A 144,179-nucleotide genomic window follows, 5' to 3' on the forward strand; every position below is an offset into this window, starting at 1 on the left:
CTCTCTGCACAACCCTCGTTCATGCCATGAGTTCCTACACTGTCAATAGACGTTTTTGGATGTGACTCTGGTTAGTACCTGAAGTGTGTTTTTGTTACGTCTGTGAACTTTGAATAAAGCTGAAGATCTATTCACCATGCTGCTGCCAAGCTCTTGTCTGCGCTTCGGTCCACCCCAAAACCACAACGTGACAAAAGCCTTGGTAAACTACTGATACCTGCTGTTGCTGCACTATCTGCGGCTTAATGTGAGACATAATTAGTGCGACCAATTAAAATTAATGTCCTTATTTCATGTTCATGGCTTGTGAATCTGTATTATAGACAGAGCTTCTTATTATTGCTGATCTGGGTTTTCCCACATAATTGGGTGTTTACCCATTACATGATGAACATGGTAAAAAATAGACTGTAATGGCTGCTGCATCTCTCAGTCTGTCATGTGACCTGCTTTGCACTGCACCAAGGTGGCTGTCTTGGTTGTAGGAGAGCCAGTAGTGAGAAGCTTAAACATAAGTATTTACATTGTATCACTTTAAAAGTTAAGCACTATGTTAATGAATCAACACCATCGTCCCAGCTCTGCTCCAGGAGAAGCTCTCCCAGCTGAGTGTGCCCGACTCCACCTGCAGGTGGATCACTGACTTCCTGTCTGACAGGAAGCAGCGCGTGAGGCTGGGGACGCACGTCTCTGACTCCCTGACCATCAGCACCGGTTCCCCCCAAGGCTGTGTTCTCTCTCCTCTGCTCTTCTCTGTGTACACCAACAGCTGCACCTCCAGTCACCAGTCTGTCAAGCTTCTGAAGTTTGCGGATGACACCACCCTGATCGGACTCATCTCTGATGGTGACGAGTCCGCGTACAGATGGGAGGTGGACCATTTGTTGGACTGGTGCAGCCAGAACAACCTTGAGCTCAACGCTCTAAAGACAGTGGAGATGGTTGTGGACTTCAGGCAGAACCCACCCCACCTGCCCCCATCACTCTCTGTGACTCCACAATTGACACTGTGGAATCTTTCCGCTTCCTGGGAACCATCATCTCCCAGGATCTCAAGTGGGAGCCAAACATCAGCTCCCTCATCAAGAAAGCCCAGCAAAGGATGTTCTTCCTGCGGCAGCTGAAGAAATTCAACCTACCAAAGACTATGATGGTACACTTCTACACAGCCATCATTGAGTCCATCCTCACCTCCTCCATCACCATCTGGTACGCCGCTGCTACAGCCAAGGATAAGGGCAGGCTGCAGCGTGTCATTCGGTCTGCTGAGAAGGTGATTGGCTGCAGTCTACTGTCGCTCCAGGAACTTTACACCTCCAGGACCCTGAAGCGGGCAGGGAAGATTCTGGCTGATCCCTCCCACCCCGGTCACAGACTCTTTGAGACTCTCCCCTCTGGCAGGAGGCTGCGGTCCATCTGGACCAAAACCTCACGCCACAGGAACAGTTTTTTCCCATCTGCCACCAGCCTGGTTAACAAAGCCCGGAAACCACCCTGACACTCTCCCTTTCCCCCACACCCCCCCCTTTTTTGCTGACAGGACACTTTTAACCTGCAACTCTATGCGTTACATTAACGCTCAGCTTGGACTCCTGCTTTACTTGCACTGCCATACTTGCACAATGATCACCTGCACTGTTGTACTGCTCTTGCATCTTATACTGCTCTACTTTTACTCTCACTCACCTAAAACTGTGCACATATATTTATATTATATTGTAGATATGTTTATACTGTTTAATTTGTACTGTATTGCACCGACTACGCCAAAACAAATTCCTTGTATGTCCAAAAACGTACTTGGCAATAAAGCTTTTCTGATTCTGATTCTGATACAAAATTTAAAAAAGAGAATATATGTACATGGGATGTGGTATGCAGTATTTAGTATTTACATAACGTGCAACTTGTGCCGAAACAGTCTTTGGGTCATTGTCATGCTAGAAGATCCAGCCACGATCCATCTTCAATGCCCTTACTGAGGGAAGGAGGTTGTTGGCTAAGATCGTCCAATACATGGCCCCATCCATCCTCCCCTCAATACGGTGCAGTGGTCCTGTCCCCTTTGCAGAAAAGCATCCCCAAATAATGATGTTTCCACCTCCATGCTTCATGGTAGGGATGGTGTTCTTGGGGTTGTACTCATCCTTTCTCTTCCTCCAAACACAGCGAGTGGAGTTTAGACCAATGTGGTCCCAGCTCTCTTCAGGTCATTGGCTGGGTCCTGCTGTGTAGTTCTGGGCTGATCCCTTACCGTCCTCATGATCATTGATGCCTCATGAAGTGAGATCTTGCATGGAGACCCGAACTGAGGGAGATTGAACGACATCTTGAACTTCTTCCATATTCTTCTAATTGTGCCAACAGTTGTTTCCTTCTCACCAAGCTGCTTAGCTATTTTCCTCTTGCCCTTCCCTGCCTTGTGCAGGTCTACTATTTTATCACTGATGTCCTTACACAATTCTCTGGCCTTGGCTATTGTGGAGAGGTTGGAGTTTGTTTGATTGAGTGTGTGGACAGGTGTCTTTTATACAGATAACGAGTTCAAACAGGTGCAGTTAATACAGATAATGAGTGGAGAACAGGATGGCTTCTTAAAGAAGTACTAACAGTTGTTAGTGATCAAATACTTATGCAATAAAATGCAAATTTATTACCTAAAGATCACATGTGAATTTCTGGATTTTTGTTTTGGAATCCGTCACTCTGTTGACGAGTATCTATGATAAACATTAAAGACTTCTACAAGCTATGCAAGTGGGAAAACCTGCCAAATCGGCAGCATTTCAAATACTGGTTCTCCCCCCTGTGTACCTTGAGGCATACACACGTGGACAAAATAGTTGGTACCCCTCGGTTAATGAAAGAAAAACCCACAATGGTCACAGAGATAACTTGAATCTGACAAAGGTAATTATGAAAACTTTATGAAAATGAACAAATGAAAGTCAGACATTGCTTATCAAACATGCTTCAACAGAATTATTTTTAAAAATAAACTCATGAAACAGGCCTGGACAAAAATGATGGTACCCCTGAAAATAATGTGACCAAAGGGACATATTAAATCAAGGTGTGTCCATTAATTAGCATCACTGGTATCTACTTTCTTGTAATCACTCAACATGGACCAGAAGAAGCGAAGGAAAGAGTTGTCTTAGGAGATTGGAAAGAAATTATAGACAAGCATGTTAAAGGTAAAGGTTATAAGGCCATCTCCAAGCAGCTTAATGTTCCTGTGACTACAGTTGCAGATATTATTCAGAAATGTGAGATCCATGGGACTGTAGCCAACCTCCCTGGATGTGGACGCAGGAGGAAAATTGATGACAAAAAAAGAGACGGATAATACAAACGGTAACAAAAAAGCCCAGAAAAACTTCTAAAGAGACTAAAGGTGAACTTCAAGCTCAAGGAACATCAGTGTCAGATCGCACCATCCGACGTTGTTTGAGGCAAACTGGACTTAATGGGAGATGACCAAGGAGAACACCATAAATACATCATAAAAAGCCTAACTGGAATTTGCCAAACTACATGTTGACACGCCACAAAGCTTCTGGGAGAATGTCCTATGGACAGATGAGACAAAAACTGAACTTTTTGGCAAGGCACATCAGCTCTATGTTCACAGACGGAAAAATTAAGCATATGAAGAAAAGAACACTGTCCCTATTGTGAAACATGGAATAGGCTCTGTTATGTTCTGGGGCTGCTTTGCTGCATCTGGCACAGGGTGTCTTGAATCTGTGCAGGTATTATACCTGCATACAAATCTCAAGACTATCAAGGGATTCTAGAGAGAAATGTGCTGCCCAGTGTCAGAAAGCCTGGTCTCAGTCGCAGGTCATGGGTCTTGCAACAGGATAATGACCCAAAACACACAGCTACAAACACCCAAGACTGACTAAAAGGAAAATATTGGACTATTCTGAAGTTGCCTTCTATGAGCCCTGACCTAAATCCTATTGAGCATCTTTGGAAGGAGCTGAAACATGCCGTCTGGAAAAGGCACCCTTCAAACCGAGACAACTTGAGCAGTTTGCTCATGAAGAGTGGGCCAAAATACCTGCTGAGAGGTGCAGAAGTCTCATAGACAGTTATAGGAATCGTTTGATTGCAGTGATTGCCTCAAAAGGTTGTGCAACAAAATATTAAGTGAAGGGTAACATCATTTCTGTCCAGGCTTGTTTCATGAGTTAATTAGCCTTCCTCCTTCAGTTCCCTTGCATTACGTCTCTCTCACCAGCTGCTCTGGATTTCTACTTATTAGCTCTCTTGTTCATTAGTCCATTCTCCTTCCTACCTCAGTATTTATTATCTTTGGTTTTCATTTCTCACCACCAGATCGTCCTGTTTACCCTTAGTTTTCCTGCTCTGTGTCACTGTTTGCTACCTGGTTCCATGTCAGATGTCCTGCCTGTAACTTTTCAGTTTATCTTATTAAAGAACTCTTCTGCTCACCATGCGGCTCCCACCATCCTGCTTGCACTTTGGTCCTGCACCACCTGAGCAAAATATAACACGTGTGTGTGTGTGTATATGAAAGTCTGAATATATGGAATGAAACCTGAATATATGGAATGAATCTTGAATATATGGAATAAAAGTCTGAATATATTGAATGAAAGTCTGAACATATGGAATGAAAGTCGGACTGGCCTCGAGGACTTATGGGTAATGTGGTTCAAAGCATGCATAGTTGTCTGTAGGTGTGTTTTTGCGTGCTTTTGAAACTTCATTGGCAGTGGCTCAAGCACTGTTCCAACCCTAAGTACGTATCAAACAAAGTACTCTAAAAGAACCCATATATGTTATTATTACATCCATTTTATTGAGGATCCATCCTTCTGCGGACTTGGGCCAGCATCATATCCCACAATGCATTGCACCACCAACAGTCATAAACAGAGAAGGCGAGCGTGGGCATTATGTTTTATGTGACCAGTCAGTTCATCAACAATGGGCAACCTTTGAAATATGTTCTGGGGTTTTGGGAGCAGCACAGCTTAGTTCACAAGCCGGTCAGCCTGCGAAGTTAAGCTAAGCTAAACTAAACTAAGTGGAGTTGGAATGGGATCTCACCTCTCATCCCTGCCTCATCTTGGATAGGCACGCTGTCATTTTTTGCTACCTGTTTTCTGTTTGTGGCCGCTGAATGTGAGATTGTACGCATTTTTAGGTATAAGGTGAATAACTGCAAGTACCAAATTATAAAATGTGTGATTTTCTTCCTAATTTCTTTTATATTTTTACTCAGTTTACATATTTCATGTGTCACATTATCCTCCCAACATTTTTGGCATGTTCAACCTCATGTCTTCCCTGTACTTGCTGACTGTATCTGTAATTCCAATAAAGTTTTTACTGAAAATTTTTTTTCTACATTTGTGCTTTATATGTGAAATGAGCTTACCAGATGGTAATAACAGAAAAATGAGTGTGTTCATAAGTGTTTAGTAGTGCGAAGTGCAGTGTGCGGGATTTGGTTGGCATTACATTTTTGCTCTGTATTATGTTAGGCCTTGCAGCAAGAAGGTCCTGGGTTCGATTTCAGCCTGGGGTCTTTCTGCATGGAGTTTTTATGTTCTCCCCGTGCATGCGTGGGTTCTTTCCGGGTACTCCAGCTTCCTCTCACAGGCCAAAAACATGACTGTTAGGTTAATTGGTTAATTTATTTTTTTTTCTGTTATGTTCAAGGAACGGTTAAAGTGTTTGATCACCACGGTATACACCATAACATTGTTTATATGAATTTGACCCAAAATTATTTTGAGGAGATACAAAAAATGAATTACAAAATGTGAAAATTAATTGAAAATATCAAAAAATTAAGGAGAAAAATAATATTCTATATTCTGGTAGTTGCTGTTATTCACCACAAAACTGAAATTTAACCGCCACTAACGAGTAATGGGTAGCGGGAAATGACAGCGTGGCTATCCGGCATACGACAGGAGTGAGAGGGGAAACCACTCCAACTGCTCGGTTAGTTCAGCAGCCAAGGCGATCTATGAACCGAGCTCTGCTGTTTCAAAAACCCCAGACTAAATTTCAAATTATGCTCAATGTTGATAAACTGACTGGTCAGATAATATATTAAGGTCTATTTCTTGCTTAACACATCTGGAAAATATTTAATTTAGTTAAGTTAATTAAGTTTCTGCCCTTCCCTTCTCTGTTTAGGACCACGGACCAGATTACCCATAATTCCTTGATGACTTTCATTCCATATATTCAGACTGTCATTTCATATATTCAGAAATACATTCAGGTCCATATATTCAGATTTTTGAATATATATATATATATATATATATATAAATAATTTTATCTTTTTTCCTTTCTCTTGTGCCGCACTATCTAAATGTATGCATCCTCTGCGACTACATGGATGTGATGTATTTTATTCTCAAGAAGGCACTGATTAAGTGTATTGCACCGACTACGCCAAAACAAATTCCTTGTATGTCCAAAAACGTACTTGGCAATAAAGCTTTTCTGATTCTGATTCTGATTCTAAAAACCACAAGGATCGGGATACCTCTCTCTGTCAGACTGATTATAACCATTGGAAAAGAGAAGTGGTCATACAGGTAGCAGAAATTGAGGGTGTGTTTGCACCTCAACCATAACTGAGCCGGTTTAGGCTAAATCTGACTGCCCCTTACTCTATCCAACAGGGAGGGAGGAAGGCGGAGGTAAAAAAATAAGGAAGATAGCTCAGGATAACCTAAGCCACTCTAACTATAAGCTTTATCAAAAAGGAAAGTTTTAAGCCTAGCCTTAAAAGTAGACAGGGTGTCTGCCTTCCACAGGAGAGGAGCCTGATAACTAAAGGATCTGCCTCCTTTTCTACTTCTAGAGACTCTAGGAACCACCAGTAAACCTGCAGTCTGAGAACGAAGTACTCTGTTAGGAACATATGGGACAATCAGATCTCTGATGTATGATGGAGCTAGATCATTAAGGACTTTATATGTGAGAAGGAGAATTTTAAATTATATTCTGGATTTAACAGGGAGCCAATGAAGGGAAGCTAAAATAGGAGAAATATGATCTCTCTTTTTAATTTTCATCAGAAGTCTTGCTGCAGCATTTTGAATCAGCTGAAGGCTTTTAACTGCATTTTGTGGACATCCTGATAGTAAAGAATTACAATAGTCCAGCCTTGAAGTAACAAATGTGGACTAGTTTTTCATTGTCACTCCTGGATAGGATATTTCTAATTTTGGTAATGTTCCGGAGATGAAAGAAGGAAATCCTAGAAACCTGTTTAATATAGGATTTAAATGACATGTCCTGGTCAAAAGTAACAGCAAGGTTTTTACTTTATCACCGGAGGTCAGTTTAATGCCATCCAGGTTAAGTGCTTGACTAAGCAGTTTCTTTTTTTAAAGACTCCGGTCCAAAGACGACAACTTCTGTCTTGTCTGAATTTAGAAGCAAAGAATGTAAAGTCATCCAAGTTTTTATATCTTCAAGACATACTTGTAGTCTAACTGGTTGGGTTCATCAGGATTTATGGATAAGTAAAGCTGAGTATCATCAGCGTAACAATGAAGATTTATCCCATGCTGCCTGATAATTTCACCTATTGGAAGCATATATATAGTAAAGAGAACTGGTCCAAGTACTGAACCCTGTGGTACTCCACAATTAACCCTGGAGTTTAAAGATGATTTATCATTTACATGAACAAACTGGAATTTGTCAGACAGATAAGATTTAAACCAGCCTAGCGCTGTTCCCCTGATCCCTACAGCATATTCCAGCCTTTTTAAGAGAATATGATGGTCGACTGTATCAAATGCAGCACTGAGATCTAACAGAACCAGTACAGACACAAGTCCATTATCTGAGGCCATAAGAATATCATTAGTGACTTTCAGCAGAGCTGTTTCAGTGCTATGATGAGCTCTGAAGCCTGACTGAAACTCTTCAAACAGGTCATTGCTGTGTAAATGCTCACACATTTGATTAGCAACTATTTTCTCAAGAATTTTAGATAAGAATGGAAGATTGGATATAGGTCTGTAATTTTTCAAGTCATCTCGATCAAACGAAGGTTTCTTAAGTAAAGCTTTAATTACAGCTAACTTAAAAGCCTGTGGTACATATTCATTTACTAAAGATAGATTAATCATATCTAAAATGGGGCTGGTAATCAGAGGGAACACTTCCTTAAATAATTTGGTCAGGATTGGGTCTAACATACAAGTTGAAGGTTTAGATGAAGCTAATATTTCTGATAACTCAGGAAGCTCCACAGGATCAAAACAGTCCAAACACAAATCAGGTTCTGCAGTTATTTCCAATGTTGTCTCTCTTGCTGAGGAAGAAGTAAGCATGTTCGGGAGTATGTCAAAGATTTTATTTTTAATAGAATCAATTTTATTTAAGAAGAGTCCCATAAAGTCATGACTGCTGAGAGCTAAGGGAATGGATGGCTCAACAAAGCTATGACTGTGTAAGTTTAGCAACTGTTCTAAGGTGAAACCAAGGATTATTCTTGTTCTCTTCTATTAATGATGAGAAATAAGCTGTTCTGGCTTGGCGAAGTGTCTTTTTATACAAAAGTAGGCCATTTTTCCAGATTAAGTAGGAATCCTCTAGGTGTGTAGAGTGCCATTTTCTCTCCAATTTTCTAACATTGTGCTTTAAAGTATACATTAAAGCACGTACCTAGACATGTAGGTTTTTATTGCTAATAGTGATGAACACATCAACAATTGGCATATTTCACTGGTTTTCCAACTTGCTGCTAGAACTTGCTCAACGTGGAATGTAGTATAATTATTGGCAGTAAACTAAAGAACAATTTCACATTTTGTAAGATATCTGGATGAAATTTGACCACTTCCATTTCAAAATCTAAAGCAAAACTGGAATTGGACAATTCTAAACTGAACAAAAATTCAGGAAATTTATATTAACACAAACTAAACTTAAATACTTGTCTGCTCACAATGAAGCCAATGTCACATTGATTTATCCTATGACCTGAATGTGCCATTATACCCCCTACTAACTGCTAAATTGAATTGTGTAACTTGTGAGTTGTAATTGGAGCTGTACAAGTATTTTGTTTAAAACAACTGTATTAAATAATATATAGATATAGATATATATATATAGAGATATATATTTCTCTCTCTCTCTCTCTATATATATATATATATATATATATATCCATTGTGCTTTCTCAGTCATAAACCTTACTTGCCATTGGTTATATGTGTGTGTGTGTGTGTGTGTGTGTGTGTGTGTGTGTGTTCGTGTGTGTGTGTATCAGGTGGGAATAAAAGTTTAAAGCCAGGGTTAATTGAGCTGTAATGTATTGATGAGACCTCAACTCTAATGAGCTTTAGCCAATTAATCCATTGATTTACATGTAAATGGCTTCTGAAAGGTTGCTGGTTGTGATTTGAATCTGCATGTACTTACTATACTAATGCTGTTCTGAGTGACACATCAACACACATAATTTTAAGGGGAAGTGTGATGGATTGTGTTGCAAAGACAGCTCCAGACTGCTTGATTGTTGGTTCATAGATTGCACTGCATTGCATTATCAGGTAAACAGGGTGTTAATTACAATGTCACGACTCAACCACGGGTTTTGCATAATAACTATAATCCAAATATCTTTCTTCAGCATTTATTTCTTCATCTTTCTACTTAAATGCCTTGTTTTTCTTTTTTTCAGTGCTGCATTTTTTCATCCACTTTTATTTTATAAACATTAAATAAATTTGTATAGATTTGTAGGGGAAATAGGTTTGATTTAAAGAACATCCCACACTAGAGATGTGCTGCAGGATTAAATTGTATATTTTCTCATAAGGAGACGCCATACATACCTTGGAGTTCATTTGCTATTCTTAGTATATCTGATCCTTTCTACACTCATGTTTTTCTGCCTGTGCTAGTTTTTAAAAATGAATTAGTAAATAAACTACTTGTAGGGAGCACAGCAATGTTGGTGGTAAAATTCAACTTTTTACAAATTTAAGTATCTTTCTGTGTTTGCTAAAGGGACAGACACTTAGAAACCGGAGGGGAACAGAGCTGAGCTAATCAGAGTTTTGTAGCCAATCTCCAATCTTTGGTTTCTATATAGCTTTGAGCTGCCCATACTGACTTTAGCTCATTCTGATTTCTATTTAATAACTATAATACAGTGATATTCAATATATATATATATATATATATATATATATATATATATATTGGAAAGGTCCATTCATTTCAGTAAGTTAAATTATTAAGTGAAACACATTATGTAGAATAATTACATACAGATTGATGTTTTCAAGCCTTTATGTCTGTTAATTATGTTATATTTTCTGCTTACAGCTAATGGAAACATGACATTTAAGATTAGAATATTACATTACAGCAATGAGAAAAAACATTTTTGCAAATATGTGTGCTTACTGAAAAGTATGTAATACCTGTTTAAAGTTTTTATATTTTCTAAAGTTATTGTTTACCTGCAAAAAGGAGCCTCATCATGATGCATATTCTGATTTATTGAATATGTCTATACAGGAAATAAATAATTGGGTAAATATCAATACAATACAAATTAATAACAAATGAATGGGCTTCCTTCTTCACCAGTGGCGGATGCTCGTCTTTCAAGGAGGGAAGCTCAATTTCAAGATCGCTTACTCGCTCATTTCGCTGTCAATCAAAATGGGATTCAGCTTCAGACAGATCATCCAATCATCATGCAGAGGCTGAGCGTCCGGGCCAGCCGAGGCCAGCCCACTGCCCCATAGACCCCCAGAGACGCTGAGCGTCCGATGGGCGGGACAAAGCCCAGCATTTTTGTTCCGTTATTGAACTCACTGTTTAAAGCACTGTGAAGCTGTGCGGGAATGAGTGAGAGGAAAGCTGCGTCGTTACCAGTAATAAGAAGCTGATTCTGAACAAAAGTTGAGCGCGTTGTAGCGCATATTTAGTCAATGACATGTAACCACAACATTATATATTGGATCACTTATTTTGGGACATTTTAGGGGAAGCTGAGCTTCCCTTGCAGTTTTACAGCAATCGCCACTGTTCTTCATCATTATTAGTTATCTACAATTATATTTATATATATACACCGTTCCCACCATTCTACCAGCTGATCGCTGAAAATCGAGACATCAGGACACCAGGATGGCTTCTCTTTCCAAGTTAACCCAAATTGCACATTTTGTCCATAAAACTGCTGGTTTGATCTTCATAGACATGCAATGCACATATATGCATATAATATATTTTATTATTATTGTTAGGTAGTCATTTTTATCCCCTTTGTGTAGAATAGTGCTTGTTAATTAGGTGAAGGACCAGGATAGTAATTATGTCAGGGCTATATGGTCAATAAATGTTCACATATATAAAGAGAAGCATTTGTGTTTATTTTGTGCAAGAGTGATTTATCTGTCAAAATAAGGTCAAACTTCCCCCACCGATTGGTGAAGCGGCTGATTAAACAATGATATTTGGAGTGGTTTTGGTTATTATCAATTATTAATGTTAATTAACTAATTGTAATTATTAAGTGCTTTGAACCCATAATCACAACGCCAGAGGACATCTCTGACTTCTATTCGTAAGCAATGATTTTTGGTTGAGAAAATAATTTTTCTGAATTATGATTTTTTATTCTAATGTTGATAAATATGAATTAATCAATAATCATAATCCTTACACAGGTATTACATTTTATATTAATTAGCATTTCATTCCACATTAATTTCGTTTTTTCCACTGAGCTTGAGCATAATCTTGTAAAGAATAACTTATTGTGGTATTCTCAAAAGGGCTGTGGGGTCTTTTATGCTAAACAATGTGGTGTGGCAGCAATCTGCTGTCAGCCAACTAAATGGGGTTTAGTGTTAATTACGAGTGCTCTTAGTCTAACAGAGATACTCAATAAATTGTCCCCAGGCAGAGAAAAAAATGGACTCTATCTTTATTTCTCATAACTGCAGTTCAGCTAATTATGATGGTGCATGTGAACCTAAGCAGGGCTAGGGAGGTATGTTTTCTTCCACTTCAGATTTGGCTTTTTTGTTTGTGTCCTTATGCATGTATACGTTACACCAATGGGATTAGATGCTACAAAAACATTTTCGTTTTTTTGTGTAGAAGTGTGTGTATTTTTGTACATGTATGCATTGTGAGATTGAAATTGGCACGAGCTGAAACATGCAACTTCCAAGCTCAAAGTTACCGTTAAGTAAAATATGCTGTGTTATAATGATACCATCTATCATTTCTTTCATGTCTTCATTCCTTTATTCCCTCACTCCTCCATCATTGTCTCTGTGGCCTCATTAATTTAGCCTGGACTCTTTATGGCCCCATAAAAACAATAGGGAAAAAAGAACGGTTTTACTGGCACAACAGATACTTCCAATGCATGGGAGACTTAAGGATTTGTTGAATTAGAGGGAGTGAACCACATCACTTTCAGTTAATTGCACTCAACCCTGGACATCTGTTTATCATTGGTGAACAGTTTCATATAACAGTTTCATGAAAAGATCAAGCAGGCCCTCCCTCCACTCTTACATTTTGTGAATCAGGCCATTGCAAAAAAAAATAGTTTTTTCATCTCCAAGTTCTAAAATCAGGTACATTTAACCTCATATGTACAGAAACACATAATACACAAACTAATTTTAATTTAGTCCAAACCAAGCCAACACATAGAAGCTGTATGTGTAAAACAAATCTCTTCAGTGTCAATGAGTGAAACAAATGTACTCTATAACAGCCTTATGGATCTCTGTGAAATATTTATCTGTATATGGATGTTTGCTGGCTGTTGTTTATTTAAAGCTCTCTTAAGGTCCCACAACATCTCAGCTAGTCTAATTTGTTATGTTTTACTGGACCGGTGAAATTAATTGATTTTTCTTTATTTATTTTTTTAAATGCTTGCCTACATGAAGACTTATTTTCAAGTTGAGAAGAATTTAGAAGTTTATAGGTGACTCAGTGACTGCCAGCTTTCGGAGTCCTATGTTTGGAGATCATCGAATCATCATCCATGAACAGCCATGGTTAAGAATCAGCATAGTTCAGGGACAGTTAGAGCTGGTGTGGTTTCTATTTTTATTTATTCCTTATTTATTAGGTGTGATTTTATAAACTAAAGCTATGGTGTATTTTTTATTTTCTTTATTCTTTGTGCATGGTTTAGCTAAAAGTTTTCTTTTTTTCTTTTCTTATTGGTTTTGTTTTTTCACATTTATCTGAGTATAACAGTTTGATCTCAAAATTCATTGGGATACCCACTAGGGAAACTAACAGATTAAATTTTGAATGTTTTCCACTTGCAATTAGTCTTTCTTCACTATACGATGATGAATTCTAAATTGGTTCTCTGAGCTCATTGCATATCTCCTTCATTCTCACCATTAATTATCTATACACTGAAATAACCCATGAAAGCTGATCACCCACATTTCTGCTTTCATACAGTTGCATATTCTGATGATAAGTAGATTAGGGCAACACTTTGCTGCAATTTAACTTCCTGATTTCCATGAAAGCATGAAGGGTGCCCTTAGTTTATGTTAGATTTATGATTATTGATCATTATTAATTAATCTTTATCAATAATTATAATTAAAAATCATAATTTGACAAAATTAATTTCTTAACCAAAATCCTCATTTATGAATCGAGACCAGAGATGTCTTCTGGTGTTGTAATTGTGGTTCAACACCTTTGATAATTATAACCATTAAATACTCAGTAATAATTAATAACTATTACCAGAGATGTCACTGTTTAATTGACCGTTTCTGCCGAAACGTGTGGAACTTCAACCTTATCTTGACTGACGAATCACTCTTGCACAAAATAAACACAAAAACTCCTTCTGTTTATCTATGTGAACATTTATTAAATCACAGCCCTGATACAATCCGTTCTTCTGATTTAATAATCTTCACCTTCTCAAACATGCAAAGTTCTACACAAAAGGGGTAAAATATCTAACTAAACAAAATAAAGCAAAACAGCACTGGTGCGTATGGGATCAAACCAGCAGTTATGGCAAAAATGATAATATCACAAAGGGGTGTGGTGGTGAGTGGAGGTTGGAGCGCAGCTCAAACTGTAACTCAGTTATACTCAGTCATAAAACCTCCCCCAACGCTGGGCGAGGTGATCAGACAAAGGGTTATAAAACTTTTGGCGGCAAGCTAGTAAGCAGTAAGGTTGAAGACAAAGAAAATGGGGAATTTCACCATGAGGTTATTATAACAGTCCAGTCTCACAGCGCACCTGCGCTTGCTCTCAGGTGTTCAACACTGTGGTCCAACATTTATTACACATTACCTCTTACGTGTCTTCTGTCATTGGTATAGATTGTAGAATTATTCATTTTAATGGTATTCCAACAAATTTATTTAGGGTTTTTTTCTGTGTGGTAAATCAACAAACCTTCTAATTTTTCATTTTTTTAAGTGCATGGATAATTTTGATGTTTGATGTAATGTGCTTCTGCTTCTATTTCATTAGGCTGTGTAAATGTGTCTTTTTTTCTACCTACAGCATATTTTGCTCTTTGTTCCCAACTAGGCATGGCCTGGTATGACATTATCAAGGTATGATAATCTTGAGCAAAAGTACCACATTTGTATTTTCTATAAAAACAAATAAAAAAATCTTATTATCAAAATCTATAAAAGCCATAACAGCAGCAAAAGCTAATTTTGCTCCAACAAGTCAACATATTGATATATTCATTTATGATAATGCAATACATTTCTTGATATTATTATCTTGATATATAAACTAGAGAAAAAATAAAAATAAAAATACAAATCATAATTAAAATAAACAATACATAAAAAATCAAAATGTAATTAAAGCGAACAAAAAAATGTATAATATCAACAAGATACATACTAAATTTAATTTTAGTTTTTAAGTGAAGCCCCCCTTTTTTCTTTCTGCATGCAACTTTTTTGCCAACTGTAGTCTTAAAACAGCGTTGCTCCTTGGATGGTATCCTGGCTTTTTTCTGTTACAATGCACCAGGTATAATAAAATAAATAAATGTTTCTTAAGTAGTTTAACTTATTGTTGAATTTTAAAGGCAGTGCAGCGTATCAGGTACAGTAAGAACAGTAAAACAGTAAATTAATGAACCAGTGGTTATTTATTGGTTATAGTTCTCAGTTTCTCTTTGTCATTTTGTTTGTTGCTGATATGACCCACATGCAGAAAACACTCAAAAAAATTATAAAGTTTAAAGCGTTTATTTTATCACAGGATTGTGGAAGGCGTGGTCCAGGACAGGAACTCCTTGGCTGCATGGAGAGGTAACAGGTAAGTGGAGGATTGTAACAGTTAGGAATTGCTGTGTAATGTATCTCACAGTTGTAGGTGTGGATGGCTCACTGGAGGAGAGAAGGTTCCGGGTCTGGTAAGTTTGGTAAACCTGGTTACGTAGGTTTGACTGATCCTTCCCAAGGATCAGAACTTAGGTTCGGTGCGTTCTTTCAGATGGAGTCCAGAGGTGCTGCTCATTGAGGGTGGACAGGGTTCGCTCGGAGGAAGCTGAGGTTATGGAGTCTGGTTGCTGCCAGCGGAGCTTGACGGAATATCCAAGCTCGAATTCTTGGCATGAAAAGGCGAAGGCAGGTAGGTTCTTCAAAGGAACTTGAGCTGTGTCCAAAACTGAACCTGGAAACAAGTAAGGACAAGATTAATAAGTCTAAGCTTAGCAAAAACATGGAGTTTGTTTACTTGTTTACTTGGCCAGTTGAATGTACCCTAGAGGCAAAACACTCAGGCGTCAAAATGCTGGCAGCATGCTCCTTTTAAACTTTCCAGCTGATCATGGAGATGGAAAAACACCTGCCCTTAACCCAACAGAGCACAAGCGGCACCTAGGGGTGAAGCACAGTTAATAGCAGGCACAAAATAAAGTCAGCAACTCCCAGAACCCGACATCATCCCCCCCTCAACGGCCGCCGCCTGGCGGCCCAGAAGAACCAAGAGAACCACGATAGTCACTAATTAAAGAAGGGTCGCAGATAAATGACCAAGGCACCCAAGAATGGTCCTCAGGACCATAACCCTCCCAATCCATGAGGTATTGCCAGCCCCTACCCTGCTGACGGGAGTCCAATATGCGGCGAACCGAATAAACAGGATGCCCCTGAAAGTCCCGGGCGGGCGGAAGGGGTTCGGCCGGAGGGGAAAACCTGCTGGTGGACACTGGTTTGAGCTGGGACACATGAAAAGTGGGATGAATCCGGAAACTGGGCGGGAGACGGAGGCGAACAGTGGTGGGACTAATAAGAGACAATATCTCATAAGGACCAATGAACACAAAATTATCTCCACACTTGGGAGGTGAATTGGGGACCACAATCAGAGAGGATTTCTTGTGGTATCCCATGAAGCCTAAATACATGTTTAAATAGTAGGTTTTCAGTTTGGAATGCAGAGGGTAATTTCTTTAAAGGAATGAGGTGACAGGCCTTGGAGAAGCGGTCTATGATAGTGAGGATTGTGGTCATTCCATGAGAGTTAGGCAGTCCAGTAATGAAATCTAGGGCAATGTGAGACCAAGGGCGTGCAGGGATACTGAGGGGCTGGAGCAAACCTGCTGGGGGCTGGTTAGTTGGCTTATTTCGAGTGCATGTGGCGCACGCTTTGACGTATTCAGTCACGTCCTTGTGTAGCGATGGCCACCAGAATCTCCTGGAGATCAAAGCCACTGTCCGACTGGTTCCGGGGTGAGCTGAAATCTTGGTTGAATGGAACCAGTGGATAAGTTGCGCTTGAACAGAGGTGGAAACAAAAGTACGGTTAGGTGGTCCGGTCTAAGGGTCAGGTTCATGTTGTTGAGGTTGTTGGACTATACTCTCAATCTCCCAAGTGAGTGAACCTACTATGCAGCTGGGAGGTAAGATAGGTGCAGGTTGTTTTTCGGACTCATCAGAGGAAAACTGACGGGAAAGGGCATCAGGCTTCTGATTCTTAGAGCCAGGTCTGTAAGAAATGCAAAGGTTAAATCGGGGAAAAAAAGAGACCAATGGGACTGATGTGAATTAAGCCACTCTGTTTAAGGACTTACCTTACTCTTCTTACTTACTGGCAATTCTCATCTCTTTCTTTATGTGATAAGGCAGTGTCAGTATAAATAACGTGTTTTGTGTTGCCATTGGCTTCAGCAGCAGCAGAAACTCAACTGCGAATAGGCAGTGTCAATAACATGGCACACAGGTGTCAATGTCTACATATGGTCTAAGTTTATTTTACAAAGTGCTACAAACCAACCATAAAGCCTTCTTTGGGGTGGCTGCACTCATGTTCAAAAAACAGGACATAAATCTTTTTCTTCAATAAATCCACTTATGAGAGTTTTCACAACATTTGGGTGAAAAGGCACCATTGATATTGGTCAATTGTTAATTCAGTTCTAGTAGATGCTATAGGACCTTATACTTTCTAAAGTACACGCAACTTGTTTTTTTCACAAATTGCTGCTGTGGCAGCCTAGTTGTGAACAGGTTTTAATGATGTTGTTTTTATTTTAGCCCTACCGTTACCTGTGGGTAGCAATAATAATATTTAACTCACTAATGTTGATATTCTAAGAAAGATGCCACTTAACATTAACAATGGTCTTAACAAACAATGGTCTGGGTATGCTTTCCTCGTATAGGAGGCCACTCACAAATGTTATGGTGCTGGCAGAAGATGCTGCTGCAGCATGACTAAGAATGCAGATACGTGTCCATCTAAAAGTTTGATGAGCACAGAGATCGTGAACTCACTGACACTTTTGCGTGTTTGTTTATATGTAACCATGACATGTCCTACATCTGCCTGCACTGACACCTCTTCACCAGGTTTCTTTTTGATGATGGACTACCCTTTGTCGGGAGAGTGAGGGTTATCACCCTGCTACAGAGTAAAATACCATGTGTTTGCTCAGCAGGGGAACATTCCTGCTGGCCCCATGATTTCCTCAGGTCATTCATGCAGCTCTCTTCCCACTGTAATGGCATTGTGCTAGGGCTTAGCTGCCCCACCAGGCCCCCCACGCTTCAGCCTTTGGCCTCCCTGACAGTTCTGCCCTTCAACTGCCTGTCAACCACACCAACGCGGCAGTGGGTGACTGGAAAATGGGAGGAATTGGTAAAATGGGGCCAAGAAGGAAACAAACACTGTTAAGTGGTCACTTAGAAGTGCTGTTTACATTTTACTGTGAGGTTTTCTGATCAAATATTGATTTCTACTGTAATGTTTTTTGTAAATTTTGAAATGTGTCTAGGTTATTAGTTACACTAGAACGTGATTAAAGAGGAAATATTTACCATCCTTATGCTATGAAATAGTTGACATCTTCAGCAATAACTTGCTTGTCAACTAGCTTGTATTTAATATTGAAAGTTTTACCATTAATACCCATGTTGCACTGTTACATGTCTGCCCTGCATTTCAGTGTCATAAGAACATACAAAGCTTCAATTAAATTTGACACTGTAGCAGAGACAATTTAATTTCAAGCCAAGATGTGACAGATAAACTAGAACATATACAAAAATTCTGCAACATCATCATTATCACTCCTCTGAGACACCATAAATACTGCACATATGCTCCATTGATATGCATTTTATGTAAGTGTAATGCATATGTCACAATAGTAATGACATTAATTAATCTCATGCTAAACTATGCAGAAGCTTTCTATCCACTAATGAAGATCCACTCACCATATGTTGAACTCACTTAATTAATTTGGCTAATCAATTTTTGACAATTGTGGGAACCTATAGAACATAAGTATTTTGGTCCAGGAGGTCAATTGAATTATAAATATTGAAAAAACCATAATAACAAAACGAGACTGAAAAGTAACATATCCTGTCCTGGTCAAGCAAAATTTTCTGAATTTTACACTATCATCCGAATACATGTTATTCAAACGTGCATGGCAAAATAGGATACTGTATAACAGCAACTTAAGCATTAACATTCCCATTAAAGTTGCTGTTATGATTATAATATTAATAACAATGGTACATTTATTTCTAAAAGCCTTTCAATGGAAGTGGTTTTTTCCTCAATTTTTCTTTTTCTTTCTGATTATATTAAAATCTATTAGAACTTACACAACTAAAACAAGATTTGATGAGGGCCAGATTGGGGTTCCAATAATGCATTTTTAAAAGATTGGTATAAGACTAAGGTCAACTCCTGATACCTGTTGTTGAGTGCTAACTGAGATTTAATGTCTCCCACACCCTCAGCTAACCTTGTGACCACTGTTTGCTCTGGCATTTTTTAAAATTACTGGCTAGTTTTGTGAGCCAAGCTTGCAAAACTATATTACAGGCAGTGTACATTATTTTGTTGATGTAACAAATGAGAATTTTCCCTAAAAATTAAAGTCCATTTTGCACAAGTTATTAACTGGAAGAGCACTGAAATAAGCTCTTGAGTTTAATTTACAATGATGATTATCAAAAGCAACACTAAAAATTATAATTTTAGTTTAGAACTACAGGAAACTGTAGTTTTAATTGTCAACTAAGACAGTGCTTCAGAAATATTAGGATTAGGCTGTCTTACAGAAACTCCTGGGGCAAAATATATGTCTGTCAAGAAAAGTAGAGGCTTCAGCATCCTCAACATTATTAGTCTATCTATTAGGTTGTCTTGCCACAATTTAAAGCTACTGAGCTTTGAATGGGACTCTGTAAATGTGTTTTTTGTGGGAAAAAAGTTCTGGCCGAGACATCCCTTGTAAATATGTTATGTGACACACATATTTGTGAGGCTGCAAAGGAGCAGAACGTGTTAACCACAAAGCAGAGGAGGAGAACTGCATCTGCCACTGCTCGTGAACCCAAAAAAAAATACACAATACACATCTCTTCTCAGAGCTTTTCTTTCTCTCTTCATTATGCGTGTATAAAAAGGGCTGTTCATCATTATTCAGGGATAGAGCTGATTAAAGGTGATTAAGCCCTGCCCATCCATCACTCTCGCCTTTCAGGCTGACACTGGCCCCAGTGTTGGGGACAACTTCAACATATCTATAAGTGAGTGTTTCTGTGAGTGTGAGACAAAGAAAAGGCGACTGTCCATGGAACTATGTGATTTTCCAAATGTCACCATTACATTAATTGCAAATAATTTTCCAAGTAGGAAAAACTGATACACTTGGGTCTTAATAATTGATATCTAATACTAAAACAATACACAAAGGATTTCAATTTGTGGTTTTAACTTAAATGGGCCATGGCAGCTCATTCTTTACAAGATGCATTGGCAGCCCTAATGATGAATGTCTGCTTTCTCCCGTGATGAATGACGACAGTGAGAGCCTTTCTCGTTCATGCCGTGCCTTGTAACAACCTAAATTAATGCTAGCCACTGTTTTCAAAGAGAACAGAGTTTCCTTGAGTGAGACAATTGATTGGATGCTTGGGAGTCTGGTTCCTATGGGCAGGTTGACAGTTAATAACAGTGACAATGTCAACAAACTGTGTGAACTGTGGAATAAAAAGGAGCTTATCTAATTGTTCTGTTTTTTTAAATTCCAACTTGGGGCGGCCTGGGCATACTCAATCTCTACCAGCCTATAACATTTCTGACAATTTAATAAAGTTGTTTTATACACCTGTAAAGAAAAACTCTATTCAACCTAGGGCAGACAATGGTTGTAAAAGTGTTTTTGGACCATTGTGGAACAATAACGCTTTTTTATAATGGATTGGCAGAGGTTTCATTGCGGATTTTACAGAGTATCAAGTTAGGTTTCACTAGCTGTGGTTGAGAAAGGAGCAAGACCAGATCAAGACCAGATTTTGTATTAAGAAGTGGTTTGACTTTGAAACACTGTATGCAAAATTACAGTGTGCACAGGGTTTAGTGATCATAAAAACAAAAATACAACAAAGAAAAACAAAGGTTCACCGTGAGAAAATTCTACATTTTTAAAAGAAAAAAATCCATTCTTCAATTTATTTACATTAATTAATTGGGAACAAATCTGACTATAAAATAGTTTTGTGACTAAAGCATGTGTGCCAGAATTTTTTGCACCCCTAACAAGTTGAAAAATAAATGTTACTAAAATATGTATTTTTTTATTGTATACTTTATTATATTGATGAGAGAGCTTAGGAACTATGACTAATAGAATAATCAACTACTTCCTGTTCTCCCGAGGTACAACTATGACATGACACAAAAGGCAATTTCTTCTAGCAACTCTTTAAAATGGGACAGACAAAAGAACATGCTACTTAAACAATGCAGAAGTAAGGAAATGGTGGCAAAAAAGGTCAGTCAGTCATTTTCTACCGCTTCTTCTATAGTGGGTCGCGGACGTCAGTTCATCGCACGGCAACACAGCTCAAACAACCACACACACACTCATTCGTTCCTTAGGGCAATTTAGAGAAACCGGCAACCTAACAGTCATGTTTTTGGACTGGAAGGAAGCTGAAGTACCCAGAGAGAACATGCAGAAAGACCCCTGGTCGGGAGTCCAACCAAGATCCTTCTTGGTCCTTCTTGGTTCGACTCCCGACATGTGTTGTGAATTGGCGCTATATAAATAAACTGAATTGAATTGAAACTGAATTGCGGCAAGGCAGCAGTGCTACCAACTGTGCAGCACGGCACAAAAGGTCGTTCAGCTTTAGGATGAGTGTATGCTGCTGCTACAAACAATTAATTTGTTTTAATGTTTTTTACACATTTTTAGGAGCAGTGACAGTACATACAGGTGTTGCTGTAGATGTGCTGTTTGTTAGGTAAAGCAAGGTAAGGCAAGTTTATTTATATAGTAGCCCATTTCAGTAGCAAGACAATTCAAAGTGCTGTACATGAAAAAAAAGGAAAAGAAACATAACGGGTAAAGTACATTAGAGCGGCATAAAGATAATTAAATAATTAATGAACACAAATATTTAAAGAGAATAAAAATGAATAATTAAAATGATAATAAAAACATAAAAAATGAACAATTAATGATAAAAGGATTGATAAGAAAAGGGTGGGAAGTGCTGTCTTTTTTCCAAAAGAAGTATGCCATTGTCCACAGAGAGTAAGGGGATCATTGAATGGTCTGATAGGCATTTGATTATTTGAACTACACACTACAGCATTTTATGATCAAGTGAATTTGATTGCAATATATGTAATTTGACCCTAACATGGATACATGACTGGATTGCATTGAATTGAATTGGTTTGATTTTAATGGAATTTGGAACAAATAAAATTATTTATGACTGGATATGAATTGGAGCAGTTTGTAAACTGACTTGAGATGAAATTTATTGTAAATCTGTCTTTTATAAAAATGTATTTAAAATATATAACTCACCCTACTAAATGTGTGTTAGGAGAATCAGTTTGTCCATCTTTGTATGTGGGTCTTTTGCAAGCAGAACAGTGTTTGAAACAAGTTTAAGTGAAATCTGTGAATGCTGCTGCATGAGGACAAGTAGACAACCTATAATTTAACTTTTGTGTTCCACTACAATGAGCTGGGACTTTTTGGAAGTACACTAGCATTAGCTCTGTGGGGTGCAACTCTGGAAATAAACTTCTGCTGAATGTGTTCTTCTCTAGGTGACCTAAACACTTCATCATTGAACATCTTTACGTGCAAGGTCATGGACAATAAAAGGTCTTGACTAAGGTATTGCTGATAAATTGTGGTGCATCATGGTTAGTTTTTATTTGGTAAAAATAAGCTTCAATTTAAGACTGTGGATAAAATATCGGGTGTTTTTTTGCACTGCTCTGTTTCACCTCATACATTTTTACATTTCATTATTTCTTCTTTTCTCCATCTCAAAATTTAGGTAGAAAGCTAATATTTAATAAAAAGATTGAATGTAGCAACACCTCAACTATCAGTGACACCACACTGCATCACTGACACCCTTCCCTGTGGTGGTTTAAACCTGCCAGTTGTAGCAGCAATATTTCACCTTTGACAGTATAACTTTCACATATCTATGCTTTCAATCTTGAATCTTTTCTCTATATTTGTTTTAGTCAACTGGTTTTATCTTGCTTTGCTTCTTTCTTGTTTCACAAAGCGCTAAAGGATCTCTGGTGATTTGTGCATGAGCGTTTTCTAAGCTTTTAGTTCAGGGAGTTTATGTTGAATGGACCCATGTGAATAGTGTCTATGGTTCTGTCATCAGTGATGACTAAATCCACAACAGACCAGGCCAGACAGACTACATATTGTAAACACATCCAAGAGGGATTCTCTGTTTTTATCTGCAATATTAATTTGTTATTTTTCTTTTTTCCAGTTCCTTGTGAGCTTTCTTTGTGCAGTGAAATGGATTGCTAATCAGCACATGTTCAACTGCAATCATTAATGATACATTACACATACAAAAAAACATTTAATTCCTTTTAAGCAGTGACATAATTGCCAGAGCACCTTTGTGTGCGCTGCTGCTGCTGAAGGGCGATCCCTGTCCAGGAAGACGAGCGAGCAGGAAGGTAGGGAGCAGGGGGTAAGGCAAGAGTCTTGATGTGTATTTGGATCGTGCCAGGATGTCTGGCCCTGTCTGGGGTTCACCTGCGCTAGTCTGTCATTCATATTCACTCACATGCACACATACGTTTACATATAGAATGAGAGAAATGTGCGTTCACATGCATTCAGCAAGGGTAAAGGTAACATATATTCATTCATAGTCTATCTGTACATGTCACCAGAATCACAAAACGCAGATTTATAGCGAGGTTTATATCTCTGAGTCGCTGCGTGAAACAGTAACTCTCTGGGTTTTGTCTCAGCAGCAACACATGGTGGACACCCATGGTGAGGTGTGTCATTTGAGAAGTGATTTAGTGCTGTTTTGCCCTAACCACTGCTGAGACACCTGCCCCGGGAATCCTGCAGCTTACATACACACACACACAAACACACTCACACACATTGGTCATCAGGGATGCATGCACATGATGGACACATTTTCACAAAGTAGTTTAGCACTACTATAACCACCTCATGCATCACTCAACTGCAGATTAAATTTATCTGTCTCCACAAAGAATTGCAACTTGGGGTTTAAAGTATTTAGATATGGATTCCAGACGTTTCATGTCCCACTTGATCCTTTTTAGAGCAAAGACAAGCCACCATTTACTTGTTTGAAGACTGATATTTTCCCAAGTTTGTTCTTTTTAGGTAAAATGGTTCCTGTTACTGTATCAGCCCGGTTTCAAGATAATTTCTAAAATACTACAATAACCACATTTATTTTAATCTAGTAAATGTAAATGTATGCATTTTTCTATAATAATCCATGGACTCTTAATTTTATATATTTGAGCAAGAAGTTTGCTTTATGTAATCATTTGTGAAAGGCAAGCTTTCTTTCATTTTTGAATAAAGAAATCTTATAAAATTCAGATCAACATATTAAAGTAACAGATTAGCAGCAATTAAAAGTAAATTTAATATCTACAATTAAACCTAGTTATATATATATATATATATATATATATATATATATATATATCCCTGCTGTTTATATATATATATATATATAAACAGCAGGGATTGTAAATATGGATCAAGTGCTTGGAACCAGCAGCCAAGACCATCATTCACTCAGGTGAGCAGAACAAATGAGATGTACAAGTAGGTACACAGTCTTTTTGTGTGACTTGGTCTTGGACTTGGAAACTTGGTTGAAGGAATAAACAATATATGGAACACTACTTTGTATAGAATGCATCGTATTAATGTTATTATTTATTCTACCTAGCATTTGTTAGCTTACATCTTATTACTTCCCTTTCATTCTTTTATTTTAATTATAAAATATTTCTGTCAGAAAGCAATGTCAACCTGAAATGTAGATTGAAAAGGGGCATAATGGCTTTAATTTTCTCTGTGATTGTCAGGAAAAGGTTCGAATGGACATGCATTATGTGAATGCAATATGCTCCTGCACGGAAACAACAAAGCTGGAGTGAAAAAAATGCATAATTGTATTTAAGAGGAAAACATTACAGTTAGATAAATGTGAGGGGAGAGGCATTTTATTTTTTGTGGTTCCCCTGTTTTTAGGTCCAATGGAAAATAAAACAGTCTCAAGCACTTTGAATTGCTAGATAAAGTTTTGAGAGGATTCCCTGAATAAAACCCTGAGCTGTAAACAGAAAGCTACAGTTTGCTTAAGATCTCATCTTAGAGCAATAAAATCAATAAACCTTCCTATAATTTATTTTCACACATACATTTTTTGTTCTTATGAGGCTATGTCAACCACAAAAATCCACTTCTGTCACTTTCTAAAAGGTTCTTGTTTTTTGTTTTATTTTCTTTCCTGAACATAATGGGGAAATTGAACAAGGCACTAGATCTCACTGAGCTAAACAAGGAGCTACAAAACTGACATGAAGCTGTGAACGTTAATGTTATTTAGTTACATGGGACTGTGATGGAAGTGCCTCTTATTGTATTCCCTGCACCATTGTGTGCCACTGTAAACGATTCTGACTTTCATACCCCTGTCAGACCCATTTGTTGTAATCTAAGATCAGAACAGATAAGATTAATCAACCCAAATATTTTCTTTGTTATGATTAAGAACGCTGTAATAGTTTGCATTATTTTGTACGACTTTATTTTTCTTGACATTTAAGAATATTTCAGGACAATATATCATTTACATGACTAGAAAATCTGCCTTTGACCAATTTGCTTTCAACCCCAAAATACATCATTTAGTTGTTTTTCTCCTAATATTCATATTTCTCTGCATCAAAGAAAACCTTTTTTTTTTATGGAAAACAGTTAAGAATTATACTACTATTGATATTAAACATGCTTTTTATAGTCCTCTTCAAGTATTCATTCCCATTCTGTAGCCCCCCTTCTAACGTTTTTACTCTTCGTCAAGTTACAATACAGGCTTCAGAGTATTTTATTATGTTTTCAAGGGACAAATTGACAAAATTTAGTCCATAACCGAGAAGTTGGAAGAAGATGACAGATAGTTAAAATTTCTTTTGACAAAAATAAATCTGAAGGTGTGTTATGCATTTGTTTTCAGCCACACTGAGTTTAAACTTTGTAGAACCATTTTTTGCTGCTTTGTCCCTACCAGAGCTTTGCACACATGCAGTCTAAGCTTTTTGACCATTCTTTGTAAAATAACCCAAGCACTGTCTGGATGGGAAGCTTCAATGAATATCAATTTTCAAAACTTGTTATACATTCCTATTTGGCTTTAAGTCTGGACTTTGACTGGGCCATTCTAACATATTCATGCTTTAATCCAAACAATTCCATTATAGCTCATTATGCTGCGGTCAACATGTTTCTTTTAAAAATGGTGTGTTCAGAATAATGTGCAGTATTAGTTTGATCACACATATGACTTTGCATGTAGGCCAAAAAGTTCTGGTGTCATTACAAACTGTTTCCATTTTCAGATGGTGGACCGAACAGTGCCCAGTGGTATGGTTATAGCTTTGGAAAATGTTATAGGCCATTCTGCTTTTAACCTTGCCACAACTTTTTCCCTGACATATCGGATGTGTTCCATGGTGTTCATGATGTTGTTCATTTACTAATCTTTTCCAACACATTTCTGCAGCATTAACAGAAATATATTTATAGTGGGATTAAAATTACATACAACAGCACTCTAATTAGGGGACCTCTTAAAGTGATATTTAGTTGTACAGTTGGCTACACTGACTTTTGTTTTAGGGCATCAATGTAAAATGGGATGAACACATCTATATTTCAGACTTTTCTGATTTTTATTTGTAAAAACAAAATGTGAAAACCATGGATGATTTTCTTTCCACTTTCTTATTATTTTTTTTATTGTGAAACAAACAACAAATACGACAAAATAACATAAAACATTAGCCTTTTACAACCACCTGAGTGTCGCTTTAACAGTAAGGTTCGGGTCATTGTCCTGCTGGAAGGTGAAGCTTAATTGAAGTCTCAAATCACAACCAGACTGACACGGGTATTGCTCAAAAATATCCCTGTATTTAGCCACATCCATTTTCCCTTGACTTGGACCACTTTCTGTCCCTGCACTGTCCCTGCTGCTGAAAAACATCTGCATGAAGCAGCTTGATGCTGTCAATGTCACATGTTTCACTGTGAGGATGGTGTTCTTGAGGTAATGGGATGTGTTGAGTTTGTTTAGAGACATACCATTTTCCTTGGTGGTGAAAAAGTTCAATTTTAGTCTCGTCTGACCAGCGCACCTTGCTCCTGTTGGGCCATCGTTCATTTGACAGGAAACGAACTGCTACTATGCCTCCCAGAATGCATTGCAGCACTAATGTTACCGCCAGAAATTATAAATAGCAGCAGAAGCCAACGCTTGGTGCTATTCCAGTGTGAACCATCATCGGTCATGCAAAAGAAGCAATATGTGGAGAAACAGGACCTTGCGGGCGAGTTTACTTTTTCCTCCACACTGGCCAATCATGGAAGAGCTTGACAAAGCTGTAAATCTTTCTGATAAAAAAAAATCTGAAGATTCATATCCCGATTGAAGTCGCTTTCCAGGCGAAGGTGAAAACCCACAGAGGTTTCCCTGGAGACAAATTTCCACCTTGTTTTTTCAGTCAACTGCAACATTTCATCCTATTTTTCCTTATTCAGTGAATAACTATATTAAGTATTAAGCAAAGTATGTAAATCTAACTGGGTTCCTCATCAGTTTTCTCATGTTAGTATGGAAATTCTGACATGGTTGCCTTTGGCTACTTTTGTCACCCATGGGATCATGGGAAAATGATCTGGCCAGTTAAATCACCAAGATGATGGCAGTAACTGTCCTTGTGTGAAAAGGTATCTGGTGTACATCATTGGTTATCTTTCGTGTAAAGAGAGACATAAAGGTTGTGTGAAGGATAATCAGAGGCAAAGGGGCTTAAAGTCAGACTGGGTTGTTTGCTGTTTCCTTGACATTCAAATGGAGGAATGTGCTGGTTTTGTAAATGTTGGGGTCCATCAATAGGTCAATGTCTTCTTCACAATAGCTGAACAGACAAATATATTCACCACACAGTAGAGGTGGGCAATATGGAATCAAAAATGTAAAATGATATTTTGTGGTACTATTGTGATAACAATAAAAGTGAAAATAAAAAAATATATATTTGTAACTTCTTTTAGTCTTTTTCAGGTAACTATGTGGCTGTGACTGGTGTCCTGAAATACAGAGTCCCCTCTTGATTACTATAAAGAATCTGTGGAGGGAGCAAAAGATTGTAGTGACAGGAAGGCCTTTCAACCTCAAAGGCTTGACATTATTGCAAATGACAAGTCACATAAAATACAAAAGAAACTTGTAAAAAACTTGTCAGTTATATTAAGAAATGCAGGAAATTACTATAAGTTCTAGTTAGTATAAGATTACTGTAATACCAATAAAGGCCTTTGCATTGATTATTAAGAAGAGTATCAATAATTTTCAATGTTCCATTTTTGGTGAAAATTTAAATAAAAGCAAAACGTATTTTTTCATAAATGATACACTATTGTCTTATCCCTTCAGGGATGTCTTTGTCATATCTCATTAGAAACTAATGAATCTACATTTTGTTCTAGAAAAAATAAATAAATAAATAAAAAAAGAAAAAATACATCTAGCAATTATTTTACCTTCTATGCCATGGTTTCACAAATGAACAACAGTTTCTTTGTAGGAATATCAATGAGGAAATAACTTTTATTACTCTATTTTTGCATCTTCATGGTTAAACTGCTAAATTACACAAAATCAAGCAGTGTGAAACACCTATCATAAAATAATTTAACTTCTCAAAGAACAAAAAGGTTTAAAACTGTGATATACTGTATATTTGCTCAGACTCCATCAAGTTATTGGTTTTTCCGACTTCATCCTGTTAGGTTTTTGGCAGGGCAGGAGGCTTTTCCAGTTGTCTATTGGCAACGATAGGGGTTAGGGTTAGGGTTAGGGTTATTTATCAGAGACTGACACAAATAACCATGTATTTAATCAAATAGTACGTTTCCAATTAACCTAACGTGTTTCCGGAATCCGGGACAAAGCTGTACTACCCAGAGAAATCCCAGGCATGCATGGAGAGGACATGAAAACACATAAAGGCCCCCAGGAGAGATTAAAACCATTGCTGTCTGGCAATAGTGCTAATCAGCAGATCCACTGTGCAGCCCATTGTTTTAGTCTTTTTTTTATGGACTCTTAAGAAGGTGATCATGTGTTCTTCGATATCCTACATATAAAATTAAATGCATGCCAACATGTGTATATGTGTGTGTTGAGAGTGTATTCCAACTGGCGTGCTGGATGCCCTGGATATTCTTACTGACCTGGCTAATCTCTGGAGTGTGGAGTGTTTAAAAAACAGTAATTGTATACTTGATGGATACAGCCAGGAGTTAATACTTTATTCTCTGTGCGTGGTGTTTGCACAGGGGTTGCCCTGTTTCGTCCCAATTTATTGTCCTTTATGGCCGCTTTGCACATGCTGCTTTGCAAATGTCGCTTTGTACTTGCATACATGCATCCACATGCTGTTTTACTGTAATTACCTTTTCATCGTTTGTTAATTTGGTGCTGAGGACAGGACCCACAACTGTGATTTTTCTATAAAGGCCTTCATTTGAGAAAGACGTAGCATTTAAGTTGATTTATTATTTTGTAAAAACAAAAACATAGTCGAGACCAGCTAGGTATAAATTAAAGATCCCTGAGGTTTGGACAATAGTTAACAAACAGCATTATGAAGACCACTGGAGCCACAATACAGCTCAGGAATAAAATGTTTCACATTTTATCCATTTTAATTCATCACTCAAAAATGGAACTACAAATTTTACTTAATGCATTTAGCAGACACTATTAATCAAAGTTATTTATAAATAAGGGTATAACAATGCAAATTATATAAGAAGCTAACATTAAGCTATTTAAAAAGAAGTCCAATTGTCAAGCTCTGCCAGAGGTAACAGAGGTGTAGAAATAGAGTGCAGACATAGAGGGAAGTGCATTAGAGGGGGTAGGGAGATGCAGGGTAGGTGCTATGGTAGTATATGCTGTCTGAAGAGCTGACTCATGAAAGGGTTACTTGAAAATAGACCTGATAGACTGTCCTGGTAGCAATAGGTAGATCATTGCACCATCACGGAGTGACACATGAAAAAAATCTGGATTGTCTTACGTGTGCTGTAAGTACTGCTAGTCGACAATCTTTGATGACCAGAGTGACCGAGTCATGACATAAGCCTTTGCAAGAGCATTCACGTAAATGGGAGTCATTCCATTAAAGACTTTGTACACTAATTTTAGTTAATTTGATATGGGTGGTTAAAGGTAGCGAGTTGAGCTCAACAAACAGAGGAGTGATGTATGTTCTTTTAGGCTGAATGACTCAAATGGTTGGCGCATATTTGTTCCACAAAGGTTTTAGTGGGCAATATGCAAGGTGGAGCTGGGATTTCGGCACAATTTAGCCAAATGTCCCAAAACTGTGCCAAATGTGTTTTTTATCTCACAAAAGGGAATCTGATCAAATAACAGTGCTGATTTTTATTGTAGGATTCCTTCTACATATGAAATAGCCTTTGATCATGGCATTAACCCTGTATATTATCAAAATGTACAGTTGTGGACGTCATAAAATAAATATAATGGAAAGCAGTCAAACTAAATTCTATCCTTTTAACTGGGGGAATTGTATTGGAAAAAAAAATTTGTAGTGAAAAACAATTATCAATAAAAACTATATAAACATGTATGCAAAAAACAACCATCAATAAAAACAAAGTAAACAAATGTGCAAACAAATTAGCATCAAAAACTATGAAAACAAACTTGGTGACCATAATTTTTTGTTATCAAGTATAGGTCCTGGAAGATGCCGTGGGCTAAATGTACGAGACTATGCCTCAATGTCAGGCTCACCTGGAGAGTGCCACTTGTCCTCGTTGTCATCACCAGGTGTAGAGGTAGCCTGACTCACACACCTTGAGAGTTGTTTACCTCTCTTTGTTGGCTTGGATGAGTTGCTCCTTTTTCTTGGGACAGGAGCTGTTACTGTAGGAGTTATGGATTGAGTAGATTAGTAGGAAGCTCTCCACCTCAACTGATGTATTGGGACAGGAGATACTTAATCAGAGAAACTGCCAAGGGGCCCACAGTAACTCATTAGGAGTTAAAAAGATCCACTGCTCAGTTGGAGGAATCAGTTGACTGGGAAACTATTAGTTGTGCACTCCACAAATCTGGCTGTTATGGAAGAGTGGCAAGAACAAAGGCATTATGAAAAAACCCTCAAAATGTCCTGTTTGCAGTCTGTCATATGCCTTGCAGGAGACACGGCAAACATGTGGAAGTAAGTTCTCTATTTTTTAGCCTACATACAATATATTGCATGTGGTGAAAAACACAACCTTGAATACACTATTCACATGCTGAAACATGGTGTTGGAAACTTCATCCATTTCTTTACAGACAGGGAAGCTGTCAGCATTAATGAGAAGATGGAGCTAAAAATTGGAAGATAACTTGTTAGAGTCTGCAAACATATTAAGAATGAGAAGTAGATTTACCTTCGAGGAAGAAAGAGACTGGAAAAATTAAGCCACAGCCACAATGGAATAGTTTAGATTGCAGCATATTCATGGTTTAGAGTGACCCTCAGATCTAAATATTTTAGGAATTTGTTGCAAAACCTGAACACTGATGTTCATAAATGATCTCCAACCGATCTGACTGAGCTTGATCTATTTTACAAAGAAGAATGAGCAAGAGGAAGTTTCTAGATGTGCAAACTTTTCAGAGACATGACCCTCAAATGATTCACATCTATAATTGCTGGGAAAGTTGGCTCTACAAAGCATTGACTCAGTGAAGCAGTATAAATGTGCACGATGCTTTTCATATTTTTAGATTTAATATATTTTTAAAACAATGTGTTATTTTCATTACGGTCCACAACTATGCTCCGCTTTGTGGTGGTACCTCACATAAAATCCATATAAAATTCACTGGTGTGTTTTTTTAAACATGGAAAAACTCAGATTGGTTGACTCGTACTCTTACTCGTCGTCATCCGCTTTATCTGGGACCGGGTCACGGGGACAGCAGAGACGCCCAAACATCCCTCTCCCCAGACACCTCCCCCAGCTCCTCTGGGGGGAGCCCAAGGCATTCCCAGGCCAGCCGAGAGACATAGTCCCTCCAGCGTGTCCTGGGCCGTCCCCTGCCGGAGTCCAACATGCACTGGGAACAGGTCAGACATAGTGCCGGCAATGCAGACCAAACTCCTGCTCCACTTGTTCCTGAGACCGGATGGCCCCTAATAAAGGGCTCCCGATTCCATACTCCTGGAGCACCCCCACAGGGCACCACGATGGACACAGTCAAATGCCTTCTCCAGGTCCACAAAACACATGTGGACCGGTTGGGCAAACTCCCATGAACCCTCGAGTACCCTGTAGAGGGTATAGAGCTGGTCCAGTGTTCCACGGCCGGGACGAAAACCACACTGCTCCTCCTGAAGCCGAGGTTCGACTATCGGCCGGACTCTCCTCTCCAGTACCCTGGTGTAGGCCTTATCAGGGATACTGAGGAGTGTGATCCCCCTGTAGTTGGAACACACTGTGTGGTCACCCTTCTTATGAAGGGGGGACCACCACCCCAGTCTGCCGGTCTAGAGGCACTGTCCCCGACTGCCACGCAATGTTGAAGAGGCGTGTCAACCATGACAGCCCAACAACATCCAGAGATTTGAGGTACTCAGGGCGGATCTCATCCACCCCCGAAGCCTTGCCACCGTGGAGCTTTTTAACCACCTCGGTGACTTCAGCCTGGGTGATGAAAGAATCCAACCCTGAGTCCCCAGCTTCTGTTTCCACCAGGGAATGTGTGGCAGGATTGAGGAGATACCTGATAATGTCCCCCGATAATGTCCCCAGTCAAGGTCAGCAGCCTCCCACCTCCACTGTAAACAGTGTTGGCAAAGCACTGCTTCCCCCTCCTGAGCCGCCGTACGGTTTGCCAGAATTGCTTCGAGGCCAACCGGTAGTCCTTCTCCATGGCCTCACCGAACTCCTCCCAGGCCAGGGCTTTTGCCTGTGCCAAAGCCCTGTCCGCGGCACGCTTGGCCTCATGGTACCCATTAGCCGCCTCAGGAGTCCCACAAGCCAATCACAGCCAATAGGACTCCTTCTTCAGCTTGACAGTGTCCCTTACTGCCGGTGTCCACCACCGGGTTCGGGGATTGCAGCCTCGACAGGCACCCACGGGCAGCAGCATCGACAATAGATGCGGAGAATATGGTGCACTCGGACTCTATGTCTCCAACATCCCACAGAATCTGGTCAAAGCTCTCCCGGAGGTGGGAGTTGAATACGTCCCTGGCCGAGGACTCTGCCAGACGTTCCCAGCAGAACCTCACTATGCGCTTGGGCCTGCCAAGTTTGTCCGGCTTTCTCCTCTTCCAGCGGATCCAACTCACCACTAGGTGGTGATCAGTGGACTGCTCAGCCCCTCTCTTCACCCACCCGAGTGTCCAAAACATGCGACCGAAGGTCTGACGATACGATAACAAAGTCGATCATCGACCTCCAGCCTAGGGTGTTCTGGTGCCAAGTGCACTGATGGACACCCTTATGCTTGAACATTGTGTTCATTATGGACAATCCGTGACTAGCACAGAAGTCCAATAATGAAACACCACACGGATTCAGATCGGGGAGGCCATTCCTCCCAATCACGCTTCTCTGGGTGTCACTGTCATTTCCCACGTGGGTGTTGAAGTCCCCCAGCAGAATAATGGAGTCCACAGGAAGGGCACTATCCAGCACCCCTGACAGGGACGTCAAGAAGGCCAGGAACTCCACACTACTGCCCGGCCTGTAGGCCGAAACGACAGTCAGAGACCTGTCCCCGACCCGAAGACGCAGGGATGCGACCCTCTCATCCACTGGGGAAAACCCCAACACGAGATGGCTGAGATGGGGGGCAACAAACTAATCCACCCGAGCCCGCCACCTCTCCCCGTGGGACTCTCCAGAGTAGAAGAGAGTCCAGCCCCTCTCAAGGAGATGGGTTCCAGAGCCCATACTGTGCGTGGAGGTGAGCCGACTTTTTCTGGTCAATGTTTCTCGACCTCCCACATAAGCTCAGGCTCCTTCCCCACCAGTGAGGTGACATTCCACGTCCCTCGAGCCAGCCTAAGCATCTGGGGATCGGGCCTCACGGTTTCCCCTGCAGGTGGTGGGCCCACTGGGGGATGGCCTCGCATCTCTCCTTTGGGCCCAGCCGGGTCCCGCGAGGAGCAACCCAGCCACCAGGCACTCTCTGACAGGTCCCGACCCCAGGCCTGACTCCAGGGTGGGACCCCGGCTCTGCCATACCGGCCGAAGTCACGTGCCTCGATCATATAGTCCTAATGAGGGTGTCTTGGGGGTTGTAGACCAAATCTGGTCATAACCAAAGTATTCAAACACCTGTTTCTCGTTTTGTTTTACATTGTGATACTGTATCTTTTCATCGTTGTATACTATTGCTATTGGACTCAAAAGGACAGTAATAAACGGAAGACATGAGATGCCTCTGCTATGCAGAGATCCAAGGAGGAAGCAAGCTAACAAAGTAAGTAAAGAAAGTTTGATGCATTCAGAAGCACAATTTGCAATGTTTAGATAAAAAGAGACATATTTGGGTTTAAAATACCCAATGTATGTCCAATTTCAAGTACGTTTAGTCCTCGCCATGTTTGAAGAGAGATCTAGTACTGCAGCACAGCTTTTTAGTTACTATTTATTTTAATGAAGATCAGCTGTGTTGATTCTGCTAATTTCCTCTTGAAGAGACCTTAAGAAAACAGTAAAGTATAAATAAAAGAGCTCACCCCCTTTATCCAACATTACTCCACATGTACTTTAGATGTTTATTACAAAGTCAATATTTGCCCCTATTGAAATTTATTTAGCTTTTGTCGCCACACTGTATTATGATGACATTACATTATTTTGTAGCATGATGCTCATTTGCTGAAAATACCGCCTGTATCAACGTTTTGATTGGACTTAAAAGTCTGGTCACATCCATTTAAACAATGCCTGTATTCTTGACAAAACATGCAGTATTACACATTATTAGGTATGTTGCCATTCCATATTAACTGTCATAACACTCATGCCACTTGCTTTTATGTCTCAGTGTCAGTAATAATAACCCTACCTCCTTCTTTCTCCTTCCCTACCTCTCTTTCAACATACCCACTTCTCGTTTCCCAGGTCTTTTCATCTCCCTCTCCTTCCTTTTATGCTCCTCTTACTTCAGCTTGCTCCCCATCAGTCAGCTTTATTATGCAAATTAGGGCTGGATCTGACCACTTAATTAAGCCTCACTGCACCAGTTTATTCATACGATCACCCACAGATTCACAGAAAACCCAAACTACTCACATAATCATCGGAAGTTTGTTTTCACCTACGCAAAAAGAAACTGTTGATGGTGGTGTGGTGACAATTAGCAAATGTGGGTCTGCAGTGTGTGCACACACTAAAACAAACAGGACATTTAGGCAACAGAAGCATCTCTTTAAACCAGTTAAGATATACAGACTCAATTAGACAAATAGCTTGCAGGCAGTTACCAATGTCCTTCAATGCATACTCAATGAAGCTAACTCTGTAATTGATCTTTCTGTTTGGAATAAGAACTACACAGTCATGTTGCTGATAAATGTATCAATTAGACATTGATGTAAATTTTAGGTACTTTGTGGAACCTATGGATGTTACTTTTTTGTGACACAACTTGTTGTCCCTCTTTAGAAAAGTCTTCCAACAGCATGACGCTACCACCTCCATGTTTCATTACACTGGCTTGAAGGCCACAAAATGCTTTCATCTTGCCACTCAGATTTGTGGAGTGCATGACTAATTGTTCTCCTTTTTAAAATATTCTCCTACCAGAGCTGTGGGTCTCTGCTGCTCTTCCAGGGTTCAAGTAGGCCTCATGGCTTCTTCTTTGATTAACAATCACTTTCATGTCTTGCTATGGTGGCCAGTTGTGCCATACTCCACAGTTTTATCCCTGATCTGTCTGGTGTTTCCTGGTTTACAGGATGCTGGGTGTTTATTAATTAGTTGCACTTGATTTCATTTAGTACTATCAAATAAAAGGGGCACTGAATACAAATACAGTACAAATACACTTTCCAGATTTTTATAAATAAAAATAAAAAACAAACTTCACTTCACAGTGATGCATTACTTTGTGTTGGTCTATCATATAAAAACTCAATAAAATATGCTGACGTTTGTGGTTCTAATACATCAAAATATTTAAAGGTGAAGGAATATGCATTTTTTTGCAAAGTGCTGAACATCAGTATGGATCAAACTTGGTGTTATAATCATAAGTGTATTATAATTTTTACCTCCATAAATACAACCTTAAGCACAGCTTGAAATATTACCAAAAAACATATGGCTCTTTGGAAGCAGTGTGTATCGGAAGGATGATAACAAATTTTTGAACAATTCTCTATAGCCCATGGCCCTTACACGATTCTGAAAAGTGTTGTTTTTTTTGTTGTTTATTTTTTTACCTTACAAGCATCAGGAATTGTTTTCTTAAATGCCAAGGCAATAGTTTGAGTCACTATATTATACATTTGCTTTAGTGGCTCTCAGAACGTTCACTAAAAGAAACTTGAGATTTTAGTTTAGATGTTTTAATGTTTTCTCTAGTAAATGGATTTAAGGCTTGGAGGTTACTTGCGATTAACATTTCTTCTCTGAGTGACAGGCATGAACCCACTGGTCTGCTTTAGGTAATACTGGGACATGGGTTTACTGTGTTTACAGCATGATTGTAATGGAAAATTACATAATAATCGAACATAATAGAGATGGAAGCGTGCGTATTTGCCCCAAGACACAATCCAGCAACCTCGATTATTAGTTTCATTTATACTTCTGACAAAAATAAAATTATTTTATTGGGTTGCCAACATATTAGCTTCACCAAATTGATTGTAATTCAGCATAATGGATGTCGATGTCACTCTGTGTGTAGAGTAGTGTCATCATGCATTAGTCTTCAGTATCTCAGTGTGACATAGTGTGAGGATATAAGTGCTTGTTATTGTGGGTATAGATGTCGTAATTTTCAAAAAAAAATGTATAAAATATAAATATATAATAGCTAGTGTACAAATACATCTAGTACTTTTTTATGATAAGACAATTATTAAAGATAAAATGTCATGCCGTCATAAGACTTTTATCAGTTTTCTGTAACTTGTTACCAGTTGGCCCCAACAAAGATTTCCAGGCAGGGGGTAGGATGTTTACTCTTGCCATGTTTCCAGCACCATTACAAGTGGCTCCGGATAAGACTGCAAGCCAAAAGCCTGAGCTGTCAAAGCACATAAGTTTTCCATTTCAAAGAGAGTGATTCCAATTAGGAAAAGATGGACAGAGCAACATAAAGAGAAGGGGGAGAAAAACACAGAAAATAACTGGAAGTGGGATGGCAGTATAAGGAAGAGGTGGAGACAGAGTGAAATGGAAGGGGCGGAAAGAGAAAGTGAAAAAGTCATCACAGTCTTGTCAGAGGGAAAGAGAAAACAGGCAGGGAAAGGTATGGAAGCAGGATGTCAGTCTTACTCTCCAACAATTATTTTAGCAAGACTAAACCTCCCTACATTTAAAGAATATCAGGACCAAACCTGACTGTAACTCAAGTAGATTTGAACAGGGTCAAGACCAGAGGAGCCTTCTCTCAGTAATATCAGTCAGTTAACAAGTAATGAGGTCACATGGACAGGAGTCGGGAGACAGGAGACAACGGACTGATATATGTATATATATATATATATATATATATACAGGGGTTGGACAATGAAACTGAAACACCTGTCATTTTAGTGTGGGAGGTTTCATGGCTAAATTTGACCAGCCTGGTAGCCAGTCTTCATTGATTGCACATTGCACCAGTAAGAGCAAAGTGTGAAGGTTCAATTAGCAGGGTAAGAGCACAGTTTTGCTCAAAATATTGAAATGCACACAACATTATGGGTGACATACCAGAGTTCAAAAGAGGACAAATTGTTGGTTGCACGTCTTGCTGGCGCATCTGTGACCAAGACTGCAAGTCTTTGTAATGTATTAAGAGCCACGGTATCCAGGGTAATGTCAGCATACCACCAAGAAGGACGAACCACATCCAAGAGGATTAACTGTGGACGCAAGAGGAAGCTGTCTGAAAGGGATGTTCGGGTGCTAACCCGGATTGTATTCAAAAAACAAAACCACGGCTGCCCAAATCACGGCAGAATTAAATCTGCACCTCAACTCTCCTGTTTCCACCAGAACTGTCCGTCGGGACCTCCACAGGGTCAATATACACGGCCGGGCTGCTATAGCCAAACCTTTGGTCACTCATGCCAATGCCAAACATCGGATTCAATGGTGCAAGGAGTGCAAATCTTGGGCTGTGGACAATGTGAAACATGTATTGTTCTCTGATGAGTCCACCTTTACTGTTTTCCCCACACCCGGGAGAGTTACGGTGTGGAGAAGCCCCAAAGAAGCGTACCACCCAGACTGTTGCATGCCCAGAGTGAAGCATGGGGGTGGATCAGTGATGGTTTGGGCTGCCATATCATGGCATTCCCTTGGCCCAATACTTGTGCTAGATGGGTGCGTCACTGCCAAGGACTACCGAACCATTCTTGAGGACCATGTGCATCCAATGGTTCAAACATTGTATCCTGAAGGCGGTGCCGTGTATCAGGATGGCAATGCACCAATACACACAGCAAGACTGGTGAAAGATTGGTTTGATGAACATGAAAGTGAAGTTGAACATCTCCCATGGCCTGCACAGTCACCAGATCTAAATATTATTGAGCCACTTTGGGGTGTCTTGGAGGAACGAGTCAGGAAACGTTTTCCTCCACCAGTATCACGTAGTGACCTGGCCACTATCCTGCAAGAAGAATGGCTTAAAATCCCTCTGACCACTGTGTTTCAGTTTCATTGTCCAACCCCTGTATATATATATATATATACATATATATATATTATATTTGAATGCACAGACTGCATTCAAATATAAAACTGCTTTGAATGCACAAACTGGACTGTTTTTGAAACCTGATGTAGTGACATCATACATCAGTTTCTGTGAGGACGTGTGTGCAGACTAAGACCTTCTGCACCTTTGGGAACAACAAGCCATGGTTTACTACACATCTCAGGAATCTGCACAGGGAAAAGGAAGAAGCTCATAGCAGTGGAGATTGGGCACGGTACAGGCAGGCTAAGAACAGACTAACAAAGGAGATCAAAGCAGCCAAGAGAAGCTACAGTGAGAAGCTGAAGAACAGGTGACGCTTCGGCTGTATGGACTGGTCTGAGAAACCTGACTGCCTACAGGAGCCCCTCCACCTTCCTGAACAGAATCCTCGCCTGGCCAACCGTCTGAATGGCTTCTACTGCAGACATGACAAGAAGCCATTCACACCTCAAACCATCTCTTCCATATCCCATTCAGGAACGAATTCCTCCCATAAAGTAACCAACCCCCTACCTTCAGATCCTCTGCCTGCACGAAAGATCTCCGAGGAAGATGTAAATAGGCTCTTTCAGCGCATGAAAACAAAGAAAGCTGGAGGACCCGATAATGTCTCCCCATCATGCCTGAAAGCCTGTGCAAATCAACTTGCTCCAATCTTCACACAGATCTTCAACAAATCACTGGAGAAGTGTGAGGTCCCCTCCTGCCTCAAACGATCCGTCATCATCCCAGTGCCCAAGAAACCCACCATCCTAGAATTAAATGGCCTGTAGACCTGATGTCTGTGGTCATGAAATCCTTCGAGCGACCAGTGATGAAGCACCTGAAAGACATCACAGACCCCCTGCTGGACCCCCTGCAGTTTGCTTACCGAGCAAACTGGTCAGCAGATGATGCTTTTAACTTAGGCCTACACTTCTTCCTGCAACACCTCGACCGTCAAGGGACGTACGCCAGGATCCTGTTTGTATACTTCAGCTCGGCCTTCAACACCATCATACCAGACATCCTCCACCAGAAGCTCACCCAGCTCAACGTCCCAGCCTCCATCTGTCAGTGGATCAACAGCTTCCTGACGGACCAACAGCAGCAGGTGAGACTCAGGAGCATCTTCTCCCGAACCAGATCAATAAGTACTGGTGCCCCCCAGGGATGTGTTCTATCCCCACTCCTCTTCTCCCTGTACACAAATGACTGCACCTCAGCAGACTCATCCGTGAAACTCCTTAAGTTTGCAGATGACACCACTGTTATTGGACTGATCCAGCATGGTGATGAGTCTGCATACAGACAGCAGGTGGATCAGCTGGTCCACTGGTGCGGTCAGAACTACTTGAACTCAACCCACTCAAGACTGTGGAAATGGTGGTGGACCTTCGGAGAACACCACCCCCATACACCCCCTCACCATCCTCAACAACACTGTGTCAGCTGTGGACCACTTCAGGTTCTTAGGAACCACCATCTCTGAGGACCTGAGATGGTATTCACACATAGACACTGTTCGAAAGAAGGCCCAGCAGAGACTGTACTTCCTGAGGCAACTGAAGAAGTTCAACCTTCCACAGGAGCTGCTGGTCATCTTCTACACTGCCATCATTCAGTCTGTCCTGTCTTCATCCATCTCGGTGTGGTTTGGCTCATCCACAAAACAGGACAGGTCCAGACTGCAACGAATAATCAGGGCTGCAGAGAGAATAATCAGGGGTGACCTTTCCTCCATCCAGGACTTATACAGTTCTAGGGTCAGGAAAAGAGCTGCTAAAATCTCTGCAGACCCCACACACCCTGCACATAAACTGTTTAGAGTTTTACCTTCAGGCCGCCGCTACAGAGCACTGTTTACTAAAACCAGCCACCACAGAGACAGTTTCTTCCCCCAGGCTGTTTCTCTGATGAACATCCAATAGAGTACAAAACAACAGCATACAGATGTTGCAAATCCACCTTTTTATTTATATATGTGTATATTTGTATATTGTATATATGTATATTATATAATGCAAAAACAAAACCAAAGAGCAAAGTGTACCGGAGTCAAATTCCTTGTTTGTAAGTTTGTATGTACAAACTTGGCAATAAAGCTGATTCTGATTCTATAGTTTTCTAATTAGATTATAATCCAGTGACTGTCAATTGGTGGCCGCTGGGCCATATCAAGCCTGCAAGATTACTCCATCTGGCCTGTAGACTCTAAAATTTGTATTAACATGCATGCTTGCATGCAATCAGATGCAGAATTCAGTTTTAACCCAGCTATGAAAGTGTCATAGACAATGTCTGAGACAATAAAAGCGCCTGCACACAGTATGTTATTTGAGACTACTCACATGCTGAAAACACATCCACAACAGGAGTTGCATCTGAGTGACTTAGCCCAAAGTCCTGCATGTTTTAGATGTTGCTTTGTTACCACACCCCTGATTTAAATGTATGGGTTATGAACATACGTCAGCAGAATATGATGGTATACTGAGGAAGGAATGCAGTCATTTGAATCAGTTGTCCTGCAGCTGGGACACATCTAAAAATGCATGACAGTTGACCCTCAGGACCAGTGTTTGGGATCACTCAACTAATGTACAGAGAATGGTGCTAGTTTTTATTGCTAATGTAATTGTCTAATTGCCAAAGAAGCAGATGGGTTAAATGACTAAATAACTGATGCTGTGTTTGCAAGAAGGTAAAACAAACCAATATGCAAACAAATAAAAGGATTTCAGTATTTAATTGGCATTATTTTCCTCCAGAACAATATGGTGCAGCATTTATAATGATGCCTTTTAACAAATGCTGACCTACAACTTAAGTTGTAAAAATCTGTTGCACAAGTTTCAATTTATATTTCATTTTCTCTAATCAACACTGGATTAAATAATGCCCGGAGGTTCAAATGAATTCATAACCATTCCACAAATTAAGTAAATATTATTGAAAACTGCACTCATTTCATTAACTCAATTCACTACATGAAACAGATATAGATTAATTACACACAGATTGATGTTCAAGTTTTTATTTCTGTTAATTAAGAAGATTCTTTGCTTACAGGTACTGAAAAACACAACAGTTAAGATTATGATATTGAATCAGAACAGTAGAAAAACATTTTTAAAACAGAAATTTGGGCTTAATGAAAAGTATTTTCAATATCTGCTCAAAGGTCGCTATTTTCAAACAATTTTATTCTGACAGATAGCCTCAATGGAACGTATATTGAAATTTATTGAATATGACTCTACATACATCTTCACCAGTATTTATTCAAACATCCCTTAGCTAGTTGCAAAAAAGGCAGCTTTGGCTGGATATTTAAAAGGTATAGACTGAGTCCATGTAAATTGGTTGCTTTGCATTAGTTCACAAGGTTTCAGTAGGGTTTTTTGGAGGCTATTCATGAAGCTTAAGGTAAGCCTACCAAAACCGAGTTTGATGTGTGTTTGAGATAATTGTCCTGTTGAAACACCCAGCTGTCCATGTTTCAACTTAACCCAAAATGTCACCTTCAGAAGGAAGGACATTGGTTAGTATTAGGGTTAGGAAGCCTTTACTCCAAAATAATCACCTTTGATCTTAACAGAAACACTTTAAATAAATGTTTTAAGGTAAGAAGAAATACTGAAAATGCTTTTTGTCCACAATGGCGAGAAAAACTGTTACAGGAGTCAAGATGAGCTTTCAAACCAAAGAAAACTTAACTATTTGAGAAGCTTGGTAGCAGGATCATGATGGTGGTCTTTTTTGCAGCCAGTGGTACTGATGCATCATATAAAATGGGTAAAATAATTAAAAAGAAGGACTACCTCCAAATTCATCAGTTTCTTCTCAAATCAACAGATAGATGGTTGAAACGTGGGCGCAATTCAGTTTTTAATTAGAATAATGATCCCAAACACAATAATGAACTAATAAAGCAAGCTTCCTTCTGGAAAGGCCCTTTCCTGAACCCTATTAAAAATTTGAGGATTATGCTGAAGGCCAGGTCCATGTCACAAAAATAACCAATTCACATAGGCTTTACTATTTCTTATTAGACAAATGATCAAATATTGAGTCAGAATTATTTCAGAAGCCTGTTGATGGCTACAAAAAGTATGTGTTTAAATTAAACAAAGTCCACGTTAAATTCAAACCTTTGGACCCAGTTGTTGCTTTTAAAATGTAGTGAAGTTATATGTCAGTCAGTCTGAAAATGTTTCAACTTCGATAAAAGTTTTTAATTAATATTAAATTCATGTGTATGATGAATGTACAGTATGTAAACTACTGATCATTACTGCAAAATAGCATCTTAGGTCCACAGCACTCTGTGTATTATGGGGGATCATTGCTTTGGATTAGGTCATTACTCATTTGTCTTGAAAGGAGAGACCTCATGTTACCATTAAGGCACCCAGCAGTAATGTCAATTATTGATAAGGGTGTTGTATGACCTAGGCCATTGATTGAGCAAATTGCAACCCTTTTATATTACAACAACCACATCATATGCTCAGATATGTGTTTGTACATCACACATTTAAGTGAAGTGATCATGTTACATGTTATATTATATAGTTGGTAACAGAAATCTGTTATAGGGTGTCTGCATGTGGTGTAAAATTCTTACATTTGCAGAAGCAGTGGCGCAGTCCATGTGTTTTATTCTATTTCCTTTTATTTTTATTTTTGTTGTGAATATTTAGACTAGTTTGGCAAAAATAAGAAGAACCATTTCCCATACTATGATTGTTTATACCCAATAGTTTGACATAAAGAAAGAAAAAAAAAAACAACTTTTTAAGTAATCATGCACAACTTAACAAAAAAAACTTATGCAAATGATATCATATACTCAGGTCAGGTTCCTCCACACTGATGTTACTGCAACCCATCTTGATTTTTCACAAGATGAAGAGTGTACCTTTTGCAAGCAAAATCTGATTTTAACTTCAGCATATGTCTCAGTGGCTCTTTACTCTGACAGACACAACTGGTGGAAGCAGGACCATATTATCCATTAACAGTTGTAAAAAGGGTTTTATGCCTCTGGTAAAGAAAATACAACATATCACAGTACGGCCACATAAAACCCTCTAGTTTTGGTTATCAGCATTAAAAGTAAACTGAACGCTTAATCAATATCTGTTTCTCATATGCTTGATGCATATTCAAAAGCATATTTAATTTGAAAAGCAAATTAATTCAAAAGCAAATTAGACCATTATAATATTAAAGTTTTCAGTGGAAGTAAGTGTTCTCAGTGCTGCAAGATAGGAAGTTACTTCTATATCTTTAGAAGGACAATGGTCATGAAACAATAAATCTAGCAAGCTAATAAAAAGTTTTCTGATTATCTAAAGTCATATTGTTCTTTTCTACCTCATGAAATGAGCAATATGGGCCTTTTAGTATTTTTGTCCTTATAAAAAAAATAATGAAACAATTATTCATTTATATTTTACATTAAAGTCTAGTCAATTAGGACACACTATACGAGACATCTTATAAGTAAAAAACAAACAAAATAAAAAAAAAAACATCTCAGCTTCACAACAGTGCTATCCATTGTACTGTATTAATTTCCATGGAAGGTTTTCTAATTTTGTCACAAAATAATCACAAACTTCAGTGCATTTTATCATTTTCTTGACTGACAGTCTGAAACATAGTACATTCTTATAAAGTGGAAGAAAAAGCATGTCGAATAGCTTAAGCTCTTTTAGATTGGATATAAGGGATGAATGAATAAATAGTGATGTTCAGGTCTTTCCACAGATATTAATTAAATTTACAGTAGGTCTGGACTTTTATAGGGAATTTTGATAACAGACCAACAGAAACTACAGCACAGTAGTGCAGTGGAAGAATATGACATATGGTTTCTAATGTTATGTTTTTACAAATGAAAACCTTAAATGTGTGCTGTTCATTTTTATTTAGTTCCCCTGAGTCAATACTTTGTACAACAACCTTGCATACCAGCTTCACACATCTAGCACGACCTGTCAAGTTTTTCTCAGTTTCTGTAAACATCAGTTTTGCTACAGATTCTTAATTGGATATAGGGGTGGAAAGGAAGTGAGCCATTCTAGCATATTAATATGCATTGGTCTAAACCATTCCAATGAAGCTTTGACTTTATGTTTAGGGTTGTTGTCCTGCTGGACGTTAAACCTCTGCCGAAGTATTGAGTCTTCTGCAACCTCAAACATGTTTTCTTTCAGGATTACCCTGTATGTGGAGTCATCTATTGATGCAGTACTTCTGACCAGCTTCCCTGTCTCTGCTGAAGAATAGCCTCCTCACACAATGATGCCATCACTGTTATGTTTCTGTAACTGGCATTGCTGAGGCCATGTCACACCATTCAAATCATCGATAAGACGCTGCGTTGTGTAATGACGATGGCTCAGGAGTTCTGGGTCAGCCTAACTGATGGCGTGTTTATTCTGCACAGAATGGAATCAAACAGTTCAGTAGCACGAAAGAAACACCCAGCCGACATCAGTTGGACATCAGTTCACCTTCCTCCATAACGGCCATGAACAGATTGGAGTTTTATCATAATATTCTAGATCGGGACAAAACAATTAAAGTTAAAAGAAACACCCAGCCGACATTACTTCACCTTCCTCCGTTCTTTGCTGAACTACATATTCAAAATGAAATAAACATCTTATGAACATTTTAGCTAAAAGATTGTAGAACATGTTATCTTCTACAGCAACTTTTAGACCACAAATCAACAAAGGCTCTGTGAAAAACTAACCTTCCTCCATATCAGCCACGAACGGACGGGATAAGGAGGAAATGACCTTACAAGTCACGAATGCGGAAAAAAACTAAACTTCCCCAAAATTAATACATAGATTTTATTTAAGTAATAATCTCAAGATAAAAATGAAAGACAATAAAATTAATAAAATAAAAATATATATAAATAAAATAATTAAGCGAGGGATGTTTGGTGGAATGAATTGTGTTCTCTTTCATCAATGCTACATTTGACCGTAAGGATGGTGGGTTCGGTGTGATGAGCAGTGTTAGGTTTCTGTCATCAACAGCATTTTGCATAAGCACCAAAATGTTCTATTTTGATCTAATTTATTTAATAAATTCAAACGACAATCAATTGCCTTTGAATTGTTTTACAGGTGTTATAGTAAAGTATGTTTAAATACAATTGCATGCTAGACTTTTATTTTTTTTGGAAATAACATTTTAAAGCCATATATTACTTTCCTCCCACTTTCACAAGTGTGATTCTTGGAGGGGGCACAAGTGCAGACAGGCAGGCAAAAACATTGTGAGTAGAAAAAAAAAGTTTCAGTAAAAAAGTAAAAACTCACAACAGGGCATGTGGTAGCAGATGCAGGTATAAACATAGGCAGGTTTGGCATGGTAACAGTCAAGGACATGGACAGGCTTGGCTTGACATGAGCAAACAGTCATAGGCGTGGCAAGCCAAACAGTATTCTCCAGCAAGGACTAGATGGGATAGAAGAGTACATATGGATCATGACATAGGTAAAATCAGTGAGACTGGTAGGCATGAAGCAGGTGGACCGAAGCTGATTAAGGTAACAGTGACTGAGAATGAAGACAAAACATTATAAGAACTAAACAGAGATACAACAACACAATAAAACCAAAGGGAAATTCTTACATAAGTAACAGAACTAAAATGCCCAATAAACAGAATGAATAAGAAACACCACCAAAAAGAAATTAACTAAAGCACCACTTGGACAACATAAACAAGCATGAGCAAGATCCAAAGCAAAACTCAAATAATACAAATCATGACACCCACTTCCCAATTATGCTCTCTTATGTGTTGGTCTATCACATAAAATCCTAATAAGCAAAAGTGACAAAAGTTCTAGTGGTGTGAATACTTTTACTAGTCACTGTCCACTAAGAAAAAAAGGAAACACTGGTTGTCATTTAATTTTAATATATTTGGAAAACAAAAACAGAAGTACTAAAATAACAGCTGCAGAAGTGCATAGTAGGTGTGAGTTTGATATGTTTGAGGTGTTAGGAGGGGAGGTGTTCTTGGAATAGATCAGCCTTCAAGAGATGACTGATGACACCATTGTTTAGAAATAAAAAAACAACAATCTGGCGCAAAGACATGGCAGTTACAATTTAATTATTTTTAGCCAAATAAATTTGGATCCACCAAAAGTGTAATCATTTAGAGACAATAGCATTGCCTTCCTATCCGCAATGTTTCCCATTGAGTAAAACATGCTAAAATATGTCTTTAGCCACATTTCCATTTAGATTGGAGCCAGTAGGTTTAGCTTCAGAGTTAAAACCAGACTGTGTGAGTTCAGACATTTGAAAGGGAAAGATACGCATTTTTGTTTATCGGAACGATACAAAGTACCATAGATGAAAACTAAAACACAAATTTGAATTACATTTTCATATAAAACTCAACATTTATTTCTTAGCATTTGAGTAGTTTACAACGTTTTGCAAGAATTTGAAAATAGTAAGTTAAGTTAAAATTTAACCCAATGGTTTAACTGTCCAATAACAGTCCTTTAACAGTTTTTGTTGGTCATATCCAGCATTGAAATGCTTGGATATGTTGGACATGTTATGTCAGATGTTGCTGATGGATGTTAGTTACAACATCAAGTTTATTCCTTTAATCTTCTTTTTTTGATTTCATTTTCATATTACTTCTACAATCCAGCATCCCTTTATGACCCTGCACATAGTGAAGCATGAAGCATGCCTGCAGCCACGCAGTCGTGCACATGTATGCAATGTTGAGTATTTAGTACAGCAGAGGGACCTTGGCGTGGCAGTGTCAGTGATAGATATGGCAGTAATTTCAGCAGTGTTGGCTATTGCAGAACAGTGCTGTCTACCACTGGGATCTGTCAGGCCTGTTCTGCTGAGCCCACACATTCTGCTGGCTTGCTGCTTTTGCTGTTAGCCATTTGTTTAGTGTGTGTGTGTGAGAGAGAGAGAGAGAGAGTGTGTGAGGAAGATGGAAAGAAAGCACACTTGTTTGTCAATGTACAACATTGTCAAACACTTGACTAAGTTAAGCTGCCCTTTTATTAAGTTAGTCATTTAACATGTGATTTAATTATAAAGGTTTATAAAGGTTCTCTGCTTTTAGTCTTTAGAGATGTAATGCTGCTGAGATTAACCTATAGAGGGGCTTACCTACTTCAAAAAGAAGAATTTTGTAGGCTTAAATGCACTTCACCTCAGCAGTGGGACTACATAAAATCATAGGGATTTCAGCCTTTTGAGAAGCAGAAAGAAGCAAAGAACAAGGCTAAGTGAAACCAAACTGGTGAAGAATTTGCAGGGAAAAAAAAACATTTGAGTTCTTTTTTTTCACTGCCAATTTCCACTGCCTTGATTTCTCCCTCCTACTGTTACATATACTGTATAATTTCAAATGCAATATAGGGTGGTGAAGTGTCACCCCAGTTCGGTGAATTGCAACATATGTTTGTTGAGTAGGAGTTAAAAGAGCTGCTGAGTGCAGATTTATTGCCACAGATATTTAAAGAGAACATTCCTTTCATCTAAGGAGACAATTTGCATTATTCATGTTGTGCGTTCTGAGAGCTACATTTGAAACGAAATAGAGACAAAGATGTTTCAGAGAAATATTGTTTTACAAGGTTTCAGCAGGTTCCTAGTACAACACCTTCAGATTTAGAGTAGATTCAGTATTTTTCTCACACTTTGTTGATGTGTTTGTGTATTCGAGACAGACAAACTGCATTAAACACTGTCCATCTTTCATTTTGCACTTGCTATTGTTGTAGTTGCCCCAAAGAAGACTAAGGCTATTATATAGCTGTCGATGTGCTGGTTCAGCATGATGTTCACGTATATGTCTGTGTTCTTTTGTTTCCAGTGTGCAGGGCAGGCTTCTACAAATCCACTCACGGCAACATGGAGTGTTCAAAGTGTCCACCTCACAGCTTCTCCAACCATGAGGGGTCATTGCACTGTGGCTGTGAGGAAAACTACTTTCGCACTGAAGGAGACCCTGCCTCCATGGCATGTACTCGTAAGTGTGTGTTCAAACTCTTATTAGTACAAACATTTTTGGCTAATAAAATGCATTTATACATTTGGAGTTTCCAAAACAAGCCCCTTGTTACTATGAAAATATATATATATATATATATGGAATTCATAATTATCTTAGAGATAAATGACAACATTTGAGTTAATTGGAGACCAATTTGTGGATGTATTGTAAGGCAATACCAGAATTGTAGACCTCCACAAGGTTCACCCTTGGTTTCAATTTTCAGATGCCTCAAGGTTGCCACATTCATCGGTTCAAAACATTATGAACATGTATGAACATAATATGAATGTCCAGCCTATAGTTCAGGGAGCATATGGAGCTGCACCAAGCTTTCTGTGTGTCATCACAGACCAGCACTCAACATAATTCACCTGCTCAATTGTTGACATCACTTTAGCTCCACCCACTTATTACAAGAAGTAACTAGTTTTGCTGGTGGATGTCTTCCTTTTACACTCTGATTCAAGTTTCAAGCAGTGTGACCATGTGAGCGTGGCAGAGTGGCGAACTTCAATATATCATCGTTGCATATGGTTGGCTCTAAATCACACGTGTGATTCGATTTGCTACAAACTGGATATGAATGGTTTTTGTCAACCTACAAAAAGTCAACATTATTACATTTGAATTTGAATCAACTGCTACCCTTAGGATATTTAAAATGGTTATATATCTCCCTGATACATTATCAGATCCTCACCAGATTTTGTGTGCTTCATCATGGAGCACCGTTTATTACATTGGATATGGTAAATTGTTAAGGGATGCTGAAGTGGTGCTGAGGTGCCAAGGCTGCTCAATGCTGCTGGCATCTTTAATCAAACGTAATATTTTAAGCAAACTGGCTTTCCAGTTGTCATAATGCGTTTCATTACAGTTTATTGTGAATAAAATAAAATGAAAAAAAAAACAACTACTAAACTAAAAGACTAGTTTAATATAAAACCCATGTTTTAATAACATAAACTATTTAACATTCACATTTGTAGAATAATCAAAAACTCACTTTTTAACTTATTAATAGCTCATCCACTCCCGATGTAACTCTCTCTTGCCAGTATCAAAAGCAAATGGCTTGAAGTTGCAGGTGCCTCCTGCAAGCATTCCAAAATGCTTTCACTTCAAAACTATAAATCACCCCATTCCCTGATGATAGATTATGTATGCATCCGTTACAAAATGGGCTGTGCGGAGAACAGTAGAAAGTATAAATCAGAGCCTACAGCCAGAGACAGAATCTTAATTAGAAAGACAGTCACGCGAGGTCCCTGTTGTGATTATCTCGACATCATCTTGTCAACTACGCAAATTTCACCTCGCTGGGACAGTTGGAGCAACGCAAGAGATGAAAATGAATTGATGAGTTGTTAGGAGATAATGATCATGATTATCTCAGGAGAGGAAATTTACTGTTCGCAGCCTTCTAGAGGTTGTTTCAAGTTGACTCAGGAAATTTAATTTACATCGTTGAAAAAAAAATTGAAAGGGCAGAGGGAAAATTAGACTAACATGGGCTGTTAAGGAGAAATACTCAAGTGTATCATACTTCTTTATTTGATATCAGATGTATTAGCAATATCCATTTTAACAGCTTTTTTAAGAATTTAAGAATTATTTTGCGTATGTATGTTATTTTTACATATGTTGTGTCAAAGTAAACTAAACGTTTGTTGCCTTGGTTTATTTTGCCTGTTTTCAGTATTAAGAGACTTTTTGGTTGGTTGGTTGTTTCTAAATTTGGAATCTGCTTTCATATTTTTCCTTTTTGTCAGACTTCTTACACCACAGATTCTGGCTCATTAGACCTGCAAATACTGAAAAGATTACATTATATTTTTAGAAAATATTTTTGTTTTAGAAGTTTTCTTTTCACAAGCAGAAAAATTCAGAGACAGAAGTTAGTCACATAATTGAGTTAAACCATTTAAATGGGACTGTATCTCAAGTTACAATCTAGAGACTTCATTTCCTTCTCTTTTCTTCCTCTGCCTGGTCACTGTTTAGCTGAGTTATCTGCCAGTTTTGTTTTGTCTTCTGTGCATTGGTCACAGCTTTGTTCTTAGGATCTGGAAATCTGTTTGTAATAGTTACTATTACAAACAGATAGGTAATATTGTACTTTTAACTGCCAATCAAAGTTTGATTCAAGTAAGATTTATTCATTTTCCCGACAAATGCTTTGACATACTGTTCTTTTCTTGTAGTTTCAGAAAAGGAAACCGGCAAACACTGAATGATACATTCACTGACCTGTATTAACTCAAATGACAAAATGTGAAACACTTTTACTTGCTTATGAAACGCTTCTATAGTACATAAAACAGGGCTTCTGCATTCCATGAATCCTTTAAACATGTCAGCTTATTTAAATCATGGCTTAAAGTGTACATTTACAGCCTAAAGTTTACAGTAGCTTTTCACTACACTGGATATTGTTTTGTAAGCTGAATGGTAATGGGGTTCACATAATTAATGGGCAACAGTCATTTTTTTAATGTGCTTGAGGATACCAGTAGATATATTTAAATGTTTTCAGTAGGATTTGTTTTGACTGCCTAACTATTCATGTGATTATTTATTCCAAACCTACTTATGTAAATCGACGCCTCCACCTTTTCTCAACCTCATTTTTTATCCGTCCACCAGGACCCCCCTCAGCTCCCCGGAATGTGATCTCCTCCATCAACGAGACCTCAGTTATCCTGGACTGGAGCTGGCCAGAGGACACAGGAGGACGCAGGGATATCACTTTTAATGTCCTTTGCAAACGCTGCCGGGGCATTGCTGCCAACGGGAGCACCAGTGGGACCCTGCATTGTGAGCCTTGTCGAAGCAACGTCCGCTTTCTGCCAAGAGCAATGGGGCTTCACAACACCACAGTGACAGTGGGTGACCTTTTGGCTCACACTAATTACACCTTCGAGATTGAAGCACAGAATGGCGTATCATCGCTGGCACCCAAAATGAGACAGTATGCTGCTGTCACCATTACCACCAATCAAGCAGGTAGGAATGGTTCCAGAAAGTCAGTTAAACACAAAGTGGTTAAATAACTTTTTCAAACTACTCTTTTGCACTCACCGGCCACTTTATTAGGTAAACTTTGATACTACCTAGTGGACTCCCTTTTGCCTTCAGAACATCCCTAATTCTTTGTGGCATAGAATCAACAATGTGTTATTTCTTAAAGATTTGGGTCCATATTGACATGACAACATCAAGCAGTTGCTACAGATTTGTTAGTTGCACATCCATGATTACATTTTCTGTATCCCCACATTGCAAAAGTGCTCTGTTGGATTGAGATTTAATCACCGTGGAGGTCACTGAAATACATTGAACTTATTGTCATGTTCAAGAAACCAAATTAAGATTATATGAGCTTTGTGATATAGTCCATTATCCTGCTGGAAGTAGTCATCAGAAGATGGCTATGCTGTTGTCATAAAGGGATGGATACGGTCGGCAACAAGGCTGTAGATCACAGCTGAAATCAAGACTCTTTGGAAAAGGCAAAGTTTTTCCAGTATGTTGCCTGTTCTTTATTAACAGCAGTTGCCTGGTGTGGTCTTCTACTGTTATAGCCCTTCTGCTCAAAGGTGCCTTCGAAGATGGTATAGTGCATTGGTAGTAACCAACCATAACAAAAGACAAGTGGAAGCTTGCAAAAATCTGGTCAGCAATTGTATAAGGTACAAGATAGGTGTAATTAAACAGGTTTGATCTATGTAACAGCTGCAGAACACATCACACATCACACATGAACATAAGAACATTTTCACTGTATTTCTCCATGATTCTTATCATGTAATAACAACCTATAGTTTATATGCTCCAAACATATGTACTCAAGCCATCAGCCCTGGACATTTACAAGCCGATCCCAGACTGCAATTCTCCTGTTTAACGACCAGGATCAAATAACCTCCTTCCTTACAAAAGAACTCTCATAACATAAGGATGACCTTCTAAATCCTCCATCAATCTTTTTACACAAATATATTTCCCTATGCACTTTTTTTAAGATTAGAGAAGCAAAGGGATATATTGTTGTGAAATTCCATGGAGAAAATAAATCTAGCTGGAAGATAAAGTGCCAAACCTCAGAAAACCTTGACTTGGGCAAAGAAAGTATATAGATCTAGGTCTAGGTTATTAATTTAAATTTCATTTTTGCTTCCTGTTCACTCTTTTCCCACACAAATGGTCTTTAAACTTGGTGTCAGGAGCTTAATAGTTTTATCCCCAAAAGATGGTTCTTTTTGTTGAAGTTATTCCCTGTGCTGTGGTCCTAAGTCATCTTTATTGTCCCTTTGCATAGCCAAACCACATCTAGCCTTTTTTGTATTATTCATGTGTTTATTCATTTTTAAGACATGTTTGAGATTTCTCTTCAAAGTACTCAGTGGTAATATCAAAAGATGGGGAGGTTATCTGACTGGGTGTACAGAAACATCAAATGGCAAGACCTTTGCTTCAAAACTGTATTTACAAAGTAAGACAACATTGAAGCTTAATGTTAGTGCTTCTCTTATTTAATCTTTTTTGCCTAAAAACATCTTAAAACAATTTTTTGTGACAAATTAATGATATACAAACAATAAATTTGTATACTTACAGCTGCCATGGCGGAATGCAACTGCTGCACACAACACCGGCCTTTTAACAATCTCAGGAAAATCTGCAAAGTATTTTCTCAGACCAAGACCTTTTACCCGGTAAAGTAAGGCCTCGTGAAAGTGAAGTTACCAGGGTAAATTTATTGAAACATGCCCAGGCCTTTAAAAAGCCCTGGGTTTTGGAAAAGCCAGGGGCTTTCCACGAGCAATGGAAAAGGGGCTATAATTTATTTTTTTTTTTTATTGACTTATGGCTGGATACTTTGGAGGCTCTGATAGCTACTCAATTAAATTTAGGTCATTAATGCAGTTCTCAAATCAAGCTAGACCTATTTGATTGGTCAGTTGTCTTTTTTAAATAACTTGTGAACCATAGTTAAAAGGCAGAGGCTAAATGAAGAATATTTGCACAAGCAGAGGTCTGTTGCCTGGACATTTTCATCATCATGAGATACACTATGAAAAGGTATTTTAATGCTTTATACAGGTAGTGGCCTGCAGTATGTCTTTCATTAACCACACTTTGTTGTCACAGAAAAAATGGACTTACATACACATACACACATGTTATGTGAGTATGTGTGCAAGTTCAGTTGAGTTCAAATAATTGACAAAGGATTTATTGTTGAGGATAAAGGTCAGTTGAGATTAAAAATCAAGCATCAAAATGACAATCCAAATGAGAACGATAAGGTCATTCAGTAAAGCTTTAAAACCTTCTTTGGCAAGCTTTATAATCCGTGTTGTTAGTCAGGGTATTCTCCCCAATGTGAATGTATTAGATTTGAAGAAGGCTTATCAACACTAAGAGGCCTCCATGTGCAATGAATTTTAAACAGCATCCTAATGTTTGAGTGATCAGAGTAGATCTTTTATCGTTTATCAACACACAGAGAATTACACGGCACCACACACAAAAAGACACAAACCTTAACATTGTGCCCATGGTTAAAAACAAGACAAATATCTCAGACTTCAGCTGCACATCATCCTTCAACTCTCAGGGTTTGCAAGGATTAGGTATGTCAGCTCACCTGCCCCACCCGTCTTTAAGTTTTTTCTGAAATATACACACATACATACACACATCTATAGATTGGATTAAGGGTTTCCCTGGGAAGGAGCCGTGTGTCCTGGCTGAGCTGTCAAGGTGCTGTCAGATAGGTATTCTCTCTCCTCCTTTGCCCTCATCTTGCAGTCATAAGTATGCTAACACGGTGACTGCGATCCACATGTGTATAGAGTTGGTGAGATGTATCTACAGTTGAACTTTGCCAAGCAGTGTTGTTATAAAGAAGCATGGCAGCACTATGAATGGAGTGATAACTGTGTAAAAACAAATTTAACTAGTTTATTGGTGTCATAATATGGTTATTTGTGTCACAGTTTTTCGTATTGATTAATTAGAGCTTTTACAGTGCCTTGCAATTCATATCCCTTAAACATCTTCACATTTACAACCCATTTAAAATTTCTACACTCTACAACCACAATCTTAAAGGTATTGTGTTGAGATTTTATGTGAAAGACCAACACAAAGTAGTACATAATTGCGGGGTTAAAAGAAAATGATATATGGCTTTCATAATTGTCTTACAAATAAAAATCAGAAATGTTTATGCATTCAAAAAGACTCTGTACTGTTTAGAACCACCTATATTGAAGGATGTCTCTATGATCTTTGCACATTTGGAGACTGAACCTTTTGACCATTGTATTTAATGTAAAATTACTCAAACATAGCCAAATTGAACTTATAGCATTTTAAACTGAATTTAGGTCTGGACTTTTATTGCTGGAAGGTCAACCTTCACCCTAGTCTCATATCTTTTGCAGTATATAACAGACATTGTTTCTAACAGGTATTCCAGTATTGCCCTGCGTTTGTCTCAGTCCATTTTCCCACAAAATAAGACGAGCTCATGTTCATGTTGCTAAAGAATAGCATTCCAACAGCATGATCCAGCCACTAACATGTTTCACTGTAGCGTGGGGGTGGTCAGGGTGATGTGTAGTGTAAGCCTTTCTCCACACATAGCTTTTTGCATCAGGGCCAAAAAGTTAAAATTCTATCTCATTTGGCCAGAACACCTTTAATCTCAGGTTTGCTGTGTCCCTTACATGGTTTGTGGCTAACTGCTAACAGCAATTCTTAAGGCTTTTTACCACATTTCAAGAATGACATTCCTCTTACCACAAATCGTTTAAGACCAGATTGGGGAAGTGCAGATTCTTAGACAGATTCTCCCACCTGAGCTGTTCTTTTCAGAAGCTCCTCCAGTGTTACCATGGGTGTTTTAACTGCTTTTCTGATTTTATGCTCTATTCACCCACCAAGTCAGATTAGAAAGGTTTGCAATAAGGCCATACACTTTACATTCTCAGATGATAGATTAAACAGTTGAAAGCTTGGAATATCATTGTATAACCGAACACTGTTGGGTGTGGTCCTTGGTCTTCATGATGCAGTTTGTTTCCTTATTTTCTGTAACAAACCTATGTGACTTTATAAAAACAGCTGTTTTTTTTCTGCAATTAGACCACATATATGTGAACTTCATTGCATACTGAGGGAGCAATGTACTCATCTGATTCAGGTGTGCTAGACACATGCAAAGGTTTCAGGACACTTGCCCAAAAGTTAGACAACCCTGATCTAATGCTTGGTTTACATAGCAAGATTTTTAAATTGTCGGTTGATTTTCAAAACCTGAGACCCAACACATGGCAATAAAAAATGCGTGTGGTGTTCAGCCACACATGCGGGCCAGTGCGAGCAGGGACTCTACTTACTACACCATGATATGGAGGTGAGTTTTTTCTTAGGAATCATTATTACACACTGCATTTTGATTGTTCTCTGTTCTGATATTCCCTTGAGCTTTCCTGGTTAATTACAGTTAAAATAAATGTTCATAGATTTCTGGTGTGCCATGGCAGTTGTTTTGTCTTATGTATTTTGGATTCCCATCCGTGTTTCCATCACCTCGCTTTCTGATTGGCTACACTTCAACAGGCTGTCTGTCTGTCCTCGGGGAACACCCCACACACCAGAATATTGGGCCAAGACAATCCAACTTATTGAATATCCCCGGATTTGAAGTCCTAACATCCTTCCGAGCAGATTAGATCCCTATTAACACACCACACACAACAATAATATCTCATAAGATTAACTTTAGAGCGATCTCCATAATCAAGGTGTCCTTAAGATTGTCGAAAGGTGAAGATCTGGTTAAAAATGTGAACCATAAGGATATCAGAGTAAACAGTGGCTGAACAGGAATGAGCACCCCACTTTTCAGATGATTAGTTTGCAAAAAACCCAAAAAAAAAATATCATTTCACAGTTATATGCCACATATTATTGTGGTATTAATGTGACAAACGTCCAAATAGTAAGAATGCTTTTACAAATTACGATAAACTATCAATTTTTACTGCCTGCCATTGTTGTATGTATGCTTCCCATTTTCTTCATATTCTTCACATGTGAATGACACCAATTGTCAGTCTTGAAGGACATTATAGGCATGCTATGCTGTGTCACTTTTACAGTTTTGTGTCAGACAGAAACAGAGTGACAGCAATTTAAGTGCTTGGCAATAGACATTAAGAGAGAGATAGGAGAGGGGTGTGGAGAAGAAAACAGGGAGGAGAGGAACTTGAAGCTGCCTCCAAGCGACCCAGACTCAGTAAATCATTACCACCATAAACCTCAGAGCCAATAAAAAGCACAGCCTCACCCTGTTGTCGGAGCCAAAGGGAGAGGAGAAGGAACGGAGGAGCATTGGGGTATAGAAACAGATTCTCCCCATCTGGATTCATTACAGTAAAAAAAAATTACTTCCCGCCAAAATACACCCAAGCACACATATGCACATTCAGACACATTCTGTTGCCATATAATCATAATCAAGAGAGGCTTGAACATTTCAAAGACAAACATGTTTTTCCTGTGGTCTAATAAAATTAAAAGTCGATGCCTCAGATGCTGAGCTGGGCCCGGAGCTGCCTGGCAATTAGAGAGCAGTAAAAAAGGGAAATAAGAAAGGAGTGAGAAGACAGAGACAGAAAGATGGAAATAGAGTAGCAGAATGAGGGAGGAAAGTGATGCTTGATAAAGGGAGAGATGTGTTGAATCAGTAGATTGGGACCATGTGAACTCCTTGAGGCAAGGCAATGCATGGGTGAGGGATTGGCAAGGAAAATTGGCAAAGGAAAGAAAGCAACAAACCAAAACAGATGAGGACAGTGGAGGGAGACAAGGAAATCAAAGGTTCACAATGTCTCCACAGAAAAATATTATAGGCCTTCCAAAAAATTAGTTGGAAAAATAGAAACTGTGGTAAATCCTGAAAGACAAAGTGTTAGAATTTTTAAATGTGAGCTTTATTTGGCAGTGTAACCTATTTAGAATACAATGAGCCATTGATTTAGTTAGCCAGTTGAATGATTTTTTGCATAATTTTGTATAATTGTTTTCATTTGATTTCCATTGTTTTCAGTTTTTTACTAAAATATATGGAAATAGATTTGCATCTTGACAGCCTTGTTTGTTTATTACTCAAGGAAAACTCCCTCAGTTGAAAAGAAAAATGATACTGGGGTACTGGAGTAAATGCTAAACAACAAATCATGGCACTTTAGGCAGATTTAGGTTTAGGTCTGTCTGTATGTCTGTCTGTGTGTCTGTCTGTGTGTCTGTCTGTCTGTGTGTCTGTCTGTCTGTCTGTCTCTCTGTCTATCTATCTATCTATCTATCTATCTATCTATCTATCTATCTATCTATCTATCTATCTATCTATCTATCTATCTATCTATCTATCTATCTATCTATCTATCTATCTATCTATCTATCTATCTATCTATCTATCTATCTATCTATCTATCTATCTATCTATCTATCTATCTATCTATCTATCTATCTATCTATCTATCTATCTATCTATCTATCTATCTATCTATCTATCTATCTATCTATCTATCTATCTATCTATCTATCTATCTATCTATCTATCTATCTATCTATCTATCTATTCTTTGTTGAAAAGGAAAAGCCTGAGCCAAGAAAGTTTTTAGTCGACAAGTGTGTTTCCAGAAGTTAGTTATTCTGTCGTGTAACTGTTTCAGCCCATGGGCTATAATGCTTCCCCACAAGGCAGCAAACCGAATTAGGCTACCAGGAACTATAGACAATTTCCAGGATTCAGCACTGGGGACTGAACTTCCACTGAACCGTACTTTAACAGAACCTTCTGTCTCCCTCCTACACCCTTTGTCTGTCTATGTCTTTGGCCCAGCTCCTTCTCCAGTAACGGTGATCCGAAAGGAGAAGACATCTCGAAACAGTGTCTCACTATCCTGGCAGGAACCAGACAGACCCAACGGCATCATCCTGGACTATGAGATTAAATACTATGAAAAGGTTGGTGGAGAAAATATCCTAAAGGAACCTTTTTCCTCTATTATCTTCTTATAACCAAGGGTGATGCACAGACCATCCTAAAGAAGCAGTTCAGCATTTTTGGAAAGATATTTATCAGATTTAATTCACTAAGATTGTATTATCTATTATTTATGTTTTTACTCGGTACTACAGGCAGCATTTAATTGTATGGCATAGTATTTAGTGGTCTTTAAAGATTCTATTTAGTAGGTTTCACTATTTTGCTATTCTAAAATTGCAAGGTTTTCAGGTAGGTAGGTAAAAAAGAGGAAGCATTATGGTTTCCATAGATAAACTGACATAAGAAAATATATTTTTCTTGGGGATCCATGCTAAACCTTCCTCTGCATAAGCTTACTCATATGTCCATTAGTTCTTCTCTTCTTATATAATTCAAATATATTATTACTACATAATTTTGTGTTGTAGACATAGTTCTGCTGTTTTAGTATAAATATATAGTATATATTAAGTATACTGTATATTTAAACATTTTAGCATATGCCAGTTCTGTTCTATACAATGTTCTGTTTTACTCTTAATTATTCTGTTAAGCTAAAACACAGTTTGCATCATTTATACCAGCTGTTGTGTTAGAATATTACTTTTGGTTTGCAGTTGTGTAACAATAGTGGCAATACAGTAGAATTGTGCTTTCCTACAGTTGGTTACTAAAGCTAAAGGTTGTACTTTAAGGAAAATCATGATATGTAATTTCTAAAATGACCTAAAGCAGAAAATATTTGATTTCTCTTTTTTTGTCCTCCAAATACCCGTCCAACTTAGGGATGAGTGGTGGAGGAATTAAATATAGAACTAGGTTGTCTTTTATATGGCGTTTCTCAGGAAAATTATGCAGATATCTTTGCTGCAAGAGGAAAGTGTGTGTGACCAGTCAAGAGTCAGTAGGTCTTTTGTGTGCATTGTAATAGAAATCATGGTTTTGAGAGTTGCTATTAACTATCTCGATGCTGTTGTGAGAATCTCCTGATCCACCACATCCCAAAGTTGCTATATAGGATTGAGATCTGGTGACTGTGGAGTCCAAATGAGCAAAGTAAACTCATTGTCATTTTTACAAAAGGGATGGACATGATCAGCAACAATACTTATGGCTGGGATGGATGTTTAAATAATGCTCAGCTGATACTAATGGCCCCAAAGTGCCAAGGAAATATCCTTCACTCCATTACACCACTGCCATCAGCCTAAAGGATAGATTTGTGCACGCTGGAGCCATACTTTCATGTTCTTTTTGCTCAATTCTGGTCTTCTATTGTACATTTGCTTCAAGGTTTGATGTGTTGTGGGTTCAGAGATGATATTCCATGTTCATTGATTGTAATGGGTTATTTGAGCATCTGTTTCCTGTCTACTATATTGAACCATTCTTCTCTTATTTCTGACATCAACAAGATTTTTTATCCACAACTTCTGTCAGTAAACATTTATTTTCTTTTACTTTCTCTTTTTTCATTCTTTCTCTGTAAACCTGAGTGCCTGAAAATTGAAGTTGATAAGACTGCAGTGTGCATTGACTTTGACTTTGTTTCACATTGACTAGACATACACACAAGCCACAGATAATTAGTTTGAGGCACAAATGACAAGAACATGTTTTTTGAGTGTTTATGCGATGGAAAGGTGTCCTAAGTGTCATATCAACCACATCAAAAACCGCTACTTGATTCCAGCTTGCACAGATGAGACTCTTTGATCAAGAAATAACTATCTCTTGGTGTATCCATTGGCACACAACAGACTTTAACAGGATGCAATGACATAATGTAATTAAGCAGGCAGAGAGCTGCTTGAATGCAATCTTTGTGACAAGAGGAGTGACTCACTGAGTAAGTGGATGAAAGTGAAGCAGACACTGCACACGCAGCACAATTAGAGCAGGAAGTTATTCCCAAACAGTGGTAGCCTTGAAATACTTTACATTTTCTCCTATAGGAATTTGTTGTGTCAGGTTTTTTGTTTTGTTTTAGCATAATGATTTTTATTTTTTAATGTCAGAAAAAAGTGTTGACACTCAACAGTTTTCCATGGTTGAATGTCAGCCCTCAAAGGGTAACTTCATCCATAAAATATAAGTCAAGGAATATGCTTTTTCGTTTTTAATTAAAACACAAAGTTGAACCTGTACTCATATTTTAGGTCTTGTACAACACTTGAGTTATGCCAACACACGTCAAATATATTTGGCATGCGTATATTTGGCGTCCACATCTCAGCCAACTGAGGCTTTGTGCTCATAGGTACCAGAGATCCAGCATTTTAGTTATAACTTCTAAATAAACAACTTCTTACCATATGTGGTATTGTTTATTCCATCCTTTGTGTGTTTTAATCCTCATTCCTTCCCATTTTACACGTTTTTATCTTTCATTCTTCATTCTCATCTTTTCCTTCATCTCTCATGCTGTTCTCCCATGCAGTTAGCTCCTTAATGGAGACAGGTTTTATGGCAGACAGTAAATGCATCTGTGGGGCTCCTCATTTCTCTGTGAGGAAAATTAGTGGAGAACGAATTACACTGGCTTTCAGCACCGAAGCTGTGTTAGGTTGACATTTGATGGTGTAATTAGCCATGGATGCAACTTTAATCAGTCTGGCCTATTCTCTCTGTATTAATATGTGTGAATGTGTGAATGAGAGTGTACCTCAGATCATACTGCTTGAATGCCAATGGTGGCCCCTCATGTCTTTATTAGTAAGCTGACAGAAGCCCTTTGCTTCCTGAACTTTGCTCTCTGTTTTAATATCTTTTTCTCAGATGTTAAAACAAGGTTGGGAAAACGTCAATGTGTGCTACAGGGTCATACATGGATACATGGACAGAATGCAGAATCTTGGCACATTTGCGCTGATGTCCAATATTTTAAACAAACCCACATTTTCCACCAAAGGATTGGATTTTCAAAACATTTTCTAGTTTATAAATGACAGAATAACAAGAAAGATAACTTTATCTACAGATTCAGAAGTTTACATACATTTTCTTAGTATTTCTGGCTTGAATTTTTGCCATTCCTCCTGACAGAATTGGTTTAACTGAGTCAGGTCTGTAGGCCATCATTCTTGCTCACACCCTTTGAGTTCTTTCCAAAACATTTCTATGGGACCGAGTTTATGGCTTTTAGACTGCCACTTCAAATGTTGACTTTGTTGTCCTTGAAACTACTTTTTTAGTGTGATTAGTATCATTGTTCATTTAGAAGACCTTTTTTGTGAACACACTTTAACCTTTCTGGGTGGTGTCTTGATATGTTGCTTTAAAATTTCCACATAATGTTCTTTCCCGTTGACGACATGTAGTTTATGAAGTCCTACAGTCCCTCCTGCAGCAAAACATCCACACATCATGATGTTGCTACCACCATACTTTACAATTGGGATGGTGTTCTCAAACCACAGGACATGTGTCCAAGAATTAGGATCTTTGTCTCCGAGTGCATTTGCAAATTGTGAGCTAATTTTTATGTTGCTCTTGGAGTCATGGCCTCTTCCACTCTGAGTGGTCTGTCATCCAATGCCAATGCAGGACTAGTTTTACTGTAAATAATCCTTCACCAGCTACAGTCAACATCTCCACAAGGTCTTTTGCTGTTTTTCAGAACCCATCTCCTTCCTGAGCAGAATAATCAATGTTTTGACTTGCATAGAATTGTTTAACATGTGGATCTGGTAACTTCAGGCAGCTGGACATTGTACCCAAGGATGAACTATATGTTATCTTGTCTGATTTCTTTCAATATTTCCACTCCAGGAAGCAGTGTGTTTGAGGGTTTACTTTAAAATGCATCCACAGGTGTGCCTCCACATGTTTTTGAATTATCGGAAGATTGCAAAGTCAGGACATCATCATCCAGGCCTTTCACATTATGAAAAAGCAATTCCCTATAAACCATCTTTCCTTATCATTATTCTGGCATTTAGCAATAATTTTGGAAATCATAACTGGTAATATAACAATAAGGTTTTTTCTGATTTCATGTAATATATAGAGAAAATGAAGGTTATGAGTCTATTTATACAATATACATACAAATATGTGGTTTTACCTGTATGTACATATTATTTAGAAAAAAATATTTTAAAACGTGTTTAGATAAAATGTATGTACAGTCAGTAATGTAATGCTTTATAATGAAAAACATCTTAACATTATCGCCACAATCTTCAATGTATCTTAAAGGAGCTTTGTTTTATGGACCAACACAAAGAAGTGTTCCATTGTTAACTTCAGTTGGTTTTTATTTTATTTTATTTTTCAGAAATAAATGTCTGAAAGTAAGGCAGCTTTTAAAAGTCACCATTTAGTAGATATAGCCCATCTGTGTGCAATTTAATTTGATGTAAAACAACTGGTCTATGATTTCCTCTGTGATAAGGGAACATTAGTGAACAAACTGACTGACACAATTTACCATGGGATTGTCACCTAAACTAACTAAGCATTGCAAAACTCCAGATCTTTATTTTAATAAAAAAATTAAAAATATGTATCCTTCTCTTTCCATTTCACAATTGAGCCCTACTCTGTGTTAGTCTATCACATAAAATCCAAATGAATTACATTGCAGAGTAAACACAAATCTTAGGAAACTAATGGATTGTTCATGGAACACTACGCACAGCAACATTATGAAAGGGGGAAACATTTTACAGGGATATTTTCCAAAGATTTAACCTATTCATGGTCCACGGAGACTTGATCAGGAGCTCCTGACATAACATTTTAGAGCAGTATCCTATCTGGTCTTTGACCAACTATCACTCTGTGACATGTTTTAATTTCTAAAATTACTCCCATCATTACAGACTCTACATCCATGTCACACAGTCAAGAAACAACCAGCTGGAATGTCCTAAGTGTTAGGGGCCCAGTGTTGTTCATTTCCTATCCCATATATTGCAAGAGCTACAAAACTTTGGTGATATTCTTGGGAATTCCCAACCAGAAAGCTTCCCAGAAGACGAGGTGTTTCATCTTCTGGAAAGCAGTATGATCTATATGATCTGTCTGTCGCTTTCACTGGCAAAATATGGCGCACTGCAGCCAGTAACACATTTACAAGTGCACTTTGTGAAAATAGAATTTGTGGGAGTACACTTCGCTGACTCCCTCTGCACTTTTTATCATCCTAATCTAGAAAGCTGAGAGAGAGCTTCAAAACCAATCCAGTTGAAGCTGTTTATTTAGTCTTAAGATTCCTTAAACAAAAGGAATGCCTGCTAAAACATTGTATTTACAAGACTTCTGTTGTGCATCCACGACTCCATGTGCACACAAGATCTTTAATTTGCTGCAGCTTTGTGTGGATTATCAAGACAAAGCTGAGCACAGGGGCCTTGTTAAAACCTAACCTAAGGATTTTAGTAAGACAGGTATAGTGTGTGATGTGAATGCTCTCCCTCTCTTTCTCTTGTTGTTCCGTCACACCTGTGTTTTATTTTCAGTGGATCACATGTTGTCTCAATCACTGACCTGTGACAGGCTGCATAAGATTTATGGTTGTGATGAAAAGTTGTTCCAGCGCAGGTCTGGTGTATCAGTTTCCAGCTCATGTTTGAAAAGCTTTGCGTACCATTAAAGCTCTTCTCCATGAAGAGGCGTGAAGTTACCTCTGGACACTGACTGCACAGGCTGGTGTGTTTGTGTCTCTGCGTCTCCTAGACCTTATGATGTCTGCCTGTTCAAATGAGCATCTGGCATTAAATTGGGTCTATAAAGCATTTGACAAAGCCTGTACATGTTCTGGTCTGAATTTTATGAGTTTGTGAACATTTCCAAACATAACTCAGTTTTAGGATTGATGAGTCATCTGAGATAGATTTTTATTAGGGTTTAAAATCAGCCCAGTCCTGCTTTGTAAAACCATGTTTCATTGCTTAGAACTAGGTCAACAACAGTGTGTTTACAATCATGCATTGGCCAAAGACTGACAGCGTAATTTTATATAGCCATAAAAAAGTTAAAAAATTTTAATCTTTGTTGCATTGAGAACTTTTTTGTAAATAGTTTCAGTCTAAAGCAATTTTATTTTTTCTAACAACTACAGTGAGCCTCATCTTATCTACAAGAAAACTCTCTGTCTCAACCAGCCTTTGCTTACTCCTCTTTTTTCTGCTGTCCGTTCCTTCTTTCACATCTGGAAACAATCAATTGAATTCAGACGTGGTGTGTAAATCTACCTGTTGTCCTATCACTAGAGATCAGTAGGAAAGAAGTCGTAAAATATAAAACGGATAATTCATCAGCCTAAGAAGGAAACTGTCAAATCCTCCTCCCTTTTCCTGTACACATGTGCATGAACTCGAAAATGCACATGTATATGGTCTGTACAATGCTGAACATTGTTTATCATGTATACTGTATTCCCTCATGGTACCGACAAACCGAACAAAAATATATAGCATGATGATAAATATTGAATTCCCAACTGTTTTCTGTTGTCTTCCAGGAAGAGCAGGAGACCAGCTACACCATCCTCCGAGCTCGGGGTTGTAATGTGACCCTGAATGGTCTGAAGCCCAATACGGCTTACCTGCTGCAGATCAGAGCTCGCACTGCTGCTGGATACGGAGCCAGCAGCCCCATTTTCCAGTTGGAAACTAGCCCTGACTGTAAGCTTATCATGGAAAGGATGATTCCTAAACAAGTATCTACAGTATTAATACATCTTCTTCACTTTTTGTTGCATCACAACCACAACTATGAAAGAATGTTATATTACAGACCAAATCACAGTAGTGCACAATTGTGAGATGTAAGCAAATTAACAAAGTAATATTTTTTTAACAAATAAAAGTTTGAAAAGTTTGACATTAACATTTACTTTGGCTCCATTACTCTGATACCCCTAAATAAAATCCATTGTAACTATCTGAATACAGAAGTCCATTAAATAATAAATAGAAACAATATGTGTGTAATTTAATCTCAGTGTAAATTCAGCTGTTCTGCGAAGGCCTGGGATAATTTTCTGTGAACATTAGTAAACAAATAGCATCATGAAGACCAAGAAAAATAGCAGACAGGTCAGGTACCATGTTGCAGAAAAGTTTGAAACATCTAGGTTAAAAAAATAATACCTCAATCTTTGAATATTTCACAGAGCCTTCCTCAATCCCCCAAATAAAGGTTATAGCACATCTGCAAACCTACCAAGAAATGGCAAGGTGAGCAACCTTAAACTTAATGAAATAGCCAAAAGCCAATAGTTACTCTGGAGGAACTAAAGAAATCCATAGCTCGGGTGGGAGAATCTGGTGAAAAGAAAAGTATTAGTTGTGGGCTCTACGATTCTGCCTTTTATGGAAGAGTGATAAGAGGGATACCATTGTTACAGGAGAGCCAAAAGAAGCCCTGCATGGCCTGTCATTTAACACAGGCCATGCAGGGGATAGAGCAAACATGTGGAAGAAGGAGCTCTGGATAGGTTGTACATTTTGGCCAACACACAAAATGGTACATGTGTTGAAAAATTAAAACTGCAGATCACATTGAACACACCATCCCAACAGTCAGCCATGGTGTTGCAGTGTTATGCTGTAGGTATCTGTACTCAGATAATATAGAAAGAGCGAAATGCAGGACAGTTTAGGACAAAAGGAAACTGTTAGAGCCTTCAAAAGACTTTGGCAGATGTTCACCTTCCAGCAGAAAAACAATACTAAACATTTGTCTAGAGCTAGAATAGAATGGTTTAGATCGATGAATAAACATGTATTCTCAGTTCATGTCCATTCCAAATTCCAACTGAGAATCTGTGGTAAGGCTTGTACTCTGATTTTTCAAGAAACAGACAAAAACATGACAGCTCAAGCTGTTTTGCAAGAATGGGTGAAAAGTTTCCATCTCTATACATTGCAAATTTGTATATTAGTTTGCGTTGATCTCTCACCACAATTCCCAATAAAATACGTAAGTGTTTATTGTTGTGTTGCAACAAAATATGAAAAGCACTTGATGGATAACCTCTTCTTTGTCTTTGATTAGAATACTGGGGATATATGTTTTTTGATGTCCCTAAAACAGCTTGGTTTTCTTTCAGCAGCCTTCTCAATATCCAGTGAGAACAGCCAGGTTGTTTTAATTGCCATTTCCTGTGCAGTGGCGATCATACTGCTCACCGTGCTGCTCTATGTCCTGATTGGCAGGTCTGTCCCAAATCAGTCATATAAGTCTGAGTGTTTTCTCCTTCAATCTCATCTTTCTGTTTACTCTCTGCCTTCAGCTGAAACTGATTGCTGATTGAATAAGTGTTTTTAAAATTACTTATTTACCTTTTACATCACACACTACAAATTTTTATTCAAAAACATATGTTTTCTTGTATTTCTGAGAAAGCATATTCAAGCTGTGTGTGTGTGTATTTGTGTGTGTGGTGTTTGGAAGCAGATGCGTCCCTTAAGTTGGCCGACAGAAGACTTCAGACAGGCCATGCTGTAAATTCATGGCACATTACAAGACTTACATATCCTCACTAGGCTTATAAGAGCTGATTTCACACACACACACACACACACACACACACACACACACACACACACACACACACACACACACAAAGGCCTCCCCAGCCTCTAGGCTGTGCCACTGGCTGAAGTCATACTGAAAACTGTGGTGCTAGTTTGAATTTTTTATGTCTGAATTGGCAGGTTTTGTTGCCGCAGCAAATCCAAACATCCTGATGAGAAAAGACTTCACTTTGGCAATGGCCACTGTAAGTATACTCTACTCTGTCTTTTTCAATCCTGCATGCTTTACTGTCATTTCTTGAACTTGAAAAGCTAGCTGCAGTGTAACACTTTATTCAATGCTTGCTTAAGGGCTGATGAGGTCAACTTGATTTCATGTCAATTTTTAATTTCAATAAACACTGGACAATGTTAAAAAAGGATGTGTCTTAATTAATGTGAATTTATTGAAAGGAAAACTTTAGTCAGTGTCCAAACACAATACAAAGAAGTCTAAAGAACCATTCAAATTTTTTTTTTTTTCCCCAGAACGAAAAACGTATGTATTTGGGAAAAATAAATTGATAAAAACAGAATTTATTTACATTTTCGTTATTTTAAACTTTGACATTTTGCCCATTGTTCTTCTCCAAACATCTCAAATAAACCATATTTACTTGACATCATTGTACCTTTAACCCTTGCCGCAGCATTAGCCCCAAACTTCCCAGGCACTAAACAGATGCTGCTCACTGCCTTGTGAATAATTGGTGTGGGTCAGTTACAGAACATAAATTTCATCATGACAGGGCTACTAAAACACAACATCAACACTCTTAATCTGCCATATAAAAACAGACAGGACCACTGATTCTTAAAGACTATGTAAATAAAAACATTCGTCCTACTGGACTGGAAAACGCCAGGAAATTCCACAGCGATAAAACGGATTATTAATCTGTAAAAATATATACACATTACAATTGCACATTTTAGTGCATTCAAAGGGGAAGCATACATATAAAGAAATAACTGTATTTTATCAAATCACTTGTGCCACGGTTGCTGCTATTACTTTGTACAAACCCCCTTTGCCAGTAGGTCAGTACTGAGACTTTTTATTAGAATATTTCACAAGGCATGGAAATGACGGTTCCTCTTTGCACAACATCATCGTATTCCTGAGTCATCTTAAATTTAATCCTCTGATTAACTCTGCTCATCCCACACATTTTCTATTGAATTTAGATCTTGGGATGGAGATAGTCGTGGAAGAAGGTTCATTTTATGACTGGTGAACAATGTCTGTGTTTATTTGGCTTTATGTTGGTATGATTACCTTACAGAAAGAACGGATGGCCAGTTTTTCTAGCAAAGCCCACCAGATATCTCCTTAAAATGTCATGGTAGTCCTATATTCTCTAAAAGGTTCCCATCACTTTTGGAAAAAGGAAGAGAAACAGATGCTCTTTCACATATTCATCTTTTGATTCATGCTTAACCTACTCGAAGGGTTTGTTGCTAAATATTCCAATTACAGTTGTGTCTTCTCTTTTTTTATCTTAAAGGAAGTATTAATCCAAGCAGAGTTTAGTTAACTCCAAAAAATTATGTTTGGGATGATATGGCAAAAAATAAAATCTGTAGGATCTAAAGGTCGTTGTTGGAGACGTATTGACCCCAAGGATCTTTGGCAATTATTTTACCTACTTACCATCCCACTGATTGTGTGGTGTCAGATAAACGTGGGCAGTTGTCCATTCTTGTGTTTAAAAGTTCTGTTGTTTTAAATTATTTAGTCATTGTTCTGACTGTAGATGTGGGCAAGCTTTTGTAATACAAACACTCAATAATTAATATAAATTACTTCTAAAAATATTTTATGTTGAAGTAAAGCATTGATTATTGCAACTTATTATAATTTTACTAATTTTAGATACGTATTATTCTTTAAGCACAGCCAAAAAAATTTTTTTGATTTTATTTTTGAATACCACCAATTTTGAATACATGGTGTAACCAACCGTGTGTTAGAATACTTCACATTGATCTTTTTAAGAGAACTGTTTTGGGACTAATTTGAACTATTGGAATAAATGTGTTATGCAGCTAGCACGGGTATGGTGATTTATTCTGAAGACAACAAAGTTACCTTTTTGTAACTGATCTCTCCCTCTTATGTTTTCTGCAGTGCGTCTGCCAGGTATCAGAACTTACGTGGACCCCCACACATATGAGGACCCGAGCCAGGCTGTTCATGAGTTTGCCAAAGAGCTTGACGCCTCCTGCATTGCTATTGATAAAGTCGTGGGAGCAGGTAAGACTGAAGGAACACATTGTTGGATCTCTCACACATACACCATGTGAGTTGTATTGAGCAAGTTTTTAGTATTGCCAGAATATGTTGAAGGATGGATATAATCAGCTCCTAGGTTCTAATTAGACTTGTAAAAATAGAGCCTCCCCAATTTTTAATTGTAACAATATGTCTTTTAGAAATTTTCTCCTGACCCTGATTTCAAAATGACCTATTGAAACAATCAAAGGAAGAATAATAATGCTGCAAAAAGTATTCATTATTGCACCACTAGTTATGGAGTTTTTCATGATGCATCTACGCAGCAAAAGCAATCATGTGAGGAATAAATGTTGTGGACATAGTGATTCAACATCTATCAACATTTTCAAAGCAGTGGGTGGGTTATCACTGTGTTAAAAACTGTGCAACAACAATATAAACATGTATATGATATTGTTTAACATCCATACATCTTTCTACTTGGTAACAATAGTAGAGGAAAACAGAATGTAAAATGAGAAAACCTTCAACTGCTTTGCTCTATACCTCATCCCCTTTTACTGTAAGCAAATGCTATGAACTTTATTCTGGAAATAAAACAAATTCCTTTCTTCTTATTTTTTTCTTTACCTTCCCATCCTGTAATCCTGAAAAGTTGAGCAGCAGTGAAGACTGGAGGGTAATGCATTATGATTCATGTCGAGTTCAGTCAAAATTGATAGATTCAGTCCCCGGCACATAAGAGGAGACTGCTCTCCAGAGTCCCATCAGCCCTTCACACTGTAAAGCTGATAGGATGACGTGAGAGAATAGAACCTGACAAGACGCTGGACTATATTCAAGAGAGCTGCTTTTATTTTAGAAGGGTGATACAAAGTTTAATACTTTAGTACAATTAAAATAAATGTTGATAATTATCGCGTTTGTATACGAGGCACTTTTGCTAAATCTATAAGCAAGTCTGCCCGTCACTTTACAGGAAGAAAGCATAAAAAATAACTAGTGAAAAGATATTCAAAAGCAATGCTGTAGGAAAAACAGCAAAATAACACAAAAAGACAAACAAATACAATTATATTATAACTATTTATGGTTTCACATACAGGTGCTTTGCAATAAATTAGGTTATCGTTGAAATTTTGTTTATTTCACTAATTCAATTCAAAAAGTCATATTTATCTATTATACAGATTCATCATACACATAGTGATATATTTCAAACATTGGTTTCTGTTTATTTTGATGATTATAGCTTCCAGTTTATGAAAAAACAACGTTCAGTTCCTCAGAAAATGTGGGGATTATATAAGACCAAGAAGTAATGTTACATTATAGCCAATATATTACCTACTCAATTAATGAAGACTGATAACTTCCAGTGTCATTTACACCTTCCACCTGGAGGGTAAGGCAGACAAAGCCATTAAAGACAGTGGCTGTCTTTCTGAAACCTATGCTATCTCCAAGCATATTAATATCAAATTACATATACATATTTATCACGTAATACCAAAAACGTTTCACGTTCTTACAATGTAAATATTATATTGTACTAATGGGATAATATATTGTACAAACATGAAAATCATATTGTTTGAACAACAAAGTTTGCACAATAAAAAGATGATACCTTACATTGTTAAAACATATGTTTACCTTATACCAGTATGAAGTTGATGACAGTGCAGATAAGTGGTTAAGAAAATGTTTAGTCTACTGGAACATATTAAGTTCTGTTCCATGTTCTGTTCCATGCTTGGATTGAGCCATGGAGAGATTTTGCTGGTAATAAGCAGCTTAGACAGTATTCAGATAAGCATGCGTACACTGAGAAGAAACAAAACACAACATTCCTTCTCTTTCCTTAACTCTACATCAACCCCATCTGTGATCAAAAGCTAGACTTTGATCTTGTTGCCAACTTGTGACCCAGTGTTAAAAACCAAGAAAAACACAGACTCCTCCTCCTCTTAGATGGGTCAGACTTGAGCATGAAATCTGGATACCCTGGCTCTCCTGAAAAGAGAAGGAAAGGAGTGAGTTTCCCTAATTAAGCCTTATTAGAGCAGGATCCTCTTTCACAGAGTGACCGCATGAAGAAAGTGCCTCTCCCTGTTTTTCCCGTGCATATCTGACGGCCGGGGGAATGAAGCAAAGCAGGGAAGAACAGGAATACTTTTTGGTATTTAGACAGGTTGTAATTATTTTGGTTTAAGTCATTCCAGACTACTGCTTTATGTCCACTGTTTGACCCATGCTTTATGATCCAGATCTGCTTTTGGGTATAATTGTACTGGAATGACAAAAAGATTTGCATGTCCCAGTTCTAACATCACTTCACATATACATATTCAGGGTGTGCATGCTTTTGGGTGCGACACACATTCAAACACGACACAAGTAGTATGCACAGTCAACTGTTGATGTATAGTCTAGCCAAACGTCTATCAGATGGGCTTTAGAAGTGGCTAGACTACCTAAAATGCTTACAGTCCCTTTCAAAGACATGCACATCCACAGACTCACTTGGTTTAGTTTAGGATAAACTAAACACAGTCATCTTGTCACGATCATAGAAAGCTCAGTATTCTCTCTAAATATTGAAAAAAAAAAAATATTTTCAGATCAACATAAAGTTGAGAAATCTTATTATTGTCTGTTGAGTCATAATTTGGAATGTAAATTTTAACAGTTCAACGATTCTGCAAAATCAAAAAAAAGTAAAAACAATAAGGATTAAATCGAGCATGTGCAGTTACAGGGTACAAAAATAAATCCAAACAGGGTAAACTGGAATCAAACTGACCTGCATGAATCAGTGACTTATATCTATTAATTTACTGTACATAACATTCATTTATTTAGCAATGTGTATCCAAAGAAATTTTGAAGTGGAAAATAAAATAAAAATTACATTTGATTTTCTATCTTAGAGAAAAAATGTTCTTCTTTAAAGTTCCAATACTCTGATACGTTGTAAGTAAATGTATATAATTATATGATTTCTGGAATTCCCAAATGCCAGTTATTGTTTGATTTTGACAAATCAGAAATGGACTTTTAACGAAAATTCAACATGGAAGACTAACCTTCACCGCCTCCGCTCCTCCTGGTTATTCCTCCATAACGCTCCAATCAGAGACGGGTCTGCTCTTCTCCTCGTCCAATCATCTCCCAAGACATTATATTTAAAGACCTTCATCATGGAAGACACTGCTCGTTGCTGAGCTTCGACCCTCCTCCTCCCCTTTCTCCACCATCTGGCTCCCATATTCCTTACGAACTTCTTCAGGCCACTCCACCATCAGGATTGGATTCCCAGGGGGGAAGACGTACCTAATCCTAATCCTAAAATGGCCTTTCTAGTTCACGTCATCCTCAGACTACACGTCTTCCTCCAGGGTCTGAGCTCCAAATAGATAATGTGCATTAATAAACCTGCTAATCATTATCTCATTGTTTCTCCCTTTTTTGAGTTTTTCCAGGTTGAAATAACATGCAGTCAAACAAGTGATTTGTATTGTGTCTATATTATTTTGTCTTTAGGCGAGTTTGGGGAGGTGTGCAGTGGTCGCCTTAAGCTGCCCAGCAAGAAGGAGATCTGTGTGGCCATCAAGACTCTTAAAGGAGGTTACACAGACAAGCAAAGGCGGGACTTCCTTGCAGAAGCATCAATCATGGGACAGTTTGATCACCCCAATATCATCAGACTGGAGGGTGTAGTGACACGCAGTAAGTGTGTTCATAATTCATTTAAATATTTAAAGACACACAAAAAGATAACTATTCCCTCAACTTCCCATTTGTCAGTCACTGCAGCTTCATTTTGTTTGATGAATATCTGAGACGCTAGTATATGACTACGATACCTTGCAAAGTATGTATAATCCCAAAACATTTTCCTATTTAACACATATAACTCAGACTGCATTTTAACATTTTATATGATAAACCAAGAAGAAGCACATAACTCTCAAGTAGAAGGAAAATAATAAATATCCTAAATAGAAATATGTTGCTTATTGTGTAAGTGTAAGTACTCTTAACTCAAAAAGTTGTGCTTAGAAGTTTGCAAATTAACTAATTGAAATTAATTGAATTAATAAAAAAATTAAAAAATTGAAAACAGAGTCAACAGCTATAAGTTACAGCTATTAGATAACTATTACAATTTAGTTTTATATAGAGGTACAATTCCACAATTCATACCTGTTGAGTTATGAATTTCATAATTTTTAAAAAATATTTTAGCACATTGCAACCACAAAGTACAATGTATTATTTGGGAATTTTATGTGATGGACCAAGACAGAGTAGTTCCATAGGCCATTTAGGGGACACAGCAAAACATGTGGAAGAAGATGCACTGGCCCAATGACATCGAAACTTCTGGCCTTGTGCAAAATGCTGTTTGGAAGAAAGCTTACACTGCATATTACCTTGAATATATCATCACCACCAAGAATCATGGTGGTGCTAGCATCATAATATGGGGGTGTTTTTCATCTGCAGCGACCAAGAAGCTGGTCAGAGGACGATGAATGAAGCAATATAGGGTCAATTCAGGAAGAAAGCATGTTAAAGGCTGCAAAAGACTTGAGGCTGGGCAGGACATTTACCTTGCATGCACATCACATTTTTGGGTTTTTTATTTGTAAAACATTTTGGAAACCATGTTCACCACTTCACAATTTATACTTTCTAATATTTTCAAATCCCAATATAACGCACTCAAGGTTTGTAGTTGCAATGTAACACAATTTGCAAAAGTTCAAACTTATGAATACTGAATGTATTTTTGATTAGCTATTATAAAGGTAAATGTTTTTTTTTTTTTTTTCATTTTACAAAAGAAAAAGATGAAATTGTGAAGCAGAAAACACAGAAAAGAACGTGGTTTTAAGAGATTCTCTGTGAGAATAGTGTTTTTGTTGCTAATTTTAAACTTGGATATGCAACTGTCCTTGACAAATGGTTCCACAAATGCCCCACACTGCTGTGTAAAAGCGACAACTTTATTTAGCTGCTGTGGTATAAATCTCTGCAGATCAATGTGCTCTGATCAAAGTGTGTGTCAAGCACAAGCATTAAATCCATAAATCCATATCTCTGGCTTGCACCCCTCTGGGCCTCTTTTTAAGACCATCATTAGCACACACAAGGCCTCTTTAAAAGGGAACGACTGAAGAAAGAGGGAAATAATGAGTCTGAACTTTGCCGCTCAGAAATAGGTCTGGCCCCTTACTATCCCTGCGGCATTTGCCTAGTTAAGTTGTTCAGTTGCTTGTTCTAAAGAGCTGAATAAAATACCTGAAGAAATTCCCCTGACTTTTCTAGATTTTTAGCCCTGCATTTCTGTCTTATTTTTACTTGCCTCATTTTCCACTATCTAACAAAAACTTAGTGCTGATTGATTAACTGATTCTTAAAATTGTTTTCACCTTCTTGACTTTTATCAATCTTATCTCCATCTGCAGTTAGGTTTTTTAAAGGGTACACCCTGGACAGGTCGCCAGTTCAACATAGGGCAACACAGGACAAACAATTCAGAGGGACTAATTAACCTAACGGTCATGCTTTTGGATTGTGGGATGAAGGCAAAATACCCGGAGAGACCCCATGAATGGGAAGAGAATGCAAACTCCCTGTAGAAAACCCAGGCTGGGATTTGAACCCAGGACCTTCTTGCTGCAAGGCAACAGTGCTACCAACTGTTGCCTTTTGCATCCTCAATGCAAACACAGCAACTATATTGGAGTTTAGAGTGTTATTAATCTTCCCCATTATGCTATGCCAGTAAGAGGTGAGGCTTGGGGAGATGAGAAACACATGAAGCATATCTCTGGGACTTTGAATGCAAACATTTTAAACAATTTAATAACACACACAGTGATATATTTCAACAGTTTATTTCCATAAATTTTGATAAAAGCTTTCAAAAAAATGTTTCAGAAAAAACTGGAAAATAACTGAATTACTGAAGTACAATAATTTAAAATTATATTATATTCTAAATGCACCTGTGTGCTTATGGATCCTTTTACATGCAGTCTCAGATATCTGAAAGCAAATGTATGATGATAATGATGCCACTCTCTCTGGTATTAATGAGCCAGTAAAGAATCCTGCCAGGACTAGTTGATGTCTTGCTCTAAGTCTGATACAGAAGACACACTGGGTACATGTGTGTATGTGACATTTGTTGGGATGTCCTGAACACATGTGTATAAGTCAGAGCAGCACAAGTGGCTTTTAGAGGGTCCATTTGATATGCTTCCCCACACAGACACACACCTACACCCCCAAACACACACAGCTGAAGGGTGATTTATTAAGCTGCTCCTGTTAATTCTTAATAATCCTGAGACTTTCACACCCCATTTACCTTGCTGCTGCTTTTGGCTGATTCACGGGTTACATGTTTGCAGGATCAGAAAGACACACACACACACACACGTATATGCTTTCTTCTCTTTTGAACCCCTACACACACATCTGCATTTGCACAGATCCCTCGCACTTTAGCTGACAGAACAAAGGGGTCTGGGGGCCTTTATCTTTACTGCCAAAGTTGAGAATAGAGAGAAAGAGGGAAGGGAAGAGGGCGGAGGACAGGAAAGAGGATAGTGTGTGGGTGTGTGAGTGTGTTCCTGTTGGCCACTATAAGAAGTATTTGTTGGTAAAGTGAGCAATCCATCACAGCCTTTTAGGAAGTGGGTGTGGGTGGAGGTTGTTTAACACCAGCTTTATTTGAATAATGATATGTTTTTTGTCATGTTTTGTGGGTGTTTTTGGTTTATTATTATTATTATTATTATTATTGATAGATTGTGAATCATGCTTCTGGTAATGCTTTAGTTTTTGTCTTCTTGTTCATGTTTTGTCAAGTTAGGTTTTTTGGATCTGGTCATGCTTTAGTTTCATGTTTTTCTAGTTGTATTTCTGTTAGTTTGTATCCTTGGATTTCCGTTCTGCTCTAGCCACGTTTTGTTTTCTCCTGTCGGAAACATTTCAGATCATGTCACCTCGTTTTTCGGATCATGCTTTGCCTGTCTTCCCTGCCCATTTATTGTGTTGTTCCTGCCTCCTCTTTTGAGTGAGTTTTGGTTTTTTCTACAGATTATATCTTTTCACCTACTGTCATGCTGCCTGCTTGTCTGCATTCCGGGGTCCTCTGTTGCATTAATCCTGACAGAATGTTTCCGCCAAACATGGACCTCGTGGACAGTAGGCAGGAGAGCGCCAGGGATCGCTGGGTCAGCAGCAGATGGCGAAGGCGATGAAACATCCGCTGGCCGATCTGGAGGTTCTGCCTTCTCCACTGCTGCTGGAGCAGATGGAGCATGAGGTGGTTCAGCTCTGTTCTCCGCCTGCTCCCCTGGTTGCGTGCCCTGATCCGGCAGCAAAGCCGGCATGTTTCTCCCGCCGCCGGAAACGTCGGCGCGCACCTTCCTGCTTTTTAGCTGGCAAGGAGGAGTCTCCCATGGCCGCTGCTGTGGCATCTGGAGTTTTACTGCCATCCACCTTCACCCATACCGAGCCACCAGAGCGCTGCAGCTGAGCAGTCTAAGCCAGGTCTCCAGAATGGTGCTGCAGTCCAGCCCACGCCAGGTCTTCAGAGAGCTGCTGCAGAGCAGTCCACACCAAGGCTCCAGAGCGCCGCTGCAGCTCAGCCATCGCCAAGGCTCCAGAAAGCAGCTGCAGCTCAGCCCGTGTCATGTCTCCAGAGCACCGCCATTGTGTCGCCCAAGTATGCCTCAACCTCCTCCAAACGCCTCAGAGGACGTCGGAAGAGGAACGCCTCGGCTCAAGTCATCGGGGGTCCCGGGAATGCCTTGGCTCAAGTCATTGGGGGTCCCGGCGACGCCTCGGCTCAAGTCATCGGGGGTCCCAGCGATGCCTCGGCTCAAGTCATTAGGGATCCCGGCAATGCCTCAGCTCCTGCCCACGCCACTGAGGGTCTCGGTGATGCCTCAGCTCCTGCCCAAGCCACTGAGGGTCTCGCCGACGCCTCAGCTCCTGCCCACGTCACTGAGGGATGAAGCGACGCCTCAGCTCCTGCTCACACCACTGAGGGTGGACGCGACACCTCAGCTCCTGCTCCTAGTCTGCAGGCCTTCCAGGGGTTCAGTGAGGAACTGGTCCTCGTCCGGGTTCCTGAACCCTGTGATGAAGGGTTTGAGGACAAACCGTCCCCAGACTCTGTCTCTGAGGGGTTCTGGCCTCCGAGGGTCCCCCAGACGCTGCATCGGTTTCTGAGGGTCCTGCAAGCTCTGCTTCAGCCTCTGAGGGTTCGCCAGGCTCTGCTTCAGCCTCTGATGGTTTGCCAGGTCATGTTCTGGAGGAGCCCCTGGGCGGGCCGCCTCCACATCCTGGTTCTGAGCACCTCCTAGGTTTCCTCTGGTGGGTGCTCGTGGAATTGAAGCCTGACTCCAAGCCTGACTCCAAGCCTGACTCCAAGTCTCCGGAGTTCCACCGAGTTTCTGGGGGGCCCTCTACACTCCATGGTCAGCCTCCAGATCTGTCACACCGAGGGTCCTCTACTCTGATCTGCCGGTCTCCTGATCGCCTGCTCTTTCGGTGCCGACCTCCATACCGGGAGTCCTCTTCTCTGATCGGCCGGCCTCCAGACCGTTGGTCCTCTACTCTGCTCGGCCGGTCTCCAGACCGGGAGTCCTCTACTCTGCTCGGCCGGCCTCCTGACCAACCTGCAGGTTCCCACTGTCGTCGCCGGCCGCCACGGTCTCCACGTCTCTGTTGGCCTCCAAGTCTCCGTCTTCACCGCCATCGCCGGCCGTCGCCGGCCATTGCCGGCCATTGCCGGCCGCCATGGTCTCTACGCCTCTGCTGGCCTCCTTGTCTTCACCTTCGTCACCAGCCTCACGGTCTCTACGCCTCTTTCGGCCTCCACGTCTTTGCTGCCAGCCTCGACGCCTTCGCAGGCGACCGCCCAGGACTCTGTGTTGCAGGTCCTCGTGCCCGTCTGAACTATGTGCCTGCGCGGGACAACCTCCAAAACTTTGTGCCTGCACGGGCGACGTCCTGGTTGGCCGCCTGACCTTTGTGCCTGCGCAGTACGGTCTCCTGGTCGCCCGCCTGAACTTTGTGCCTGCTCGGGAAGGCGTCCTGGTCACCCGCCTGAACTTTGTGCCTGCTCGGGACGGCCTCCTGGTCACCCGCCTAAACTTTGTGTTTTTGTTTCTAGGTCAGAAATAAAAAGGGGCAGGGGGAAGGAGGGCACAGTATCAAATTGTAGAAGAAACACAAGCTACTGTTAAGTCAAAAGTGACATACAGAAAATGCATCTGGGACTTTAACAAGTCCTTAACCTGACTCTCTTCAATCAACATCAGGATGATTTGAAGATTTTTATTTTTTACTTTCTTTGGAATAACCCTGGTGTTGCACTTTGACTGATCAAGTACAGATGGCAAAAGGAAGCGTGGATCTACAGATGATCGAAAGACATAACGATGTCTCACTTTGACACCTGACCTATAGGAATCCTGTGACAAGACTTAACTGACGCTTGTGTAAGAGAAAGAAAAAGGCTGAGTTCAACTTGGTTGCCATTATGGGGCTCATATTTTTGCTTTAACTCAATTCACCAAACTCTCTATTGAATAGATTTCACTTTTCCCATTTCTGATAATACATCTTTCCTGAGAGTCTGTCTTTGTAAGAAATATCACCATTGACAGAAGTTTCCTCTTTGCAGGTAAGCCTGTCATGATTGTCACTGAATACATGGAGAACGGATCCCTCGATAGCTTCTTAAGAGTAAGTAATTACTTATACACATGCACCACTGGAGGCGTTGATGACTTATTATGCACAGTAGAAGTACAAATCATACAACTACTGACAATTAAGAAACACAACATTTTTGTTCAGGGGGAATGGGTGTGAAAAACAAAACTTGGTATCTTATTTCTAAAATAGTGACTGGAAATGAAAGAAAAGTTCAATCTGTGTGAGATTAGCAAAAGTATATTTAAGCATCTTTCAGCATACATATTTTATATTAGTTTTTTGTTCAGCATGCCTTGATAAAAAAATTTTGAATATAGAAACTTAACTATTTAATCTCTCTCCTGGGCAAAGCAATATAAGCAGCGATTGTGGGCACTAAGTACTTGTATTCTGTTGACTTTTTTTTAACATAGAAGGTACTTCTGGACCTGTGAATTTGCATGTTTTGTATGTCTACTCTGTCTTCTCAAAATCCCAGTCCAGTGTGGCAGATGGCCATTCATACTGAGCCAGGTTCTGCTAGAGGTATTTTCCTGTTGAAAGGAAGTTCTGCTGGCAACTGGAGGAGGGATTGCTGTAAAGTCCATTTTAATACAATCAGCTGGGCTTAGATAAAGAACTTTCTAAACTGAATTTGATTGCATTGTATCGTAACCAGGATCAAATTGCAATCTGTGTACGTTTGAATCTGTCTGTATGAGTGTATTAATCTAATTCTAAATTTAGGTTTAGAAGTTTGATATTTCTGTCTTGTAAAGCACCTTCTTATGATATTTGTTATGAATTCGCACAACAGAAAAAAAACAAATTCAATTAATGATGCAACAGTTACCATCACAATGTCTGTAATTTACCTAGATTAAAGGACAGTGGTATAAAGATAATCTAAAATGCCATTCTCAAATATTTTTTTTGATTTATGAGACAATTGTTTAAATTATAGTTTGGATTTCTGACAACATTCTAAATAATTTGGTTCTATTCCAAAAAAGAAACCATCACTCTTTGAAAGAAGGCAACACAGCAGCTGTAATGGAAGTTGATGGGATGAACGGTTGTTGAGAAAGAACAGGCAGGCAGGCCAATTCTTTCATCTTTTTCCCTTTGTTGTGGAAAGAAAATATCTGTGTTTTCAATGTGTTTAATTGCAACTTATTTTGTGTAAAAGCAGTTTTATCTAGTTTTTCTTCTATTGCACTTGATGATGTGCTAATTTATTATAAAAGAAGAAAAAAAAAAAAACAATTCACATCAACGTTTTTTTAACAATGAAAGAAAAAAAAAACTATGAAAAACTAATAATTTAATATTTAAAATAAGCGTCAACCTATTTATGAACTCTAAATCTAAATTGTGGCATCCCAACTCTGATCACTTCAGTTTAATTCCTCTGTCTTATAATTTATTTATTTATTTATTTTTTTTGTAGTGGTTTTGTAGTGGAAACTACATTAGGAATAATTCTGCTGCAGGCATCAACAAAGTTTACATTATGTTACTAATAGCTATTTTGTAATTTTCCTAGGTTCACATCCATGTTTGACATGTACATGTATTTTAAATTGCCATTACAGGTTATTCAGCTTAATTTTTAAAAAAGTGCATGTGTTGTTATATCTACCTAAAAAAGTTATTTTTTTTATCAGGCTCAGAAAATCTCAGCGTTTCTTCGATTGTATTCTTACTGCTCTTCCTGCTCAGAGTAAATTTGAATGTTGCCAAACCTCAATTGCTTACTGAATAATTGATCCACTCACTGAAATTAGTTGAAGTACGTCAGCCAAGTTAGATTACTGGCTTGAAAGCATGAGTGCCAATGGCTGTTTTAGACATTTTTTCCACATCTCTGTACTGCATCCAGACATACCCATGGCAGCTATAACTGTTATTTCCTCATGTTTTCCCAGAGGCCTGTTCTTCATCACCAAAAAGGGGGCGCACATTCAAATACACGCACATTCATGTTCTCTGCACTATGCATCGCAGCTTATGTCAGCATACTGAATCCACTGAAGCTTTGAAGTGACTAAACCAGGTGGTCTGGCCAATAAAGGGTCCGGATGAAATAAGAGGAGAAGTGGGTCTGATTGGTTTTCAAAGAAAAACACACTCATCATACAAACTCATCTTACTCTTGGTTCTCCACATGGTGTTTGAAAAGCAGAGGGTTAGTCAGAGCAACTGGAAACCATCTGATGACCATTGATACAAAACAGAGACATAAAAGAAAAAAATGTTTGATACTTATTTTCTTCACATAAGTTCTTTGGTAAATTTGTTTCTAACATTATTTGGAAGTAGGCCTAAAACTTCTCAAGTGCATAAACTGAAAACTCATGCAAACAGATTATAAATGTGTTGAATGGGTTTGGAGTAGAATGGGTTTGGAATTGAATGGGTTTGGAGTCATTCTGTCAGATAAATGATATGGGACATCAGACTATTTGTAATTAGAAAATAAAAATTGACATATAAACTTACAGTTAAGTTCACTTGTTCTCTTTTCAATTGCAAGCGCCATAAAATGTATCATAAGCATATTCCCACTGCAGTCCATAAGATAGATAAAATAGTTCTAGATAAAAATACACATCAAGTTACCTTTTTAATTTTACAACAGCAGACTAAAATTTATTTTGTTGTAATTTTAAGTGAAATGTCAATACAAAGTAATAATTGTAAAGAGAATAGTTGTCAATTTTACTTCATGCCTTTAAGCCTTTATGGGCGCATCATAAATGTGGAAGAATGTGTTCAGAACACAATCAGACCCAAGGCAAACCTGTTTGTTTTTGTATGATTGCTCTTTCCCCTGTTTTATGTTTCTAAGTTAAGTAATTTTGCTGTATTTTTAATGATGCATGGCACTGTGGTCCTCTATGGTGTTTTAAAATACTTTAAAGTTGGATTGGGTTGGACTAGATCTTCATATTGACACATGGTGGTGGAAGCGAAATGCTGTGGGGATGTTTTTCTTCATCAGGGCCAGGGAATCTTGAGGGCCAGGAATTATTTTTGTTTGCCCCTAACTTCCATCCAGCCCTGGGATTTCACAGTTAAGCTTAAGATAGAATAGGGGAATGTCAAAAGTGTTTTTTAAAGGTTAATGAAAATTCTACAGATGGTAATGAGGAAAGCTTGTATTTTATGCAAATATTAAAAAAGATCAGACTCCATCTCTCTTATTTAAATGTAAAAAGTACTGTTCACCATTTGCATAGTATCCCTTTGTTTCCTTTAATTTGTTCTCCCTTGCTTGTTTTACTTTTAGAAACACGATGCCCAGTTTACGGGAATCCAGCTGGTCGGCATGCTGCGTGGCATTGCCTCGGGCATGAAGTATTTGTCAGACATGGGCTACGTTCACCGAGACCTGGCAGCACGAAACATTCTGGTCAACAGCAATCTGGTGTGCAAAGTGTCAGACTTTGGCTTGTCCAGAGTGCTGGAGGATGACCCAGAGGCTGCTTACACCACCAGGGTAAGCAAGAGCAGAAAGACAAATCAAGAACACAATGAGATAGAAGAAATCTTGTGCTGAAAGGGTCCTGTGGTTAATTTTTTTTCCTTAGGTGCATATTAAAAGTAAATGAAAACTATACAAAGATCATCACACACCAAAATACACAGTTTAAATATTTATTTTTTCAAACAGCACATTAAGTCTTGACAATCCCTTTTTTCTACCTACTAAAGCAGCATTATTTTGCTGTTTTAAAATGTGAAACATTCTGTGAAAGACATTATTTTTGTCAGTTTGTTATGTGTTTTTACTTACTATAGAAACTTGGAGATATAATTCTATATTTAGACCATTTATAGACAACACATGGAATTTAAAACATAAAATATTAAGAGAAAAAATAATGTTTTTTAGAAAAAGTCTAAACTTTAGAGGTTAATCTAGAAAAGCAGCAGAAACGAGGGTCTGTGATGAAAATAATGACTTAACCTCATTAGCATTTTTCTGTTTTTTGTTCTTGATTTACTTCTGCAGTAGATGCTCATGTCAAAAACTGAAACATAGCAGGACCCGTGTCATGTTCCAGACGTTCATCTGTCTTTTTTTCCTCTGTGTATATGTGTGTGGGCATGAGTGGTCAGCATAAGGTCTTGTGTTCTAAACTGTGCATGCAATCCTTTAAAACAAAGTTTAATTTGCTGGCTGAGAATTGCTTTTCAAATAAACAGCCTGTGTGGCATTTGCCTTTCTCCCAGAAAATGCATAAAATGAAATAAAAACACGGAATAATGAACTCTGCCAGTTCCCACTAATTCACAACTCTGTCATCTAGGAGATTCAAGGTTCCTTTAGGACATTTTTATTGTCTCTTATCTCTACTTGAATGAGCTTATAATTTGTTTTCCTGCATCCATGCATACCTTGCTCATCAGCTTGTTTGAGAATTTTTTTCTTCTGCTTAAGAACTTGATACCTGTTGGAGGGTGTCAACCTCCTGTTTCTCAGTTTATTTGTGCAGTCGTTTGTGTTTTTACTGTCTCATGCTTTCCTCAGTGTTCGCATCGGCACTAGGCAGTATAATTATTGCCTTTTTCGACAGCAGTCTATATCACTACATAATCCAAAGCAAAAGTTAAGTGACCCGGTTTTCTCTCTGTTACCTTTGGCCACTGTCAGCACGCTTTCATTAGCACTATTTTCTTCATTTGTCTTGCTTTTCAGTGAGTAAAACAAATGTTGTTGCACACAGGAAACAGTGCATTAGGATGTGGTCTATATGTTTTCCTTCCTTTCTTTAATGTTGATGTGAATTTATCTTAATTAAGGCTGAATCTGCTCAAATATATTTTTGTTATAACTTTTTGTTATCACTAAAGTATCATTATTCATAAGTTTTGCTTTGAGTTTTTATAAACTGGAGGTACTATTTTGATTTAGGTTCTCTTGTATGCATCATAAATCTAGATCCAGACTTCTTATATAGTTAGCTTCCTTGAGGACACTCATAGTTATGAAAAGTGTTTCTAGAGATCTCTAAAGTTTTCTATTTTTCCAAGTATGATTACATACTAGAAATAATGTGTCACACAAGTCTATACTTGAGGAAATGAGGAATATTGTTTGGAACATCAAGTTCTATCATGTCTTTAGGGTATGGGTATTACTTTTCATGTGCTTCAGGGTTAAATAGTGTGTGGGTTTTGGTATTAAGGTTGGGGAATCCTCAGTATTCAACTGCATCGGGATCTGACATATTAACACATAAATGTTATACATATAATACTTGAGATTAAACTTCAATGCTCTTTGAATGGCCCCTAGCATTTAGATAATTATTAGCTGAATTAATCAGAGAAGGTCATGCTGTCAGTTTCACTTTTACTTTCAAGAATCTCACATTCTGAGGCAACTGAATTTTCATAATTTGCAGACCATTTGCATACAGTTGCATGAGATGAAGTAATGTTATGATTGGATCATTACTGCCATGTTTGAGTTGCAGTTAAAGTCTGTAGCAGGGGTTTACATGTGCTGTATATATGTGCTGTATATATGGTGTGTGAGAACTCGAGTTGTCTAAAGTTACGTCCAAAAAAGGGGAGGAACCTCAAGCTTTTTGATCTAACTCAGTATATCGTCCTACACCATTGAAACACAAGGCAGATACACAGTAGTGTTAGGGGGATATTAGAGCTGCCAAGGTGAGGCATAATAAACATAGTAAGCATAGTAAACAATCACAAGGAAAATTTACTCTTGCACTTGACACCTTGCAATCGCATAATATGCATGAAGGTCACAAATGACAGGAAAACACATTTAACCCATACTTTTTTATAGTGCCAGCTGTGACTCCATGCCTCCCCCAAGAACCACCAATGTCTGCAACACACAATGAATTGAGTTATGTTTTCAGTATTATAGGACTCATCCACAAAAGATACTTTAGTTAGGCTAATTTAAAATCATTTTTATAATTGTTTCTTTTACTTGTCGCAGGGAGGAAAAATCCCTATCCGGTGGACAGCCCCTGAGGCAATTGCCTACAGGAAGTTTACATCAGCCAGCGATGCTTGGAGTTATGGCATCGTCCTCTGGGAGGTGATGTCATATGGAGAACGGCCATACTGGGAGATGTCCAATCAGGATGTAAGTGTTGCCAATTTGCCATTCTTTTTGAGAAGCGGAGACAACTAAACCTCCTATTAGTGTTGTGTGGGGCACCCACAACACCCAAAGGGTTGGCAAGCTTGCACAAGCTTCATCCAGATTCTCTTACATCCTTTTTGGAAAGCTTGTGCAAAACTAAATGAATCATCACCAACTCTCCCTAATGAAACATTAAGATTAGTTTTGTGAAATAAACTGCATAAACTATATTCCCATAGTTTGAGAGTTTCACATTTAAGAAAATAACACAGCCCAAGTGCTAAAAAAACCTTTCTATTAAAACATTAAGCAAACCCAGTTATTGCCTACAATTGGTATTTGTTTCTGGATTCAGTGATTTTATTTACAATAAATTATTCAGTAATTCTCCCTTATTTTTATTATATTTTATTTATATAACTATAAGCAGTTTTGTCTTTGTTTTTCTACTGAATTTAAAATTTTATTCTAAAGTTCTTATGGATTTTTATTTTTATCTAGTTTTTACCTCTGCTTGAGAATATCTCATACATTGAATATAATTTGTGTTTTTATGCATTTGTTTCATGATTAAAGAAAATTTTTTAGTGCTTCAGAATTTAATTGTCTGAATATTGTTTGTATGTCTCCTAATAACAAATGCCATTTATAACCTTACGTAGCTCTACATTTATTACGGTTGTTCTATAATCATATTTTATTTTAATTAGTTTTGCACTTTTTGACTTTTAGGTTTATGAAAATTGCTCTATGTGTAAGAATTTGATTAAAGGTTCTGATAAAGCACAACATTACGACAATGAACAGCATATACTTGAAATGGAATGTAGTAAGATATTTAGGCACTATTTTAAGCAAGTAAATTATGTGAAATTAAGTGTCACTATGTGCATGAATTGGTATTGAATGAGTAGGTGTCCTCACGTATGAAAACATGTTTTGTATTATTTTAAACAAAAATATTTAATAGAAAAATATAATAAAAAATGTGTAAGATGATTTGACTGCTTTTACTAAAAATAGAAAAGCAACAGTTTTATTAATGTTGCTAAACAATATGACATATTGATTTATACAGTTTTATCTATATATAACTTATTCTGTATTTTGATTTGAATATAGCAAAAATATAAAGACCTATTCAATTTAGTAGTTATTTTCTGGGCGGTGCTCTTCTTCACACCGTAACTATTTGTACAGTATCTATATATAATATTTCCAAAACACACACATTTGTGTTTGTTTTAAGTGAGGGAAAAGTGTAGAAGCCTTCTTTAGCTAACTGACTGACAAATATTGTATGCTAGGAACAGAGTTGCACTACTCTATGCTATACAGCGGCAGAACTCTGGTAACTCATACACTTTCTCTAACATCTCATTAAAATGACCAAACTGTAGGATGATGGAGATTTTTCTGTGGTTTAATACATTTTCATAAATTTTTAAATATCATATATTCAGAAATTTCAGAAATCTTCATAAATCTTCTGTTGTATTTTATTTAAAATATTTATAATTTTTTTAGTTTTTTATTTGGTCAACCTTTGTTGTTTTTAATTGTGTTACACAAATATATTTGACATTGATCCTAATAACCGGTCCATGTCTAGTCCAGAACAATTAAGAAATCTGATTTGTATGCAACGTTTTTTATACAAAACTCATTCTAATCATGTTTATTCTTGCTTTAAGGTAATAAAAGCTGTAGATGAGGGTTACCGCCTGCCACCACCCATGGATTGCCCTGCCACACTCTACCAGTTGATGTTGGACTGCTGGCAGAAGGAGCGGAATAACCGTCCCAAGTTTGAACAAATTGTCAGCATCCTTGACAAACTAATCCGCAACCCATGCAGCCTCAAAATCACTGCCAACACTACATCCAGGTATCAGAAACATACTAAATATCTTATTTTGCTTTCATTTGGGATTGTTGTACACACTGAAAGAAGCACAGAAAAACAAACACAAAATGCCATCAACTGCTGAGCTACAGCTTGCAAAACACACAATCTTTTTAGATTCTAAAGGAGTAAACTCTGGGAATTGTGAAAGTCACACTTTGAACGAAATGCTTTCTCTGCTGCTTTTTTCTTCAGCTTTGGTTTGCCATCAAACTTGTTAACAAGCACTGGTGTTGTTATTTCCTGCTACAGAGACAAAACTAATGGGTTTTGTCTTGTCATACTGTACACCATGTGATCAGACTTGCAATGATTAAAAGCCCATATAAAAAAGACTCAATGCCATTGAAATAACTACAATGAAGACTGTTTATTTTGTGTGAATGAATGTTTATTTAACATACAGTACATGATATAAACATACTCAAGAAAGTATAACTATTGCTGAAAGTTGAAGCATTTACAGGCTTTATTTAGGTCCGACAGTACATAATGCAAAACTTCAACTGAAGAACTTCCATCCTGCAACAACAACTAGCAATATTTCAAAAAATATGTACATCAACCCCTTTTTTACATTTTTTGTTTCTTGGCATACTTTAATCCCACTTTATTTCTTTAATTTCTTCCCCTTTATTGTTCATTTAGGTTTTTCTTTTTATTATTTTCCTCTTCCACTAGGGTTGCCTCTATTGTTGGGGCAACAATTCTCCCAGGGGACCATGGGGAAGCAGGTCAGCACATGTAGTTGTCAGTTCTGAGGAGGGAGGGAGACGGGCTTTGGGTCTGCTGCAGACGGCAATGGCATTATGGAGATGTCAGAGCTCATAACATTGACTAATGATTTCTTAAGAAAGTGAAAATAGGTCCCTTGGAGTTTGCATGTAATTTTCTTGATTGGCTTTTAACACTGGGTGAGCGCGGCCTGGCCAACTGAGTCCTGTCTGGTGATTTATTAGAACTGCTAGTGCGGATGTGTTTGTGTGTGTGGAAGAGAGGGAGAGAGTGTGTGGTGGCAGCGGCAGTTGCACAGCAGGAGCAGCTGCTCTCAGCTCAACACACCTCGTTTGTCTCAGGGCTGTCCTGGCAGGCTAATGTACTGCCCCCTCCCTCTAAAGCTGAGACTGAAGCTCGCAGCCATAGCCGAGCATGTGGAGACTTTGGAGGTGGAAGTTGGTCAGAGTTTACTGTCTTTGCATGTGGATGGAAAAAGAGTGGGGGTCATTGGGCCAAGGTTGGCTGTCAGAGATGAATTATAGGCCAACAGGAGTCCAATCAAGGTTGGAGGTCATTGTCAAAATTGCTTTTCAAGGTGTTTAAAACGTGAAACTGTAGGTTTTTTGTTCTCCGAAGAAAGACATTGTCCATTTTAAGAAAAGTATGGCAAAAAGCCTAACCTAGTGATACATTGGGTTGAATAGTGGTACCTCAGTTAGCATTGTGGCCTCACAGGAAATTAATAAGTTCAAATTTCGTTTTAGGCAGAGTCTGGCATGTTGTCCTCATGCATGCTTGTTTTCTCAAAGTGCTTTTTCACTGTACTCAAATAATGTATTTTAGCTTTATTTTTTATTTTAAATTACATTTATATATAAGTAGCTCCCTATCTCTGTCTTAACCCTAAGAGGGACTGGCAACCTATCTATGGTATACAGGTCCTTCTCAAAATATTAGCATATTGTGATAAAGTTCATTATTTTCCATAATGTCATGATGAAAATTGAACATTCATATATTTTAGATTCATTGCACACTAACTGAAATATTTCAGGTCTTTTATTGTCTTAATACGGATGATTTTGGCATACAGCTCATGAAAACCCAAAATTCCTATCTCACAAAATTAGCATATTTCATCCGACCAATAAAAGAAAAGTGTTTTTAAATACAAAAAACGTCAACCTTCAAATAATCATGTACAGTTATGCACTCAATACTTGGTCAGGAATCCTTTTGCAGAAATGACTGCTTCAATGCGGCGTGGCATGGAGGCAATCAGCCTGTGGCACTGCTGAGGTCTTATGGAGGCCCAGGATGCTTCGATAGCAGCCTTTAGCTCATCCAGAGTGTTGGGTCTTGAGTCTCTCAACGTTCTCTTCACAATATCCCACAGATTCTCTATGGGGTTCAGGTCAGGAGAGTTGGCAGGCCAATTGAGCACAGTGATACCATGGTCAGTAAACCATTTACCAGTGGTTTTGGCACTGTGAGCAGGTGCCAGGTCGTGCTGAAAAATGAAATCTTCATCTCCATAAAGCTTTTCAGCAGATGGAAGCATGAAGTGCTCCAAAATCTCCTGATAGCTAGCTGCATTGACCCTGCCCTTGATAAAACACAGTGGACCAACACCAGCAGCTGACACGGCACCCCAGACCATCACTGACTGTGGGTACTTGACACTGGACTTCTGGCATTTTGGCATTTCCTTCTCCCCAGTCTTCCTCCAAACTCTGGCACCTTGATTTCCGAATGACATGCAGAATTTGCTTTCATCTGAAAAAAGTACTTTGGACCACTGAGCAACAGTCCAGTGCTGCTTCTCTGTAGCCCAGGTCAGGCGCTTCTGCCGCTGTTTCTGGTTCAAAAGTGGCTTGACCTGGGGAATGCGGCACCTGTAGCCCATTTCTTGCACACGCCTGTGCACGGTGGCTCTGGATGTTTCTACTCCAGACTCAGTCCACTGCTTCCGCAGGTCCCCCAAGGTCTGGAATCGGCCCTTCTCCACAATCTTCCTCAGGGTCCGGTCACCTCTTCTCGTTGTGCAGCGTTTTCTGCCACACTTTTTCCTTCCCACAGACTTCCCACTGAGGTGCCTTGATACAGCACTCTGGGAACAGCCTATTCATTCAGAAATTTCTTTCTGTGTCTTACCCTCTTGCTTGAGGGTGTCAATAGTGGCCTTCTGGACAGCAGTCAGGTCGGCAGTCTTACCCATGATTGGGGTTTTGAGTGATGAACCAGGCTGGGAGTTTTAAAGGCCTCAGGAATCTTTTGCAGGTGTTTAGAGTTAACTCGTTGATTCAGATGATTAGGTTCATAGCTCGTTTAGAGACCCTTTTAATGATATGCTAATTTTGTGAGATAGGAATTTTGGGTTTTCATGAGCTGTATGCTAAAATCATCCGTATTAAGACAATAAAAGACCTGAAATATTTCAGTTAGTGTGCAATGAATCTAAAATATATGAATGTTAAATTTTCATCATGACATTATGGAAAATAATGAACTTTATCACAATATGCTAATATTTTGAGAAGGACCTGTACCTTACCAAGCTGCTAGAATAAATTCCAACCTCTCACTTCTATGAACAGGACTAAGCTGGTGCAGAGTAATGATCTTAAAAGTCAAGAAATGCTAATTGAAATAAATCAAGTAGTGTTTATTTGTAGAGTGCTTGGGAAAGGAACCATTAACGGGTGCTGTAGGGAAAGCTTTAATAGATAAAATGCTGCTGAGAACATAAAATCTGTGAATTGTGGATGTGATGGGTGGATCGATAAATACATATAGACAAAAATGTAATAGTTGAACTATAGTCTCAAAAATCCACAGTTTCTTTTAGTCAACCACCCGATGCGCAATTTGGAGGTGTGGATGCTTCCCCATAGCTGGGAGCCCTTTTTATAATTTACCCCCGAGCATATCGATCGTTTTTGCAAGGGCCAAGGCATAATCATGGCTGTGTATATAAATAGTGGAGATTGTGGATTGTCTGTTGCATGGATATCTTTTCAGATGTTGGAGCAGACTGAATTGTGGCTTCACCAATCTATGTATTACAAAAAATACTTGATTGCTGCCAGGCTGTTGTGGTTGTGATAAGATTGTAGGCTGTGTGGTAATTTCAGATTCTATCTAAAATAATTTATGTTGGTGTGTATCGGTGTTCTGCTGCTACCAGACTCCATTCAAGAAACAGTCTGGGAACTGTCACAGCCCTTCATGCATAAAGTGCAGCAGTGCACTTTATGCCCTCTTTGACGCGTTGCATGTCAAAGAGGGCTAAAGAGGAGTCTTTGCACATCTCTGACATATATATATATATATATATATATATATATATATATACATTTTTGTTTTCATTTTTTATTTCACAGTTATTTACAGACAGATAAACGGACAGATTTAAAATGTCAGTTAAGCTGAATTTCCAATATCCACCAAAGAGAAAGGTTCAGATTTCCCTTTGCTGCAACCCACTGAGAGGTAATTTCTCCCTTACTGTTCTTCTGCAGGTACTTTTTCTGTTAAAGTTTCACTCATCCTCCTATTTCCTTTCTTCTGTGAGCTCAATAAAAACTACATAACTGTTATTTGAAAGTCTGAAAAATTGAAAGATAGACTACAAAACACAAGAACTGACAACAATAAAGGGGCTAGACTAATTCTCTCTGCAGTGTTTTTATGCTTCCTTCTGCTCAAACAGAGGGTTTTTCTGCATTTCTGTGTGCTCTTAAATCCACAAGAGGCTTTAAAAAACATCCTCCGGCATCAAACAGATGCTCTCTTTTCCTTTTTCTTTGTGTTTCCCCTTTCATCACATCATTCACTTTCCTCACCAATAATCTTGTCTCTTGAGTTGCCGCGAGAAATGTAACAACATAGAAAACAACGAAATTGATAAGAGGAAGGAAAAAGGTCATTTGCAGTTTACCTCCCAGTGGAGACGGCAAAGGGGGAAATGTAAGCAGAGTATAAGAAGAGAAGAACAGAGCATGAAGAAGATTGGTTCAGTTGGAAGGTAAAGTAAAAGATCGACATCTTACAAAAAAATGATGCTACATACTCTATATTTTGGAATAAGTTGAGTTAAACTGAGTTGATTTTTACAAAGATATGTTTGATTTTGTTTTAAGATATTTAAATAAAAATAAACGGGATATGTCAAAAACAATAACCAAGGTAAGCTTTTTAAATCAAATATTCAAATTCTCCCCTCTCCAGCAAGCCGCCCCCTCCATCCTACTACAAATTCCCTCACTCTCAGACAAACCAGTGTTTCCAGAGAGTCCTGGGGGGCCCTTGGCACTTTGACAGGCCTCTGATCTAGCAGGAAAAGACTCAATCACTCTCTTCTCTCCTACTGCCTCTGTTGGGGATCCCATGTCTCTTCTTTTTTTAGCTTACTGCCTTGCCTCAGTATGATGCTTTTGATGGTGTTTTCTAATGGCAGACTGGTAAATTTCTCTTGACTGTATTTTGCCTCTCTTATACCAATCCTTACTGCAGCATCATGCATATTGCAGAGAATATTTCTAGTATATGAAACAGCTAACAGTTCTTGTCTTTGAAAGTGAAAAAGACAAAACACTTTGTGTAAAGCCTTTGCGTTTAAAATATGTAAAATTCCTTCTTGACTTTTTAAACTTCTCTATAATCTTTTTCCTTGAATTCATCATCTCTGAGTGGCATTTTCCCAAAACACACAAACTACCATTCATAGTGCCTCATACCCTCTCAGTAGTATTAGGTCTGCCAGAAAGAGGTGAACTTCCAGGTATTCCAAATAGTTTGCTTACATTGCTATGAATAGCATCCCCAAGGGAACTCTACATTTTCTTCTGGTGCTGTACCTTTCTACTTTCCGATCTTTTGCGATCCAGTTTCCCCAACAGCTAATGAAACCATGCTCCTTCAGCATCAGGGGTGACATTGCAAATGTGATGGCCTGTCAATTTATGTTCCTTTTTCATCTTCAGCTTCCTCTCCACTTTTCACATCTCTGTTGTTCTACTGAGCAGCAGCTAACATTTGATCTAATTTGAACCATCCAATGTAATAAAATCCAATTTTGTATTCTGCTACAGAGTACATGCTCAGCAGGAAGTGGTAACAAAGTTAAACAGAAACGGATGCTGCTTTTGATGGGAATCTTCGTTCTAAATATATAGCTTAAAAATAATTGATGCCCCTCCCCACATTAACAAACACCCCCACCCCCCACCCTTACCCCTGGTTGTGCAGAGGTGACCATCAGCGATGGAAAATATAAAACATCATGGCTGTTTTGCTTGAATGCACTGGCACTTCATATGTTCTTGACTCACTGGCACATGTGGAAAGTAGATTTTTGCTTTAAGAAGGGTTTCTGAAAGCTCATTATGATATCATTAATCCTATGTTAAGTTTATTTTTTCCTTCATCATGTTCTTGCAAAGAAAATTAAAATGAATATGAAAACTTAAAACAAATATTAAACTAAGTAAAATTCAGAACAAAGCATTCAAGCAGTCAAAACGTATCGTATTTATTAATATACATCTGTCTGCCTGCCACAACAAGTTTGTTGTAATTTGCGCAGGGTGTCAGAAAGATTTTAGGAGATGACCTTTGAGAGAAACTCTTCCAGGAGCCCTCCATCCATTCTGTGCTCCTCTGAACTTCAACTCCCCTTAGGGGAAATATTTTTTAATCACACCCCACACAGGTATTTGCTTGCATGGCACATGCTTTACAGGACAAGCTTGGAGCCAAGACAACAATTTAAATTCTGTACACTCTCAAATTGCATAGCAAGGGCTGCTTTGCAAAAGTTGTGGTTGAATGGTGGCCAGACAGCAACTGTCACGCAGTATATCAGACTGTCAGCTAATGACCGAGGTGATGCTTATCCACCTGTTCTCCTGAAATGATGCTATGAATACTTATGTCATTTAATATTATGAAAAGGTATAGGTCATGAGCCATTTTTGTACATCTGTTTCTCTTTTGACCATGTGTTTAAATTATCCCTTTCTTTTAGACCAGCCAACATGTTGTTGGACAGGAGCAGTGCAGAAGTTCCCTCAATGGGGACGATGGGTGACTGGATGGATGCCATGAGGACCTTGCCTTGCAAAGAGGCCTTCTCTGGGGTCAGCTACAGCTCCTGCGACACTTTGGCCAAGACCTCTACAGAGTAAGAATACAACACACAGACAAAGATATGATATGTATCTGATCATGTACAGAGTGTTTACAAAGTCACAAAACCACAACCAAGTTCCAAGGACTTCAAGAGTCTTTGTGCTGAAAAGTCCTGCTTTTGGTGAAAACGTCTGTGAACACAGTTTTGTGTATTGTAAGTACTAAAAAAACACTACAGAGCCATTTACTACAGATGTTTAATTGAGAGTTGTGGTAAAATGACACAAAGACTGGTGTTTTGTCTCCTTTTTAATGTTTTATGTATTACCAGAGTTGAAAGGAAAAGCTTTGACAGAAGTAATACCAAAAGAAAATTTGACAAGTTGGGGAGTTATCACTGAGAGGTTATCAATGGAGATAAGAGACTATGACAGTCAGGGCTGTGCCAGGTCATCCTCTACAGAAACTATTCGTTCTAAATTCAGTTCAGACAGATTAAAATAAATAGATTCATCTTAATAGTTCTAAATATTTTCAACTAAGTTCACAGCTTCCACTTATTCTTCAACTACTTCTCGTCCATTTAACATAATTTCTTTCATATACAGTTTAAAAAAATCTAGGTCTTAATGTATATTACCAATTAGCATATGGATTATGCCATTACCCAATCATGACAGGATTTTTTATATATATTAGATAGATAGATAGATAGATAGATAGATAGATAGATAGATAGATAGATAGATAGATAGATAGATAGATAGATAGATAGATAGATAGATAGATAGATAGATAGATAGATAGATAGATAGATAGATAGATAGATAGATAGATAGATAGATAGATAGATAGATAGATAGATAGATAGATAGATAGATAGATAGATAGATAGATAGATAGATAGATAGATAGATAGATAGATAGATAGATAGATAGATAGATAGATAGATAGACAGACAGAGAGACAGAGAGACAGAGAGACAGACAGACAGACAGACACACAGACAGACACACAGACAGACAGACAGACAGACAGACACACAGACAGACAGACAGACAGACACACAGACACACAGACAGACACACAGACAGACACACAGACAGACAGACAGACACACAGACAGACAGACAGACAGACACACAGACAGACACACAGACCTAAACCTAAATCTGCCTAAAGTGCCATGATTTGTTGTTTAGCATTTACTCCAGTACCCCAGTATCATTTTTTTTTTCAACTGAGGGAGTTTTCCTTGAGTAATAAACAACCAAGCTGCCAAAATCTTATCTTCAATCATGCAAATTAAATACATCTCTGTTGTTCTTTCAGTTAATTGCAAAATGACCAAAGGAAAAGTTTCAAAGTTGCAGCTTCTCCGCACATCTTTGCTCCATTACCCATGCATACACAAAACCAAAAAGCCCTCACTGTAACCTGAACGTTTTAAGGTTTGGACCTTGAGCCTTCAATTAATGTTCTTACTTATAAAGGGAAATCAACTTACTAACTGCTTGTATACCCCTCTAATAGGTTACATTGATAAACAAACTTGGACGCTATTGTGGCTGCGAGTCAGTTTACCCCTTGGCCTATTTGTACACCAATTTTGTACCAGTGCTTTAAAATTTTATCACTAAATAGTTCCAATTTGTAACTCTAAACAGATCATCTATGTACCTAACCATTGCTTATCAGTTTATTTACCTTTGTACTTGTATTTGTGATGATTAATGGATACAAATTATCACAAAAGTCCTAAAATGTCAAATATAGTATAACTGCTTATTATTTATAAACATTTTTTACACCCCATTCTCATTTTTTATGGTTCTGATCCCTTTTTAGGCTAGGTGACCTCTATGAAATACTGTATGAGACATTACTACCCCGGTTTGAATTAAAATAACCTTGAGAAACCTCCTGTTTGTAGATATTAGTAAATGGAGAAACAAACTACGTTTCTTTACAAAAGACTCCAAGTAGACTGTAGGGAAATCCCTGTGCAGCTGTCAAAGAAGTATAAAATATTGCTACTACGTTTACTTAATGATAACATTGTTATTGAGAGTCTTTCAGCTACCTTTTGTACCCATGAAAAAGTTGGGTGTGAAAAGACGAAGGGGGAAATTTAACTTGCACCTAGCACATTTAGCTATTCCAACATTCCTTTTTTTCCCTCATGAAAATTAATCTGATTCCTGTGCCTCTTTTGCCTCTTGCTGAGTTGACCTTTTGCTGTTTTAATTGATGTGAAATGTGAAAAATGATTAAACCTCTATAGTCATTGAGATCAACAAAGCCATTCACTGTGGTGAAAGCAACAATGGGGGTAAGTGAGGAGTGGTTGCCACTGCTGCAATTGGCCACAACCCAAAAGCTTCTCCAAAACAGGCAGTCATTAGTATTGGACCAATTGTGTTAGATAGAATCACTTTGTAACAAATTAGATGATGTTGTTTGGGAAGTTGATACCACTAGTTGGCCAACATTGGTATATTTTAAAGAGATCTTCTGTATGTGGCTTTTTAGGGTTCATTTCTCCATATTATTTCTGATCCTCTTATCCCTTTTGTCTGCTCTATTTCCTCTTCTCATTTCCAGTTGCTGGGTAAAAAAACACTTTGTTGCTCTCTATAGCAATTTTTCATCTAATTTAATAAGTGGATTTGCATAAACAATGACAATTTGTTTTCCAGTCGTCATGTTTGACAGTGGGTGAAAATCAACAGAGGGTCCTGAAAAAAAAAAAGAAATGAACAACAAACTGCCCTAGAATAATCTTACACAGGAAAAAATGGCATTGGTCTGCAAAGCTTTTCCTGTTGGTAAATGCCTAATTGGATCAGCACGGTATTAATCCACTGAAGACACTGTCTAAGACACCCAAGCTCAGCTACTAGGCTAACAGCCTTGGCCCAGAGTATGTATTGCTCCATATAGATTGCTCTATTGATTTGTACAGTCTTAATCTAGTCCTTGACATTCAGCAAAAGGCTTGGCAATGCTCTGACCTTAGATGAACAGTCATACTTGTGCACTGTGTGCTGACTCATCTGCTGAGTAATTGATTAATCCTCTTTCGAAGATGGGATGTGGAGAAATACTGTCTCCTATGGAATAGTATAATTTCCATCTGCAAAGTGCAGTGAAGTGCAAACATTTTATTGATAGCATGAAAACAATTCCACCTACAGTAAACTGCACTGCAAATGATGTAATATAGAGATGTGTAAAAAGTGGTTTGCACTCATGGTAAAGATGAAGACAAAAGTCCTAAAATAAATGAATACATGTCTATTATAATATCATAGAAATACACCCAAAAAAAAAAAGAAAATCAAGTCTTTAATTTGGCTAACGTTATTCAGTGGGGAAGAAATTCCTTGTTGTGAGATAATAGGTTTTAAAACAATTAGTAGTAGCACAATTACTTCTGCTGTTAGTTCTGTACAACCCCTTTTTTGCTAATGGAACAGCTAGTGGCTATGCTTCTCCTATAATATTCCAAAGAAAGAGTGATTTCTGCTCATGTATCATGAGCAAAACTCTACCTTAATCATCTAAATTACTGGGTCCTGTCTTACGCTGTCTTCTCTTCAGTTAATCCTTCAATTATTTTGTGAATTACTGCTTATAAATTTCTAGAATCTCTGATTGAGTAAAGAATTTAAGTTCAAATTAATTCCATGCTTTATTTTCATTTGGCTTATATAGATTGTCAGGTGTACTGTCAAGGTAGAAACAGTTTTCTTTTAAAAGGGAAGGGGGGCAGGTGGGTGAATACCTGCAGTGAGATGAATACTTGTTAAGAGGCCAAAACAGCTGCCTGCAACATTGTGTGTGACAGAAACTCTGAACCAGACTCATATGGGCTTGCACTGACACACGCTCTGACTCTCACATGATAAGTTATTGATGTAGATAAAATATCTGGACAGTGGAACAAAACAAACTGAACAGCTCAAATCAAGACCAACCCGGGGCAGAGATAAAGTAATGTTTCATCTCCACAAAGGGGGTATTTAAAGTCTGACCCACGGATTTCACTCTCCACCTCATTTATAATCAGTCTCACCCACAGATTCCACCCCATCAGTTTAAGAAGTAGCTTTGTGGTATGTGTCACACAAATGAACACCTTGAGTTTTTTCTAAACTCAACAGTACTAACAAATGTGCAACAGTAATTTTGCTGAAAACTAGTTATTTCTGCGTGTCCCATGGCTCACTGGTGGAGCAGGCATGCAGAAGCTACAATCCACAACACAGTTGTCCTGGGTCCAATTTCTGGATTCCTGTTGGGATCTGCATAAATAGAATGAGATTATTTAATTAGAATTATTCCAAGGATGCCAACAAAAAGAAGTGAAAGAAATATTACAACAGAAAACGTAATAGTAATTCACTCACTTCAAGTTCAAAACAATTCCAGTCATAATCTGTTAAAATCTAAGTGTTGAATTTTTTTGTAACATGTTGATGGGCCTGGATGTTTCTCAGTAGAGTGGTTCTGACGGAGGTCCACGTCACACCAGCCACATGCCCAGAATGGGAGCCATCCATGGGAATCACCACCCTCTAACGCCCAACTGCTCTCCACTCTATGCAGGCTCAGGATGGTGGGTTAAGGACCAAGGCCCAGGCCCTGCCTGAGACCAGAGCTTTACCTCCAGAGCTACTGCTGGGCTTTTACTCACAACTAGTAATCTAATAATGGCTGAAATTGTTTGCTGTAGTATTGCAATAATACTGTTTGCAACTCCACTTCTACTAATGCAATGCTATAATATGAAAAATGACTTATTTACATATGACAATGCTTTGTGTGTATTGTAGTCATAGTGATGGTTTTGTTTGTATTGTTATGATTTGTGTATTTTGCCAGTGATTTCAGAGTTAGCTGAAAACAACTAACTGTTTCTTTCTTCAGGCTGCTTAATACTCCTAACAAGTAAAATCTAAATGGCTTAAACACTTTTTAAAACAAATGTTCTTTCCTTGAATGCATGTGCAATAAGATATTGTCTAAGGGCTTGTAAAAGTATTAACAAGATGCCTCTGCCATGTCATCACATTCAGTATTTCGTAGAGTGAGTAAGACATACCCTTTGAATGTTTCGCATTTTGTCAAGCTGCAATCACAAACTTTAATATATTTATTGGGATATTACCTATAGATTGTCTAAATGTAATACATATATGTGAAGTAAAATGAAACTGACAAGGTTTTATTTTTACAAATAAAAGTCTGAAAAGTGTGGCATGCATTTGTACCTACTCTGATAGCCCTTAATACAATTTTTTTCAGCCTGTTGGTATCAGAACCCACCTGTTTATAAACTGAGTCCAGCAGTGTGCAGTTTAATGTCAGTAGATATTCAGCTGTTCTGTAAACACATCAGAAGCTTATTAGAGAACAATAGCATATAAACAGGATCATAAAGACCAGGGACACACCAGACAAGTCAGGAATAAAGGAGTGGGAAACCTTGAGCAAAGTTGGCTTATAAAACAATATCATAGGCTTATAACAACACACAAACCACTGCTCAGTCATTCAAACATGGAAAGAGCTTGCCACAGCTGCAAACCTACCCAGATGTTGTTCACATAAACTGACAGGCCAGGCAAGGACAGCATCAATCAGAAGCAGCTGAGAGAACTGTGGTAACTCTGGAGCTGCAAAGATCAACAGCTCATGTGGGAGAATCTGTTGACAGAACTGTTAATTAATGCACCATGTACTTAACGAACATAGCCTCGATGGAAGAGTGGTAAGAAGAATGTTACTGTTTCAAGAAAACTCAGAGAAGACCCAACTCCAGTGTGCTACACGTAAAGCAGGAAACACAGGAAATATGAATGTGCTCTGATAAAATGAGACAAAAATTTAACTCTTTGGCCAATGTGCAGAATGTTATGTGAGGCACAAAACTATGACCCCACATCACCCTTAATACACCATTCTGCATGGTGATGGCAGCATCATGCTGTGGGCATACTTTTCTTGAACAAAGAAATTGGTCAGGACGGATGAGATGATGGATAAAGCTAAAAACAGAACAATCATCGAAGAAAACTGTTAGGTGTGACAAAATGTGAAAAATTTTGAGGGGTATGAATATGTACATACACATATTTTTAACTCCTATCTTCTCCGTGTCTGATTGTTTTTCTTTCTTTCTCTCTCATTATTCTTCAAACACCAGGGATCTGAAAAAGGTTGGAGTCACGATTGCAGGTCCGCAGAAGAAGATTGTGAGCAGCCTGAAAGCCCTAGAATCCCATACCAAGAATGGCCCAGTACCTGTTTAAAAAACAATAACAAGAAGAAATGAAAACCTCCAGAGACTTTTCTGTTGGTCTGTGTTGACCCACTCCAACAAAGAGGCCACATATCAAAAAAAAATGTGGAGATGCAAATGGATGGAAAAACAGATATGTCTCGTGTCTTTCACTCATTGTTGAAAGCTTTCTAACAGAGAAATGAGGAAGAGTTCAGAACCGTCGTGCCACCTAGTAAACTGGCTGGCTCACTCTTCCTACATGCCCACGTTGAGATGCCTTACTGACTAATAGAGAGGAGGAGAGAAGACGAAAGGTAAGAAGGTCAGAAAGACATGATCAAGAATGCAAACCTGGTTGCTATTGGAAAACAGGGCAAGGACTAACAAAATGCTGGAGTGGTCCTTGACCATCGCCGGCCTCTGAGGGAGGCAGAAAAATAGCTGAACTGCCATGCGTAGAAGAGCATGGCAGACAACCACAGCTGACTCGTATGTGGACTTCTCCCGGATTGATTAAGTCTGAGGCTGGAACATGAGTTCCAGCTATATACATTCAATACTCAGTCCAAGACAGGGCCGAGCTTGCGCGGACTCACCTAAACATTAACTGTTTTACTCTGTATCTCTAACATAAAGCATTTGCATTCAGTAAACATGCCGCTAAAAGCAATAAGGTTGCAATCCATCAAATACATTCGTTGTGGTGAAGCCATGGGTATGTCACATGTGTAATGTATTAAATGCTGTGCTTTGAAAGCAGAATGGCCATAACACACTGCACACCCAGAATTTTCATTATTGTGACATCCTTGTTCTACAGGTCCTTCTCAAAAAATTAGCATATTGGGATAAAGTTCATTATTTTCTATAATGTAATGATGAAAATTTAATATTCATATATTTTAGATTCATTGCACACTAACTGAAATATTTCAGGTCTTTTATTGTCTTAATACGGATGATTTTGGCATACAGCTCATGAAAACCCAAAATTCCTATCTCACAAAATTAGCATATTTCATCCGACCAATAAAAGAAAAGTGTTTTTAATACAAAAAATGTCAACCTTCAAATAATCATGTACAGTTATGCAGTCAATCCTTGGTCGGGAATCCTTTTGCAGAAATGACTGCTTCAATGCGGCATGGCATGGAGGCAATCAGCCTGTGGCACTGCTGAGGTCTTATGGAGGCCCAGGATGCTTCGATAGCGGCCTTTAGCTCATCCAGAGTGTTGGGTCTTGAGTCTCTCAACGTTCTCTTCACAATATCCCACAGATTCTCTATGGGGTGCAGGTCAGGAGAGTTGGCAGGCCAATTGAGCACAGTGATACCATGGTCAGTAAACCATTTACCAGTGGTTTTAGCACTGTGAGCAGGTGCCAGGTCGTGCTGAAAAATGAAATCTTCATCTCCATAAAGCTTTTCAGCAGATGGAAGCATGAAGTGCACCAAAATCTCCTGATAGCTAGCTGCATTGACCCTGCCCTTGATAAAACACAGTGGACCAACACCAGCAGCTGACACGGCACCCCAGACCATCACTGACTGTGGGTACTTGACACTGGACTTCTGGCATTTTGGCATTTCCTTCTCCCCAGTCTTCCTCCAGACTCTGGCACCTTAATTTCCGAATGACATGCAGAATTTGCTTTCATCCGAAAAAAGTACTTTGGACCACTGAGCAACAGTCCAGTGCTGCTTCTCTGTAGCCCAGGTCTGGGGAATACGGCACCTGTAGCCCATTTCCTGCACACGCCTGTGCACGGTGGCTCTGGATGTTTCTACTCCAGACTCAGTCCACTGCTTCCGCAGGTCCCCCAAGGTCTGGAATTGGCCCTTCTCCACAATCTTCCTCAGGGTCCGGTCACCTCTTCTCGTTGTGCAGCGTTTTCTGCCACACCTTTTCCTTCCCACAGACTTCCCACTGAGGTGCCTTGATACAGCACTCTGGGAACAGCCTATTTGTTCAGAAATTTATTTCAGTGTCTTACCCTCTTGCTTGAGGGTATCAATAGTGGCCTTCTGGACAGCAGTCAGGTCGGCAGTCTTACCCATGATTGGGGTTTTGAGTGATGAACCAGGCTGGGAGTTTTAAAGGCCTCAGGAATCTTTTGCAGGGGTTTAGAGTTAACTCATTGATTCAGATGATGAGGTTCATAGCTCATTTAGAGACCCTTTTAATGATATGCTAATTTTGTGAGATAGGAATTTTGGGTTTTCATGAGCTGTATGCCAAAATCATCCGTATTAAGACAATAAAAGACCTGAAATATTTCAGTTAGTGTGCAATGAATCTAAAATATATGAATGTTAAATTTTCATCATGACATTATGGAAAATAATGAACTTTATCACAATATGCAAATTTTTTGAGAAGGACCTGTATGTGCTAATGTTACAGAAAATACCCTGTCATCTTCATATGGAATCTCAGGATGCATATACCTGTTTTCTGAGAGAGAAGGTAATGAAGGGCATGAAGTTAAAAGAAAATGGTTAGAGCAAAGCAAATGAGCCCAAAAAAGGAAAAATGTATTTGTTGGTCGCTGGTCATTTTGCCCCTCCTCCATTTCATACCTTTGTAGTTTTGGGTTGTCTAAAACCTGACTATTCAGGGTACACAATGCAGCACAATTTGCACCAACCGGTCATTAACCCACTAGAACATTTTGTACCCACTTTGAGAACTGATGGTTTAAAGTCATTTTTTATGACTTACATTAATAACAGCCCCCAGCAGGAGGTTGCTTAGAGCTATTGTGGTTTCACCAGGGGCCTTAATCTGTCAAATTTTATCAGAATTAACTGACCAAAATGAGGATCAGAGTGAAAATAAATGGAAATATGGTGTATTACAAATACAAGTGTTCATAAAATAATATAAAATTTTATTTAATTATTCTGGAGATCCATGCATTTTTTATGATATTCATAATTAATTAAAACGTTAATAAAAAACGATAAGCAATAGTTCAAGTTCATGGGTAAGAAATGGTTTGTTTGCAAGTATGAAATATAAACAAAATAACAATGAAAAGGTAAAAAATGGGGGTAAAAATTCTCAAAGGGGTGAACTGACCCAGAACCCAGTCATCTACATTAAATATTATTCTGATGCAGAGTTTTTTTTAAGTATGACTTTGAGATTAAGTTTCCTCTTCAGGAAAGACATGTTTGCACCATCAATTCTTCAGAACAGCAGGTATTATTTTATTGACCAGGCAAAGCAAGTTCACAAGGTGGTCAATCTGAAGTACTTTACACAATGACTCACTGACTAATGAACTAACTAATGAATCTTGTTTTCCAAGAAAAAAGTAGAGTGCCTCCTGTAGTTAGGCTTGATCATGGTGGAATCACCAAGGAAACACATTTCTTTTAGTTTAATGGAATAAAGTAAGTGTTGTGTTTTCTTTAGAGTGTTGAGTCAATCATCAATCACCCCAATCTGATTCAATATGAAAATGCCCTGATAACGATGCAATATCAATACAATTTTGCTTTCTGATATAGTAACTCAATATGCCACATGTCCATAATGGGATTTCCTAAAGGCACCTTAAAATAATTTTGCAAATGGAAGTTCATATTTAACGATGCTAGTCTCCTGCTTTGATGTCACCCAGCTGGTCCCTCAGTGCAACACTTACCCAGTATTTTTGAACTGGCACTTTGGTACTTTGTGCTCTTGAACATGTGATATTTACAATAAAGATGCTGTCTTTATGCGTCTTTAAGCACTTGGTACACATTACTGTAGCACTTTGAATGACAAAGTTTTTTGCCTTGGCTGTAGACTAAGCTTGATTAAAGCACAGGGGTGCTGTTGGTGCTTTTGGGAAACCCAGGCCTGTTCAGTCTGTCAGTTCTGTCTTCCTTTACTCGGTCTACTTGTGGATGCTGCTGTTGCTGATCTGTGTTTGAAATTAGCATGTACATAATGTAAAACCATCATAAAGAAAGCAACTAGCACTCCAGATCTCACTATGTATGTGGCCATCCATTTTTTGTACAAATGTTTGTATGTATAAATGATTGAATACAAATTGTGCAACATTTTTAATTAAAATTGAGGAAAAAAAAACATCTGTATTATATTTTATCTTACTTTGAATCATACTTGTTAGTTTTTTTCTACAATAAAAAGGGAATTATGATTACATTATTTATTTGTTAACATTATACAATGCATTGATGACTTTTTTAGCATAGATTAAATTATGTGTCTGTGATGTCTACGTTATGATTTTTAACAAACTTCATAAACCTGAGACATCTGAGAGAGCAATACTGTTATGAACCCTATACAGATAGATCCCTAATTTTATGTCTAAAGACTGACGTGTGTCTGTGTGAGAGTTTATGTTTGCAAATGTAGATGGCCTTGTCTACTAATGTAAAATGGTTTGTAGTGAAAACATTTATATTTTTATAATAAATAATTCACAAAATATTTTCAAAAAAATGAATGATTACATAAATGCTCCTGTGCCTTATTTCACAACATGTACTCCAAAAAAGCACAAAAAACCATGCAGTGTTTTATAGAACACAATAATTAATGACTGATGATTTACAGACTGGGTTTGACAAGTCCCCAGAGAATGGTACTTGCTTACATTGTGCAATCAAAGATTGTAGTGTGGTGCCCTTTCTCAGAAGTTTGCTCGGCTGCTTCGTTCCAGTGAAATTAATTTCTTAATGCTGCAGCACATCAATATATTTTGGATAATTTCATGCTCCTGACTCTGTAGAACCAGTTTGGAGATGGTACCTTCAATTCCAACATGACAAGAGCACAAAGCAAGGTTCATGAATGAACATGCATGGTATGGAGGAACATGTCATGGGTTGTTCTTGGTCCAGTGTGAAGGGCGTTTATCACTGTGAAGAGTTTTCTGCAGGAACAAAGAGCACAAAATTTGTATTCGATTTGGTCAAAAGTAGAACGATATAAGTATCTTTTATTGGATGATTTAATATGGCGATACCTTTGGTATGCTAAAATTCAGAAAAATAATCTTTTTTTTCCAGACTTACGCTGTGAATACTCTTTGAATTAAGTCTAGTATAGTTACTATTTCTTCAGTTTTATATAAATTCGTCTTCCAATATAAAGGACAACAAACCAGTAATGTACCAAAAATAAAATGATATGAGTTTTCTATCTTTACAGAGATTTTTAAATACACTCACATTTGATGTATCATCGGTACAGCATGGGATGGCTTTGATCATTCTCTTTTGACTTTCTTCTTGAATTTGATATACAAGAATGTAAACGCCGACAGCATTGGCTGTTTGTCATGTATTTATGTTTTATTCCTTGCAAACAACGATGGTGGGCTTACATATGCTTCCTCTTGAAGATCTGAGTGAGGTATCCATTAAACAGGTCTTCCGATAAACAGATTCTACACTTTCACATACATATTTGTAGAGCCTTGTGCCAAGTCTTATATTTTACTCCAATGTTGATGGGAAAGCCTCACAGTGTTGGACCTAAAACTGAAACAGAGCTTTTGACTGGTTTATAGTGTGTTTTCTTCAATGTTTTCTTCATAAATTCCTCCTACAGATGCTGTACTAGTTGCTTCTGGTTTCCTGTACAAGTTTGAGGGAGTTTTTGCATTTCCCATGCAGTCTAATGACAAAAGGAATAGTACACTCAGGTTGCCTTCACATGGCCAACAGAGAAATGCAAGATTGAGAGCCATGCAACCACATTCAAACCTGATGGTAGTTGAGTCATTAACCTAGCATGCATGTCTTTGGACTGTGAGAGGAAGCTGGAGTAGAGAAATGTTTTCATAGGGAGAGAATCCACACAGAATTACTGCTGTGAGGAATAGGGACTAACCACCAAGTCACTGTGCAGCCCTATGATATTTCAGTGTTTGTTCTTTGGATAATGTTTTAAAATGTTGGCACTTTGTCATTGTGCAGAATTGTATTTGAATTGGCAGGGTAAAAATATACCAAATCTAGATTTTAAATAGAAACAAAAAGCATCCATGATAAAATTATAATACCTAAATACAACCAAAACCAACGCCATATGTCTTTAGATCATAAGAAATAATCCTCATAATTTTGAACTTGAATTTGTTGTCAAAATAGACAACAGCAACCTAAATATATATTTCTCATTTGTTCTTAGCCATTTTCTTTACACATTGGACAGGGCTGCATGATGGCACAGTTGGTAGCACTGTTGCCTTGCTGCTAGAAGGTCCTGGAGGCGACTCCCAGCTGGGGGTCTTTCTGCATGGAGTTTGCATGTTCTCCCCATGCATGCATGGGTTCTTTCTGGGTACTCTGGCTTCTTTCCACAGTCCAAAAACATGACTGTTAGGTTCATTGGTCTCCCTACATTGCCCTTAGGTGTGAATGAGTGTGTGCATGGTGGTTTGTCCTGTGTTACCTTGCGATGGACTAGCGACCTGTCCAAGGTGCCTCCCGCCTCCTGCCCATAGAGTGCTCATAAATAAATGTAGCTTCCCCACAACCCACTATGGAAGAAGCAGTAGAAAATTACTGTTTTTGGTTCATTAATTAAGCATTGTTCATTTATAATCACTTTGACACATCTATAATGTATGTGTGAAAATGGTAAAACAATAGTAAAACACATTCCCATAAACCGTTTAGTTTTTCCACATTGGGATGTTTGAGATGCATGTTATGCCACAACTCAACTACCTCTTCAAGACCTTCCTTTTTTAATGCATCCTTTTATAAATATTCTACATCTGCTCCAACTTAAGCCTCTGTTGCCAATTGTTCCCACTCAGCTCCTTGTTTCCTAGTCTGAATTTAATAAAGCATTTTGTTTCCAATCATCCATGGTTAGAGTTGATTTGTTGTCTGACTTTAAAGTAGATTAGCTGTGTTTTTTCTCTTTTGTTTCTTACTTGCAGGAGACAAGATGTGTTAGTGAGGGGAAAGTGTTGATGACTCAGCCCAATGTTCAAATGCTGACACTAACCAGATGTTCTGAGGCAGATGTGCACAGACAAAAGAAGAAAAAAGGGAATAAAAGGTACTAGCCCTCTCAAGTCAGAAAACAATGAAGACAGTATGCTTACCTCCACCAGTTTTGGTTTATTTTCATGTATAAGATCTCACGGCACTGATACCACCAAAGATAGGAAAAACAGAAAGCTAGCTGAAGAGGTGGATCTAATGTCCAGGGGAAAGTGAAACATAAAGAATGACCAAGCCTATGCTGGAGATGTGATGCTTGTTGCAGAAATTAAAAACCTTTTGAAAACTGGTTTTGCATTAGTAATTTAGGATTAGTAGCACTATGTTATTGTTTTGCCACACATTGTTAACATGACTGCGAAACAGAGATCGTCATTCCAACTGTAAATATTAGATATTAGGAACATAGGTACATGGGCAAGGCAACCAACTAAAAACAAGGTGTTCATATCTCTTTATTGTTTGGTCTGTAAATGTTACTGTGATTTTAGGTAACACCTAAATACTGTAATGCAAAATTTGAAGGAAAATGAACAGGGAAATATCTCAAAAGCTTGCATTTCTATTCTACTCCCTGAGTAAAACACCTTCTACTGCAATTATTACTTCCTCATCTACACACTGAAGATGTTCCCCATTCTTCTTAGCTTAAACTCAGTCAGATTGGATGAAGACAGTTTGTGAACATCAGTTTTCAAATCTTGTCAAAGAACTGAAATTGGATTTAATATTTGGACCATTCCACGTCCCTAGAGCCAGCCTAAGCATCCGGGGATAGGGCCGCTGAGGTCTCCACCTTCGTCCGCCACCCAATCCTCTTTGCACCGGTCCCTCATGGTTCCCCCTGCAGGTGGTGGGCCCACTGGGGGATGGCCTCGCGTCTCTCGTTCGGGCTTGGCCCGGCCGGGTCCCGCGAGGAGCAACCCAGCCACCAGGCGCTCTCCGACGAGTCCCGACCCCAGGCCTGGCTCCAGGGTCCACATCGAGAGGAGCCAGTTGAGGTGGCTCGGGCATCTATACCGGATGCCTCCTGGACGCCTTCCTCGGGAGGTGTTCCAGGCACGTCCCACCGGGAGGAGGCCCAGGGGATGGGCCAGGACACGCTGGAGGGACTATGTCTCTCGGCTGGCCTGGGAACGCTTTGGGCTCCCCCTGGAGGAACTGGAGGAGGTGTCTGGAGAGAGGGACGTCTGGGCGTCTCTTTTGAGTCTGCTGCCCCCGCGACCCGGTCCCGGATAAGCGGAAGACGACGAGTACGAGTACGAGTATTTGGACCATCTAATACATTATTGTGGATTCAGAGTATTTGTCCTGCTGTAAGGTGAACCACTGTCCCAGTCTAATTTATTTTTAAGCATACAACATATTTTCTACAAGCATTACCCCACATTAAGTTTAATCAATCTCTCTATCAACTTGAACCAGCATTCCTGTCTATGCTTAAGACACCTGTGTGTGGGATGGTGTGTCAAGTAAGGGAGGTGAAGAGTGTTGGTTTTGAAACACAAACAGCTCCCTTTTTGATGACAGATTAAACAGCACCTATGCTGTGTGGTGTGTTCCTTGGTTTTCATTCTGCTGTCTGTTTATTAATGTTCTCTAACAAACCCGTGATGCCTTCACAGAACAGCTCTATTTATACTGGAACTAATTTTATACACAGGTGGGCTCTGTTTGCCAATCTGATAACCTCCAAAGGCAATTGGTGCACTTGATATTATTTTGATTTTATTTAGTATTAGATGAAATGTAGTCGAATCAAATTGCATACCTCACTTTTCAGATTTGCATTTGCAAAAATAATCACATTGTCATTAACTTCACAATTATGCATATCTTTGAATTGATTAGTTCTACACAATCTGAAAAAAATACACTGATATTTGTGGTTGTATTGTGAAAAACTGTGGGAAAGTTTAAGGAGTGGGAACAGTTTTAAAAGGCACTGTTAGAGCTTAGACCCATTACAGTGCAGATATTGATGTCAGTTTGCATTGCATGAGTGAATAATGCAGGTTCCTTATGGCAAAACCTGATAACATTTTCTGTTGATTGGAGGTCAGTGTTTTTATTTTTATAGCAAATCAAATTGTATTCCCCTTTGGGTACATTATTGAACAATGCACAGATTTTAAGTACAGACAATGACAGAAATTAATATATTTTTAAAAAAGTATGCAGCTGCCCACATCTTCTCCCTGTGAAGAGACATCTCCTCTCTTTGAAGCATGGTCTCATCTATCTATCTCTCTGATTTTCCTTTAGGTTTCCAGTAGAAACTGGCCCCAGCTGTGTGCAGCTGCTGCTCATGGCTTGATGACAAACCTCTGATGCTTCATTCAGCTAGTCCTCTTGCCTGCTGTGAGGATGTCAGTCTTGTAAAATCACTTCCTGGGTAGAGAGCTCACCAATAAAGGTCCAAGATGTCATGTGTTGATTATCTGTGTTACAAACCATGTTTGTTTTACAGCAGCAGAAAAATATGAAATAATGGTTCTGACCCACCAGTGTGGTGCAGAGTACAAGAGCAAACACAAGTAATATCCTTGTGTACACTACAGGGAGCAGTAACCTGCCATAGTGCTGTAACCTGTCTGGTATCGTATACATGTGAACACACGTAAAGATTGAAGACAGTCTGGTTTTGATATTGGGCTGCTTGAGTTTTTTATAGAAACACATGGAGTGGATTTAATCATTGTAAACAATTAGACATATGTTCCAATACTGTGGGTCTTAAATATTTGCCAGTTTGGCAAATTATGGCATCACATAAAAATGAGCATGTCATGGCTTTTGGTCATACGGTAAAGAGACACAAAGGTAAAGTATGTTCTCATTTCAGGGAGAAATCCAGGTTTTTGTATACAAGACCAAGACTCAAAGCTTTAATTGATTAAAATTATTGTTGCAGTCTAAAATGTGGGAACACTAAAATCTCACTTTAGATTTTCTTGTGTGAAAATTTGTTTCAATCCCAAATATTTTCTTTCTTTTTTTTCTTAGAGTTGCTTCGGAGTTGTATAAAAATGTTAGAAGGTAGTTTGATTTTCCATGCGGGCATGAGTGAAACAATAACCCTGGTGAACAAGGTGGTCTGAATTTAAACAAGGCATGCAAAACCTGTCATTTTGACTATGAGCCTATTTAGCCTAAATTCTATACTGTAATTAAGGTTTTAAAAGTATAGTATTAGCCCATTATATTTCAATCATACCTGTATTTAAAGGTTCTAACACCAGAATGGAGTGCTGCAAAATAGGAATTGCTGTTTAGGCGGCTATGGAGAAATGAAAGTCATATTGTTCCATTTCATGGAGGTGGGTCCCTTATAGCTCACTAGATCACTGGGGCAAAAGAAACTAAGCTCATAATTTGCTCTGGAGCAGGTTGAGAGTTCAGGGTATTACTTTAAATTGCATGTAATTCACTGGTGGCAATAAATTCCAAATATGGAGTCAAAGAGCAAAGATTCACATGGTGGGTGTCACCAGGGTCTCAGTTTTTGTTTTATTTTTTATTATTATTGAGGCTCAAAATAAAATCAGGCTTACACAAGCTGTGATTTCATTTAAGCATTTCAACAAAGCATGTGAGCATCATATTTTTTTTTCAAAGAATGTAGATTTGATAATTACTGCAACAATTAAATTAAATTCCAAATTTCCTCAAAATGGAACCCAAGGGCAGCAGATACAGAGAGAAAAGAAGGGGTCCTAGAATAGACCCATGAGACATTGTAGACTTAAACTTATTAATACCAACACAAAAAGTTCTGTCAGAAAAAATTTATGTTTGATTGGCAACATGTAAATAACCAATAATTTTAAGGAAGGTTATATATATATTTTTTTTGTTTTCAATCAATACTACTTTACATTGTTTCATATGAGTGGTGGTTTTCTTGTTTTCCTACCAGAAGCTAAATTGAACGACTGAAAATAATTTTACATTTAAATCTGCCAAGCGTAAAAAGAATTTAACTGTGACCAAAGTTATCAGAGTGAATACACACAGAAAAACAATTCATTTTGAATTTCCCTATTTCGCAAACAAACGCAAATAAACAGACAAACCTAAACTGAAGGTCCAAACAGATCATGACACATAATGCCCGAGAAGCTGCAATTATAAGTAAAGAACTGAGGATACTACACCACTATTTGATTTGAGCAATTGAAACATTGTATGAGAGTCAAAAACTATTTGTGTGTAGTGTATGTCCCAAGCTAAAAATTTGACAAATAATTGATTAAAGATAGAACAAACAATTCTGTTAAAAATGAATCCCTCTATCTATCCATTTTCTATACCCGCTTCTTCCATACTGGGTTGTGGGGGAGCTGGTGCCTGTCTGCAACAGTCTTTATTTATGTATTTTTATTTGCTCAATTTAAATACACGTCAGTAATCTCAAGAGCTTTTGCTTTCGGTGCCCCTTGCTGCATTCTGTCCTCCGCTGTATGGCGTGCTGTGGTGTTGGGGCGGTGGTGCTGTGCGTGGCAGCTCTGGCCTCCAAAATGTGGGTGCTGCAGGGAGGGCATCGCTGGGCTCGGCGGTTGCATCGGGCTTCTCGGGCTTATACTGAGGTGGGGTTTGCTTGTCTGCTGGGTGGTTCCTAGTGGGTGGTGTGTGCTCGGGGTTGGTGGTCTTCACCGTGTCCCTACCAATGTATGGAAGGATGTGCGGTGTTGCTGTGGCATTGACTCGGGGGGAACCACAGCTTAGCTTGGCTCTGTCGTTTTTGTTTGGCTGGCATGGGTGTTGGTGGTTCAGCTTCTTGGAGGGGAGTGTGGCCTCTTTGCTGTGCATGCTGTGGCCTTTCTGTGTTGCCCTTTGGCTTGCTGAGCTGCAGCTTTCCCTTGGGCACGGTGGTGGGTAGGGTCGTACATCACGGGGTCCACTTGACCACCAGGCTGGCCCTAGTGATTTTGGCTCATTTGTCTATGGGGGGTGCATATACCTAGGCTGGCATTGAGCTTGCATTTGGTGGGCCTGCCATTTTGGGTCGGGAGGCTGGGGATTTTGGTTCCGGTTTTTGGTCGGTTCTTGGGGCCTGGTCCCTGTCCGTAGCCTTTTGCCTGATGGATGTCCCTATGCCTCCGTCCTTTGTTGGAACTTGGCAAATGGTGGTGCCTATTCGGGAGCTGGCTCCGTGGGTGAGCATTTTGCTCCCCAGTCCTTCCCTGCCCATCCCCAGACACCTCCCTCTGCCTACTCTATCACACTATTACTCATGTAGGGCCTTGGGGTGCAGGTGCGTCATTGGAGTGCCGCAATGGTTTTCCATCTCTGCAATCATGTGGGAGCTTGTGCCCCAATTTTATTGTACAACTTCGACACTCATTTTTAACATTTTCATGGCATTCACATGTAGGGCCTTGGATGTGGGCGCACTCAATGGCATCAAAAGGAGCATATTTTACGCTAACCTCTGGTGCCTGCGCTCACCTCTAAGGGTTAAGTTGCATGTAGACATTGAGGGTTCTGGGTGGGGGGAGTGCACACTACACCAACAAGCATCAACACCACATTTCAGAGGGCGGAGGTAGGCTTAGGGTCTTTTCATACCCCTGTTTGCTGTTTGCCGTCTGGGGTCAGAGGCCGGTATAGGGGGCGGGCCTCCTGGTCGGGATCTGGGCTGGTGTTGGGGCCTGGCTCTTGGGGGTTGTCTCATGCTGGGGCTGGCTTTTCAGCTCTCTTGGGATCGCTTGGATTTCCTTGGATCTCGGTCCCTGGCTTCGGTGCCCGGTCCTTCGGTTGCGGGGGTGCCAGACTCCGGCGAGGGGATCTTGGCTGGGCAGTGTGCAGTGTTGATTGAGATGTGGCTTCGCTTTGGTGGAGAGGGTATCTGGCCTGCTTGGCGCAACGAGGTATGCCATGTGGCAGAGTGGGTGGATGGCATCCTGGGGAGCCTCCCGGGTTGGTCTGGGGTTGGCGGGGTGCCTGGTCCTTGGTGTGCTGTGATGGCCTTCCTCCAATGCTTCCTGGCGGTGTGATACTCTGCTGGCTGTTATGTCTGGGGGGGGTCGAGGCGGCGGGCTAGAGGGTGGCGTGGGGGGGCTGCAGCGTGTGGGGTGGGGAGGTTGTATCCTCTTCTTGGATGTGGGGTAACCGACATTTGAATCGGCTGAGCGGTGGTGGTAGAGCTGAGCTGGATAATGTTTCTACCCAGGCTATTATTGCAGTGGCAGTGATATGGTATGTCTCTGTGGTTGTGGGGGCGTGTTGGGGGACGCCGGCCCTGAGTGCTTGCCGCTGGCCGGGGACTTCTTGCCAGGTGAGTTTGTCCCATGTTGGTGTGGGGTCAGGGGTTTCGTTGTAGGCTCGGTGCTCGATGGTGTCTGCCCTGTTGTGCCTGTGGGCGGGGGCTGGGGTAGCGTTGTGCGGGGTTTTGCCTTGCCGTTGCGGCATGCTGTGTGGTGGGGGAGGGACGCGGCAGGGGTGCTTGGAACGGGGCTGTGTGTGGAGCTTGCACTGTGTAGGTGTTGCTTCGTCGGCTTTTCGGGGATGAAGCTCACCTCTGGGGGTGTGCCCATGTGTTGTGGGGATGGGATTCATGGTGTTTGGGTTCAGGGGCATGTGTTCGATATCTGTGTCCTGGTTGAGGGTGGCACTGTTGGGAAATTCATGTTAGGGTACATTGGGGGTGGGGGGCTTATGGGGTTAGGATCGGAATTCTTTGGGGGGTTGACCACCTCCTGGGTCTGGGGTGGCACCTGGACCTGGAAGTATAGAGAGTACAGGTCCTTCTCAAAATATTAGCATATTGTGATAAAGTTCATTATTTTCCATAATGTCATGATGAAAATTTAACATTCATATATTTTAGATTCATTGCACACTAAATGAAATATTTCAGGTATTTTATTGTCTTAATACAGATGATTTTGGCATACAGCTCATGAAAACCCGAAATTCCTATCTCACAAAATTAGCATATCATTAAAAGGGTCTCTAAACGAGCTATGAACCTAATCATCTGAATCAACGAGTTAACTCTAAACACCTGCAAAGGATTCCTGAGGCCTTCAACACTCCCAGCCTGGTTCATCACTCAAAACCCCAATCATGGGTAAGACTGCCGACCTGACTGCTGTCCAGAAGGCCACTATTGACACCCTCAAGCAAGAGGGTAAGACACAGAAAGAAATTTCTGAACGAATAGGCTGTTCCCAGAGTGCTGTATCAAGGCACCTCAGTGGGAAGTCTGTGGGAAGGAAAAGGTATGGCAGAAAACGCTGCACAACGAGAAGAGGTGACCGGACCCTGAGGAAGATTGTGGAGAAGGGCCAATTCCAGACCTTGGGGGACCTGCGGAAGCAGTGGACTGAGTCTGGAGTAGAAACATCCAGAGCCACCGTGCACAGGCGTGTGCAAGAAATGGGCTACAGGTGCCGTATTCCCCAGACCTGGGCTACAGAGAAGCAGCACTGGACTGTTGCTCAGTGGTCCAAAGTACTTTTTTCGGATGAAAGCAAATTTTTGCATGTCATTCGGAAATCAAGGTGCCAGAGTCTGGAGGAAGACTGGGGAGAAGGAAATGCCAAAATGCCAGAAGTCCAGTGTCAAGTACCCACAGTCAGTGATGGTCTGGGGTGCCGTGTCAGCTGCTGGTGTTGGTCCACTGTGTTTTATCAAGGGCAGGGTCAATGCAGCTAGCTATCAGGAGATTTTGGAGCACTTCATGCTTCCATCTGCTGAAAAGCTTTATGGAGATGAAGATTTCATTTTTCAGCACGACCTGGCACCTGCTCACAGTGCCAAAACCACTGGTAAATGGTTTACTGACCATGGTATCACTGTGCTCAATTGGCCTGCCAACTCTCCTGACCTGAACCCCATAGAGAATTTGTGGGATATTGTGAAGAGAACGTTGAGAGACTCAAGACCCAACACTCTGGATGAGCTAAAGGCCGCTATCGAAGCATCCTGGGCCTCCATAAGACCTCAGCAGTGCCACAGGCTGATTGCCTCCATGCCTCGCCGCATTGAAGCAGTCATTTCTGCCAAAGGATTCCCGACCAAGTATTGAGTGCATAACTATACATGATTATTTGAAGGTTGACGTTTTTTGTATTAAAAATAGGAATTTTGGGTTTTCATGAGCTGTATGCCAAAATCATCCGTATTAAGACAATAAAAGACCTGAAATATTTCAGTTAGTGTGCCATGAATCTAAAATATATGAATGTTAAATTTTCATCATGACATTATGGAAAATAATGAACTTTATCACAATATGCTAATATTTTGAGAAGGACCTGTATGTATAGGGAGTGTGAGTGAGTATTCGGCGTACACTTTTCTGCTTCTCTCCCTTTTTCCTTTTTGCCCCAGCTTTCTCTCTTTCGTGCTTCTTATTTTTTTCCGTTTCATTTCTGTCTCCATGTCCATAACAATTGAAATAATCCAAAAGCAGTTTCTAATAAAGTTTCTTTTTATAAATATCAAGCAGAGCTTTTAAGCCTTAACTGTAATTCTCCACTTGTAAAAGTTAATCTGTCGGGCTTTTTCTTGGCACTCAGACAACAATTCTGAGTGCTCCTCTGCCAGACAGGACACGGTTAGAAAAAAAAAAAAAAAAAGAGGCAAAAAGTCCACATTGGGCTCATCTGAAGCCTCCACACAAATAGTATGACAAAATATAATATAATGCAACAATACAATCCATGTTCAGTTGATCATAAATTTGTGAGAAACATTCATATAATAATAGAAAAAAAAAATCCTCCTTTAACATTCTATACTCCTCTTCAATCTTTCCAGAATTACAGCCTGCTTATGTTGGCTGGTCAATGTTGTTTATTTGATTTCTGGTTCTGATGATTTAATAAAAATGCTCATTAGGGTTTTGGATGCACTAGAAAAATGATTAATTTCTTTCAGGTAGCAAAATGTCTTTGGCAGTGATAATTCTTTACAGGTTTGTAGGTAAATGTTTTTATACTAATTAAGCTACTTCACCATAAAAAGAATCTAACAGGTGAAGTGCCAATACAAAATGAAAAAAAAACATTTACACCGACATACAGCTGTCATATCCAGAGCTGTGTGCAGGCTGATGTGTGCATGTATGCTTCTCCTCACCTTCTCTAAATGCATGGTGTGGTCAGGTGTGTTCCCACAGCTGCAGCTTATCAAGCCTAATCAGGAAAAGCATAAAGAGGAGCACACTCCCTGAGGCAGAAGCCAGATTGTTTTGCTCCAATGCGTGGTAACCATGCCTTCCTTCATGAAGTGATTGCTCTCTTTAAATTTCTGGCACTTACCTTTCCTGTTTTTCCTTGTCAAAACCATTTCCCTCATTCATGCTCAGTTCCTGGCTTCCTGTGGTTTGGTTCATCGTTCCTTGTGATTACTGGAGAAATCCACCAAAGACTCTCCCTGCGAATCTCCTACAAGCTATTGGACTCCTTCAACCATTGCTGACTCACATTTCCGTCCACTCTCCATTGTTCTGCCGTTCTATGATCTCCCCTGGAAAGAAACAACAAATGAAACAATTCTCCAGAAGCCATTCACCACCACTGGTCATCCAAAGCCTCCGTGGATAAGACTCACCTTCCCTGGAAGTCCATCATCATCATTAACATTAAAAACCACCCTTCGTCCTTCATACAACATTATTCGTTAGTTCCAATCTCAGACAATAAGTTACCTCTCCTCCTGAGTGCCAATCTGGACATTCCACATAAACGTGGACAAACCATAATGCTGCACATTAGTTTCAATAAACCTTTCAAATGTTTTCCCTGTGTCCGTGATCGTTGCGGCACTGGACTCTAACACTTAATTAACATGACAACAGTATGCAATGATGTTTGTATTTTTGCTACAGGGAAACATTTTTCTAAACTGCTGTAAATGCTGCCTCAAAGATTGGAATAAAACAGTAACAAAAAAGTTCAGTTACTGTTGTTAACATCATTGTGTCATTTACTTATGAAAAGGGTTATAGAGAGGCTGGTATTGGTTGTTGTTGACACTGTTATACATTTTAGGGACAATTGATTTTCCATTAAAAGTAATGTGGTGGGACTGTTGCCAATGTAATATCACCACCTTGGCATCTTTCATTTGAACCCCCTGCTCCATCAGCTCCATTTTGGTTTTCATTTTTTTATATTTTCTTCCCAATCTTTTATTTTCATTTAACAGTTGCTCTCTGTTTCTTTTTGTTATACTTCAGCTCCTAGCACTTTTAGCTCTTTGTTTGCTCATTCTCTCCTTACGGTATGCTCCCTGACTCTCAGCTCACTCATTGTTTCTCAGTTCATGTTAATTTTACCTTAGTGGCATCAGAAGAAATATGCCCTATAAAATCAGTTTACTATTAACACAACAGTGGCAAACAAACATATCAAGCTTCCTCTGTTTTCTGTCTTGCATAGCAGCAATAAAAGTTATGACAGAAAGAGGAAAAAATATATAAATATGACTAATTTCCACCACTGGTACCTGTTCATCTAATCATTTACCTAATTTCACAAGCTTAACTGGGATGGTCTATTTAGAAGATCTGAAATTTCAGATCTTTGTTTAATTACTGTGTGTTCAGCTCTACATTATGAAGTTGATTATTATGAGAATCTGCGCACTGAAAATCTTAAACACAAGGTTAACATAAAGAAGAGATACGTTTAGGTAAGTGGTTAAATCTTGTTTCTGGAGATGATGAGAAATTAACTGAGGTAAGTCAGCAGAGCTTATTGATATGTGGTGACCGCGGTTTCAGGAGAAGGTGAGTCCATCCACAAACCTGAGGTTGACAAGTGCTTGGTTGGTCTAGTGATTTTTTAGTCCTTTTTTCCTTCCAAGTTGGAGCTGGTGAGCAATAATGTGTTGAAGGGTGGACAGGCACGTGATTGGAACGGAGGAAGAGGTAAGGACTTGAAGAGCAGTTACCAGAAGCTAACAGAAGAGTGGCAGAGAGAGATCCGGTAAGGTATTCTCCTCTCAAACACTAAGAATCAGGAAATGGATCACCGGAGTCCAGAACTCAAACATTGATGGAGAAATCCAGTTTCTGTCAAAGAAGACAAAGGGGGGTTAGTATCAGAACTTTGGGAAGTGACACAAGTGGATGAGAGCAGGGGCGTTTTTAGGGTCTCATAATATTGGGGGCTTTAGCCCAAATCCAAAATTATTAGATTTAAATAAGACAATTTATAGGTAATTTAAAGTTAAAATAATATAGGACATATTGTACCAGTTCTCTGTCTCGGCTTGTTTTAGACTGAATGTAAATTATTGTGAATCAAACAAAAAAGGTTTGCAATAATTTAACTTTTTATTTTTGTTAGAAGCTGAATGAAGGACAAGGAGAAACAGAGTTTAGGCCTGATGAAAAACCATTTTGCTGAAGCAAATAATGACACATTTTGAGGTATTTAGAAAAGAACTTAATCTGAATTTTTGCTGACAAAGGTTTTTGTTAAACTCAGAGATGTTTACTATGGCCCAGATAAATGTGCTTCTTTTGTCATCTACATAAATTACCTTTTTTAAACGTTACATTCTCAAAGTGTTCCACTCCTGAGGCTCCATTGTCTTTATTCTTATATTTCAAAAAGAAATTGGTATAAAGTTGATTTTCCTAAATCTTAGTCAAATGGTAAAATCCTAAAACACATTTATTTTATTATGCCAAGAGCTTTCGAAACATTTTATTAAAATTGTTCCTTCTTTTATGAACCTGTTCTCTTTTACCGCCATCTTTTCAGCCCTTCATTCCACTTCTGAAGAAATTTGGCCTGCAAAAAATAATAAAAGAAACATTTTCCACACAGTTTTTTGTTCTGCACTGAGCATGTGAGACATTAGTGCAGTTCTTACTATTAAACACTTTGAGAGGAAAGGGTGTTAAGATGTGGTGTTTAAAATATAGCATAGAGCCTCATCCTGGACCTTATCAGTACTAATATTAGAGTTATTAATAACTGTATACACATGGTATGTATGTCTCACCTTCAGTAAAACTGTATCCTTGTTTAATGAGTTTAGTTTATATAATATTACATGTATAATTCAGAAAAATAAAATAGATAAATAATCAATGGCCCAACTGTGATTAATTGCTATGATTTATTTCTTAATTTTACTGCATCTTTAAAGCCAGAGCTGTATTTTTAGAATCAGCACAGAAGATACTGGAACCAGGAGATATTTTACTGGTTTATTGAGCAACTGTTTTTTCTGTCTACATGTAGAACTAGACCATAAGACTGTCTGCAGCAAAGAGATGCAATGTGATGATCTGACCTTTTAATGTGTTCAGCTACGTTAGGATTAAATGCTTTTATTGTGACTGAAGGACCAGATATTTTCACATTATGATGCAAATCCAGCTAGAAGCTCACATTGAAGGTTGCTGCTGTTTTCTATCACAGCCAGATCATTTAACTTCACCCGTATAGCTCAGGTGAAAGTCCTTCTGCTGTCTACTCCTCATCATGACCCTGATGATGATCACTGGGTGAATGAGTGATTAGCTGTAACTTACAATTAGCCCATTCCGATTAAGCATTCAGGTTTTACCGCTATCTTCGTCTGGGTTGTACCGGTTGGCCTCCACCTGTCCACCAGCGTCCACACGCTCCAGGCTCCCACTCTCCAGTCGGCTCCATGGTTGCTCTGAAATGAGCCCTGTTCGAGACGCTCAGTGTAACTTTTCAGGTAATGAAGGAGGCAGGTCGACCTGGAGTAAACTGCTGTTCTGGACTTCTCCAGAATGGAGTCCGTCTCTGGCTGTGCGAGTAGTTGTGCATTCATGGTGCTGCGAGTGCGCAAATAGCTATTTTTGTCTTCTCCTTTTAACTCATTGTCAGGTCAGGTGGAGCTGGAGGTGATTATATGGAACACAATTGAAAAAAATCTGATTGTTTTTAAATAAAAATGTGAAGTCCAATACCATTTTGTGGCTGCATCTTTTTAATACTTCTAAATTTCTTCTATCAAGAAGTCCGGGGCTATTCAGAAAACATCCGGGGCGTACGCCCAGGTCTAACTACACGCCTGGATGAGAGCCTGCATATCACTCATGTAAGCAAAACAATCTGGAATGTGTCTCAGAGAGCCAGCTCATCTCTAAGCTCCTCTCGATGAGCCTAAATGATCTGCAGCTGCGTAGCCTGCACCTGCCGGCCATGCCCTGGAAGGAAGGAGGAGGACAGAAATATCAAAACAACTTGCACACAGTTCTGTGGATATGACATTTATGTCATATAGGTTAAGAGCCAGGACCCATCCCTGGCCTGTAAACTGTCATGATCCACAGCTGGTTGTGGTTCGATCCTTTCAGTGCCTTTTTCCTAAGTTCCCTGCTTAGTTTCTCCTTCAGCTGCTTTGCATTCCATTGATTGTATTCACCTGATGTTCATGTAGCTCATTACACCTTTTCATTGTATTTGAGTTCCTGGGTTCTGTTCATCTGTTACTGTCTCCTTGGTTTCCTCAGGTTCTGTTAGTTTTCTCAGTTCTTCATTAAAATATCTCCTCATAATAATGACCTTTACGATAATTGATAAAAAATAATTCCTTCTGTGAAAATCCAATAATGTGACTGGTCACTGAATCTGACAATTTTTAGCTTGATTGGTTCTGACCAGTGACTGGTCAGCTGGAAATTCCAAAACATAATCAATTTCTACTCAGTTTCTACCTCTTAAGTGCTAGCGGGTTGGGTTGACAACAACCTTTTTTAATGGATGCTGTTACTGACTAAAGAAGACTCTTTTACTCAGCTATTTTTGGTATCATTTAGGTTTTTAAAAATTAAGTCAGAGAAAGTGCAAATCAGTAAAAAGCTATTTGTAAATTGGTGATTGATTCCTTGAGAAGAATAGTTGTCTTGCACTTTGAAAGTTATGGTTTAGTTCCAGCTTGCTTCATGCCAAATGTTGATGGGCCGTGCATGTGGCACATACATGGCAGCTTCTATACCATGTATGCCACAAAAAGCTTAGGACCAAGCTAAAGCAGATTTAAAAGCCTATATGTGTGCAAAGGTTCAAGATGCATAGTACAAATTAAAGTTTTGTTTATTCGGTCAACATTTGGTCAACTCTCCACTGAATAGTTTTTCTCTTCCTTCTCAATGCAAATTACTGCATGAACTGAAATACAGCTCCAGAAGCACTCACTGAATGCAAATCAATATTGCCTTCACAAAAGAGAACACACGCCATCATGTCTAGACTCAGTGTCACTTAAAATTACCCTCAGGTGAGCATTACTTTGGTTATGTAAGTTCTTGGAAATCATAGATGCAACAACCTTTTTAGGAAAACTGATGAAGAACCATCCAGCTTTTAATCAGCATACAGAACAAAATCTAGCATCTGTGACTCAATGATTTAATGTACAGAGCAGAGGTAAGGCTGTTAATTGTATTTGTGCACCTACTGTAAATGACATCACTGAAGTCCACAAATTGCACTCATCAAAAATTGTTGAAGCTGTAAAACAAACAAAAAGTTAAAGGTTTATATCCTCTGCCAATATACATTTAGTCTAAACAACATTAAAAGCTAGGCACATTTAATCAACTCTAAGACCAAAGGCAACAATAACAATTTGACATGAAAATGTCTACCAGTTTTCTAAATTCCTAAATACTCAACATCTGTTTAAATATGTGCTAAACCTGTTTTCCTTTTTATTTGCTGTCCATTCATTTTTTTATCATTGTAAGGATATTAAAGATTTGCATGAAATCTTCAAATCTAAAGTTTCAATTTACTGCAAAAAAATGTTTTTATATCTAGTAACTGAACATTTATAAACCTATATAAGTATTATTTTTCACTGGTACGTGAGAGTTTTCCTGAGACATACAAACTTTAACAGAACTGAACATGATTTTTCTTCATTATTTCTGCCTTTTATCCTCTCCACTGTTCCATCTTTCTGTCAATATATTAAAACCATATATCACCTGGATCAAACCCTGTCTGTAAGAGGCAGAGCATAGGCTGATTTATGGGGCTTCTTCTATGTCTGGGAGTTTTATGACTGGTGTCGAGGACCATAGATACATTTTTGACAAGCCTTTGTTTTGACTACTGTTATTCCCCACAGTTTTTCTTGCCTCCTCGCTCAGCTAGACCTCAGTGAATGGAAAGGCCACATGTTAGTCTCACCATTTACTTAAAGAGCTGAATTGCATAGGATGTTGCAGTCAGTCCTTACCAGCTGGTACAGTGGTTAAGGATTGGCCATATTTTTGGAAAGTAGGTTGCCATTTTGTTGCACCTTTATTTTCAGGTGCTCCAGGTGGTAAAGGGGGGTACAATGACATGCTAGAGTTTTCATAATAAAATTGAAATGTTTCTTTGACCTGCAGAGCAACTTAAATACAGTTGCTCTGAGGTTTCAGAAAATTTTAAAAACATTCTTGTGCTCCTGTTCAACTACAGTATGATTTTCTCCAGATCAAAATTATCAGTTGGACATATTACTTCTAGACTTTTTCCTTTTTGCCTGTATCAAAAGCTAATTAGCAGGTCTAAACGTTGGCTGCTGTGTTGTCAATAGACAGGTGCTCTGACTGTTACCTCTGTACCCCTACAGTTAATAGCTTCTTTAAACTTGATTTTTATAGTGTTAGATTTTAAAATATGTTTTTGCCAAACTCTATTATTGTTAATTTTAGCAGTCTGGGAGTGAGTTACCACCTCACCATTTGTTCACCCTTGACCTGTTTTTATATTGATATCTTAAAGAACTAAGAACTTCATCATGCTAGAGTTCAAGGTGCCTTAGGAAGATTGCATCAAAGAGACCTGGAAGAGGAAGCTCACCTGGTGAAGGTGGGGTGAAGGGTTTTTTGCAGAGCACACTGCACTTGGCATCAGAGATAAAAAGAAGGAATGAGAGAGCTATTTATACCAACTCTAAGGCTTCTGAAAGAGCCTCATTGTAGCTCTAGATCAGGAGAGCTGATCTGTAGGAGCATGCTGCTAGGGCTCATCGCCCTCAGTTGGGTGACCTAAAGAAGATGATGTTAAAGAACCTGACACACCTGAGGAGATATAGCACTTCGTTCTCAGACTGCAGGTTCACTGGTGGTTCCTAGAGTCTCTAGAAGTAGAATGGGAGGCTCCTCTCCTGTGGAACCAGCTCCCAGCTTTAGTCCGTGAGGCAGACACCCTGTCTACTTTTAAGGCTAGGCTTAAAACTTTCCTTTTTGATAAAGCTTATAGTTAGAGTGGCTTAGTTTATCCTGAGCTATCTTCCTTATTTTTTACCTCCGTCTTCTTCCCTCCCTGTTGGTTGGAGTAAGGGGGAGTCAGGTTTAGCCTAAACCGGCTCAGTTATGGTAGAGGTGCAAACACACCCTCCATTTCTGCTACCTGTATGACCCCTTCTCTTTTCCAATGGTTATAATCAGTCTGACAGAGGGAGGTATCCCAATCATTGTGGTTTTTAGTATAACAATGACCATCAGTGGGACCCTTTGTGAGGTGCCTTGAGACGACATTGTTGTAAATAAGCGCCGTTTAACTAAATAATCTGAACTGAAACTATCTGTGTAGTTATGCTGCTATAGGCTTAGGCTGCTGGAAGACATAATGACCACTTTCACCCTCTTCGCTACATTCTCACACTACTCTCCAATTCTGCATTATTTGCTGTTATTTCAGCTTCTAACCTTGTTCTCTCTTTTCTCTTCCTAGAAGCTACATCTGGCCTGGCTCTGTGTCTGCCTGTGACACCTTTCTGGAGAGGGGAATCGTCCGAGCTTCTGCTGGCAACAACTTAATGCTCTCCCTCTACCGATGATCCACATAGCCTTGTCTTTTAGTGTTTAACACTTTCTCTCTCCTAGACATGGAAATTGACTGAGCTTTTACTGTAACTAATTATATGTGCTCTCTTTCAGACTCTAACCTTGAAAACTGGCTCAGAGTTTATCTGTTCTTTCTTTCTAGGTGAAACGACTAAAGGAGCTACATCCATTAACATTTACTTTTCCTTCCCATAGAAAGTACTTCTGGATCAGTGCTTCTGTGTTCTTTTTGTGTCTCTGCTCTGTTCTTTCTAACCCCCAGTTGGTCGTGGCAGATGGCCGCTCACACTGAGCCTGGTTCTGCTGGAGGTTTCTTCCTGTTAAAAGGGAGTTTTTCCTCTCCGCTGTCACTACATGCATGCTCAGTATGAGGGATTGCTGCAAAGTCAACGCCAGTGACTGTCCACTGTCTCTACATGCTCATCCGGGAGGAGGGAATGCTGCAAGTCACTGACTGGATGCAATCTGCTGGGTTTCCTTAGATAGAAAAACGTTTTCAGAATCAGAATCAGAAAAGCTTTATTGCCAAGTATGTTTTTGGACATACAAGGAATTTGTTTTGGCGTAGTTGGTGCAATACAATACAAATTAAACAGTATAAACATATCTACAATATAATATAAATATATGTGCACAGTTTTAAGTGAGTGAGAGTAAATATAGAGCAGTATAAGATGCAAGAGCAATACAACAGTGCAGGTGATCATTGTGCAAGTATGGCAGTGCAAGTAAAGCAGGAGACCAAGCTGAGCGTTAATGTAACGCATAGAGTTACAGGTTACAGGTGTCCTGTCAGCAAAAAAGGGGGGGTGTGGGGGAAAGGGAGAGTGTCAGGGTGGTTTCCGGGCTTTGTTAACCAGGCTGGTGGCAGATGGGAAAAAACTGTTCTTGTGGCGTGAGGTTTAGGTCCGGATGGACAGCAGCCTCCTGCCAGAGGGGAGAGTCTCAAAGAGTCGGTGACCAGGGTGGGAGGGATCAGCCAGAATCTTCCCTGCCCGCTTCAGGGTCCTGGAGGTGTACAGTTCCTGGAGCGACAGTAGACTGCAGCCAATCACCTTCTCAGCAGACCGAACGACACGCTGCAGCCTGCCCTTATCCTTGGCTGTTGCAGCGGTGTACCAGATGATGATGGAGGAGGTGAGGATGGACTCAATGATGGCTGTGTAGAAGTGCACCACCATAGTCTTTGGCAGGTTGAATTTCTTCAGCTGCCGCAGGAAGAACATCCTCTGCTGGGCTTTCTTGATGAGGGAGCTGATGTTTGGCTCCCACTTGAGGTCCCGGGAGATGATGGTTCCCAGGAAGCGGAAAGATTCCACAGTGTCAATTGTGGAGTCACAGAGGGTGATGGGGGCAGGTGGGGCTGGGTTCTGCCTGAAGTCCACAACCATCTCCACTGTCTTTAGAGCGTTGAGCTCAAGGTTGTTCTGGCTGCACCAGTCCAACAGATGGTCCACCTCCCATCTGTACGCGGACTCGTCACCATCAGAGATGAGTCCGATCAGGGTGGTGTCGTTCGCAAACTTCAGAAGCTTGACAGACTGGTGACTGGAGGTGCAGCTGTTGGTGTACAGGGAGAAGAGCAGAGGAGAGAGAACACAGCCTTGGGGGGAACCGGTGCTGATGGTCAGGGAGTCAGAGACGTGCTTCCCCAGCCTCACGTGCGGCTTCCTGTCAGACAGGAAGTCAGTGATCCACCTGCAGGTGGAGTCGGGCACACTCAGCTGGGAGAGCTTCTCCTGTAGCAGAACTGGGACGATGGTGTTGAAGGCAGAGCTGAAATCCACAAACAGGATCCTGGCATAGGTTCCTGTGGAGTCCAGGTGCCGGAGGATGAAGTGAAGGGCTAGGTTGACTGCATCATCTACAGACCTGTTGGCTCTGTAGGCAAACAGCAGGGGGTCCAGGAGGGGGTCGGTGATGTCTTTTAGGTGTGAGAGCACAAGGCGCTCAAAGGACTTCATCACCACAGAGGTCATGCGACGGGTCTGAAGTCATTACGTGCCTGTGGTCCTTGGCTTCTTGGGAACAGGGACGATGGTGGAGGACTTGAAGCAGGCTGGCACATGACATGTCTCCAGTGAGGTGTTAAAAATGTCTGTGAAGACTGGAGACAGCTGATCAGCGCAGTGCTTCAGGCTGGCTGGTGAGACAGAATCCGGACCAGCAGCTTTCCGGGGGTTCTGTCTCCTGAAGAGTTTGTTGACGTCTCTCTCCTGGATGGAAAGAGCCGTCCTCGGCGTGGGTAGGGGGCTGGTGGGGGGGAACTTCAGGGTGGGGGTTGGAGGTGCCAAGGCCCCTCTTGAGGTTGGGGAGGTGGGGGTGGTGGATTGTGGCTGCAGCTGTTGGGGGGTGTCGTGGGGGATGGTTGCAGGACTGTCCCTTTGTCTTTCAATGCGGCAGTAGAACTCGTTCAGGTCGTTGGCGAGGCGTCGGTCGTTGATGGAGTGGGGGGCTTTCGGCTTGTAGTTGGTGATTTGCTTGAGCCCTTTCCAGACAGACGCAGAGTCGTTGGCTGAGAACTGGTTTTGGAGCTTCTCAGAGTACAGTCGTTTGGCGTCTTTCACTGCCTTGCCAAACTTGTACTTAGCCTCTCTGTATATGTCTTTGTCCCTACTCCTGAAGGCCTCTTCCTTATCCAGTCTTAACCTTCTGAGTTTAGCTGTGAACCAGGGTTTGTCATTCTTGTAACTCACCCTGGTGCATGATGGTACACAGCTGTCCTCACAGAAGCTGATGTAGGAAGTCACAGCCTCTGTGTACTCGTCCAGACTGTTGGTAGTAGTCCTGAACACATCCCAGTCTGTACAGCCTAAACACGCCTGGAGATTCTCCACAGCCTCACTGCTCCACTTCCTTGTCGTCCTCACAACAGGTTTGCAGAGCTTTAGTTTCTGCCTGTATGCAGGAATCAGGTGGACCATGATGTGGTCGGATTGGCCCAGTGCAGCACGTGGGACGGCGTGATAAGCGTCTCTGATGGTGGTGTAACAGTGATCCAGAATGTTGTCCTCTCTGGTCGGACATTTGGGGAGTTCGTGGGTGAGATTACCTTTGTTAAAGTCGCCAACGACGATTACTAAGGAGTCCGGGTTGGTCCGCTCCACACTCAGTATCTGGTCGGCGAGCATGCGCTGTGCGACCTGCACGTTAGCTTGCGGCGGGATGTAAACACCGACCAGGATGAACGAAGCGAACTCACGGGGGGAATAGAAAGGCTTACAGTTTATGATGAAGGCTTCCAGGTCTGGAGAACAGTGCTGCTGAATCACTGTCACGTCATTGCACCAACCACTGTTGAAGTAGAAACAGATTCCTCCACCTTTCGCTTTGCTGGAGAGTTCCGTGTCTCTGTCCGCTCTGTAGAGCTGGAATCCTGCCAGCTGCAGCGCAGAGTCCGGTATTAATCCACACAGCCACGTCTCCGTGAAGCACAAAACTGCCGATGAATAAAAGTCCCTGTTTTTCCCCAACAGCAGTTGTAGTTCCTCAATTTTGTTGGGAAGTGAGCGCACGTTAGAGAGAAATATTCCAGATAACGGTGTTCGTAGTCCACGCTGGCGAAGACGTACCAGCACCCCAGCCCGTTTCCCTCTCTTCCGGCGTTTCACCACGTGAACAAAGGTGAGCGCACCTTTGACCAGAATGTCCAAAAATTCCAGAGCAGTAGGCAGAAAAGTGGGAAATAACTCCTCTGGTGTAGTAGCCCTGATGTTCATGAGTTCTTCTCTGGTGAGAGAGCTCCGGGTACCATCACAGAAGACCGTTTTAAAGCAAAAAACAAAACAAAACAATGCGCACCAACACGCCGAGGCGACCATCTGCGGCGCCATCTTTTATCCAATTTGAATAAAAAGCTAACTCCGACTGCACTGTTCAATTGTTAGGATTAATTGGAATGTATGTACCTGACTGTTGTGAAGTGCCTTGAGACAACATGTGTTGTGAATTGGTGCTATATAAATAAAACTGAATTGAATAGTACGTCACTGATGCCAGAAGATTAATGACAATCTCCACTATGTTTCAGCTGAATTCTGTACTCTCAAGACAGTTATGAGCATTCAATTCAGTTCAATTCCGTTTATTTATATAGCGCCAATTCACAACATGCCGTCCAAGGCACTTTACAAAGTCAATTCAATTGAAACTTACAGTCTTCAGGTCAAGTACATACATTCCAATTGATCCTATTATCAAACAATGCAATCATTTTATTCATTTTATTATTGAAATTGGTTAAAAAGCATTACCCACAGAATCTATGTATTAGCTGAAAGATAAGATGACAAATCTTAATCACCCACAGTGTGGACAGTCACTTTCAGGGATCAGATTTGAAGAATAAATGTCTCAAACATTTTGACAACTGTAGTTAGGAAAATCAATGAAAGATTCTTTATTAGGAAATCTGATATGGAGCAGGTGGGTTATGTGAACCAGAAGGCATCTGGAAACCATCACTTCAGAAGCACAGGAAAGGAAGAGTTATCAAAGACACACTAAATGATTAGCCATGAGTAATGGCTCACAAAGTCAGCATAGTATTAGCATACTCCACCCTAGACTGAGTGGAGTTTCACCAAGGTCAATACAAATATCAGTGACAGTAATGCTGCACAAACTGGCTCTAAATTCTACTTTTCCCACTATCTCTTACCATTAGCGTGTGATTAGAAATCTGAAAACAAACTGCTCTCTCTTTCTGAAAATGGAAGAATGGACCTTAGTTGACAAGTGTGTTGAAATTAGTTCCCCTCCAGGAGGATAACTTAGGCCTCTTTCCTGTATCAAAGACTACCAGGCACACCAGACCACAATTTGTAAGACTGAAGGGATGTGTGTTTAACCAGGTCATTAGCAGCACAGGGGCATCACAGGGGACTGTACTCTCACTGTTCTTTTTCACTCTGTACTTTCACTTTTCAGGAGGAATTGTTGGAGAACAATGAAACAAGAAAGTATTAATACTGTGATAGGGTGGAAAATGGACCCATGAACTCTGGGAGCTAATCAGTGGGAAATCAGCAGCAGCTGGTGACGGAAAGAAATCAGGCAACAGAAGGAGAGTAGCTAATTAACACAGATGAGCAGGGAATCCAGGGGAATAACAAAACATCTAAGTGAACAGAAATAAGTAAACAATGGAACTAACATAAACAGGGAGAAACAGATCCACAAGGAAATACAAACTTAAACATCTAATACAGGAATCCAAGAAAGTAATCTAAACACAAGAATGAATGATGACTCTAATAAACCAAAACAACAAATGTAAAGAAAACAGATAAAGAACTCAGACTCAAAGTATAACACAGGCAGATCTTAATAAGTTGAGTTGATGAAGTGAACAACTTTGGTTCCAAGAGGAACTTTAAATGAGATGCAAATTCAAATATACTTATTCAGATTTCTCCTTACCATATCTCTCGGTCCCCCACTGACTAACATCACAATATAAGATAATTATCAGAAGAACAAGTGAGCAGCCTTTATCTACTTTTTTGGAAAGATGCTTGCATAAACCAAAGCACGAACTAATTTTATGCCTTGCTTAAAATCCATCACTCTATTGAATGACTTGATTGCTGGTAAGGAAACTGATGACTAACACTGAAGCTGAGTGTGGATTAGTTAACTGAGTCTGGGTGATAAAAATGCTTTGACCTAAGAAATGGTCTCACAAAGAGTGGAGAAAGGGGTGTAATTCAACTTAGACTTAGGGTGATATAGAAAACATGGCCAAACACATACAAGAAAAAAAAGGAAAGAAGAAAATAAAAACAAATAATTCCTACTTTGTGTTGAATTAATGACAACATATCTAATCTTGTGACAGTGTAAACAAGCATTGGTCTTGGTGCTATACATGTCAAAAAAGGAGATGATCCCCATGTATTTTTTGATCTCGTTTCTGTAGATGAAAGCAGCCCTACACAAAAACTATACACATATGCATACTGTACTTTTTTCCTCTTTTTGTGGCTATATTGTCTAAAATTGCCTTTGATAAAAAGGGCATGTATTTAGCCTGGAGCTATTTAATGCTTCAATGTCAAAGTATTAAATATGTGCAGGCTGACATATTCTTTTAGGAAAGGTCATCACATTTAAGGCCACACACACAACATTTTGCTATGAATCAGAAAAAGGCGGACCCAAGATTCAGCCAGACACAGTACTAAACGTTTAAAAGGTTTATTCAGCCACAGGAAAACGTCACACAGGTAACACTCACAGCTTCCAGGAATCACTGAGGCAGAAAGAGGGATTAGTGACTTGTAGTCTCTCCAGATTTTGCAGGGATCAGAAAAGCCACTAACCTGCTTTTGTCTTGAGTGGAACTTGAAACCCAGAGGGGAAACCTCAGTGGGCGGCAGGCGGTGATCTCCACAGCACAGGTAAGAAGTGACTCCAGGCTGAATAATCCAAGGGCTAGGCTGGCTCAATAATCCAAGGACAGAAACAGGGTCAACGATCAGAACAAGAGGCGTCAGGCAAGGGGCAGGCAGAGGCATAAACCAGATGCAGGAAACAAGGTCGACAACCAAAATCCAAATAGTCCGACAGGGAGCAGGCAGAGGCATAAATCCAAAAAGCAAGGCAAGGTCAAGAACAATGATCAGACAGGAAGGAACGCTGGATATCTACTCACACAAATGGCTTTCAAAAATCTGGCACCGTCTGCTTGTCAGAGTCAGTATATATCAGGGAAGACACAGGTGCTTGGCATTCCACAGATTGCACTACACCGCAGCAGCCACCAGGTGCATCTAATCTGCTGATTGCAGCCAGGGAGACAGGGTAGAGCAGACGTGCCAGAATCATAACACATTTAGAGTGTCTCTACTAGGAAAACCTATAAACAGAAGATAATATCAACAAACAGTACAGAGCAATGCAACCTAAACATCATAAGGCCTACATCCATTGATGCTTTCATGTGGTGCACCTCTCCAGATATTTATATTTGACATATTTTCTGTCTCTGATTCCTCTTCTCTCACTTTTATTTATCCAGTTTGTTTCAGTGACAATGTTGCCTTGCAGCAAGAAGGTCCTGGGTTCAAATCCTGGCCTGGCATCTTTTTGTTTGCATGTTCTACCCGTGCATGCGTGGCTCATCTCCATGTACTCCGGCTTCCTCCCACAGTCAAAAAACATGACTGTTAATTTAATTTGATCTCTCTAAAGTCTATTTATATATGAGTATGTGTGTGCATGGTTGTCTGTCCTATGTATCTTTGTGTTGCCCTTTGACCGACTGGTGACCTGTCAAAGATGCACCTCACCTCTTACCAAAAGACCAGTTCAGGCCCCGCAACCTTGCATGGATAAGCGGGTATAAACAATGGATGGTTTGATGTTTCTATAATTGCAGGCGAGCCATTTTACCACTGTCTATCAGCCAGCAACCTAATCAATTAAGAAGAATACAACGTTGCATTTATTTCTTCAATTGATCTTCATACATGTCATTATCAACATCATTTTAGGTGCAAAGTGTGGAAACATAAAGCAGATGCAAATGTTTTCTCATGGCCAATGTATTATGATGAAAAGTCATAAATGTAACAGGGTTCACATTTTATTGCCTTTTTATAGGATATTAATATTCTGGTTACCATCAAAACGTTACTGACTAGATGCTCTGATTTTAGCTGATGACAGACTTTCTTTGTTTGATGTTTGCTGTAATCTCTCTTTCTTGCTTCGCATAAACATGCAAGGAAAGTGAGGTATTTATTTCTGTGTTAATCCTGTGTGACATTTACAATCACTGCAGTGTTTGGTTGCAGCTGAGTCTTGCTTTAATAGTGCTGTTGACTGTCAAGCTTGGTTTAGGTCCCCTTAGATCTCAGCCCTCCTTTCATAGGGACCTTATGGATTGTGTGTGTATTGTAGAGGGGGTGCGCAGAATATGGCTGTATGAACCTACTCAAACTCATGCCTCCATTTTGCAGGTTTGAACAAACTCAAGCAAGGCTCAGACTGCTTGTGGAAAAGATTTTCGTGGGATTTTTCCGGCAATGTCAACACACGCACCTGCATGTATCTTGAAAGACATTTTGATGGCCCACTGAGGACTGACATAACACACACCGGACTCCATTGCTTTAAAAATGATAAAACCTTTCCACTTCCGATGATAAGAGGGAAAAAGACATTAACAAGCCAAACTGTATGAGCTGGCTTTTTATGCTCTGTTATTCTCGCTTCCTCTTCCCTTACAGCTGGCCAAGCAGTTCAGGCAAGTGACTGTCGTAATGTACTAATGACAGGAACAGTAAGCACGTCACAGATAGACACACAGAACCGTGGGGACTGTCAGACATTTTGTATTGATTTGGTAAGATGACACTTTGCCCTAATGGAGGCATTACATTGTTAATGCATCATTATAGTAGGACACTGGATGAACAAACATAAGATTTAGGGACAATTAAAGCTTTTTTTTCCTCATGGATGTCACATGGCGCAAAGCACAAAGAATTATATGGCCTAATTCTTAGTTTTAATCTCTAAATTTAATGAGAGAGAAAAAAAGTTAGGAACCGATAAGTCGTGAATTCTCAGAACCACTTTTGTTACCGTCAGTAGAACAGAGTAGAACAGAACAGAGCTCCTGTTCTGAGTTGTTGCTGTTTCAACTCGCACAACCCAGTCTGGGTGTCTGAGGGTGTGCAGTTGCAGCACTCATCTGTTAGATGATGGTCGAGTCTCATCCTATATTCTCAAATACATACTCACTTTATTGAATAGAACGCAGTATTCACAGTCTAGAAAAGTTGCAGACTCTTCATGTCTTAGGACACTGACCGCTGGCATGAATAAGAGTTTAAGAGTGCTTTAACGAAATGTATGCTCTACAAGGATTCTTTAGTGACCTATAATAAGACAACCCAATACATGTATGCTTTATTTCATACATAATTTGTAAGAATAAATGGTTTAGACTTAAGTGTGAAACAAAGGCATGAGAAAAAAAATCTCGTTCATTTTTTTCCATATACATGGAACAAATTGGCAAACTAGGGACAGAAAAACTTACAGCCACACTGACTGAGGGCATCTTGCCGACTTTCCCTTATAACAGAGGTATGGTTATCAAAGCACTTGTAATAATGTGATGGTCTACTAACTCCACAGCATTCTCAGATGGAAAAAATGACAAGCCATTCATGAAACGTTCCAATCTATTTAAATGAAACCCACATAAACTCAATGCTTCCACCTGCCATCTGAAAGAGAAGGTGGAAACATCAGAGGGAAAAATCAATTCATGTTAAGCAACTTCTTTCAATAGTTCTGGTTCTCAGCGAGCCTGAATAGCTCTGGAGTTTTTGAAAGACTTCTTTTGTTATTTATGACCTGCAGATCAATCTCAAACTGACATCACAAACTGGAAGAACTGTTTCAGTGTGTGAGGAATGTCAAGGAGGGAGGACAGTATGAACTAGGGTCAAAGATATTTGGGATTAGACACTCTCATTTTGAGAGTTATTTCCAGTCACGAGGTTTGAAATGAGGTTTCAGAAGAAAATAACAATACAATAATAAATGTACTTTGAGGCTTACAGAATTATTTAAAAATCACATTTCTTGAAGTTTATTGAAACCCTACAACAATATGGGGGAATATAGGTAAACTGATGTATTTCATGGCCTTGGAAAAATATTTATACTACTTGAACTTTTTCACATTTTGTCACATGTCATCCACAAACTTCAAGTAAATGTATGAGGTTTTTTATCTTAGAATGATACAAAGTAAAACATAAGTGTGACATGGAAGACAAAGAAACATGGTTTTCAAAAATGTTCACAAATAAATCCCAGTGCAGTCAATTGCTGTTAGAACTGACATATTTAGTAAATTGTGACTACCCGTGTGTGAATTAATGTCAGTATGAATGCAATTATTCTGCAAAGGCCTAAGAAGATTAATAGAGAGCATTAGGAAGCAAAACACGATGTTCAAACAAAAAAATCAGCATTGCACATCAACCTGAACACACCATCCCCACAGTGAAACATGGTGGTAGTATCATGCCCTGGGGATGTTTTTGTTCAGCAAGGACAGGTAAGAGTTGATGAGAGGATGGAAGAAGCTAATCACTGGGCAATGCTAAAAAAAAATGGTAGAGGCTGCAAAAGACTTGAGACTAGGGTGGAGGTTCACCTTCCAGCACCCCTAAGCATACAGCCACAGCTACAATGGATTGATCTAAGTCAAGTCTAGACCTAAATCCAATTGAGAATATGTGGCAAAACTTAAAAACTCTGATTCACTGATACTTCCAATCTAATCTGACTAAGCATGAGCTATCTTGCAAGGAGGAATAGCCAGCATTATTTTGTCGTGCAAAGCCTGGTTGTAAGAGATTGACTCAGAAGAATATAAATGCACACTACATTCTGCAGATTTTGTTGTAAATAAAAAACAAATTATTTGTACTTAATACGTATGCAATCCTTTGCATTAGTCTATCACATAAAATCTAATAACAAAAATTTAGATTTGCAGTTAAGACAGAGCAAAATATGAAACACTTCAAGGACTCTTAATACTTTCTAAGCCACTGTGCAGGCATACCAGAGGTCAAAACACAGAGCAGGCGGCTGTGATTCATATTTTTTTTGTGATTAATAACTAATTATCCATTTTATGTTTTAAACCCAGCAAATGAACACACACACCTTAATTATTTTGTGATCACATATTTACTAGTTTATATAAAAAATAAATTGAAAGCTATGGGATTGAAAAAAAGTTAGATTGTATATTTCTTTAAATAAAATTACAATAAATTCCACACAAACAGTAAAGGTATAGTCTGAACATACATGATGAAAAAAAATAACTGTGGAAAGTCTCATTACACAAGCATAAAACTAATTACATTTCAGCCTGTCACTCTTCACAGTAAAATTGAAAATATCTAAACATCCCTTCTTTTATGAAATTGGACCTGGGATTTTATTTAAACTATGCATATTTCAAACTGTTTCACTCATTTTACCTCTACAGAGCTTGGAAAGCTCAGCGACAGCCTTTATCCTTATCTGGCTGAAATCAGAAACTAGTCATCACAGTCCAGACCATCTGTTTACACCAAGACAAGCTGTGGAGCTCTTACTGGGGGTTACTCAACACTGCTCGGCACTGCAGCCGAATCCCAGAAAAACAGAGCAAACACAATGATGGTGAAAACAACGGACAAAACAATACAAATGCATTGCAGTGCTGGAGGGCAATAATCATGAATTTGTTTTTTTAGCTTTCCGAGCCATTATACTCAGCTGTCAAGCTGCAAATTATAACAGACACAGGTTCTGCTGGAAATCCGCAGCTCTTAATCAGATTCCATACATCCACTGTAACCATTTGAATTAGTGTGTTTATCACTTATCAGATTCTGATCTATTAAAAAAAAAAAAGTATTAATATAATAGAACAAATAAAAAATTAAAGGTGAAATCAGTGAGCACTGGTTTATTTAAGCAACATGTTTAGGCTGTTATGCTGATGTCTGGGGCAATAACTACAAAACGGCATTACAATCAGTCTTTTATTCTTAAAAAAGCAGTTAGATTATTTCACAATATGGCTTAAAAGTTGTTAAGAGCGACACCAAATCAGGTACCACTTTATATTTAAAGCATGTTTTTATGAAGAAAGGGTATTATAATTTCAGGTGTGTTTGCGACTTTATAACTGTTCGGTTTTTGAGACTGGAGTCATACTTTTTGGAGTTGAAGCAACGTCCAAATATAAAGCAGAAAAATGCTAAATAATCAATATTATTCAAGAATCTAATAAAGCATAAAGTAACAGTTAAATGGCAGAAACATTAACTGTTTTTCAAATATTTTCTTCTGTCACTGAGATGATGCAATTTTGGATTTATATTCATTAGTAAATAAAATAGGTGATCTCCTATAAAGATGGGGTGGGATTAAATTAGTAAAAATTTCTTCTCAGGCCTTTATGAATGTGGCTTACAAATTCAGGGAAATTATTGGCAATTTATATAATTTTGTATTTTGCTTTATTTGCGTTTTCTTAATTTTATACTTTTTCCCTTTTTTTAAAGTTTACACTTTTTCAGTTTGTTTCTGTGAATTGTCTATATGTTCAAAATAATAAAATGTAAAAATAGACCAAGGGGACTATTGCCTTTACAGAATGAAGACTTTATCATAACACAGCAAGAGCTACTTTACATAACCTGGGAAGTTAGTAACATGATAATTTGCTCTTGATTTATGTGATGTGTAACATGTATAGTATATTTAAAACAAATTAGCAACTAGGGACATCATTATTTGGAATAAAACTAAACTGGGCAACTTTAAGTCACTATTTCCCATATTTTCTTCCATATACTGATTTGTCATAAATTTTGAAAAATCTGAATGAGTTGAGATGCAGTTTTACCTTCTGTGGGCTTTAGAGCTCCACACAATTAGGTAAACATGAGATGGTGATGTTGTTGAATATGGCGACGATAATTTCACTTTAAACTGACTCATCTAATTGGACAAATACATAAGCAGAGTTTCAATGCATGGCACAAGAAATTTTATAGCCTACCAAATATTGCATTGATGCACTCCTTTCTAGTTGCAATTTTGAAGTCACTAAAACTGCCATAACTATTGCTAATCCATGTATTGTACAGCTCTTTTTTTGTTAAATTAATGTAATGTAAAATCTTGATTCAGTCAGTGCTTTCATACCTGTATCTGTTTAAAAAACACTTTCACATTCAAAATATGTTTTATTGAACGTCCATCACTTAATTTGCTTGCAGATGAATACTTTATCTAAATATAAAATGTCATGATATATTTCCAAACAGACATTACTAAGTAGTTGCTTAATTCCTTAGCTACAATGTTCACATCCACTGGGTAATTCCCCCCTTCGTTGCAATTGCATGTTAAAGCCATTATCATCTGGATCCATGGTAATCATATTTAGGAGTCTGGGCTCTGCTGTAATTGTTGACTTTCTGACAATGTGTGCTTAAAGAAATAAGATCCCGGCTGCACCATAGCTGCAGCTGCTTCCCACTTCGGGACTAAACTTCAACAAATTGCTTCTCATTCTGGCGCCTATGTTGGACAATGGAGAGTTAAGGTCTTTTAGATGACTTGTGATTTTGTTCCTATTAACCTACCTTAGCTGTTGATGTTTTAGTCCTCAGGATGAAAGATTGACTCCAGCATGGCTCAGTGACTGTAGAAAGAGAGAGAGAGGAAAGAGGGGTGGGGGTTGGGGAGTAGGATGAAAAGAAGAGAGAAGGCACAAAAAACAGAGCAGAGTGGGGTTAGGAGTTTAATGTTAACTGAATGTATAGAAACAGGCTTTGCAGTCAAAAGAGCTGCACCTGCACTTAGCTTTGTGTGTGACTGATAGATGTACATGTGCGAGCATGTATCACTGCCTAAAAATGTTTGGGCCGATTTGTCTCTATGATTAATTTACTTGTGGAAACCGTGAGTAGCCTGCATTTACTTTATTTACACTTTTGCAGGATTTTTTTGTTCTTTAAACTTCCTGTCTCTCAATCTTAACTCACTGCTTCTGAAATATATTAGAAGCAGTTGACTAATTTAAAAATTTGTTATACCCCTCCATAGTACAAAGTTGTTTCAATGGTTTTTGCACAGGAAATTAACAAAATTAATTGATTATTCTCTAAAAATCTAAAACAAGCTAGGGAAACCGGGGTAGCATCAGGTGTCAAGTTGCTATCAGGACATAAAAAGTTTAAACTGAGATTGTCTGAAGTTCAGCAAAAGCTTCCATAATGTTAATATGTAAATACAAATGTGAACAAATGTATTTATAACCAGCAAGTCTCGTTAAAAAACATCCATCACAACGAAGGGCGGTAATGGTTGTGGTGACACAATGCTTGGGAAAATTCATGGCCCCTAATTACTGTGCTATCAAGCATAGTTTGCCTTCTAATTTACTAAATATAATGTGATAATAGGAGGTAGGTTAACACTGTAATACTTTCACCAGCTCTCCCAGGTAAACATTCAAACCTGGTACCTAAAGATATATACAACTTAAATCAGTGGATATTTTCAGATTTTTTCGCAGTGTCTTGCAAATATAATCATTGTCCTTGAACCTTTTAACATTTTGTCATGCTACAACCACAAACTTTAGTGTATTTTATTAATGTTTTATTTGATAGACCAACTCAAAGTAGTTCATCATTGTAAAATGAAAATAAAATTATCAATCATAAAATGTTTTAGAAATAAAAAGTGAGTGTACATTTGTATTCAGCCCTAGTGAGTCAAAGCTGTAAAATTTTAGTCAGTCTTCTTTGCAAAATAATTTAAGCTCCCTCATATTGGGTGGAGAGATTGTTTTTTAGGTCTTTAATTGGTTTCAGGTCTGGACTTTGGCAAGTAGTCTGTGGACTCTGCAACTCCTCTAGAGTTACCATAGACCTATTGGCTGCTTCATTGATTAATGCTCTCCGTGCCCAGCCTGTCAGTTTAGGTGGATGACCGTGTCTTATTAGGTGTGCAGTTGCGCCATACTCTTTCCATTTGTTCAGTCCAGTTTGATGGATTGAACATTGCTCAGTGATATGTTGAAAACATGGGATATTGTTGTATAAGATAATTCTAATTTAATCTTCTGCACAGTGTTTTCCCTGATGCAATGATTCATGATAACTACATTTTGAATCGATGTGAAATACAGCTAAAACTTTAGAAAAATAACTAAAAATACATATATTACTTGATAATATTTTACTGGGACTGAAACATTTTTAGATGTGCATGTATTAATTTTATTGTTTCACTCTAAATTTCATAGTCAAAAATGCAACATAATTGGCAACACCAACATATCATTTATACTCTTTTTAACTTTTAGTTTGATGAAGTCGTGCTAATGGTTTTAACAGTGTATTAAAATAGTTTGACTGTAATTTTAATAAGTTTTTTAAATTATTATTTTTGTTTTTTTTGGTGTTCTGAAAACAACCAATCGTTATAATAATAATAATCCTGCTTAACATTTAACTATACCATCTATCTGATTTTCATCCCCAAAATTTAGCTTGGTAAATACTGATAGCAACAAGAATTCACTACAACATTTAAATACATATTTTCAATTAAAGGGTTACAAGACAGTCAATCAGTCATTTTCTACCACTTATTCCATAGTGGGTCACGGGGGAGCTGGTGTCTATCTCCAGCAGTCTATGGGCGAGAGGCAGGTACACCCTGGACAGGTCGCCAGTCCATCACAGGGCAACAAACAAACAACCACGCACACACACTCATACACCTAAGGGCAATTTAGAGTTACCAATTAACCTAACAGGCATGTCTTTGGACTGTGGGAGGAAGCTGGAGTACCCAGTGAGAACCCACACATGCACAGGGAGAACATGCAAACTCCATGCAGAAAGACCCCAGGCTGGGAATTGAACCCAGGACCTTCTTGCTGCAAGGCAACAGTGCTACCAACTGCGCCACCGTGCAGCCCCAGGGTTACAAGACACATGAAGAAAAAAAAATCTACTATCATATCTTTGAAATGACGTGTGACTGTGGAAGTAGTCAAACAAATCATAGCAACAGACGTACTTATTTTCATTTTTGAGTCACATAGAGGCCATTTTTTATATGAAAGAAAGCTTGTGTTTCATGGTTTCCCCAATCTGCTTCTGATGACAGCTAATCCAACTATCAGTTAATGGCAGAATGGAGGTAGAGTCTTTCCCTAACTTTAAACAAGACCAGACTTTCTTTTTCTCTCTCTCTCTCTTTCTGTCTCTCTTTGTATGTCTGTGAGTTGTTTAGTAAACATGTATATGTTTTAACTTTTCATAATTTTATAATACCTTAAATTTGCAACCTGTCAGTGTTGTTAACATGACAAACAGAAACACAAACTCTTACAAGTTCTTACTAATGTCTATGAGGCCTCCAAAAGTTTACTTGATAATTGATGTGTGTGGTAAATTTGAGAGAACTGTGCTAGTCTTGATAAAAGGCTATGCTGAAATAAGAAACATAGAATACACAACAGTATTAAGCGAACAATATGTTTAATTAAAAATAAACATATATTTCTTTCATTAGAAGACAAAACAATAAGAAAGGTCAGGCAAAATTGCTGTGCTTTGATCAGAGAAGAAGGGGAAGTGTGCTGCTTGATTTCTTTTTGGACAGGATGAATAGTTCTCTTTGATCACATTAAAAGGACGGCGTGCTGGAGACCAGGCCTGTGTAGATCCAGTGTTAATGTTTGATGCATGCTTTGAATCTGAGTATGCTTATTACAGATTAGTCAAAAAAAAACTGTTGAATCTAAGACTGTCTGGTGTGTGGATGAAGATATTTATAGTTGGTGTAAAGTGTATAACTATTACAAAGCATTGTAGCTGATGCAGCTGGCACAATGTTGGCTGCTCTAATGTGTCAAGATTTAGCCTCCTTAAATTTCTTACAGTATGCAATTTATAACTGATGCTGTAAGGGTGCAGCTGTGTATTGGATATTGCAGTTGTTTTGTATGGAAGTTCTTAGAACCAAATGTCTAAGGTTTGTTTGAAGGTTAACTTGGAACCACATACATCACCTTCCAAAGTATTCGCAACTCTTGAACATTTTTAACAATGTGTCACTTACAACTACCAATTACATTGTATTTAATCATAAATAATTTATCAATATATGTTTTACATAATTGTTAAGAGAAAAAAAGTATACATGGATACATTTATTTATTTATTTATTCCCCCTAAGTCAATACTTTGTAGACTCACCTTTACATGCAAAAGCATCTGTACATATTTTGAGATAGATCTACAACCTTTGCCTATCTAAAGACTGCACAAGCTCTGTCATATTAAATGGACAGCATATTTGACAAAAGAAAAACAAATTTGCTTATTGGATTTAGGTCTGGACTTTTAACTCTGCCATTCTAACACAAACATGTGCTTTGATCTGAAGTATTCCCTTATAGCTCTGGCTGAATGTTTCTGGTCATTGTCCTGCTGCAAGGTGAACTTCCAACTGAGTCTCAAGTCTTGCAGCCTTTAAAAGGTTTCTTCTCAAACTGTCCTGTATTTTACTCCATCTGTCTTCCTGTAAGTCTGACCAGTTTCCCTATCCCTGCAGTTAGTTTTTTTCATACAATGCTCGGTAAGATGTCCAAACTTGTTGTGTTTTATTTGTTGTTTCATTAGTAACCCTGCTTTAAACTATTTAAAAGCTGCTCTTCATGGTGTTTTCTGTTCACTAATGTTCTCCATATTTTTTATTTTTTTTTTAGCAAAAAATAAAATAAAAAGCTGATCAAAACTTGGCATTGAATTGTATGGGTGAAATACAAATTTGGTTTTTGGAGTGGAAAAACAAACATCCCTAATTGGTCCACCTATTTTCAAGCCTCTCAATTACTAATACCCGGCAAAGAGAGGCATATTCTGTGGTGTGGTTATTATTTTCATCAGTTTTGCATTTATGCTGGAGTTACAAAATAATCCACTTGCCAGTCACTGGAGGTATAACAAAAACATCATACATGATCTGATGCAGGCTGCCAATAGTTCCCCTGGCATGCAGAGGCATATTTTCCACTAGGAGAGCCCTGAAGGTACAACCCTCTCACTTTTCATAATAATATAGTTTCCCATTAGCTTTCCAGTTTCCAGTTGATCTTCCAAACTTTCTCTAAACTACCGCAGTGTCTGCTGTCATTCCCTTTGTGATGATAAAGTCCCCATCCTTTCAAGATCTTTATGTGCCTTTCATATCTCTTAACAAGAGCTGTGCAGTGATATGGTTATTAATATTGTTTGCCTTATAGCAAGAAGTTCTTGTGTTCAAATCCATACCATACCATCACTTTCTGTGTATAATTTGCACGTCCCCCCATGCATTTATGGGTTCTCTGCAGGTACTCTACTCCACAAACCTATATGTTAGGTTAATCGGCCCTGCTAGATTTCCTTTAGGTATGTGTGAGTGCATAGTTCTCTGTGTTGTGTGTCTCTGTGTTACGACTGTGGCCCAAAGGGAAGAGTAGTTAAAGTTATGCGTTCATTTCCGGCTTCCTCTGCGGCCACATATCAATGTGCGCCTGGGCAAGGCCCTTAGCCCTGTGTTGCTTACGCAGCTGTATGTCAGTGTATGAATGAGTTTGCGTTTCTGAGCATGACAGTGAATTTGACTGAGTAGTTTAAGGTGCTTGGATTGCTCAGTGTGACTAAAAAAGCACTATATAAATTCAGTCCTGCTGGCAGGCCTGCAAGCTGGTATAAAACATAGATAGGTGGTTGTCATTCCAGTATGTGACGAAGGCTATTTTCCTACACTAATTCACCGAACAGGTAGATAGACAAATGTAAAACATTCACGCACCACTTTTAAATCTACATCTATAGCACTTACTTGGCTTTATAAATATAAATTAGCCCAGTCTGAAGATAATTGCAGAAAAACGTATCAAAAAAAGATGGTACAGTAAAATGAATGAAAATTTAGATAAGCAGATGGAGCCTGTAAAATGTTTCAACACGTAAGCCTTGCTACACATGATCTCAGAACAAAGATTTATGTTGCTTGTAAACTATTGTCATGAATTCGCCGGAAACCACCACACTGCCAAGGTGGCATACGTATATCACATTTGTCTTTTGATACACATTCAACACACATCAAAGATTATACTGAAACCATTTTGCCACCATCTAGTGGTAGGAATAATGCCAAATCATACCTAATTGTGGACTAAATACCAACATTTATTATTAATGTATGTTCTGTCATTCAACTTATTTATGTCTAGTTAATTTGAGGTAACAAATTCTCCATAACAAGCATTTTTTTTAAAATCTTCTGTACATGTTTTCCCTGGTTCCCAAGAATTGTTGATGGTGCTGTAATATGAGGTAAAAGGTTGTTTGTAAGTTTATTTAAATAGTGTGTGGACCCTTTTGAAAATACCCTCACAAATCCAATAGGGGGAGAATGTTTTTGCTAATGACAAAAGCAAGGTATAAATTACATTAAATTAGTTAATGTTTTAATCAAGCCCTATACATAAGAGAAAAATCCTAAATTTATGTTTACTGCAAGATGTCAATAAGTAATTTGACATTGTTTCTCAAGATGTCAGAAAAGTATTAAGCTAGTTATGTTGTAACTCCATGGGATACTAACCATGATTGAATAAATGTCTACCAGATGATTAATAGAAGCAATATATGGAAGACCACCATGATGGTGACACTAAAGGCAGGATACAAGGATTCTTAAGCACTTTCATACGGCTTTCATAGACCTTTATTGTTGAATGTAAAATTAAACAAAATTCAATACTATGCGTTTATGAAAGAGTTGTTTCTTAAAATAATGTAAGCAGTGTGATCCCTTTGCTTTTTCAGTGCAGTCTTGTTGAGAAAC

The 144,179-nt window shown here is 38.9% G+C and overlaps 1 protein-coding gene and 1 long non-coding RNA gene across 4 annotated transcripts; one reads left to right on the forward strand and one right to left on the reverse strand.

Moving 5' to 3' along the window:
* Window positions 1-49,005: 49,005 nt before the first annotated feature.
* On the forward strand, window positions 49,006-110,305 carry LOC124871448 (ephrin type-A receptor 3-like). Of its 3 annotated transcripts, none has more exons than XR_007039019.1 (15): window positions 49,006-49,155; window positions 51,829-52,188; window positions 59,105-59,229; window positions 65,721-65,883; window positions 67,314-67,419; window positions 67,921-67,985; window positions 69,911-70,036; window positions 73,565-73,750; window positions 79,737-79,798; window positions 83,043-83,252; window positions 85,734-85,883; window positions 87,578-87,771; window positions 94,535-94,690; window positions 107,851-107,972; window positions 110,183-110,305. XR_007039019.1 is itself a non-coding variant. In XM_047370732.1 (15 exons), the coding sequence occupies exons 1-14, from the start codon at window positions 49,038-49,040 to the stop codon at window positions 99,221-99,223; spliced, it is 2,103 nt and encodes a 700-aa protein (XP_047226688.1). In that variant the 5' UTR covers window positions 49,006-49,037; the 3' UTR covers window positions 99,224-99,260; window positions 100,851-101,848. The 3 variants fall into 3 exon arrangements, 2 of the variants coding, with proteins under 2 accessions (XP_047226688.1, XP_047226689.1); XM_047370732.1 differs by lacking the exons at window positions 107,851-107,972; window positions 110,183-110,305 and adding exons at window positions 99,142-99,260; window positions 100,851-101,848; XM_047370733.1 differs by lacking the exons at window positions 107,851-107,972; window positions 110,183-110,305 and adding exons at window positions 99,145-99,260; window positions 100,851-101,848.
* LOC124871449 lies at window positions 94,556-100,837 on the reverse strand. Its single transcript, XR_007039020.1, has 4 exons — window positions 100,237-100,837; window positions 99,971-100,028; window positions 98,871-98,946; window positions 94,556-94,683 (listed from the first exon to the last, which is right to left on the reverse strand). It is a non-coding gene; the product is annotated as an uncharacterized LOC124871449 (long non-coding RNA).
* Window positions 110,306-144,179: the final 33,874 nt, after the last annotated feature.

Source organism: Girardinichthys multiradiatus, chromosome 7 (genome assembly GCF_021462225.1).
Source record: "Girardinichthys multiradiatus isolate DD_20200921_A chromosome 7, DD_fGirMul_XY1, whole genome shotgun sequence".
Lineage (NCBI taxonomy): Eukaryota > Metazoa > Chordata > Actinopteri > Cyprinodontiformes > Goodeidae > Girardinichthys > Girardinichthys multiradiatus.

Excerpts from the sequence above, each read along its gene's own strand:
- LOC124871448 (XM_047370732.1), top strand. The coding sequence starts at position 49,038 with ATGGAGTGTTCAAAGTGTCCACCTCACAGCTTCTCCAACCATGAGGGG. Across the intron at positions 65,884-67,313 it reads GTTGGAAACTAGCCCTGACT|CAGCCTTCTCAATATCCAGT; the intron begins GTAAGCTTATCA and ends GTTTTCTTTCAG. Across the intron at positions 70,037-73,564 it reads TGATAAAGTCGTGGGAGCAG|GCGAGTTTGGGGAGGTGTGC; the intron begins GTAAGACTGAAG and ends TTTTGTCTTTAG.